This window comes from Sarcophilus harrisii, chromosome 4 (genome assembly GCF_902635505.1).
Source record: "Sarcophilus harrisii chromosome 4, mSarHar1.11, whole genome shotgun sequence".
Classification (NCBI taxonomy): domain Eukaryota; kingdom Metazoa; phylum Chordata; class Mammalia; order Dasyuromorphia; family Dasyuridae; genus Sarcophilus; species Sarcophilus harrisii.
The window spans coordinates 6,693,081-6,837,259 of record NC_045429.1 but is presented as its reverse complement, the minus strand read 5'-3'; the positions used below and the strand labels follow the sequence as shown (position 1 = coordinate 6,837,259).

Below are 144,179 nucleotides of genomic sequence, written 5' to 3'. Positions count from 1 at the left end.
ACAAGATTTAGAAGGGTGAATGTTGAAAATTATGCATATGTTTTGAAATTAAAAAGCTTTTAAAAAATAAAAAGGAAGTTCTTTTCTAAGTAATGAATATCAACCAATCAACCACTTTTTATTAGCATTTACTGTGTACTTAATAGGCATTGTACTAGACACTAGGGATGCAAAGAAACTCCTTCCTCCCAATCCCCTTTTCATAAGGAGCTTACATTTTGATATGAAACTTCTAAGATATCATCAAGAAAGTGACTATTGAACACTGATGATTCTGGTGACTGATTTTAGAGAAATGAACAATTAGTAGAAATTATGAGGAAGTAAATGTAAGGTTGGTGTCTGAAAACAATTCTCAACAATTGGGATCCCCATCTTTGTAGAGGTTCTAGCAAAGATTAGATGGCTACTTATTGGGTATGACACAATAAGAATTCCTTTCATGTATGAATTGGAACAGATGAAAATTGGAATTTTTTTCAACCAATTCCATGATTGTAGGAGTCTGAAATACTATCAAAAGAACTTAGAAAAGATTGTTAGAAATTATAAAGCCCTGGAGACATTATTAAAGGAACTGTAATAAGATCATGTACAAATGTTTAAGAAACAATAATAACTCAGATTTACATAGCCCTCCAAGTTCTTGCAATAAAGGTGGATCAGGGAACTTATTGCAAAGAGACAAATTAAATCTCAAAGTACTTGGTACTTTGAGAATCATGCCAAGGAAATGGTTTTCATTTAACAAAAGGGGCACAAGTGGAATAGCACTGTTTGTTATGAGTATACAGTCAAATAAAGAAGTCCAGGAATCAAACAGAGAAAGCAAGATGGAGAGTATTTCCAAGATGTTTGATGGAAAAAAAATCAGAGGCAGTATCATCATCATAATGCGCCACAGATTATCACAACAGAAGAAAAAAGAAATGGATAAGAAGTTCAAGAATAAAATAACAAACCTGACAAGAAGGCACCAAATAAGAAAGAAGGGGAAGGGATTTAATTATGTGGATGCCTTTCGGCTAAAGGCAATTATCCTTTAAAGGCAAATAGTTGACTTGCCTAAAAGATAATTGAAATTTTTTTAAAAATCTAGAAGAAGAAACAAGAAGAACTGTTATTCTGAGTTTCTGAGTAACAAAAAGGAACTGATCACTGAGGTAGAAATGAGAGGAAGCTTACTGGTCCCTGGGACTTGTCACTACATCTTAAAGTCTGTGATAGAAGGGAAGATCAGACATCATTTACTAAAACTCCATTTTGGGGAGGCGTTCAGAAAAAAAATTAAGTAGAATCACTGTCTACTTTGTAGGGAAAATTGGCCCAAAGAAAGCTCTTGGAACCTAAATTCTGATTAAAAAAAAAAACTACATTTACCCACTGAAGGATGATTCATTTAGATTAGGAATACACATACATACAGACAAATATATATATATATATATATATATATATATATATATACATATATGTACATACATATATACATACAAATTATATATGCAGGTAAATTAATATAAAGGTGATATGAATAGCTTCAGCATTACAGTCACTGTCAGCATGGAGAGAAAAAGCAAAAGCAAAAATCCTCTGTCCTCATATAGACTGAATGAGGGAGACATCATATAAATAAATGAGCTTTCTACATGTCTACTGAATAGAAAGAAGATAAGGTGAGGAGGATGACTCCTGCAGTGGGGGAAGCTGGAACACAGCTCCCAAAGAAGGGCAGAAATGAACTGTGAGTTGCAAGGGAAACTAAGAGGCAGAGGCAAGGGGGAAGACCATTCCAAGCATGGAGCACAAAAAGTACCAAGACCCAGAGACAAGAAATGGAGTGTTGGATTTGAGGAAGTGCAATGGGCAATAAAGAATAAGAAAACTGGGAAGGGAGGAAAGGGACTGGTTATAAAAATTTGAAGCCACAAATCAAGGAGATTCATTCCCAGATGAATGGGGAGCCACTGGAGTCCTGCGAGTAAGAGAGGGATGTGGTCAAATGTGGGCTTTAAGAAGGTCCCTTTGGCAGCTATGGGGATAGAAAGGGTATGAGTGGAGAGAGACTCTAGGCAGGGAGACCATTTGGAATTTTATGGCAATAGTTGAAGGGAGGCATGATTAGGACTTAAGGCAAGGTGCTGAGTAAGGATGGAGCAGGGAACATATAAAAGCTACCTGAAGGTAGAAACAAGCAGATTTGGAAAAACACTTGGCTTTGAGAGATGAGTTAGAATGAGGAGCCAAGACTGTGTGATTGGGAGGGTGATGGTATCTTCAATAATAACAGGGAAGCTTGGGAAAGGGAAGGATTTGGGTAAAAGATGAGTTCCGATTGGACATATTGAGTTTGAGATGTGATTGGAACATCCAATTTGAGATGTTCACAAATTAGTCAATGATACAACTATAGCTTAGGAGAGAAATGGGCTGGATGTGTAAATCAGATCATTTTCATTAAGATGATAATTGAACTCATCTGGGAGCTGATAGGATCACCAAGAGAAAGAGAATGAAGAGAAAAGGCTTGGCAGGGGAGGGAGGGAATAGCCCTAGTAGTGGGTATGGAGTAGAAGAAAAAAGTAGTGACTGAGAAAAAATTGTCAGAAAGGTAGGAAGAGGAAGAGGTAGCAATGTTGTGAAAGCTTAGAGAGGAGAGGAAGGAAAAAAAAAGAAGGAAGGGAAGGAGGAGAAAAGGACAGAAGGAAGGAAAGAAAAGCTTTTGTAATAACTTGAAAAAGGTATAGGAGGGGCAGCTAGATGCCAGTGAATACAGCACCGGCCCTGAAGTCAGGAGGACCTGAGTTCAAATGTGACCTCAGGCATACAATCGTCCCTAGCTATGTGACTCTGGGCAAGTCATATCACCCCAATTGTTTCAGAAGAAAGAAAGAAAGAAAGAAAGAAAGAAAGAAAGAAAGAAAGAAAGAAAGAAAGAAAGAAAGAAAGAAAGAAAGAAAGAAAGAAAGAAAGAAAGAAAGAAAAAGTTATAGGACCACAGGGGATGACTAAGATGTCTTTGAAAAAAAAAGCTAAAGAGAGGAGCAGAAGCTAGGCTACAATTGTTTGACCTCTTTAGCAAGTTATTTCCAAAGTTTGAGTGAGGTTAGATGTAATGAATTATTCAAAGAATAAATAAAATTGTATTCTAGAAGGAAAGAAATGCTTTTCCGTTTTCTTGGCAAAGTTACTGGGGTGGCTTACCATTTCCTTCTCCAGTTCATTTCACATATGAGGAAACTGAGGCAGACAGGGTTAAGTGACTTAGTATCTGAGGACACATTTGAACTCAGGTCTTCCGGACTTGGACCCAGTGCTCTATCCAGTAAGCCACAAAGCTGCCTTCGCAGCCTTAGAAGTCAGAGAGAAGCACTTTCTTCCACAAATATCTGAAGGTATCATCAAAAATTGTTTCCAGGCTTCACTGAGATCTGTACAGACTGTGCTATGTCTGAGCTACATCTGTGGACAAGACTTGGATCAAAGAACTGGACATTGTGGTGATTTGGGATGTTCTTAAAAATTGAAGGCAATTTTCACATGTCTCAGAGCTCCTCACAGCTTTGAGCTCTGCTGGGAGAATCCAAGAGCCCCCCCATGTCTCACCTTAATCACATCTAACTCTGGCCTCCTAACACAGGAAATAGAAGAATATGTCCATGGGGCTGTGAATATGGCTTAATCATTGGCTTATTTTTAGGCATGAAGAAAGGGAGGGAGACGGGAAGTGGGAGAGAAGGGAGACTGACAGACAGACAGTGATGGGGGAGAGAGAGAGGGAGAGACAGAGACAGAGACAGAGAGACACACAGAGAGAGGCAGACAAGAAAGAGAGATAGAGAGACAAAGAAAAAGACAAAGAGTCAGAGACAGAAACAGAAAGAGAGATAGAGAGACAGAATCACATACCAGAGATATAGAGGCATACACACACACACACACACACACACACACACACACACAGAGAGAGAGAGAGAGAGAGAGAGTGAGAGAGAGAGAGAGAGAGACAGAGAGACAGAGAGAGGCAGAGACAGAGACAGAGACAGAGAGAGGCACAAAGAAAAACAGAGAGAGAAAGAGAGGAAAGGAGGGAAGGAGGGAGGGAAGGAAGAAGGAGGGAGAGATGGGAAGTAGGAAATGGAAGAGAAAGAAGATAGACAGTAATTGGGATGAGAGAAGAGAGGGAGGGGAGAGAGAAAAGAAGAAAGGAAAAAACTAGAGAATGGTCTTGTAGATCTCTGCTCCAGTCCAACTATATCTACATCACTGGGCTTAGTTCTGAACACAATAGTTTAAGAGGGACACTGACAAGAGGGAACCAGGATGATGACAGACCTTCAGTTCTTGACATATAAAGGTCAATCCAAGGAATTGGGGATGTTTAGCCTTGAGAAGAGGTTTGGGACAGACATGTTGGCTTTCTTCAAGTACCTGAAAGGTTGTCAGGTATGGGAAAGGGACATTAAAGTTGTTCACTTGGTATCAGCAAACTGAACCATACTCAGAGGAAATTACAAAGAGACCAATTTAGGCTTGTTGTCAGCAAACATTCTGCTAATCAGCCTTTCTGAAGTGACATGGGATGCCTCAGGGGATAGGAAGTTCTACCACTGGAGGTTACTTCTAGCAAGGATGCATGGCCATCATTGGGATGTTTAAGAGAGGCTCCTTCTTTTCCAGTCGTGGGCCAGACTAGATAGTCCCTGGACTCCTTCCCAAAGGTGTGGTCCTGGATTCTGGAAATTTTTTTAAGTGGGTGGGGGCTCAGTTTTCTCCTATTTCTTTGATTTCCTCAAAAGTAATCTCTAGGGGATCAATGAGAGTCCTATGAGCACTAATGCAGATGGACCACTGTGGTAGCAGGGCTGTTTCAGTGGAGTAAAAAAAAAAAAAAAGGCAAATGGTTCATTTCATTTGCCACCCAGCCATCCACCCCAGGAAGTCAAGCTTCATCTAGTGTGAGACCTTGCCATCCGCCCTTTGCTTTGTTCCCTTTCCCATCCCACTACTTTCCACCCTTGGATCTTCATCTGTAAATAGCAATCAATTCACTCCTACCATTACTACTGGAAAGGGCACGACAGGGGATTCTTCCTAAGGCCAAACCATGGTCACTTATACTCCCCTGAGTATCCCCATTCTTCTAGAGTATAGACTCTTTACCAGATTGAGAGGAGGGATTATTTCCCTTTTGATTTCTCTCCCAGTGCCCAATACATGCCACTTAGATTGTTGATTGAGTCGTGATTATTTGACAGTTGCCTATTCTTCTGCATGTTTGTATCCCTGTTGAATTATGGGTATTAAGGGCTGGAGCTCTCCTTGGCATGTGTACCTTACTAGTCCAGCACAGTGCCTGGCTCAGAGGAATCGCTTAACAGGTGTTTGTGTATTCATTCAGTTCATAAAATAAAATTCTGGTTTTCATAAAGAATAGAAAAAGGTTAACAGAGTATTGCACTGGGAGGTCCTATACATACACACACACACATATACAAACATATACACGTATACATACACACATAAATACACTAACCTGTTATTTGTGTGTGTGTGTGTGTGTGTGTGTGTGTGTGTGTATGTATCAAGATATCACACTGACCACACTCTTGAAATGTATTAAGTGATTCAAAAAATGGGAAGCCTTGCCAAAGTATCTAGAATTTAATCCCAATTATGTATGAACTTGTCTCTTAGAGTGTGACTTCTTTACATTGCAGACAGTGGATCGCTGTATGACTGAGACTAAGAAGGGCCTTCCTTTTCTTTGACCCAAATTATTCTCAGACAAGTAAATATTTGGACAGAGACCATGTTTATGGAAGAAGTCGCAGCTTTGACAGCTCTCTGTGCCCTTGCCAAAGAGAACAGCCAACTTCATACTCAAGATATTGGATGTAGCCTGACCTTGACTACAAAGGTGAGAGGTAAAGTGAGGTTACAAACCCAAGGACCCCAGCAGGAGAGGATGCAGCAGCTAGGGCTGGGACCCCAGTTAGTACAATATCTGCTGTGAGAACTTGAGTCTCTGTGGATGAAGAAAGATGGTCTCTGAGCTGCCGACTATTTGAATTTCCAAAATTAAATTGCTGTTGTTACCCCAGAATCAGGGCCTTGGTTTGGCACACTGTGATGGAGGGAATTGGTGCCCTTACATGTGTTTGCTCTGTAGATGCACGGTGGATGTGAGCCCTGGCTGTGGTGGCCCATCCACACTGTTGTCTGTAGCAATTACCAGAACTGGGAGCAGCACAGGCATCCAGATGCATTTGGCATCTGCTGTTTGTGTTGTGGACTTCCCCTGTCTACACTGTCTGCTCTGTCACTGCCTACAATAAATCTCAGAATAATGGGTGGGCCAGAAGTATGGCCTGTTTATGGGGCATGGAAGGGGATGGGATGGACATCAAGGATGAGCAGCAAAGAGGTTGATTTTCTGTGTGTGTCTGTGCCCGTGTGTGTGTGTATGTGTGTGTGTGTGTGTGTGTGTGTGTGTGTGTGTGTGAATGGGTGCACCATTTAAGGTAAGGGAGTTAGAGAAATTCTAATTGTTTTATTTATTTTTACTTCTTAATTGAGATAGCAAAGATTACTGTTACAGATGATAATGACTCTTCTCCAAAGAAATCATTGTTGTCACATTAAATATCATTTATCTTCACAGCCGGACAAGGGAATGGAAGGGGGAAGGGAAGAGAAAGAGAAGGGAGAGGAGAAAGCAAGAAGAGAATGAAGGGACCAGAGAAGGGAAGGGAAGGAAGGAGGACAATTCCAGAGAGAGAGAGAGAGAGAGAGAGAGAGAGAGAGAGAGAGAGAGAGACTAACTCAAGGTCATGCATTCCTCAGAGAACATAAAACTGGAAACCAAGTTTTCTGACTCCCTTTCATTTGCTCCACCCAGCTGCAATAAATTCCCATGGTCCCTTATTATCTTAAGAAGTAAAAATCAAGTCCTCAACTCTGCATTTCTAACTTTTCCCAAACTGGTCCATTTCCCCCTTCCTACTCTTTCATGGCATTCAAAGTCTCTTTTCTACTGGCTCCTTGCAGTTCCTTGAACATGCCCTGCCCCTCCTACCTAGTGCCTTTCCATGGTGGGCCCTTGGTCCTCCTCAGCTCTGCTCCTATTTTCCTACTTCCTTTAAGACTTGGCTCAGATCTCACATTTGGCAGGAGATCTTTCTCAGTTCCCTCAGCTGCTGATGTGTTTGTTCCCTATATGATTACTTTTGGTCCATTCTGTACATGCTTTGGATATCCCAAGTTGTTTGAGTGTTGTCTCTCCCCATAGAATGGGAGCTCTTCAAGGGCAGAGAATGTTTATGTCTTTTTTTGTACCTCTAGAACTTAGTATGGCACCTGGCACATAGCAGACATTTAGAAAATGTTCATTAATTGTTGTCTGCAGCGATTACCAGAAATGAGAGCAGCAAGGTGTTCTTTCAATTTTTAAAGGATTTTAAGCCCAGATCACCTGATCTTTGCAAAAACCAGAGAAATAAGTAACAAAGCAAGTGTATCTCCACTTGATGGATGAGGCAAGTGAGCTTTGGGTTCATTGATTTGTCCAGCATCCCACAAATGATCAGTTAAAGGCAGGAACGGGGCTCAGGCCTTTCCTAACCCCTTTCTAAGATGTCTAAGATGGCACCTTGCTGTGCCGTCCTTCTGCCAAGGTTAGAAACACAAAATTCATTAGTTTCTCATTGTTTACTTTCTTATTTAAGGAGAGGATTTCTGTCTCTTTCTATCTGTGTAGTAGTAGCTCTGTTGTAAGTCTAGGGTACCCAGACCCTCTTCTGTGACCTGATTCAAGCAAAATCTCAGTGGATGCTAAAAGAGGATTTTCCCTGACAAGATAATAGATGGGTTAGTGGTGATTTGGATTCCCAACTGGGGGATGATGTTGTTTGTTGTGTCCTATTGAGATAAAGACTGGCTCGTGACCATCTTTGGTATTTTAATGGCTAATCCAAGGTCATAGAATAAAGTTGTAATAAAAATTCATGGAAACAGCTGGGTTGGGAGTCCTGGGTTATCATGTCGAGGGGAACTGCTGCAACCATAAAATGGACAAGCTGTGCAGAGCCTGGCAACCAACTCACTATCAAATTTTGATGAAAGTTTATAGAGAAACAATTCCCCCCAAATCCTTGGCCAAAAAGAATTTGCTTTTATGGAGCTGAAGTCTCTCTGAAAGTCTTCTCACACTGGGAAAACCCATATAAAAAGGGGCAGATGCTGGAAGGGTGACTGCTTTTGACCTTGAGATTCAGGTGAGTCTGTGTATAAAACCACATGTGGGATGGAGAAGAGCCAAAAAGAGGTAATTAAGAAAAATAGGTCATAACCTAGTAACCTAGTAAAGTATTAACTGAATACTTAACTTTATCACTGCCCTCCCTAGTTAAATGAATTCTTGGTGATTCGTGTCACTCGTCTGAAATGACTTTGATTTCACCCTAAATCTGAGTGCCCCAATCTCCCAGCTTCCCAGAAAGCAAAACCAGAATCAGGAAGGGCAAAATAGACAAGGTGTGCCAGGAGCAACTTTTCTCCAAATGTTTAAATGGCATATCCAAAAGGTCAAAGAGCAGGAGAAAGAGGGAAAGAAACTGCTTAAGTCCTTCCAACTAGAAGCACTGATATTTAGAGAGCCCATTCAGGGATTAAAAAGTATTGTACTCCCATTATTTTATTGGATTCATACAAGAACTCTTATGAGTAAGGTCATGCAAATATGACCATACCCATTTTATATAGGAAGAAAATGAGGTTCAGAGATGCTAAGAGATTGGCCCAGATTCACAAAGTCTATAAAGGTCAGGGACAGGATTTAAGTGCCGGTATCAACTGACTCTAATAGTGTTCGTGTCATGGCACAAATATACCTTTTCAATCGACCTGGATAGTATCTACGTTTATTTCTTTTTGGCAGAGATTGGTAACAAACAATGGAACCCAGATTGCATTGATATCTAGAGAAATTAGTTTTCCTCATTGTAAAAATGAAGTGACTGGACTAAATGAAGTCTTGTTAAATTCTAGGTCTAAAAATCTAATGATCCTAAGAGCTCTAGCACATCAGGCAAATCTCCCTATGGAAGATTTATGGAAAATCAAAACCAAAATCAACAGAATGGGCAGACCTGGATGGATTTATCTCTAATATTGGAAGGAATTTCTATATTTATGAGCTCACCTTTCCACTAAAGCTTACAAATACTGGGCTTTCACATGCACTCCAGCTTGTACCATTGACTAAATCCACTAATGTCCAAAACCTCATTTTAAACATCATTTCAAAAATTCTTATGACTAAAACTCAATCCTTTGACTAGAATACAAACATAGCAAAAATGGTCTTATGTCTCTCTTCTTTTTCTGTCTCTCCCAAACCCTCTCCCCATGTGTTTCTATAAACCTCTATAGTCAAATCCCTGGAGAAACAGGTTTCGGCATCAATAAAATACATATGTTTAAAGAGACCCAGGTCAACTTCAGGAATTCTGAAGAATGTTCATATTTTGGTGAACAAATGCAAATCCTCTTCCTTGGTTTTGTGCTGGAAATGTCTCTATTCCTGAAGCTTCGTCATTTCCTCAATAGCCAGCTGCTTCTTCTATGGCTAATAGTTACCTCTTGATTGCCAAATCTTATGATCTTTTCATCAATATTCAGCCTTCTTGGCTTCTCAGGTGTATTTTGTATTATGGATCACTTTCTCTTCCTCCTCTCTGGGTTTTTATGACACTGGTCTCTCTTGCTTCTTCTCTACTTGCCCTTTCCCAGACGTCTTTGCTGAATCAGGATCCATATCAAGTCCTCTAACTCTGGGTGTTTTCCAAAGCTCTATCTTGGACTTTCCCCCTTGACTCCCTACTATGTTTCATGTAGTAAGCCCATCACTTTCCAGGGGCTTAATCATTACCTTCATGAATCTAATTTGTGAGCCTGAGTAGCTGAAATCGGGCTGTCCCTTGTGATTCACTCCTGTTATTGGATATTTCCAGCTACATGTTCCATAAGCATCTCAAACTCAACATGTCCAAAATCGAGCTGATTATTTGTCCCTTCTTCTGAGCATCTCTCTTTCTAGTCTTGATACTATTAACCTTTTTATCTTTTCATTTAATCATGAATCATTCAAGTTTGCAACATCTCTTGCATTCTTGACTCCTCAATCTCATTCAGATTTATCCAATCCATCATGGTATCCTCCAAAACATCTTTTGCCTCTTTCCCATTCTCCTCATCAATACTTTCCCCATAGCCAACACCTTAGTTTGTGTCCTTAACACATCTCACCCGAACACTTGAGATATCCTCTGAATTGGCCTCCTTGCCTCAAATCTTTCCCCTTCCCCTCATATGCCACACAACTACAAAAATAATTTTCCTAATGCTCAAGGTTGACCATGTCAAAGTATCATCATTTTAGAACTGTGAGGCACATTGAAAACCCTCTAGTCCAATTACCTCATTTTATATAGAGAGAGATTGAGGCCTAGAGAAGTTGTCAGGTTGATATTAATTGGTAGCAGTCAAATCCAGGTGCTGTGATTCCAAATCCATTGTGATTTATATTGCTCCAATGTCCATTTCTTCATTCCATGAACTCCAATTAGTTAACTAAAATTTCCACTGATGAATAGATAAGGACTTTGACACAGGCATTTTTACCTAGAAGCTGTAGTATTTCCCACTGAGTATTTTATGTCCTGTAGATCCCCTGGGTTAGTTAGATTGACCAAGCATGTTTTATAGGTCAAAACTCTCTCTTTCTCTCTCTGTCTCTCTTCTCTCTCTGTCTCTCTCTCTCTCCTAGCTGTACATGTTGCCAAAGTCCATCATTGCTCTGGAGCCTTTAAATTCCAGGATACAGATGATCCAGGGCAACTATGTCCCCAACTGGAAAACTCAACATATCATTCTGAGGAGAAAGGTCAGAACTTAATTATTTTTAGAATGATTTTGCTTCAATATGGAAAATCATCAAATTAATTCTGTGCTACCTAGAAAGCAGGAATGGTACACGACATGGATGACATCAAGGAAGACTCATAAAATTCTTTCAATTCAACAAGCATTGACTAAAGTTCCTACTATGTACTTTGCATTGGAGACACAAAGACAAGAGTTGGGGAAGAGTCCATGCCCTGAGGAGCTATTATTCCACTGAGAAATAATCAACTAAGAAGCTTTTTATTAAATAAACTTCTTATTGAAGCTGCAAAAACACCCTGCAGCTTAGGTGGGTGAGAAAACGCCTTCATGCACATGAACATCTGTGTATCTATATAAGAAAGGTACAAAGTAATTTTGGGAGAGTGTGAGACTAGCAGATGGGGAGGTTGGAGAAGGCTCCATGTCGGGGTTCTAAAAAGAAATAATAAGAGAGTTCATTCCAGGCAGAGGGATCACCCATTGCAACCTCACCAAGATTAGAAATGGAATGTTGTGTGTGAGGAACAAAAAGGAGGGGATGGCTGGAACAATAAATATTGGAAGAAAATTAATATGAAATGAGTTAGAGTTCAAAGTGTGAAGGGTTTATATGACAGGAATTTTTGATTTGAAAGGTAATAGGGAGTTGTTGAAGTTTGTTAGGAAAATCACTCTGGCAGCCAAATGGAGGAGAGATTGAAATAGAGGAAGACTTACTTTGTAGTCACTAAGTATGGGATAAATGTCAGCTGCACTTTAATTAGCCAAGTTGTGCCAGATTTCCACTTAGGCTGGGTGAGATACCAGAGAAAAAGGGGCAAAAAGAATCAAAAAAGAGAGTGGGAGCAATTAGAGATGCAAAGGTGAAGGGAGCAAAGAAGGAGGAGAGCCAGGTGTCAAGTCAGAGGAAAATTTGATCCCGTCCCCTGGAAAGTTTAAGAATGTGCCTCTCTCCAGCTTTCCAGAGTTCCAGAGTTTACTTACTTCCATATTTCCATACTTACTTCTATAGCTTACTTACTTACTTATCTCCATAGTTTACAATAAAATTGGGCAAGAAAATTCATGCTTGTCAGCAGGCTGATCCCCAAACTCACATCATCTCCCTGGAGCAATCAATGCCTTAATTACTTATAGACATCACCAAGACATCCACTCACAGGTCAAATTTCTGCCCCATAGAGCAGAGAATTAATGTTAGGTAGCAGTCACCTTTTTGATTCCATCCTCATGACAAACCAATCAGTCACACAGAGATCTTGTTATGCTGCTTCCCTAATCCAAGTCAGTTGGCTCACAAGTTCCAGGCTCTTCTCATAATGGCCATGGAATAGTAGAGCATCGATGGTTCCATCCCTTCACCCCCAGTGCTGAAGTCCCAACTCGAAGCACAGGTACTATTTACACATGATTCTCATTTCCATTTCTTGAAAAATGACAACTATTGGTCAACTCTTGGTGCCATACTTTTGTCCTTTGCAACTGTAACTGTAAAGCACTTAGCACAGTGCCTGACACACACTCAGTGCTATGGAAATGTTTACTACTAGTACAGGTTTTTTTTTTTTTTTTGCTTTGTCGTATTTTCTATTCCTATCGAATTTCATCTGATTTTTCTTCACGCCCTTTGCCAATTCCCTCCACTAGTGAAGCTCTCCATCCTGCTAGATCAAATCAGACCAGAGACCTTGGAAGCCCACGATCGCTTGATGAATGTCTGCACACAGCTTCTTTAATGCACTCAGTTCTCTGCTACTTCACAAACAACTTCCAAAGCAACAGATGAACCATTTACTGCACATCCCTCCTTAAGTTTGTTCATAAAAACACAATTTGTCCCATTTTCTAGAATCACTAATGGTTGGAGCTAGCAGCGCCAAAAACACACCCATTATTTCCTGTCTGAATAATGGATTTGTCAAGCTCAAGAACACAGCTCCTATGTTGAGGGACAGCACTTGGAGAATTCTTCTATTTGTTGGCCCAGAAGAGTGGGGTGGGCGTCATGGCACCCTACATAGTCTCTCACCAACCCATTGGTACTCTGGTTCCAAGTAGAACTTCCAGGGATCTGGAAGAGTTCTTTCTGATCTAGAAATAGCTTAAATAGTCTCTCTCTTCTTCTAGACCATCTTCTATCTAGGGATTTGTCAACTGGAATTTCCCCTGGATATCCAAAGAATGAGGTCACGGAGTTGTCCAAGAGGATAGCCAGAGGGAAAAGCTCCCTTAAGGTGGCACTGTTGATACTCTCCATCTACTTCCTTTTAGTATTTTTTTCTTTCTCTCCCTTTCACTGTACCCCATCCCAAAGTGACTGATGCCTTCATGCTTCTCCATCCAGCTGTCCAAGGCCCCCAATTGTTCCTTCCCTCAGAACTGCCAACCTTTGGCAGGATTCATGCTGTAAACATACTCTAAGAAGAAACTGGGAGGATTCAATGGGCCCCTTTCCCCCAGCTGACAACTTTTGAGATTTTTGAACAATAATCAGACATAGACTGGCTGCACCCTATTGAATACACAGAGACTCTTTTGTTTGAAAGAGGGAGACAGGTTTAATAAGGACTTGGAATTACATGGGAATTCAGGGAAATTTTAGCTTAGGGCAGACATGCAAGTCTTTCTAAAACAATTTCTATAAATTGAAAATACAATTCTTAATAGTAACCATAAAGACATAGAAACACAATGTAATGAGACAATTATTTCTGGACCTAATAGGTCCTTGATCATTCGGTCTTTCCACCTCTCAGCTTGGCAAATTAAAACCCATGTTTCCTGAAGTTCTTCCCATACCTTCCAGTCTGATTAAATTATGCATGATTAAGCTCCTTTTTGCTTCAATTTCCAATTTCCATAGTCTGTTCCTCATCAAACCCTGAAGGCTTGAGGCCAAAAAAAAAAAAAAAAAAAAAAGCATCTTTTGTGTTCAATTCAAGAGGATGAGATCCTGTTAACAGAATAAAGCCTTTGCCCAGATTGGGTCAGGTGACTTACTGCTGCCCTCTTTTCTGTGACCTACTCCATCACATCTCTAACTCACCATCCCACTGGAATAGAACTAAGTAAGAAGAGCTAGAAGAAAATAAGTAAGGTGTCAGTGGGAAATTATGAAATTGTCAAGGATGGTAAAGAATCAATCAATCAACAAGAAATTATTAGTGCTTATTTTATTGCTGATAGGGACACAAAGGAAGGAAATAATTCCCTATGCTCTAGGAGCTTTCAGACTAAAGGGAGAGACAACCTGTAAATAAAAAGGCACAGGAAATGTGTGTGTGTGTGTGTGTGTGTGTGTGTGTGTGTGTGTGTTTTCCAGATTAATGTAGTTTTGGTCTAGGAAGTAAGTGCAGGTTCAGCATCCCCAGTTGAATACTCACTTTTTGAATGAAGGGATTGTTTCATTTCTGTCTTTATATTTTTAGCACCTAGCGTAGTATCTATCCCATAGTAAACATTCTAGTTAAAATGAAACGAGCTACATAATACTCTGGTGGAATAATGCAGTTCATCCAAAACTGTTGGGATTATATTGTCCAAATTGTGGAAATGGATGGTTTGGTTTGGATTAGGGTTTCCAGGGTCAAAATTAGTCTACAAGCATGACAATGGTCTTTTAACTTTAATTATTAATTCTGGATTCTGGAAAATAACACAAATCTTCCAAAAAGAATCTCCCAACTCATCATTCCAGTGAGATCACTTCTATCTGTCCTAATAATTAACTTCTAATGTGGAAGGGAGGATTTAGCAGACACAATGAAACTTTTTCTAAATAGATTTTTACTGTTACACTCCATCTTTCTTAAATCCAATGGAAAATTTCCGACAACTTGATTTTCTTAACTGATTTTTTTTTCAGTATGATTTTAAATTTGGGATTATTTCACACTTTGGACTATAAACATAAGCATCTTGCCATTCAAAGACTTTGGAGGGACAGAGATGTCATTGAAATGGGAAGTAGCTACTCATTTCTGACAACTGAGTTTCGAATGTTCTTGCGCATGTGGAAAATCACATATCATTTAAGGCGCCACGTCAATGTGAACTCGTATTCTGAGCATTGATGATATTGAAAGCTTGAACCAAAGAAGAAAATTTATAATCCTGAGACCATTTACCACATGTTCTCCTCATATTTGATGTGCTATAAAACCAATCTACTTGTGTCACATGTGTATCTTTGTCTGAAAATCACCTTGTGATTTTAAGTCACTAAGAGACCAGGTGACACAGAAGGTGATCCCAGAGAACTGTAAAGGAAGCCACAAGTAGTCATTCTCATTTCAGCCGAGGCTAATACTTTTTACCCAGTTGTATAAAAAATATCTTCAGGGAAATGTCAGGGGTCAGAAGAGTAGGAATTGGCTTCATTGCTGAATCCCTGCTCTACAATTCAGGTCATGAACTGGCCAGTGCTATGTGTGTGTCTGTGCATATCACAGTCTAGAGAAGTTGATTTTAAATACGCTAAACTGCTTCAGGATGATTTCCAAGGGCATAAAGTTTTGTGACGACTGACAGAGATATAAACTAGAGCTGTTTGATTTAGTGTAGGGGGAGACTGTTACAGAACTGTTCACATCCTTTGGAATTTTGCCATCTTGTTGGCTGGTGCTGATCGAAAGTGCTACTTGCCACATTTCTGTCATTTACTTTAAAAATAAATTATATTACTATCTTTTCATTTTTACATAATCTATATGTCCTAATGTGGCCTCCCATGTCCCTCTTAGCTATTTGTTCAGTCCTTTCAATCAAATCCAGTTCTTCCTAACCCCATTTGGAATTATCTTGGGAAAGATACTGTGATCCTTTGTCATTTCCTCCAGCAGCTCATTTTATAGATGATGAAATTCAGGAAAATAACACTAAGTAACCTGTTTAAGGTCACATAGCTAATCAGTATCTGAGGCCAGATTTGAACTCAGCTTTTCCTGAGAAAGAAACAAAAACAGAGGAGTCTCCTTCATCTATAGTCTATGGTTTACTGACTATTCCCCCTTCTCCTTTGCCGTGTGTGTGTGTGTGTGGGGAGGGGGGTATGGTTGTGTGTCTTCCTCTCCTTTTCTTTCTTTCTTTCCCTTCCTTCCTTCCTTCCTTCCTTCCTTCCTTCCTTCCTTCCTTCCTTCCTTCCTTCCTTCCTTCCTTCCTTCCTTCCTTCCCTCCCTCTTTCTTTCTTTCTTTCTTTCTTTCTTTCTTTCTTTCTTTCTTTCTTTCTTTCTTTCTCTCTCTCTCTCTCTCTCTCTCTCTCTCTCTCTCTTTCTCTCTCTCTCTCTCTCTCTTTCTCTCTCTCTCTCTTCTCTTTCCTCTCTCTCTCTGTCTCTCTCTGTCTCTGTCTCTGGGGTAATGAAAACAGAGAGCTCTCTTTGCTCCATTAGAGCCATTCAGGCATGGTGAAAGAACTGAAGTTCGAAGCCCTGGGTTTGAATTCCAGCCTTGGTACTTGTATGACCTTAGACAGCATCTCTAGGCCACAGTGTCCCTATTCAGAAAGTGGGAGTTCAGAGTTGATTTTTCAAGTCCTTTGTGCTCTATTCTACAATCCCAATAATGCAGGAGTTCTTGATCTTTTGGAAGGTTCTAGATGCTTTTTGACACCTTTGTGTTTTTGTCAATCAATCTTGTCAAAGGCTCTGGAGCTCTTCTCAGAATGTTTTTGAATGAATACAAGAAAATAGACAGGATTACAAAAGAAACCGATTGTGTTGAAATCATTATCAAACTGTATTAACAAATAACTCCACAAGTTTTGGGGTGTGAGATTAAGCATCTCATAGTCCAGGCGGACTGGAGTAAAAGCTTCCCTGCTTATACAGAACCTCCAGAGGATTATTCCTATATCCTCTTATTTAACTAAAGCAGCTTCATGAAGTAGCAGGTAAATGTTAAGTATAAAGGAGGGAATGGAAGAGGTACTACAGAAGTACCTACAGAAGCTTCATCAAAAAAACAACAGGAAAATGAGAGAATCCAGCCCTGTAAGCTATTTGCTATTATTGATCCCATTTTAAAGATAAGAAAACTGAGCATTAAAGAGATGAAGGTATGACCAGGGTATCACCGCTAGTAAATGTCTGAAGCAGGTTTGAAATCCAGGTAAGCTTGACTCCAAGGCTGATGAAATAGTCACTACTTAGATTTCTAGATGAACACATTAGGGAATGTGTAGCCATAGTGTAGATGAAGGATTTTAATTTTTTGTTGTGCTTTGTTTTTGTTTAAACCTCTGGTTTCTTCAGCTCTGAAAAGAGTAATCAAATCAACACTGTCATTCCAGGAAAAGAAAAGTCACTGAATTGGCCTTGACCCCAATCCCCATTCCCTGATTTCTCGTCCCCAACACACCTCCTTTCTACCTGGGTCATCACTAACCGATCTGTGTTGTTTCCCTCAATTAGAATGTAAGCTCCTTGAAGGTAAGGACTGCCTCTTTTGGTTGCATTTGTGTGTCCAGTGTCCAGCTTTTAAAAAATGCTTTTTCATTCATTCATTCCTTGATTTATGCTGTGTGACCCTGCAGAGGTTACTTAGCCACTGTTTCCCTTGGTTTCCCCATATGTAAACTAAGGATAATAAGGACACTATCTCCCAGGATTGTAAACACCCAATGAGATAACACAGTACCTGATATAGAATAAGCACTGCATAAATTAAATAAACAATATATTATAAATATACAACTATATAAACATTAATAGTTATTAATTATTACTTAGAAACTCCCTCTATCAATGTAGCTTGTCATGCATTCTACAAAATATGATCTAAGGGAGTTGGATGGGGGGGGCACTGGATAGTTGTGACTTGCTGAAGGTCACACAAACAGCAAAAGGACCTATTCAATTTACTTAAACAATAATTTGTTGTGATATGGGAGCCATTTGCCAATGGCTTCTGGAGGTCTAACTCAGACCTGTAGAATGGATCACTTCATGTGAGAGAAGGATGATGATACAAGGAGACTGAGAGGCAGTTGCATTCTCTGACCTCTCACCTCTTCCCTCTGCCTCCAACTTATCTCATTCCCAGTCTGCAAAACTTGTGTCAGCAAAGGCTGCCCTGCAACCCCTTCAGATGTTCCCAGCTGTGGAGGTTCTCGGAGAATTAACCTGCCCCTTCACCTAGGCATGGTTCTTAATAGTAATTAAGGGCATGCTGAGTATAAAACCTTCCAGCAGGGTTGGGGAGAAGCATATAAAATCTCCCTAAGTAACTAAATTCCTGTATTTTCTCTTTAAGTGAGTGCTAGTCCATATGACCAGTTCTGGAGTGACTTGGGAATGTGAATGAGCCCTGAATGAGCAGGGAAAGGATCTGGATTCAAGTCTTGCCTTTGCTGTTTCCTGCTTGATTGACCTTGGGCAAAGCTAAGCACTTTACCCTCTAACTTCAGTTTCCTTCTCTAAAATATGGACCTTGGACTGTGATTCCCAAGTCTTTTGTCTCTAGGGCCAAAGGCTGCCCAATAAAGCTTACATGCAGACCCATCCTTCAGGCAGAATTCAGAGTGAACCTCTGGGCTTGATACCCTGGGTTTTATCAGAAAATGCAGATTTGCTGACTCACAGGCCTTTTTATTGTTTCTGGAGGAAATGGAATAACAGACTTCCTAGAAGAAGTGGCAATTTAGGTGTCCAGCACCACTTATAGAGGGGACAGATCATGCTGTGTAATGTTCCTCCAGGTCTTCCATTCCCACAGTAAATAAACATGCTTCACTGGGCTCTCTGTGGATGCAGAGGGGAGGAAAAAAAAGAGAAAATGGCATCTGATCTGAATTGTGAAATACCATTCTATTACTCACTTGGATAAGATGGTGAAAAGATGCCTCAAACTCAGGGGGCTATTCCCCTGGAGGGCAAAAAGCCTTCCTAACTTCCTTCAAGGCTCAGCTAAAGTCCCAGCTTCTGCTTGCAGATTTCCTCAGTCCTGCTTAATCTTAGTGCCTTCCCTGTGAGAGCTCCTCCAATTTCTGCTGTATTTATCTTATATGTCCATGGTTGTTCTGTAGAATCTCCCACTAAAGAACACATGCTCCTTTTGCCTTTGTATCTTCAGTTCTTTTCAGTGCCTAGCACACAATAGGTGTTTAATAAGTGCATGTTGGATAAATGTTAAATAAATTATAATTTGGAATGTTGTATCAATCATTTTGGAAGGGCAAGATGGCCTCACAAATAGGCTTATTTTAAAAAAGTAAGAGTATTTTATTTTCTCAAATACATGCAAATGTTTTCAACATTCACTTCTGTAAAACCTTGTGTTTTACATTTTCTCCCTCTCTCCCCATTTTTCTCTTCCCCCAAGCAATCCAATACAAGTTAAACATGCAGTTCTTCTAAATATATTTCCATATTCATCATGCTGAGAAAGAAAAATCAGATTAAAAGAAGGGAAAAAAGCAATGAGAAAGAAAAAACAAACACAACAAAGGAAAATACCATTTTGATCCACATTCAATCTCCATAGTTCTCTCTCTGGATGGGGATGAGTCTTTCCATCACAGATCTATTGGAATTGCCTGGAATCACCTCAGACTGAAAAGAGTCAATCCCATCACAATTGATCAACACACAATCTTGTTACTGTGTATAATGTTTTCTTAGTTCTACTCATTTCTCTTAGCATCAATTCATGTAAGTCTTTCCAGGCTTTTCTGAAATCAGCCTGTTCATCATTTCTTATAGAACAATGATATTCCATAACATTCATATGCCATAACTTTTTCAGCCATTCCCCAGTTGAGGGGTATTCACTCAGCTTCCAGTTCCTTGCCAATATAAAAAAATAAAAGGCACATGAGGGTTCTTTTCCCTCCTTTATGATCTCTTTGGGATACAAGCCCAGTGGCGCCACTGCTGGATCAAAGGGGATGCACAGTTTGATAGCCCTTTGGGCATAGTTCCAAATTGATCTCCAGAATGGTTTGATAAGTTCATAGCTCCAGCAACAATGCATTAGGGCCCCAGTTTTCTCACATTCTCTCCAACACTCATCATTATCTTTTCCTGTCATTTTAGTCGATCTGAGAGGTGTGAAGTGGTACCTCAGAATTGTCTTAATTTGCATTTCTCTAATCAATAGTATCTCTTCATATGCTGGTCACACATTTAGCAACTGAAGAATAGCTTGTATTATTATAAATTTGAGTCATTTCTCATGTATTTTAGAAATGAGACTAACACTGGCTACAAATCCTGCCTCCAGCTTTCTGCCTTTTTAACTTTTTTTTTTTTAATATAATTTTGGCTGCACTGCTTTTGTGAATTTGCAAAAAAAAACAAAAAAAAAAACCTTTTTTAATTTAATGCAATCAGAATGATCTATCTTGCATTTTATAATGTCCTCTTGTTGTGTACTTTCCAGACCCCCCCCCCAATTTGGAGTGCCAAACTATGCTTTCTAGAGCCCCCACCATGGGGTGACAAAATATATCATCTGCACTAGCTTTCTGGAGGATCTTGGGACCAACCCGAGTCCTTGGTCTTGGTGGAGGAGTGGTGAGGTGAGACTCACATGGGATAGTCAAATATGGAGTCCATTTATTCCAAATTCTTTCATCCTTATATACCCTAATACCTTTATATAACCAAAGTAACACTGTGCATGTGCTAACTCTATACTGCGTAGGGGACCACGTAAACAATTTGCTATTATAGGTAGATGTCTCTGCCACCTGGTATCACTATGCTTCAACTACAACACAGGTTGTCACCTCCCCTTGACTTCTCAAGAAGGTTGAGAGCCCTTAGGGAAGATGGAACCAAACCAGAGATTGTCAGCGGGTTCCCTCTGGGCTGAAGGGTCTTGTACCTCACCCAGAATTTCCCCAATGTCTGTGGCCCTCTATATTCTCTAGTTCTTCTCTGGCCATAAATTCCTTCCTTCTCCACAGATCTGAAAAGTAAACTACCCTATGTTCTTCTGATTTGTCTCATTCTTTATGTCTAGATCATGAACCCATTTGGACCTTATGTTGGTATATGGTGTTAGGTGTGGGTCTATGCCTAGTTTCTGCCATACTAGTTTTTAATTTTCCCAGCAGTTTTTTGTCAGATAGTGAGTACTTATCCCCAAAGCTGGGATCTTTGGGTTTGTCAATCACTAGATTACTATAGCCATTGATTATTGTGTCATGTATTATGTATATCCACTACTCTTTTTCTTAGCCAGTACTAACTGGTTTTGATGACTGCTGCTTTGTAATATGGTTCTAGATCTGGTAGAGTTAGGCCACCTTCCTTTGAAACAAATAAGGTTTTGATGAGGAAAGTGATGAGGTACTGAATGGTGGATGTGGTTGGCAAAGAGAAACTAAAAAAAAAAAAAAATGATAAAAACTATTCTTTGGGACAGAAGAAAGAAAACTCTGGCAATCCGATTAGTTCCCCCAACCCACCCTCTGGAGATAATCCAGTCAGAAATCCAAGTTATGTCAAGTCCCCCTCTAAAACATCTTATGGTCCCATGGCTTTATGACTCTCTCCCTTTGGGTTAATCCATCAGGGCACTCTGCCTCTTGCATGATGTCTTTCCCTTTACCCCTCCCCCATGCTATATGATGTTTTTCCTAATCCTATTATGCTTCTCAACCCCACTTCTCCTCACAGCTAACTAACCCTTTGAGAGTGTTAAATCCCTTTCAGGATTTGGCTCGGCAGCTAAGGATGTGTCCCAACCTCATAGGGTATTTCCTTTCTCCTAATAAATGGCAAGTTCCACTAACTTGTCATTTCCATCATTAATTATTACACTTCCTTTCTATGCTTTCCCAACTCTATTTCCTATTTATCACTCCTGATATCTATTATATCCCATCATTTTCCCTGTAACTTCTTCCCCTAAATAAACCTACCTTTTGCCAAAGAGAAGGACCATTGGGGATTCTTCACAGGACTGAACCCTGACACTAGGTGCTTTCCATATCTGGCGCCTACATCAGCCACATCAAAAAATGGTTTATAAACATTAGATCCCTAGTTCAATGGGATTAGTCCAATTTTTGATGATAGGGCGATTTGTCTGGTACTGTCATGGCCAGGGATATTTGAAAGGCCAAAGAGAGACAAACCTTTTCCGTCTTGGGACTCAGGAACTACATCAGACTTAAACATCACTCACATGTTAGGCAAGATGGAAGCGGATTCCCTCAAATTATAAAATAATATGCATAGTTTATGAGATTATATGGCCATAAAACTAGACTGGAAAAGAGCTTGTTCTTGTTCATTCACCAGCCCCAATTGGGGTTCTCTTGACAAGGATTACAGGAGTGTTTGGCCATTTCCTCTCCAACTCATTTTAAGAAACTAGTGCAAACAAGGTTAAATGATTTGTCCAGTATACAGCTCGTGTCTGATGTCAGAGACTCTACCAAGCTGCTTCCTCCAATCAAAATGTCCAAATCAACAAAAATTGCCTAAAAAGCTTCTAGTGTTCCTTTTCTCCCTTCCTGCAACTTAAGTGTTCCTTCTTCCCTCAAAAGACTACTCAGCCAGAAATGAGTTGAGATGTATTCTCAAATATCAGCCTGATGTTAGCTTAAAGCATTACACTTAATAGTCAAGATAACTGAGATAATAAGAGAGCACCCAGCAGCTCTGATGAATACAAGCAACCTGGCTGAGATAACTGCAGTCATATCCTAGGAGCTGTGACTGCTGAACCATGACGGGTGATACTTGAGCGGAGCCATAGAGAAGGGGAGACCAAGACTAGGGCAGAGCAAATGTTGCCCCGATATTCACTAAACAGAAGGAAAAGAATCTGCAAACAACAAGTCAATGAGCTTGAATTGAATCGCAGGAAAAATGAAGGAGTGAATGAATTTAGTAAGCATTTATTAAGTATTGGGAATATGAATTTTAAAAAATCCTCTGTTCTCAGGGTGCTCAGATCAAATGGGGAAAGACAAAGCATTTAAGCAATTGGGGTATTATGGTTTATTAAGTTACTGAAATAGTGATTGGAGATCTGGGGGAGAAACCTAATATATCCTCTCGGGGACAATTGGCAGTCCTGATTTCCTCATGACTCCAGAACTTGGGGGTTAAGGTGGGACAAAGGGAAGAAGCATGACAGCAAGCCAGCTAGGGAGAAGGTTGCTGTGCAGCAAAATGAATATGGCTGAGTCTGGCTAGATACCATGGAGCTGGAGCAGGAGATGGCAAAGCACTCCAGTATCTTTGCCAAGGAAACCCCAAATGGGCTCATGAAGCGTCAGACGTGTCTGAAATAACGAGACAACAATGATGATGACCCCAACAAAAAAAATGAAGCTAAATATGAGAGTCCACTTTAGAGAGTTATCAGCCAGCTCTGAAGATAGGGGAAAGGTTCCAGATAAGAGAAGGTTAAATTCTTCAAGACTCAAAGGGATCATTAAAGAGGTGGGCACCCTGTGAGGAAGTTGTAGCTATTCCCTCTGCCAAGGATTCGAAATGTTCCTCTTTGCAATTTTCAAACTTTGTTCCTGCTTCTTCCCTCTAGGGACAAAAAAATCATGTCTAATCTCTCACATTGGAGCCCTTGGCATACTAAGGTAAACCCAACAATTTGAGCTGGGGTTATAATAAAGGCACCTAACCTCCTCTTCTTCACTTCCTTCAAATGTGCTTCATGGGACATTTAGACTAGAGACCCTTCCCCATGCAATGGGCCTCTTCTGGCCACTTACCAGCTTCTCAATATCATCCTTGAATTGTGGCAACCCAAGATGAGTGGAACAGCTCAGACACAACAGAATTCAGGGGAGCCAGCACTTCCTTCTTTTGCTGTTCTCTGCCTCTTTTGTTTTAGCCATGGATCGGCACATCATATCGCCGTCTCAGACTGAGTTTATGATCCGCTGAACCCCTCATGCATAGCTTGTTTCTGCCTCCAAGTAACAAACTCAATCTTTTATTCTCAAAACTGACTTAGTTGTTAGTGAAATATACACTTTCTGATGATTAGAGCTATTCTAGAGTGCAATGGGCATTTGTATGCCTGTCATGATTCTTCACCTGGAGGGAGAGACCCCTGGACTCCCGAGCCCCGGCTCAAGAAGTCAGAAAGATGAGTTCACATTTAAATAATTTCATTTACTTTCTATCTGTGTGACCCTGAGCAAGTCATATAACTACTGTCTGACTCAGTTTCTCCATATGTAAAATAGGGATAATAATACCACTGACTTTACATGGTTGTTATGTGAAGATCAAATAAGCTATTTGCAAACCATGCTACACAGCTGAAATCATTAGATAAATGGTAGCTATTAAATTCTAGGCATTTTTATTGTTTACATCTGTTCAAGACATCGTTCCCTTAACTGCCATCAAGGAATATATAGTTCCATGTCCAGCCCTAAACTATGGCACTCCAGATGAATGTAATCATTAAGATTTAGCAGAGTGTGGAGGAGATATCACCTCCTTCTTTCTCTATTCTCTGTCCTTCATTTGACCAAGAATTGCATTATTTTATTCTGTTTATTGTTTACTAAGATAAAAAGATTTAGTAGATATCTAAAACTGATGTTTTTATAAGAAATGTTTAGTGGGAAAGAGTCAGTCTGACTAGAGGCAAAGTGAAGTCTTATCCTTGCCTTGAGAGTGATTAAGAAAAGTGCCCTTTATTCTAACCCCTTCCAATCATCCCCTTGACTACTGAGATTTAATGTGGCAGAGAGATGTGGAGAGTGAAAAGACCTTGCAGCCATGGCAAAAAGTGTCCCTTGAACTTTTTTTTTTTTTAAAACGGACCTGTGATTTCTTTTGTATTGAAGACTACTGATGATAAACTCTCCCTTTCAAAGTAATATGACATCTGCTTGCAACCTTTAGAGAGATGCTTAGGACAGTGAGTTGTTAAATGATATGCCCAGGATCATACAGCCAGGATGTGTGAGTAATCAGAGGCAGCACTTGAACCCTAGCCTTCTTGATTCAGAGAACAGCTTGCTGTTCTTTACCTTATACTAATTCGCATGTCCCTAACATAACTGTAGGCATTTAGTGACTATTTGCTGAATTAAAAGGTTGAATTCTCCTCTTCTTCTGCCCATTGCTGGCAACTTGGGCCCAGGGATCCTCTTTGGCTGATTGGTTCATCCTAGAGAGCCATGGAACACCATGGATAACTCTGCATCCTACTTCCAGACAGAAGAAACTGCTTCCTTCTTATTCATGCAAATCCTCTAAAGCAGAAGTTCTTGACCTTAGCTCCAGAGACCTCTGTCACAGATCTCAGAAGGTTTATAACCTTGGATGGGAGGAAAACCATATTTTTTATTTCAACATAACTGATTTGATTTGTAACCCTATTTTATGCATTTACAAAATATTCTGAGAAGAGATCCATAAACTTTAACAGATTTAGGGGTCCATGACTCAGGAAAGTAGAAGAGCCTTTCCTCACAAAATGGGTTTGTTTTTTGTATCGCACTTCATCCTTGCTCACTCCATTTAAAATGTGTTTTTCTTTAAAACTCAGCTAAAGCATTTTGCCATGAGATCTTTCCTAATCTGCTCAGCAATTTAAATCTTCTCCGTCAAATATTGCATCCTTTCTCTATTTTGTACATTTTAAAATACATTTACATGATCTCTCTAGACAGAGTGAAAATTCTTTAAGCAGAGGAGCTTTTTGAATCCTTATCCTCTAACCCAGTACTTGGCACATGGTAGATACTTGCTACATACTAGTTGATTAATTATAGTTAAGGTGGATGTAGATACTATCAACTCCATTTATAACACTGGGTTTGTTTTTCCCCAATTCATTGCACAAGTTCTGAGGAACAAAAGTATGGGCCAAGAAATTGTTGATTACATTTTTGACTAAAAAAAGAGGTCAAAAGTAGAATGAGAAAATGAAAAACAGAGCTTGAGGGAAGAATTGGCAGAAATGCAAGGGCAAAGGAGCAAATACGTGGATGAAGAAGTAAAACTGAAAAGTGTTCTTAAGTGTTTGACAATCTTAGAAAAAGGAGAAAAACTCAAGCCCTGATCCTGGGCGACTGTGATGGATTGGAAGTATTATTTGGCAGCAAAATTCATAGAAAGGATAGCTTGTTCTGAAATAGAAGTGATGCTGTTGTAAAGGCAAGACACTAGGGGGCTCACACTGGTTTTTCTGGGTCTGAAGAGGCTATGTGTACAATCATTAAACTGTCCATGTAGAACAGGCTATTTCAATTTCCATCTTTATTATTCAGTTGTTTCAGACATCTCCAGCTCTTTGGGACCCCATTTGGGGCATTCATGATAAAATTAATGGAGTAATTTGCTATTTCCTTCTCCAGACCATTTTATAGATGAGGAAACTGAGGTAAATAGAGTTAAGTGACTTGCCCGGGGTCACACAATTGTGTCTGAGGTCAGATTTGAATTTAGACCTTCCTAAGACTCAGCACTCTATCTTCTATGCACTAAGGAAACTTAAAAAAAAGTTGTTTTCACATGTAACTGAGGAAACTAAAAATAATAATAAAACAGGAAAAATATAATGTAAAAAAAGTCTAGGGTTCAAGATCACTTCCCTGATATGTACTGGCAATACCAGCTTAAGAGGCTTAGATCAACCTGTGAGCCCTGGTTTACTCAACTATAAAATCCTCATGAAAGGCAGATGTGTCCTGAGAGAGATAACTGGCCTCTGAGTTTGGAGGCCTTGTATTTTGGTTCTGCCTTGGACACTAAGCACTGTGTGCCCTTGGGCAAGCCCCCTAATCTCTCAGGGCACCCAAAAAACTATATAGGGGCACCTAGATGGCGCAGTGGAAATCAGAAGGACCTGAGTTCAAATGTGACCTCAGACTTAACATTTCCTAGTTATGTGACTATAGGCAAGTCACTTAACTCCAATTGCCTCAGGAAAGAAAGAAAGAAAGAAAGAAAGAAAGAAAGAAAGAAAGAAAGAAAGAAAGAAAGAAAGAAAGAAAGAAAGAAAGAAAGAAAGAAAGAAAGAAAGAAAGAAAGAAAGAAAGAAATTATCTTTATAGTTTTATTAAAAACTAACTTCATAAGAGATGAAACTATTCTCTACTATGAATAATTGGGGAGCTGCTCTATTAGCAATTTCCTTACTAGAATCTCCCTATACAGATCTGCTCCCTCCCCAAAAAAAGAATAGGTAAAGAAGCACAATTATATGCTATGTATTTATCATTCCAATGGGAATCGTTCCACTGAAATTGGAATAATTCCAGTTATTATTCCAAGGGGGGAGAAGGATTTGTTTCATTCCAGGAGATGGTCTCCCTTCCTGTGACATCCCCATATTTTTGTTGTAAGAGCCAGGTGAGTTAATACATGTAGAAAGTCTTAGAAAATAGAAAACACTAGATAAATCTGGTGTCTCATTCCCTTTCATTTAGACATTTGTTTTGACTTTCTCTCTTACCAAATCCAGCTCATATGAGGTTTGGATCACTGAGCTTGAATCACGGGGGCTTGGGCTTGGGCTTGGGTCACTGAGCTTGGATCCCCGAGCTACAATGCTACTTAGCTGAGTATAGAGGCAGACACTTCAGGGAAGCAGAATGAAGGAAATGGTTTTCTGGAAGATAGCCTGGAGGTGGCCCCTCTAACAGCCCAGTGAGGTCATTCTGACTCTCCTTGCTTGAGCTGAAATCTTAGCTTCTTCCCCTCCTAAGAGCTCATCTGCTCTTGGGTAGCCATTGGTTTGTTTTAATCCACATAACTGCTTTAATTTATGTTTACTGTTTACTAAGATAAAAAGATTTAGTAGCTATCTGTAACTGCTGTTTTTATAAGAATGTTTAGTGGGAAAGAGTCAGGCTGGCTAGAAGCAAAGTGAAGTCTTATCCTCGCCTTGAGAGTGATTAGGAAAAGTGCCCTTTATTCTAAACCCCTCCAAATCATCCCCTCGACTACTGAGATTTAATGTGGCAAAGAGATGTGGAGAGTGAAAAGACCTTGCAGCCATGGCAGCCTTGGGCCCTGCCTTCCTCACACCAGGCTGCTGGCAGGCCCAGTGCATCATTCTCCTCCTCCTCCCCACAAAGATGAAAATTGTGTGGGTTTTAGAGGTGGCCATCCATGACTCACATGGGCCAGTGGTAACCATAATAGATGGCCACCCCTACCCTTACTTTACGGAGCTGCCTCATTTCTTAACTAGCCTTCCTCACTGATTGCTTATTGCCCCAGTCAAAGAAAGATCTCTTAAAAACTTTAGTTTAAAAAGGCCAAGGTCTCCCGTTGTATCCAGGACCACTTCCAGCCTTTCTGACCTCTCTCTGGTCATTGGACCCAGATGGCTCTGAAGGAGAAAGTCCAGCCCTCCCTAACTCAATCCAATTCACTTGCATGTCAGGGCATCCCCGCCCTATGTTATGGTTCTCTTTAAGAATGAAAGACAAACAATAGTAAGTCATCATTAATTCCACATGAACCTTCCACTATGTTCTGGAAAGGAGAATCTCTTACTCACTGTGTCCATGTTTTTCCAAATAGATGTGTAAGGAGAGGCTTGATTGGCCATGCCCTTATATCTTGCCTGAAAAACCCAGTGAAAAATTAAGAGCACAAGGATGATGCTTTAGAAGTTTTCTAATCACCTTCCCTCTTAACTCACAAATTCAAAGGGCATCCAGCAGACCAGCCTTGAATACAATACCAATGGAAGCATTGGTCTTCACTTATGTTGTCAGTCCTGAAGTTTGAATTGCCCAAGGACCTTTTCCCCCCCTTGTCTGATGGGAAGTGGCACTTTTATAAGAGGGGGATATGATCCTACAAATGGATATGGTGAAGCTTTCCCTGGGTTAGGGTGGTAGTGCTCCCTAGGCACAATGAGTACTCCCTATGGGGAATTTTTGTGCAGCTCATCCATTGTTGAAAGGTCAGGGCAGTAAGTGGAGCCAGAGTGGATAAAGAGTTGAGGCAGGTAATCTAAGTGAAATGGATGATTTTTTTTTCTGAGGCAATTGGGGTTAAGTGACTTGCCTAAGGTCACACAAATGGTTGAATATTTACAAAATATAAATTTCCCAGATTAACAGAGGAGGAAATAAATTACTTAAAAAGACCCATTTTTTAAAAAAGAAATATAATATGCCTTTAATGAATTCCCTAAGAAAAAATCTCCAGAGCCAGAAGGATGCAAAAGTGAATTCTATCTAACATTTAAAGAACAATTAATTTCAATATTATACAAAATTATTTGGAAAAATAGGAGAAGGAATACTACCAAATTCCTTTTATGACACAGATATAGTGCTGATACCTAAACCAGGAAGGGACAAAACATAGAAAGAAAATTATAAATCTATTTCCCTAGGGAATATTGAAGCAAAAATCTTAAATAAAATATAAGAAAAGAGATTACAGCAATTTATCACCAGGATAATACATTATGACTAAGTAGGATTTATACTAGGAATGCAGGGCTGGTTCAATATCAGGAAAAATTATTAGCATAATTGACTATATCAGTATCTAAACTAATAGAAATCATATGATTATATTGAGGCAGAAAAAGCATTTAACAAAATGCAGCACCTATTTCAAAAGCAAGCATCATATATAATGGAGATAAACTAAAAGCATTCCCAATAAGATTGGGGTGAAACAAGGTTACACACCATCACTATTGCTATTCATCTTGCAAAACCTTGTGTTCCAAATTTTTCTCATTCCCTCCCTTTCTCCCTCCTCTCCTGGACAGAAAATAATCCAATATAGGTTAAACATATGCAATTTTTCTATACATATTTCCACAATTATCATGCTGCACAAGAAAAATCAGATCAAAAAGGGGGGGGAATAAGAAAGAAAAAAACAAGCAAACAACAATAAAAAGAGCAAAAATGCTATGTTGTGATTTACACTCAGTTCCCATAGTCCTCTCTCTGGATGCAGATGGTCCTCTCCATCACAAGTCTATTAGAACTGACCTGAATCACCACACTATTGAAAAGAGCCAAGTTCAATAGAGTTGATCATCACATAATCTTATTGTTGATGTGTACAGTGTTCTCCTGCTTCTAATCACTTCACTTAGCATCGGTTCATGTAAGTCTCTCCAAGCCTCTCTGAAATCACCCTGTTTATCATTTCTTATAGAATTGTAATATTTCATAACATTCATGTCCCATAACTTATTTAGCCATTTTCCAACTGATGAACATCCACTCAGTTTCCAGTTCCTTGCCACTACAAAAAGGGCTACACAAACATTTTTGCACATATGGATCCCTTCCTCTTTTTTATGCTCTCTGAGATACAGGCCCAGTAGAGGCACTGCTGGATCAAAGGGTATGCACAGTTTGATAGACTTTTGGACATAGTTCCAAATTGCTCTCCAAAATAGTTGTACCAGTTCACGACTCCACCAACAATATATTAGTGTCCCAGTTTTCCCTTCAACATTTATTACTATTTTTTCTTTCATTTTAGCAATTTGAGAGGTGTATAGTGGTACCTCAGAGTTGTCTTAATTTGCATTTCTCTAATCAATAGTTTCTCTATTTCAATGTACACTGAAAGAGCAAAATGGAAGCTAAAAAACGTTAGTGAGGTTCTAAACTTCCCTGAAAGGTAGAGAACACAAGAACAAAAGTTATGAGTTCTGCCCTCTGTCATCATCAGACTTTATCTGGAGCTCATGTCTGATTGTTGTAGCTTGGGAAGGACATTGACAAACTGGAGCATATTTAGAAGATGGACAATGTGAGAAAGAGTAGATAGGGCACCATGCTTGTGAGGAACTGTTGAAGGAATTTAGGACCTTTCGTTGGAAGAAGAGAAGACTTGAGGTAATGGGGAAGTCATGTCTGTTTCTAAGCATTTAAGACAATTGGTCAGAAGGAGCAACTTGTTTTTCTCAGTGGAACCGATGGCTGAAAATGACAGAGAGGCAAATTTCAGTCTGACGGAGCTTAGCAGAATAGGTGCTTAATAAATACTTACTGACTGATTACAAATCTCAGACTGTATTTCATTGACACATGACACTTCTCATCTCTCTGAATCACCATGTGCCTGTTTGCCTTTGCCACCTGGGCCTCAGCTGTGATTGGATCCCCAAGACTGTGACAGATTGGCCGAAGAAGGACTGGACAACACTGAAGATTACAGTGAAACTTTTTAGGGACTTCATTCTTTCCCAAATTTAAGAATTGTTTTTAAAGGGTGAAAAAAAGAAGAAAAGAAAAGCTATGGCCTAGTGTTTTTCCTTTGCTGTGTTTATGGTCACTATAAAGATCCACTAATTTCTCTGCCAAAGGCAGTCAGATTTCCCATGGCTATTAAATGCTATTAAATGTGAAGCACAAAACCAGATGATGGGCTGGGGAGAAAAGAAAAATGAAAGAGTCTAATTGCCTATTATTTTAAAATAAAGGCTAATTTAGGCCTTTGTCCTACAATTGTCTGTTCAAACTGACAGCTGATGAACTCTTGACATTGGTTGGCTGTGTAGCTATATCCTGGACCTTTTCTAGGCCACAGTACCTAATTCTGTAAACATTAGCCAAGATGATCTCCAAGACCCTTTAGCATTTGTATATTCAGCAATTGCCTCTCTCTCCCTCCTCGGCTCAGGCTCCTGCCTTCCCCCACTCCCTGCAGTCCTCAGCTCAGTTATTATCTCCTTTCCTTTCCATTACCCTTCCTCACGAGGCCTGGTGCCCAATCTGTTCTTCATGTTCTCCATCTTCTGGATGTCCTTCCCAAATAGACTTGATGATGTTCCAGATGGGATCTAATAAAGACAGAGGGCAGAGTTCATCACTTGTATTCTTATTTTCTCTGCCTTTCAAGGCAGTCTAGAACCTCACTGACATTTTTGGCTTCCATTTTATTCTTTCCCATTAATCCTGAAGTCCACTAAACTTCTGCCCTCTTTTAACAGGAGGAATCATTTAACTATTATTTCCTCTATTCTAGTGTGAAATTGATGGTTTTAAATCCAAGAACAAAACTTTTTATTATATCTATTGATGAAGTTACCTCTCGTGTATGTATCTTGTATAAACATAGTTGTTTGCATGTTGTTTCCTGAAGTCAGAAAGCATAATCTTGCCTTTTCATATGTGCTCACACTTAGCACAATGCTTGGCACATAGGAGGCACTTAATAAATGCTTGTCCAAGAACTGACTGATTGATTGCATCCTCTGTGTCGTCAAAGAGCTGACTGATTGATTGCATCCTCTGTGTTGTCAAAGCGCTGACTGATTAATCGCATCCTCTGGATCTTCTTTCATAGGAATAGGATTATCTCTGTTTTTCCATCTTTCTTCTCCATTACACATACATTTATATTGTTTCCCATAATACTTTCTTCTATTTCTTCCATGTTCTTTATTTTTTATTATTATTTTATTTTTAATTTATGGAATAAAGCAAGCATTTCCATAACATGGTATAATAAAAAAGATGATTTTACACGAAACTGCAAATCTACTTTGTACAACATGCTATCTCTTTCCGATATGTAACAAACTTATCATAAAAATTTCTTTTTTTCTTCCCTCCCCCACACTCTATTATACTGTTATATACTATCACACACACATATACATACTATATATTTGTAAAATTATTCCATATACACTTCTACTTGTCAGTTCTTTCTCTGCATATTAATAGTGTCATTATATGTTCTTTATAGTTAAAAACTTTCCTAGTACTCTTCCTTCAATGTTACTTCTATCATTTTTACAAAGGAAATGTGCACACTGACATTGGTGAGATACTTTCACAATCTGGGTATTTACCTATGGAATTTCTGTATACAACAGCTTGAAATGGGGGATAGTCAGCCTCAGGATCAGGAAGACCTGGATTCAAGTCCCAACTGTAGCAGTGCCAATTATGTGACTTCTCAGTGTTCCCAAGTCACCCTCCAACGTCATAAGCTACAAAGCAGCTGTCCATCTTCATTGGTACAAGGAGTTTCCTTACTGAAAATTCCCTATATTGATGGAATCAGAGCCCCCAGAATTTATGCATTTGCCCCAATTACAACCTGCAGTGGGATGGATGGACCAGTGAGATTATCCGTCCCCTGTTATCCATCAATTATTATTGTCCATCATCAGTCGTGGAGGATCACGGCTGATGGGCGATGAACTGGGATACCAACAAGAGGAGGAGAATGGTATCATCCTCCTTTTGGCAATTTGGAAGCATTTTTAATCACACCAAGTTGCTCACGGCACTAGAGCCCCTCTTTTTAACATGTTTACTTTCTGTGATGCAATATAGTTGTGAATCATGTTACCACTTAAATGGTCAGATGAATTGGTGGCTCGAGGGGTAGAGGAGAAATATATAGTGGGTAAAAGGAATCAGCAACATTTTGCCAGCTGAGACTTGTATCCAAGAAGGAAAGATATTATTAAGTACAGTTCTGAAGAGGACTAGGAATGGGAGTTCATGGGAGCAGTAATAGAGGACAATCTGGGTACTGCTATGGCAGGTGGGAGATATTAAGAGAACCATGGATAGAAGATTTGGGGTGTTTGGGATAGAAAGGGTACACACCCCAGCTCTAACAGCAAATGGCACAAATTGGGTTTCATTTATTATTGTATTGTTTGTTGAGACTAAAAAAGTGATGGAGAAAATGTTAGTGATTCAGATGAATTGTTAAAGGGTGCGCTTCTGGTTGTCAAACACTTCCCAGTGCAGCTCTGGACCTCCATGGAAGATTCATAGACTCCTGCAAGATGAACAGAGAGAGTAAGCTGCTGGTCCACAGCCACAAAATGGGTTCTCACTTGGGAACATCTCAGGTTCATTAAAATAGCAAAGTATGATCTCATAAATCTAATTCCAGATATTTCCCCCTTGGGGCTGGCTCCAAACACCAGACAGCATCCTGCAATGGAATCACTCATGCAGTGGCTATTAAGTCTATCTCTGACACCACATAGGTGACATTGGGCAAATCACTGGCTTTCCCTGACCTCAGTTTACTTCTCTGTAAGATGAAGAAGTTGGACTAAATGGCATCCTTTCCCTCTAGTCTAAATACAGTACATGCTACCAAGAACCTCTGATTCCTCTGGTGTTCATTACCTATGTGATATTGGGCAAATGGCTTAACTTCCCTGAGTCTCAGTTTCCTCATCTGTCAAATGGAATATTGGACTAACTGGCCTCTGAGTTCCTCACATGTACCCCTCTGGGATCTACTCTACCTTTGACAGGAAGCCTTTTCTTATCTTCCTTAAATCTAGTGCCTTATCCTATTGATTTTCTCCAATTGTCCCTACAGATACTGTTTACATGTAGTCATTTGCATGTTGCCCCCCATTAGACTGTGAACCCCTTGAGGGCAGGAATTGTCTTTTACCTTTCTTTGTATTCCCAACACTTAAAATAGAACCAGGCACATAGTCGGTGCTTAACAAATGTTTGCTAACTAAGTGATCCCACAAGCACATCCATGTTCCTCTAGCTGGGGCCCTTTTCTTTAGCGCCTCCCACGTGACTTCTTCTCCCCTTTGATTATCCCCCTTTTGGCTTTTTTCTTCACATTCTCTCCCTTCTCCCTTTATGCTCCTGTTTCCTGGCAGGTCCTTCCTGGGTCCACTGATGCTTATTTGACTGGAGTGTTTGTCTCAACTTTCCCAGCTTCCAAGTCCCAGACTTGGACAAAGGTCAGTGAGCACTGTGGGACCAAAGGTATCACAGCATTTTGGCTTTCCAGCTCTATGGACTCAGACCAAACCCGGGTGATGTGTTTTGGGAGGCCCTCCTGGGCTCATCCCAAGCACTTTCCAAGGACTTGGAATAAAACTGCCATAAAACAACTTTGCAAAGGCTTGGTTAAAGACCATAACAAGCACAGACCCACTAGACCTGAAAATCCAGGAAGGCCCATTATCGTTTCCCAAGGTATGCTGCGCACTTAAGTCTCAAAAAGGTAGAGTAGACTTTGCTCAGAGCATCAGTAAAATCAATTCTTTGCCTTCTGTCTCCTGGCTGAGGACTTTTCAGTTTTTTTCTCCTAGTTGCAGCAGAGAGGCTGGGGGGCAGGATGGATAAATATCCTACCAGATGTGGAAGAGTGAAGCCAGGTTACTTATCAGGTCTATAGCCAACCAAGTGAGCAATCAAGCAGTGGGTAGAGCAAAGGACTTGGAAATAGCAGAGACTTAAGTTCAAATGTTGCCTTAGATGCTTGTTGAATATGTGGCCCTGGACAAGTCTTTTCATGCCTGCCTGCCTCAGTTTCATCATTTATAAAATGGGGATAATAATAGCACCTGCCTTCCAGAGTTTTGTTAGGATGAAATGAGTTAACATGCAATATCTTGTAAAATCTGAAATTGTTATATAAGCACTAGCCACTATTGTTATTAAAATGTTTTGTAATTTTATACCAATTATATATTGACCTACACATTGTGTATACGCATACATACATTATATATAATATATATTTGCACAAAAATTACACATTCATGTATTTGTGTGTATGGGGACAGCTAGTGCAGCAGATTAGAGCACCAGCCCTGGAGTCTGAAGGACCCAAGTTCAAATTCAGCCTTAGACATTTCCTAGCTGTGTCATCCTGAGCAAGTCACTTCCATGTTTACCTCATTTTCCTATCGGTAAAATAAACTGGAGAAGGAAAGGGCAGACCACTCTAGCATCTCTGCTAAGAAAACCTCAAATGGGGTCACAAAGAGGACACAACTATATGTTTATATGTGTAGACATACATTCATGTTGACATATGCACATAAACAGATAGCCAAGCACAACTTGACGGATGCAGAACCCCCCTCAAAGCCAGAAAACCTGGCTTCAATTCTTCTTCTGACACGCACTATCTGGGGGACGTTAATTAGGTCACTTCATTTCTCCACAGTCTGGGCAAATCCCTGACTCCAAGTTTCCCAGAAGGAGCTGGTCTGAATTGATAAATGCTGTTCCTTCTGCTTCTGAAATCGTGGATCCAGTCCCTGTCCTTGTCCTCAGGCCACGCCCCTCTGGAGTACCTCTTACTGGATCTGCACATGAACAGCCATATGTGTTTGGATACACATCTTCCCCACCTTCCACACTGGGGCTATTTAATAAATATTTGTTGACTGAGGCTGGTGCGGCTTCTTCAGCCCATCTCCCTATTCAGTCAGTCATGCAGAAGCTTTTGTACCAGGAGCAAGAGACAGAAAAGTTGTTTTGCCTCTTCTCCTGGAAGGATATGAATGTTCCCAGAAGCCACCTCTATTTCTAGAGCAAATGTATTGCAAGGGTCCCTTCCTAAGCAATAGCTCCGACCTCTGGGATTTCCCCTGGGAAATCTTAGCCTTATCTTACATCCCAGCTTCTCTCTCCCATTGCAGGGGATAGGGAAGAACCTCAGTCCTTAAACTTCCCTTCTTGTCCTAAGGAGGGTGGGGATTTAGAGCCTAATAGGAGGCTCCTTTCAGGACCCTAATCCAGCAGCCACCTCCTATGGAGCAGATGGATGTTTTGAGTCAGGTGGTGAGTATCTGAGGATTGAAGTCTTTGTCCCTTACCTTGGGGCTTCCCAGAAGTTGGGTGATAGAGAGGAGATAGAGGAACCAGCTTGGTACAGATAGGGTGGACCCCATATGATGTACAACAATGTGCTCCCCTTTGGGTAAACATTTCATCCTCTAATCACAAAGTGAAGGTGAAAGGCATATTTATTTTGACCAGGGTCCAAGTTCCAGGCTGAGCTCCCATTCTTGCTGCCTAGACTTGGACTAGGTCTCATGTCCCATTATGTCAAAGGAGCACAAATGGGGAGCCCAGTTTGCATTTATAAACAGTTTGAATTTATTTACTGCTGGTGAAGAAGAGGGACAGATAGATAGAAAAAGTGGTGGATCTAATTGCCTCCCATACTCATAACTTGGACTTGTCACCTACATTCTAAGTTGGGGCCTTGTGACTTTGGGCAAGCCAATTAACCTCTCAATGGCCCAGGCAATTGTCCCACAATATCAGCTGCAGAACAAGAGTTGGTTTGCATTGGATGACTGGATTTTTTTTCTGATGAAATCCTAATTCTGGCCACTCTAGGCTCCTGACCCATGATATGTGCTTCTTAGACATTTAAGTGGGAAATGACTTAAATCTGTTCCCAGAGGAAAAATGGGGCTGATTTTTGTAACAGTTCAATTTAATTCCAAACATATGTATTAAATTTCCCTAATATCCAAAGCAAGACAATTCTCTCCCCAAAGCAAATAAATCCAGGGCGTTTACTTCTGTCTCCAGGGCTCGGGATGGTGTTTGCCACATACCAAGCATGGGATTCTCTCCCATTCATTTGACAAAGACTAGGAAAAGGCAAGTACCATCAAACAAGACTGGATGGAAAAGCAGGTGGGAGTTACACTGTGGAGATTCTGAATGCCAGGTTGGGAACTTTATCCTAGTGGCAATAAGGAGCTATTGCAGGCTTTTGAGCAAGGCTATGACATGGATGGAGGCTCACACTATTGTAGCAGTTAACAATGTAAGGAGAGAGAATGGGATGGATGTGAGGGGCACAGCAGAGGCAAAACTGCCAGGATTTGCCAACTGATTGTCCTTCAGAGACGGGGAAGGAAGGCTAGCCACCTGGGCCAATGGGGAGATAGCTAGCCAAAGCAAAAGAGTATTATATTCTCTCCTAACCAAAATTTCCCAAAGGAAAAAAATATTTCCAATAGTTCTCTGAAAGAAACTCAGAAGAATCTTGCCTTGTGCTGCTCAGACATAAATTGAACAGCTTTCTAGAGAGACAGAGAGACACAAGCCTCTGAGTATAAGAACACACAGAAGTCACTAGTGCTCAGAAAACTGGACCTGGAGTCCTGCTTCAGACACTTAGTAGCTGGGTGATTCTGGGAATTTTTATCAGCCCCAGTTTCCTTAATTATGAAATGGACATAATAATAGCAGCTTCTTCCCAGAATTGTTGTGAGGTTAAAATGAGACATTGGTGAAGCACTTAGCACAATGCCTAACACAATATGTATAAATTATAGAATTTAGTTCTTAATATAGGTGTTATTATGTTTTGGAAACTTTCAAGCACTATAGAAATGTTGGTGATGACTGCCATCATCATTGTTAGCTTCCATGACATTACCCAGCAGTGTCTTACACATAGAAAACCAGGTTTTAAAAAACCAGAATGGAATTTTAATTGAATTGGACTATCTGGACTTGTTTTAGATTTCAAACTGATCTCACATAAATAAGCTAAATACATGTGGTATTAACACATTCTATTGGCAACTGTTGGCAATTCCAGTACTTGACAGTGAATTTTCCCATTTTTAATCATTCGTCTTTGAGGCGCTCCCTTTCTATTCTTGCCTATATTTCACTGCTCCATGCAACTGTTAGCTACAATGAGTTCAAGTCCAGTCTTCATCACCAGTCATTTACCAAGGTAGTTGGAAAATAGAGCAGTGATCTGAAATCAAGGTGCTTTGTGTTCAAATCATGCTGATACTTAGTAGCTTTTTGACTTAGAGGAATCACTTAGTTTCTTTTTCCCTGACTTTCACCAGCTGTAAATTGGAAATAGTCTCTACATCCCACCAGGCTCCAGTGACACAATGTATATAAAGTGTATGAAAGCCTAGGAACATTTTAAAGCAATATTGAAAAAGCCAGTTTTTGTTGGATATTTTTTTTACTATCTGTCATGGAGCTAGCTCTGTGCTCTGTGCTAGTGACTGAGAGAGATCTAAAAAAGAGAGTAAAAGAAAAATGTGTCTCGGAGCTCCAGAGCTGCAATCTGCCTGTGAAGACAAGACAGGTACATAAGTAGCAGTTAATAAGAATAAGATTAATGGGGTGTTCCCCAGAGCCCAGAAGGGGCCTCAGAGCTCTTCTGCACTGGCCGGAAGCATCTCCTTCTAGACTTAGCTGGGGATGCCCCCAGCAACTTCCTTCCTTGACTTCCTATGTAGTCGCTGTGGTTTCAAGTCCCCAAGTATTGGAAGTTGATTTCTCCCTCTCTAGGCTGATTTCTTATTCAGACACTTCCTAGCCTTGTGATCCTAGGCAAGTCGCCTAACCCCATTTGCCTCAGTTTCCTCATCTGTCAAATAAGCTGGAGAAGGATCTTTGCTAATGGGATGTTAGACATGACATGAGTGAACAATAATAACGATAAAAACAAAACCTCATCACTTTTCCAGGCTGCCATATCATACTCTTGACCCACAGTAAGCTGGCAGTCCATGACTAAAACACCCAGACTTTCTCCAGTGTCCTACCATCTTGCCCTATCTCTCCTGTCTTGTTTTGATGGTGCTGATTTTCTTTAACCTTAATGAAAGACTTTACAACTATTCCTATTGAATTTCTTGTTACTCAGTTTGACCAAGATGGTGACAGGCCTTGAGCGTTTGCATTCTAAGGCTCAGAAGAAAGAATTGGGCATTGTTGTTCCGGAGAAGGGGAGTCAGATGCAATGGGGCATCCCTCTCCAAGTATCCGAAGAAAGGGCAGGTGGAGAACCTAGGCTAATTCTGTTTGACCTCAAAAGGCAAAATCAGAATGATGGGAAGAAGGTGTGCTGAGACTCCATGTGAGAAAGACCTTCCTAGAATGAGAGCCTCCCAGGAGATCATTAAGCAAAGGCAGGTAGGTTAAAATGAGGAGTCCTTTGCGGGTATGGGTAGGATTAGCAGATCCCTGAGGTCCCTTTTCATTTTTCAAATTCTGAGCTTCTATGATCTAATGCTAAATGAGGTGGTGGATAAAATGCTAGGCTCAGAATCAGGGAACTTTAGACACTTAACTGCCATCTGCCTCAGTTTCCTCATCTATAAAATAGGGATAACAATAGTATTTATCTCCCAGGGTTGTGGGGATAATCAAATTAAATGATATTTGCAAAGCACTTTGCAAAGCTTAAAGGTCTGGATCACTACTCATTATTATTATCTCCAACTTTATCCCAAGAGTATCATGCTAGCCGACACCAAATGCTTTTCTAAAATCCCCGTGAACTATGTCAACAACATTCATCTGATCTCTCAGTATTTCAAATATTCTCATTTGAAGCCCAATAATTACCTTTGTGTGTTTCATACGCTCAAACAACTTAAGTAACTCTAGGTTTAGGGTCATTTGATTAAGTCTCTGGATCACTTAATTAAGGCAAGGATGTGCTGTTATTGAAATAATATCTGGATTGGCAATGTGATGCCTTAAGAACTGCCAGGGCCTGTAGCACTCAAAGGCATTTCCAGTAGCTAATGGATTCAGTCATGGAAGTGAGCCCTCATTGACAAGACTGAGTCCTGATAAAAATCAAAGTGCAAGGAATTGTTTTTCCTTTTGAGCCTTACTTGGTTTTCAGGGATTTGGGATTCGTGTCAAAGAGGGATCCTGTCTTAGACTGAGAAGTGGAAGGAACCCGAGATGGCAATTTGTCTCTGATTTTTGAGATGACAAAATAGAGTCCAAGAAGGATGTATTTTTCAGAGACATCAATCCCAAGGTTTGCATCGGAGCCTCCATGCATTCATAATAAGCACCTACTGTGTGCCAATCTGCCAGATGCTGATGATGGAAATGCAAAAATAAGACAACCCTAGGCTGCCAGTACTTTACATTCTACACAGAAAAAACTAATATGTCTTCAGATGAATCAACATTCTTGTCCTTGAGGTCGTGTTTGAGGACTAGAATATAAAGGTGGCTGGGGAGATGGTGAGAAAGTACCCAGCTGCCCTCAACAAGTTCACGGCAACAGGCCCAGCTGCATTTTATCCCAGCCTGGAGAAAGACCCAGCAGCTGTGACCACTGACCTGATTCTGGGAACCTTTGTAGAATCTGGGTGTGGGTGGGAAAGAAACTGCAGCACCCCAGAAGTCTGAGCTTCGGTTTTTAAAAAGAGAAGGGATGGACTTGGAATGGAGGCAAACTCTTCAAATTCCAGGCACTTTGGCTATATATTCTTGGCAAATCCCAAGAATGCTTTTTAAAGGGGATGGATTGGGAACATTGGGAACATTGGGAAAGGAAAGCAGAACCACCAAAAGTCAGTGTGGTTTCAAAGAGGCCGGGGCACAGGGAACTAACCTCTGATCATTTAAAAAAATATATTCAAGTTTAAAAAAAAAAAAAAACATATGCAAGGATTATTTTTTCAACATTGACCCTTGAAAAACCTTGTGTTCCAATTTTTCCTCCCCTTCCCTCCACCCCTTCCTCTAGATGGCAGGTAGTTCAACATATGTTAAACATGATAAAAACATGTGTTAAATCCAACATGTGTAAACATAATTATACAATTATACAATTATCTTGCTGCGCAAGAAAAATCAGATCAAAAAGTTTAAAAAATGAGAAAGAAAATAAAATTCAAGTAAACCACGGCAAAAGGACTGAAAGTGCTATGTTGTAATCTGCATTCAATTCCCATAGTCCTCTCTGTGGGTGTACATGGCTCTCTTCATTACATGGTCATTGGAACTAGCCTGAATCATCTTATTATTGAAAAGAGCTACATCTGATCATTTTTTTAAGTGAGAGAGAATTGCGTTATGCATCCACTACATCTGAATTTTCAGCAAATCTTTGGCTCCAAAGACACAATACATGAGTAACAAGTAAAAGGAACTAGCGCTCCTAACACAATTAAACTGACTAAATATTACTGAGACTTGGTAGAATAAGACAGAGCCCTGACAACAATATATGTTTATGCCCAACAGAACTAGGATGGGATAAAAGGGGTGTGAGTGTCGGTGTATTCATGTGTATATGTCTGCATGTGTGTGTGTGTCTGTGAGTCTGTCTATGTCTGTGTGTGTCTATGAGTCTGTGTGTAGCTGTGAATCTGTGTGATTGTCTGTGTGTGTGTATATGAATCTGTGTGTGGCTGTGAGTCTATGTGATGTCCGTGTGTGTTTGTGAGTCTGTGTGTATATCTATGTGGTGTCTGTGTGTGAGTCTGTGTATGTGTGTCTGTATGTCTGTGAGTCTGTGTATCTGTGCATCTTTGTGTATATCTGTATGTATATATATTCATGTTAGGATAAAAGGAGGACAGTAACATTCAAGGTGACACAGAGAGTATTAGGAAGTGCTGAATTAAAATCTGGCTTCATATATTCACTAACCGTGTGATTCTGGGCAAGTCACTTATCCTGCTTACCATGGTGTCCTTGGCAAATAATAATGGGAATAATAATAATGCATCTTCCTCCAGGTTGTGCTGAGGAGGAAATGAGATAATATTTGTAAAGCACTTTGCAAACCTTAAAGCAGCTGACTGTTCTGGGAAGCAACATTATCATGAGCACAGAGTCAGGAGAACCTGGGATCAAATCCTCCCTTAGGTCCTAGTATCTGTGCAGCCCATGTCCAGGTCGCTTTGTCTCCCTAAGTCTGAGTTCCTTCATCTCTAAAAGGGATCAAATAATAATATGCAATGAGATTGCTGTGAAAATCAAATGAGGTAATATTTATAAAGCCCTTGAAACCCTTAAAGTGTCATAATGAAGTGAGTTATTATTGTTGTTTGAAGAAATCCAGGACTGGGGAGTGGGGAGTAGTATCATGCAGAATGCTTAGATAGCTGAAGCAGGACCTTTTCGGATGGGTGCTAAAGACCAGGCTTGTCCAAGCTGAAGCCCACGGACGACGGGAGCCCGGCAGCATGTCCCACGGCAGGTGGAACCACATTCAAACTTAACTGGCAAATACTTAAGAAAATAAATGAAAATACAATAAACCAGAAAAGTAGTTCATTTTAAAGTGAAGTCAGTACACAGTCTGCTGGGATCCTTTTGCAAGCATTAGAGGCCTTTCTGTTTTTGAGCTTGCCAACGCTGCTAATCATGTAAACAGAAAGAATCCTAGGATCGAGAATGAGCTCAGTCTGGAGAGAAAAGCTAAAAGCAACAGGAGAGCTTTGCTTTGGGGAGGCTTTAAGTCCTATGGAGAATTTGAGAAAACCAGAGAAAGACAAGTGCACAGCTCGTGGCAATGGGATACTGATGAATCATGGGAGAGAAGATTGAGCTACTTTACATTTTTCTTCTTTTTCTTTGACAAGCAGAACAAATGGCCTTTGGACTAGATGATAAAGAGCAAAAGTAGCTATTATCGAGCTGATGGCCAAAAGGAGAGGCTCCCTTTTCTCTGGAGAAGTGAACATCCTCCGATCTAATGACTGGCATCCTTGGGTCCAAAAGAGCTGGGGGATGTGGCTCTGAAGAAATGAGTCATGGAGCTTTCCATGCCCCTGGCAGGTAGGAACCTTCTTCCAGGACCAGAGAATGGCCAGGGGTCTCCAGAGAATGGCATCCATAAGCCAAAGATCAATGAGTTTGAGCTCAACCTCTGGCAAAATCCTCTGACATTAAAGGGTCACTGGAGGGATGGTTTATGAACATCCTGAAAAGGAAGCAGAGATCTCAGAGGAACAGGACTTCATTGATGTCAGGTCAGCCCATACTAACCAAAATTCTCTTTTGACAGGGTTGTTTCCTGAATTTTTAGCAAAGTGTTTAACAAGGTCTCTTATGCTATTGTTGTGGGAAAGAGAGGTATAAGTTAGACAGCTATCTGATTGGGTGGATTTGGAAGCACTTAAATGGATAGACCCATTGATTGTTCATTAATAATGATGTTAAATGGAAAGATGATTTCTAATGGAGAACTCAAGAGATCTGACTTTCATCCCTTAGGTGTTTCATAAGATTATGGATTCAGACTTGGAAGAATCACCATCCTTAGATACCAGTCAATTAATACAACCTCCTTGTTTTGCAAATGTGGGAACTGAGACTTAGAGAGATTAAATGGCTTGTCTTGGGTCTCACAGTTGGTGTCTGAGATAAGTTATAAAGCCAGTTCTTCCTGAGTTCAGCACTGTAGCTATAGTATCACATTTCCCCTTACCTTGTTTAGCATTGACTTGGATAATGATATAAATAGCAATTTGGTCAAAATTTACAGTCACCACATAACTTTGAAAGATAGCTAATAATATGGAATGACAGTCAGGATCCCAAATGATTAATAGGCCAGTTCTACTAAGAATAAATTAAATAAAAATAAATGCAATGTTTTATACTAGGGATCAAACAATTTCAAAAGTACAAGATGAATGAGAGCTAGTTAGAGAACAGTTGGAAAAGATGGATGTTGAACAAAGGTTTGGACTTCCTGAAAGAGATTGGAGGATTTTGGAGGGCTCCAAGCTCAATCAATGAATCAATAATGTATTATGAGAGCCAATAAATGTTAAGGTTCTCTCAGACAGCATTCAGAAAAGTATCTAAAATGAGGTTGATTATAGTCCCTCACTGTAGTTAGAGGGCACCATAATGCATAGAACACTAGGCTTGGAGTCAGGAATCCTCTTCCTGAGTTCAAATCCAGCCTCAGGTACTATTTATGTGATCTTGGGCAAGCCACTCGACTCTGTTTGCCTCTGTTTCTTCATTTGTAAAAATGAGCTGGAGAAGGAAATGACAAACTGCTCCATTATTTTTGCCAAGAAAACCCCAAATGGGATCTTGAAGAGTCAGACATGACTGAATTAACTGAACAACAACAAAATGGTCCCTCATGTTTCGTTTTGATGGAAACATATGTGTAATTGCCATATTTCTGAGAAGGTGTTGACAGCTGGAATGAGTGTGGGAGAAAGCAACCAGAATGATGAGAGATATGGCCACCATGTCATATGAGAATCAGCTGAAGCAACTGGGAATGATTAGCCTGGAGAAGAGAAGAATGAAGAAAGAGTTGATGGGTCTTTTAAAAAATATTTGAACTACTGCCTTAAGCAAGAGCAGTTAGACTTATCATGCTGACTCCAAAAATCAATTAGGAGCAATGGGCAGAAGTGGCCAAGGAGCAGATTTTACAGATTTACAATTATGTTTTACAATGTACAAATCTTTACAATTAGAGCCATGCGGGTTCTCAATGAGCTGCATCAGTGGGTAGGAGGTTCCCCAGTAAAGCGGGTTTTCTAGGAAAAGCTGGAAAATTTTTTTGTTGGATAATTTTAAAAAGACCTATTCTGGTATAAGATAGAGAAAATAATGTCTGAGGCCCTATATTGCTCTACTATTCTTTGGTTATTTGAATCACTAAGAATCAGCAGAAGTAGCAGAAGAATCAAAGTAGGTAAATGTGTCAATTTTCAAAATAGAAGGAGAATGAGAGAAAGAGAGACAGAGAGAGAGAGACAGAGAGACAGACAGACAGACAGACAGAGACACAGAGACAGAGACAGAGACAGAGAGACAGAGAGAGAGAGAGAGAGACAGAGACAGAGAGAGACAGAGAGAGAGAGAGACAGAGAGAGAGAGAGAGAGAGAGAGAGAGAGAGAGAGAGAGAGAGAGAGAGAGAGAGAGAGAGAGAGAGAGAGAGAGAGAGAGAGAGAGAGAGAGAGAGAGAGAGAGAGAGAGAGAGAATATCATCAGGAAATAATTCATTGCCAAACTTGGTACTGCTATCTGAGTATAGAGGGGAAGATTCACTTGGGATACAGTAGCCAGGAGAGGATTCATGGAAGTTGAACTAAATTGAGCTGAGTTGAGCTGGTACATAGTGAATAGTACATAAATAATGGCTATTATTATTCCAAGAGAAGGGATCAGTGTAGGCAAATACATGGACAGATTCAGAGGAAACTGAGAAGACTGGTCTGAACAGATGCAAAGTGAAGAGAGCAGAATCAGGATAACAATATAAATAATAATGTCCACATTGCAAGGGAAATCAACTTTGAAAGCATAAAATTTATAATCAATGCTATCACCAATCATGAGACCTAAGGGCCAAGGTAAAGCACACTGTCCAAATCTTAACAAATCATCAGTGATGCACAAAAGGTGCAGAATGGAACATCAATTTTCAGATAAGCCAATGTTGAAGATTGGTTTTTGCTTGACATTTATTTCAAGGAAAAGAGGGGTTTTTTGGAGGAGAAGGGAAAGGATAAGGAAGTAGAGCTGAAGGGAATTTAGGGACAGTGATGACAGTTTTACAAAAAAAAAAAAAAAAAGAAAATAGCACCAATGAATTATTAAAAGAATTCTCAGAGAAGCAAGTGATTCAGAGGTAGACAAAGAAAAACAGGACAGTTTTTGGAAATATCATGTTGAATTCATTACATTTTAATAAATGAAACAAGCTACACATACTGGAAATTCATGATTTCAAATGTGGTCTTTTTTCTGTTCTTTGTTTATGGAAATGTTCATGTTTCTTGGTATTTGGCAAGTTCAGAAAAATCAATATCTTAAAAATACGTCCATGAAAGCAAGCCCATTGCCTCCCAAATCGTATCTTTCTTTTCTTTCTTTTTCCTTTTCTATTTTGTTCTTTTCTTTTTTTTCTTTTTTCCCCTTTGGCTAGCTCTAATTGTTAGAAAGGTTTCCCTATATCATTCTTAAATCCAGTCATTATGGCTAGTTCCATATCTGGGCTCAAGCCTGTAAATGCCATTACCCCTCTACATGGCCTTCTTGTGAACCTCCATTGACAGGAGAGAAACGCTGGTCTCTGCTCAGCAGAATGCCAGTATTCTTTTGCTACATTTCCCAAAGGCCCTATGTGTTTTGTAGGGTCACAAAGAGTCTATATTCATTGTATTGGAACTCAGGGAAAGTGGACTTCATATGTTTTCAGTTTGTTCTTAAAAGCAGCTTTTGCATTGCTTTCTGAAGTTTCCTTTTTGGGGGACTCTGGCCTAGCGAGTAATGGAATATGCTTCTGTTTAGGTATTTTGAAGAGATTTTGTATCGAACCAAGTCTGGGCAGGAATGGGCAATGCAGTGGAGTGAATAGGGCTGCAAATTTGGAACCAGAGACCCAGAATTCAAACTCTACTTCATATTTTATTAGATTTGTGACCATGGGCAAGTTAATCAGTGTTTCTTTGACTCAGTTTCCTCATGTGCACCATGATGAAGAAGATGGAAGAAGGAGTGGACTCAATGGTCTTGAAAGTCCCTTCCAATTCCAAATCTCTAGTTTTTGTTTGTTTGTTTCTCTTACAGTACTGGCTGTCTCACCACCATACCTCTATGCTTTAGAAATGATCACCTCTCCTAGTCTTAGCTCTGCACAGAGAGGAAATCCTCAGGAGCATGGAATCAGTAAAAAAAAAATCAGTGTTCAGTCTGAAGCAAGATCCCTCAGCAATTAAATGCCTCCAACGAACAAGGCACTGAGCTAGCTGCTGGGGATACAAGCACAGAGAGGGAACCTCTCTCTCAAAAAACGCTGCTCTCAAAGACCTCACCTTCTAATGGAAGGGACAAATATACACGTAGACACAGTCAGCATAAATACAAAGTGAATAAATGCACATATATCCAAAGGTAATATGCCATGTTTTGTCAGGGAGGCTATGGCTGTTGTGGGGATCAGGGAAAGTTCCATGCCAAAGACGCTGCTTCTCTGCAAGGAGGAGGTGAGGAAGGAGAGCTAGGGGCGGATGGGGGCGGAGGAAAGGCACAAGGACTTTCTGGGACCAAAGAGTCAGGATTTAGGAGCATAGTTTTATATGTTGGGACTAGAAGGGGGCATTGAAGTGCATTGAGTCCCAATCCATTTTACAATTGAGGAAACTGTGGCCCAGGGAGAGGAAGTGGCTTAGCTGCCCCACAAGGTGGTGAACAGCCCAGCTGAGATTCATAGCAGACACCCCATCTCTAGTCCTGCACACAGTGAAGCACTTTCCATGAAGATCATCAGTTCCTAGCTCTCTATACTGATGAGCCATCAGCAAACCTTCTTTCTCTTTACCTTTAAGCTATATATTATCAAATTCAGTCATCCATATTTAACATGTATAGGACTGCTTGCCAGGGGAAGGGGTGGAGGGAGAAAGGGGAAAAGTCAGAACAGAAGTGAGTGCAAGGGATAATGTTGTAAAAAATTACCCAGGCATGGGCTCTGTCAATAAAAAGTTATAATTATAAAAAAAAATTAACAGTCATCAGTAAACAAATATCTTAATACATGGGAAAGAACAAGAGAGGTGTTTATCTAAGAAAATGTGTGTTCCCATTTTATGGATGACATGGATGAGCCTCTCCTGCTGCAGGTCAGCACCTCCTCTGGGACAGCTCTGCTTTGAGAGGTATCCAGCCTTTGCTCATCTCTCCAGGTCACAATAACCTTCCACCTCACCTTGCATAGCCCTTTGATAAGTGTGAGATCAGTGTCATGCAATGCCTTATCCTACCTATACATGTCTCAAAAAATAGCCACTGGCTGTGACACATTAGCTGGGTGACCTTGGAAAACTATATTCTAGGATGCTCTTGAAGAAATATGTTGCAGAGCAGCTGCTAATCTAACTGATAGAGGGAGCTTCTGGAGTGGGAGTTCCCTGCCCACACCAACTAATTCTTGTCCTGTGTCCCACAAAAAAAGATATACCTTCTACTAGAATTCAAACTCCCTCATGAAGGGCAAAGGCCGTATTTTTATTAAGCTTTCTCGCTCCCCCAGCATCTAGAGCAGTGAACAACGCAGGCACTTGTTGCTCTTGGTCTGGCTCCAACATGTGGGGGGAGCCAAGGAGAAAGGACCAGTGTTTGTCTCTACCCTCATCTCTGAGCCCAGCTCCAGGTCCCTTAGGAAGCATCCCGGTGGGGTGAGGAGAACACTACTATAGATTTGCACGAGGCTATCTGGATTCAAGCTCTCATTAGCTATAGGGCTCACCTGCCCCTCCCTCCCTGGATCACAGCATCTCCGAGTTAGGAGGGACCTCAGCAGCCAGCTCCAATCTGCCCCTGACAAAGCAAGGGCTGCTCCAGCCTTTCCTGGGAGACCTCCAGTGAGGAAGAATGCAGTCCACTTGATGTGTACAATTTTAGAATCTGTCCTTCTGCCAAATGATTTATATGAGGTCTCAATAAGTGTTTGAAGTGGAATTTAAACTCAGGTCTTTCTGACTCCAAATCAAGCACTCTCATTCCTATACTATTAGATCTTTCTGTCTACTCTGTGAGGTCAAACAGAATATATGGAGTCCCCTTTCCACATGATGGCCTGCCAAGTAGTAGAGAACATTCTCCTCCATAGATTCAGCATCCCCAGGGCCTTTAACCCTCCCTAACATGGCATAAATTCAAAGCCTGGCACCATCTTGGCTGCCTCCCTTTGGACCCTCAGTTTCTCCTCTATGATCCTTCTAAAGGTGGTGCATTCAGTAGTCTAGAAATCATCTGACAAGGACAAAGAAAAGAAGGTCTGTGGACTCCCTATTCCTGGAAGCTTTCCCAAGTGCTCTTGGAGCTGCCATCGCCCACTGGGACTCAGTTCTCAAGGGCAAAAGAGAATAATTTCTTCTCTGCCCAATTCACCAGATGATTTGATAAATCTTATAAACCTTAAAACTATATGTAAATGGAATCTTAATATTCCCATTCCAAAAGCTGCTCCTTCCTGACTAACCCCCCAGTGCCAAGGTCAGTACACTTCCAGCTGCCAGAGTCACAGAGTCACATGTTCAAAGCAAGAAAAGTTCTCAGAATCAGCTACTCCCATCCTCTTATTTTACAGATAAGGAGGCCAAAGTCCAGTGAAGCAACTTGCCCAGAGTAAGAGCTGATAAACCGTGAAGCCAGACCCTCCCCCTGGCCTATTGCCATAGGCTTCTTTCTGGCTGCCTTCAATCCCTAGACTGATCTTCCTGCCTCCCATCTCACTCTCATCTTCTGCCTGGTCTCCCGCCTCCAGTCTTTGCCTCCAGTGTTTTCCTAGTCTTGCTGGCCTCCCTGCCTCCAGCCCCATCCATAATCTCTCCCTAGTCTTCTCCCAAGTCTCTCCCTAGTTTTCAGGCTGGCCTCCCTGCCTCCTCCACTCATGTGCCAAAATAATCTTCCTAACGTGCTCTTCTGACCCCTTATTTAATAAATTTCAGTGGGAGCAAAAATAAAATCCTTTGCTTGGCTCTTACAGCTCTTTAGGCCTTGACCCCTTCCTCTCTGCCTAGTCTTCCCAACTGCCCTTCCTCCTTCACCATTAGCTGCTCTTCCTAGCACATGACAGTAATGCCTGATGCAGAACATTTTCCCTGACCATCCTCCATTCCCAGTACATTCTCTCTCCTCATCTCTACCTCCTGGCTTCCAGCAGTTCAAGAAACCTTCCCCCACCTCTCTAATTCCTGAAGACAACCCCTAAATTATCCTCTATGTGGCTTTTTTTATGCACAATTGATTGCATGTTGCCCCCCCCCACTAAAGTGGGCCGTCCTAGAGAGCAGAGCCTGTCTTGTGCCCAGCCCAGTGCCTTCCACAGAATAGCTTCCCATGAAATGCTTGTTAATGAACCGAATGGAATAGTAGGAAGCAAATCGTTTTTCCTCTTGGATAGATGAGTCAATAGTGGGTTATGGCAGCATCCACCCCAAACTTTATATGATCTTGGGTGGCCTGAAGTGCAACCTTGCCCATAGGTGTAAGAAAGTAAGAACTCAAGAGGATTGGATTTTGAGAGCAGAATTGAGTTTAAATCCTGTCTCAGGCCTTTACCATGTGGCCTTTGGCAAAATTGTTTAACCTATTTCAACCTCAATAATCTCATCTGTAAAATGGAAATTATAATTTTAGACATATATACCTCTCTCTCTCTCTCTCTCTCTCTCTCTCTCTCTCTCTCTCTCTCTCTCTCTCTTTCTCTCTCCGTATATGTGTGTCTCATGTTATATTGTGTATAAACCTTAAAGTCATCTGCTTAAATTTGTAGCTCTGTCTATGCTGCTGGTAAGAGGCAGAACCAGGGGGCCAGGCTCCTCTGCCTCCTAATCCAAAACTTGTCATGCTGTCCCATTCTGTCCTCTACACTTTCAAGTTGGGCAAGAATAACATCGTCTGCATCCCATTCAATGGCTCACACTTGCCCCAATCCCGGCTGCTGGCACTACCCAGCTCCTCAAATTCCAAAGCCTGAATCATTCTCCCCAGGGCTGCACACCCCAATGGCAAAATGGGGAGTTTCACAGCCTCATAGACAGTAACGAGCAGAACAAACTTTCCCCTAACAGGAAAGGAAGGGTGTCTTCCTCACATGATCAACTCCAAACATTTTGACTGTTCCAAATGATGCTATTGCCCAACCTTTTCAGACAGATACCGAGACATCCAGTTCTACAAATCTGGGAGAGAATTGGGAAGCCCCATGCCCCACTTTGCTCAGCAAGAGGATCCCAGTACACTTTGGCCAACTTATTTCTTCCCGAGCAAACAGATGTAGAGCAGTGGAACATTCAATAGGCCATTCAATATGCTTTGGGAAGTAAGTGGCAATGGCCCTGGAAAGACTCCCAGGCTTTTTTTCTTGACCCTTTCCTGTCTTTTAAAGGATCCTTTGTGCCCAGGGGTAAAAAGACTTATCCCCTGAAAAGAAACTCTGTTAGCACAAGCACCTGGCTCAACTCACTCCTTTGAGCACATTTTTCATTCTTCACCATTTTGGGCAAAGCCACATTCGACCCAGTGCTAATTTTAACCTCGCCCAGTGTTAAAGGACTTGTCTCCTTTTCAGTCTGGACGACCCTGATTGGTCAAGTGGAGGGGCGTCTTCATGGTCCGATAGGAGAGGGTGGGAGCCAAAGGGCTTCTCAGGCCAAAAATATGTCCTTCATCGGCCTGCCTTCATGCCTAAAATTTCCACCTCGTCCTCTTCCTTCACTAGAAGCCAATATTTTACCTGGGTTAATGGCTGATGGTTGTTTTCTTTGGAAGGGGTGTAAGAGCTAACTAAAACATTAGCTAAGATGGGTACCCTCGTCATGTGGCAGAGGGAGTGAGCTCCAGGAGAAGGTCGAGCCAGATGTGAAGAGCCACTAGCCTTATTTCAGGGCCAGTTGAAGTTATCTGCCTAGAGGCAGCTGGGTAACAGTGGACAGAGCACTCAACCTGGAGGCCGAAGAGACTGAGTTCCAATCCAGCTTCAGACAGTTGCTAGTTACATAACTTGAGCGAGTCATTTAAACTTTTTCTGCCTTTGTTTCCTCACTTATTAAAAGGCAATAATAATAGCACCTATGTCACAGACTTATTATCATGAGATTTTTGTGAAGAGCTTGCCATAGCACGTGGCAAACAGTTGGTGCTCAATAAATGCTTGTTTCCTTCCTTAGGAAGAATCTCAACTCTCAACTGCTTCCCTCACTTTCTCTCTGATGCCTGAAATTTTTTTAAGAGGGAAAAATTCACAATTTTTAGAAGGCCAGGCAAGTCCCAGTGTGATAAACATTTCCCCCAACATAGGTACCACTGTCTCCATTGAGATTTAGCAGACTCTATCTCTTCACCATTGGCTAGGATGGAATTAGATCCATTCTTATATTGGAATAGCCAATCCCTGGGAGAGGAATCTCCCTCTACCACTACAGATTGGCACCCACCCTTTAACACAGAGTCTGAGAGAGCTGCTTAGAGCCCTGGGCACTTAAATAGTCTGACCAGATCACACAGCTCATGTGTCAGAGAGGGAACCTGGGAGCATAGAGCTACAGGTGGAGGGGATTATAGGGCTGATTTAGAGATGGAGAAACGGAAATCCAGAAAAGTTGATGACTTGACCAATGAGTACATGCCAGAGGAAACAGTGAATTCACTTCCTTCTGGCTCGGAGGCTGCCTTTGTAGCCATCTCCTAATGCTGCCTCTACTAGAATCTCCCAGGCTAATGTAGAGTTTAAATGTCACAGTCCCCTGAAGAGGAAATGACCAGACATGAAGGGCTGCCTTCGGCTTCTCTCTCAGGAGTCAGAGGGACAGAGGTGTCCAACATGGAACCTTTCTCCCCTCCATCCTTCCAGCTGCCAAGTTTCCATTTCCCCCTATGCTGAAGGAGCTCAAAGCGTAGCCCTCCAGATGTTCCTTCTATCTAATCTGCCCATTCTGGGGCTCCCTTTTCAGAGCACAAGAGCTCCCCGACTTCACTCCAAATATGCCCGAGGGAACACTTTGACTTCTACTGAATTGAGAAGAAAGTGTGAGGGAAAGAAAGGTCTCTATGCATAGAGTCCTGAAGCCTGTCATTGTCTACTGAATGACCCGGGACAAGAGACCACCTTTCTAAACCTCAGTTTTCTTGTCTATATAATGACTTGATTGAGGGCTAAAGTATTTCGTGAAGATCAAACTAAATATATATCAAATGCAGATGTTAGATGCAACAATATTATTATCATTAACTTGTTAATAATAAGATGGCATTGATCATATTAATACTATTGATATTTTTTGAAAGGGATAATAGAAAGGGGACATTAAGGTTCAGAGCCATTAAATGACTTGCCTCAAGTCCCAGGTATATGTCAAAACCAAGGTAAAAACCCGTTATGGGGCAGCCAGGTGATGCCGTGGATAGAGCACCAGCCCTGAAGTCAGGAGGACCTGAGTTCAAATGTGACCTCAGACACTTAACACTTCCCTGGGCACGTCACTTAACCCCAATTGCCTCAACAAAAAAGATATATATGTGTGTGTGTGTGTGTGTGTGTGTGTGTGTAAAAACCCTAGTTATGCTCACCATAATATTACATGACAGGTGCCTAATAAGGGAGGGAGAGGAAAAAAAGAGGAAAAAAGAAAGTAAGTGATAATTTTATTATCTATTTAAAAGGAATCGCTGCCCTTTGTTTTCAGAGATGACCAAAATGACATCACTATGTTAGAATCGAGTCACAGTGTGTATGACTCTGGCTGATCAGGCAACTCAGAATACTCTGTCATGGGTCAGAAGCAAATAGTCCATATGAACATTTGGGATAACTTCTCTAAATTCACATATTTCATGTTTCCTTTGGGTGAATGCACTTCTGCTTTGCTCACAAAGCACAGCCATGCTTTGCGATGAGGGCAGGCCATCCTGTGCCAGTGCCTCCGATGTCATACAATTTATTCTAAAGTTCTTAAGAGAGACCTTGAAAGTATCCTTGTGTTGCCTTTTCCGATCACTTTGTAAGCACTTGCCCTGTGTGAGTTATCTATAAAACACATTATTTTGGCAAGGGTCCATTTGGCATTCGAGCACTGTGGCCAGCCCAGCGAGTTGTGCCTCTGCAGCAGAGTTGAAATGTTTGGTCGTTTAGTTCAAGAAAGGAATTTAAAAGGAATAGCAACTCGGACATAATAGATTTGTGGTTTCATATACAATCATTTTTTTTCCTATTCTACTATGTTATGGACACACTTGTTTTATTTCTTAAATTCAGAATAAAAGAAATAAAAATAAATAACTGCAAGCGGACTGATTCGAAGAAGCTGCTAGACTTGGAGTCAGGAAGAGCTGAATTCAAAGCCTGTCTCACATATGTCATGTGATTCTGGAGCAATCTGGAAATGTTAACTACCCACTATGCTACACTGTCTCGTGGGCTTTGGCTTCTTTTCCTTGGAAAATGAGGGGTTTGGGGCCTGAGGGATTTCTGGAACTTTTTACAGTGGTGATTCTGTAAAACTGACAGCACAACCAAGAACAGGTGTGAGTATGTGCATCTGTCTGCATGTGCACATGGATGTCCATGTGTGCAGGCAGATGTATACATGCATGTGTGCATAAGGGGGAGTGGGCGTGTATGTGTGTGTGCAGTGGAGAAGGCTGAGAGGAGAGATGGGTAAGGCACACACCAGAAAGAAATTCCAAGGTCATTTAAGAGTCTTCCCATGTGGGACACGCTCTCCCCTGTGTTTCCTGGCTTACATAATAACAGGGGGTTAGGGCCCCCTTTGGCAGCAAGTTGGTGAAGCAATAAACCACTTCTCAGAGCAAGGATTTAAGTTCATAAATCAAAATAAATGGGATCACAAGGAAAACTCATGTAGACATTTTTTTTTTTAAACTGTGGTCTCCAGGGTGGGAAGTTTTGTACTAAAGCATGAATTGACGCATCAATCCCCTTTTCATAGCCTAGGTAAAAACAGACACAGAGGCCATTGTTGGTCCCATCTTCATGATCTTTCCACTTTGGTAGGACCAGGCAGCTTCTGTTTGGTACCAGTCTCGCCACTGTCAGCCCAAGGTCCCCAAATGCCATAGCAGGGCATCAGAATGGGACTATAGTGGAGAACTGAACAACTTCTCTCTAATCTCAGCAGTCAGTAGTCTGCTGAGTGACAGTCACAGCATCTCGAGTCAGAAAGATCCTCAGTAATTCATCCTACCAGGAATTCATTAAAGTAAAGGGACCTCATAGTCCATTCTACTCACTAAACAGATGAAGAAACTAAGTTCCAGAATCAGGAGTGACTGACCCAATCCCATAAAGCAAGTAGCACTAGGTCTCTGACCCCAAACCTGGCCAGGCCCTTTTCCACTGAGCCATCCTGTCTCTCCCACTCAAAATGGCAGACGGCATTTCTCTTGCCTTTGAATTGTTGGTGCCAGAAGCATCTGCTACACTTCAGGGACATCTGGAAATGCTTGCTTCTCTCCTTTTCTATTGATCCAGTGCTTCTGCCAAGCATGCTTTTTCAGACTTATGATCCTTCTTCTCTGAGAGAGGAAAAACATAGCTTCTGCATGATCCATGAAAAGAGGAGGTTATGGAGTCAGCTAAATCACTGCGGGGGGGGGGGGGAAATAGGACTGCAGAAGGCAATCAGAATTTCCACTAGTTTTTCACATTCTCCTGACTTCACTTAATTTCATATTCACTTACGTATCTCTCCTACGTCCTTAGCCCTCATCCTCACAATGCCCCATAAAAGACAAACTCTAAGACAACAAAGAATGTTTTCTTTTTTTTTAATGTAACTTCAACCCCTAGTAAGTGCTTTGCACAGAGTAGCCATTTCATATATGATTGATGTTGGAGTAAATTATTTGAAAATCAGGATTGTGGGTTTCCCCCCCACAAGAGCTGGAAGGAACATTGAGGCCATCTAGTTTAATGTTACTCCACCCTTAATTTAATCAAATCTGGCTTTTTCAAACAAAGTCCTTTCATAACTACATTCCATTCATGAGCCCATCTTATTGGTGTTAAGTGATATTTATGAGGCTCAATTTAGCTCCTTGCATTAAATCACTAATTGGCCTTTTTTTATATAAGCCATTATTTGTTCATTTGTGTAGGTGCTGGATGGCTTCCTGTTCAAATGTGCGTTGACGTAAAGATCCTTTCCACTTTAAAGATTCTGTATGTCCTTGGGGAATATCATCAGGGGAGCCATGCCACTGGTGCCCTTTAAGTTTTCGCTTTGTTTCTGTCTCAATTTCCAGCTATCCAGGAGTCACACAGTGATGTGAATGAAAAGTGATGGCTAAGGCATAAATACTTTCCCATGAGGGCACCTGGTAAGGCTTCATGGTATAAGGAACACCTAAACTAATTCAAAAAGTGAGAGTCCACAAGATGGAGATAGGATATGGGAATCAAATATGGGGTGGGAGAATGCCATGAATGAATGAAATAATGAATGGATAAAGAAGCATTTATTGTCAATCCTGGGGATACTGACCTCCAGGACTTTATATTCTAATGGGGGCAGGCAATCTATCTAATGAGATGATGCCGAAAGGGAGATATTTTGGTTGGAAAGTTAAAAAGAATAGAAGACTGATATGTGGGGAAATAATTGATACTCCCTTTCCAGTATCAATAATGATCAATTTGAATAAGGATTTAGAATGGAAGGAAATGGGTTGACCCGAAGAGGGTGGGGAGAAAAAACGTACATGAGCAAAACAAGAAAACAGGATGTCAGAACAAGAATAGTTGTTTGTGGGGAGGGAGGGGGAAACAAAACAAACCAAACAAAAAAACAATTTGACTGAAATATAGAATAGGAAAAAGGAAGTAAGATGAGATCAGAGGTAAATTTTGGTTGGAATCAGATGCTGGCCTGATATGCTAGCCAGGATCTGTGGTGTATTGATTATTTGGTTGTTTTTTTGTGTAAAGTGATGTGGGTAGATCAGGATGTTATGAAATTTACTCAGGAAGTAGTGGAAAGAATGGATTCTCGAAGAAACAGAATAGACAAATTAAGACACTATTACAATAATGGAGTTGACCTTGAGATTTTCTATATCACTAATAAAAGAAAAGCAAATCAAAACAACTCAACTTTGAGAGTTCACTTCATACCCAACTAATTGTCAGAGAAAAAAAAACGTTAATAATAAATATTGGAGGACTTGTGGAAAGGTAGATATTGTCACTGAAGTTCAAATAATTACTTTAAAAAGAAATTTGAAATTTGGAAATTTAGGAGCTCTAGAAATAAAGTGATCAAAATGGTCACAACCTTTGAGCCCAAGATTCCACTATTAAGGATATACCCCAAGGAAGCCATTGAGAAAAAGAGAGTCCCAGTATACACTGAAATATTTATAACAGTACTTTGTGTACTAGCAAAGAATTGGAAACAACATAAATGCCTATCACTTGGAGAAAGGTTAAACAAAATGGTGGCACATGAATAACATGGAATGTTACTGTGCTTTAAGAAATAATGAATGTGATGAATCTAGAAAAGCATATTAAGGAGTGAGGTAATAGTAAAGTCAGCTGAACAAAGAAAACGATATCTACAATGGTTACTACAATACAATGGGAAAAAATGACTCCTGCTCCCCCCAAAAAGAGCTACTTAAAAATTTATACAGATAATTAAGGCTCCAAAGAAGAGATATGAGAATCTGATAGTTCTTCTACTCCTTTTCAGAGGCTTCCAAAGTTCCTTTCAGAACTAAATCAATGATTCTGTGATCTCTGGGTTCTCTTGTATCTCTAAGTTCTATGATGTGGGCATCCCATGATACTCTTCAGCTTAGCAGAAATCTAGACAACAACATTGAAATCCTTCTTGACATAGAATACTAGATGGGAAGTTATATCAGCTCTAGGGATAAAGTTATTCAGATATTGTTCCAGTTCAAAATCTTTCGATCTCATGATACTATGAATACATTCATCTGTAATAGCTACATTTCATCAGATTCATTTTATTATACTTTTGATCATAAAATCTTAATTACTTTGTGATCTTGACACATTATGTTGAAGACCTATGGAGGTTTTGCTTTGAGCTTCTGTTAGAATTCTATTAGTTAAATGCATTTTCAGCCTGACTTTCACTGAGAAAAGGGAGACTGAGATTTAGAATTAGGTGGGACCTCACAAATCCCCCACCTTCATTTTACAGATATGGAAACTGAGGTATAAGGAGGGAAGTAAGTAAAACAATAGGATTCATACTCAGTGTGATTAACTACTACACCCTCTCTAATCTTCATGCCTTTGCATTGGATGTTGACTTTGTTGCCTGGAATGCTCTGAGCCTTTCCCTCTGCCTTTTGGCTTCAGAGTTAGCTCAAATCTCACCTGGAACAGGAGGCCCCCTGGTGCTTAGCTGCTAATGGCTTCTTTTCCAGACTTCCTTCATCTCATTTGTCTCTATCACTCCCAGAGAGTCAAGAGCACCTTTTGCAATGTGCTAATTTTGGTTTTTCTTTGCATTCTCAGTGCCTCAAATAGGAAATACTAAATATGTGCTAGTTGACTCATTGCCTGGCCCAGCCCACCTCCATCTTTCCTCTCTCTGAAAAAGGCCTCTTTGCCAAAATGTTTGGCTCAGTTTTCTCATCTATAAAATAAATTGGAGAAGGAAAGGGAAAAGCATACCAGTATATTTTCCAAGAAAACCCCAAATTGGCAGAACCAGAATAGCAGAAAGTAGACAGATCTTTGTCTGAGCTCTTCCTGGCTTCCCTCAGTTTAAGACCAGATGAAGCCTCTAAACTCACAAATATTTGGAATGTAATAAATTTACAACATTTTGGAAGAACTTCAGAAAAGCTCTGTCCTAATCAAGACAGGGATAAGGTGATGGTGATGATGTTACAGTCCAGGACATTACAGGTGCAATGTGGGGAAGCCCAGGAAGGATAGTCCTCCACACTGGGGAAGTTAGTGAGAAACTCTTAGCCAAAATACATCAGCATTGGCTACTCTTTCCTGGTTGAGAAGTCAGTGTCATCAGACTAGCTGTGAGACTTCCAACCCAACTCCAGAAGGTAAATAGTGATCCACTGACTCCCAGCATAACAAATGGGACTTGACCATGCCCATCAAGCATGTGAAAGAAGCTGGCAGCACAGGTCTCAGGGTAGTGTGAAGCCTCTGTTGACTGTAAAGGAAGCTTGGAACAATTTCCCCTTTGTCCTAAGAGCAAATCAATCTTTAAAAATGAGCAAAAAAGCAAAAATAACACTTAGCATAGATAGTTATTGTGGAGACAGGGAAGAAAAGACCTTAAACCCTGAGGACACTAAAGGCAAAACACCTCCAGATGAAACCTCAAAGAATGATACAAGTTGGTCTCCAATTCAAAAGGTTCTATTGGAAGAATTCAGATAGGATCTTTAAAAAGAGTTCCGAGAAAAATGGGGGAAAGAAACGAGAGCTTTGAAAAAGAAAACACAAAAAATGTTTGAAGAGAACCATTCCTTAAAAATAGTTTTGGTAAAATGAAAAAAGAAAAGAACTACTTGAAAAACAGAATCTGTGAAATGGGAAAAAAAATAATGAACACAATAACTTAATTAAGTTCAAATGACCAAATGCAAAAAGATAAAAAACAAAAAAAGCTTACTGAAGAAAATAATTCACTAAAACTTAGACTTGAACAAATAGAAGTGAATGATTCAATGAGACATCAAGAGTCAGTCAAACAAAACCAAACAAAATGAAAAAAGTGAAAAAAATATAAAATACCTCATTGGAAAAACAACTGATCTAGAAAATAGATCCAAGAGAGACAATCTAAGAATTATTGGGATACCTGAAACCACAATGGAATAAAAAAAGAGCGTAGACAATATCTTTCAAGAAGTTATCAAGAAAAACTTCCCTGATGTCCTAGCAGCAGAGGGTAAAATAACTATTGAAATAATCCATCAATCACTTCCTGAAAGAGAGCCCAAAATGAAAATTCCAAGGAATATTATAGCTAAATTCCAGAATTATCAGATCAAGGAGAAAATACTGCAAGAATCAGAAAGAAACTATTCAAATATCGAGGAGCCACGATCAGGATTATCTAGGACCCAACAGCTTCCACTTTAAAGGACTGAAGGGCCTGGAATAGGATATTCCAGATAGCAAAGAAGCTTGGACTGAAGCCAAGAATAAACTAACCTGCAAAATTAGGCATTATGTTTCAGGGGAAAAGATGAACATTCAACAAAATAGGGGATTTTTATTTATTTTTGGTGAAAGACCAGAGTTGAGCAGAAAATTTGATCTTCAAATACAGAACCCAAAAGAAGGATAAACGGGTAAAAAAGGAAGAAAGAAAAATATACTTTTTAAAGGTTAAAAAATATATATATGCTCATATGGGAAGATGATATGTTTAACTCTTGAGAGATGATTTTGTTTGATAGGGGCATGCTTAGAACTTGTAGGTATAATTTGACTTTACTGTGATTATATAAAAAAAGGAACTAGAAATGAAAAATGAATTGTATTGGAAGAAGAGGAAAAGGGAGGTAAAATGGGATATATTACATCACATGAAGAGGCAAAAAAAGACCTATTACAATAGAGGGAAAGAAGAGAAGTGGTGAGCATTGCATGAGCCTTAATCTCATTAAATTTACCTGAAAGAGAGAATATCAGATACATTTAGTTTGATATAGAAACTTGTTTCATCCTATATGAAGTAGGAGGAGAAAGGGAAAAAGCAAGGGGGAGTCTAATAGAAGGAAGCACACAAGTAGAAGGGGAAAGTAATAAGAAAGAGGGAAGAGCTATAAAAGAAGAGGGCAGATTAAGGGGAGGTGGGGAAGTCAGAAGCAAAACACTGTTGAGGAGGGGAAGGGATAAAAGAAAGAGAAAAGTATAAGTTGGGGTAAATAAGATGGCAGGAAGTACAGTTAGTAATTTTAACTGTAAATGTGAATGGGATGAACTCTTCCATAAAACAGATAGCAGACTGGATTAAAAGTCAGAACTCTGCAATATGTTGTTTACAAGAAACATAAATATGTTTATCAGTTTATTTATTTGTTTTTTGCTGAGGCAATTGGGGTTAAGTGACTGCCCATGGTCATACAGCCAAGAAGTGTTATGTGTCTGGGACCAGATTTGAACTCAGATCCTCCTGACTTCAGAGCTAGTGCTCTATCCACTACACCAACTAACTGCTCCATAAGAAACATATTTAAAGCAGAGTGATACATACAGAATAAAGACAAAGGTCTGGAGCAGAATCTTTTATGCTTCAGCTAAAGAAAAAAAAAGCAGGAATAGCAATCCTCATCTCAGATTAAGCAAAATCAAAAATAGAATTAGTTAAAAGAGATAATGAAGGAAAATCTTACTAAAGAGTACCATAGATAATGAAGTAATATCAATATTAAACATGTATGCATCAAGTGAGAAACATCCAAATTCATAAAACAAAAGTTAAGAGAGCTGCAAGAAGAAATAGAAAGAAAAACTATAATAGTAGGGGATCTCAACCTCGGTCTATCAGAACTAGATAAATTGAACCACAAAATAAACAAGAAAGAAGATAAGGAAGTAAATAGAATTTCAGAAAAGTCAGGTATGATAAACCTTTGGAGGAAACTGAATGAGATTAGAAAGGAATATACTTTTTTCTCAGTAGTATATGAAACTTATACAAAAAAAAAAATGACCATTAGAACATAAAACCCTTAAAATCAAAGGCAGTAAGGTAGAAAAGTAAATTCATGTTTTTCAGATCATGGTGCAAAAAAAATGCAAATAAAAGGCCAGGGAAAAATACATCCAAAATGAATTGGAAACTAAATACTTGAATCCAAAAGAATGAGTGAATGAAACATCGTAAAAACGATTACTAATTTCATCCAAGAGAATGACAATAATGATACAGCATACCAAAATTTATGGGATGCAGCCAAAGTAGTTCTTAGGAAAAGTTTTATATCTCTAGATGCTTACTTGCATAAAATAGAGAAAGAGAAGATCAATGAATTGGGCATGCAACTAAAAAAGCTACAAAAAGAACAAATCCCCCCCGCCAATTAAATGCCAAATTGGAAATTCTGAAAATAAAGGGGGAGATTAATAAAATTGGAATAGAACTAATTGTGAAATTGAACTAAAATTGAACTAATAAAGTAAACTAAAAATTGGTTTTATGAAAAAACCCACAAAATAGAAAAACCTTTAGTTAATTGAATTCAAAAAAGGAAAGAAGAAAATCAAATTGCTGGTATCAAAAATTAAAAGAGTGAGCTTTCCACCAATGAAGAGGAAATTAGAGCAATAATTAGGAGCTATTTTGCTCAACTGTATGTCAATAAATCTTATAATCTAAGTGAAATGAATGAAAATTTGTAAAAAAATAAAAAATTGTCCAGATTATCAGAGGAGGAAATAAATTACTTAAATAGTCTCATTTTAGAAAAAGAAATCAAACAAGCTATTAATCAGCTCTTTTAGAAAAATCTCCAGAAGCAGATGGCTTTATAAGTGAATTCTACCAAACATTTAAAGAACAATTAATTCTAATACCATAGAAATTATTTGGAAAAAATAGGGGAGGAAGGAGTCCTTCCTACCAAATTCCTTTTAAGATGCAAATATGGTGCTAATACCTAAACCAGGTAGGATTGAAACAGAGGGAAAAAATATACAAACCAGTTTCCCTAATGAATATTGATGCAAAAATCTTAAATAAAACATTACCCAAAAGATTACAATAAGTTATCCCCAGGATAATACATCTTGGTCAAGTTGGATTTATACCAGGAATGCAGGGCTGGTTCAATATTAACAAAACTATTAGCATAATCAACCAACTAACTAACTAAATAAATAAATAATAAATATAATAAATAAATAAATGCAGAAAAAGCATTTGATAAAAAAAATACAAGTATTCCATTTGTCAAATGCTTTTTGACAAAATCCAACACCCATTCCTATTAAAAACAATAGAGAGTATAGGAATAAATTGAGTTTTCCTTAAAATGATTAGTAGCATATATCTAAAACCATCAGCAAGCATCATAGGTAATGGGGATAAACTAGAAGCATTTCCAATAAGATCAGAGATGAAACAAGGGTGCCCATTATCACTTCAATTTGTAGCAGAAATGTTAACTTTAGCAATAAGAGAAGAAAAGGAAATTAAAGGAAAGAGAGTAGAGAACGAGCAAACAAAATTATCACTCTTTGCAAGTGATAGGATATTAGAGAATCTGATAGAATCCTAGAAAGAATTAACAATTTAGAAAAGTTGTAGGATACAAAAATCTACATAAATCATCCGCATTTCTATGTGTTACCAGCAAAGTTTAGATACAATGAGAGATTTCATTTAAAATAACTAAATAATATAAAATATTTGAGAGTTTATATGCTAAGACAAAGTCAGGAACTATATGAACACAATTATGTTTTTTTCTTTTAGATAAATTCCAATATTCACCCTTGCAAAACCTTGTGCTCCAAAATTTTCCCTCCCTTCCCCCCATCCTTCCCCTAGATGGCAAGTAATCAATCCAATATATGGTAAACATGTACAATTCTTCTATATATATTTCCACAATTATCATGCAACACACAAAAAAATCAGATCAAAAAGGGGGAAAAAATGAGAAGAAAACAAAATGCAAGCAAACAACAATAAAAAGGTGAAAATACTATGTTGTGATCCATACTCAGTTCCCATAATCCACTCTCTGGGTGAAGATGGCTCTCTCCACCACCTGTCCATTGGAACTGGCCTGAATCACCTCATTAAAGAAAAGAGTCATGTCTATCAGAGTTGATCGTCACATAATCTTGCTGTTGCTCTGTACAATGATCTCCTGATTCTGCTCATTTCACTTACCATCAGTTCCTGTAAGTCTCTCCAGACCTCTCTGAAATCATCCTGCTGATCATTTCTTATAGAACAGAAATATTCCATAATATTCATGTCCCATAATTTATTCAGCCATTCTCCAACTGATGGGCATCCAGTCAGTTCCTTGCCACTACAAAAAAGGCTGCCACAAGCATTTTTGCACACACAGGTCTTTCCCCCCTTTTAAAGATCTCTTTGAGATACAGACCCAGTAGAAACACTGCTGGATCAAAAGTTATGTAGAGTTTGATAGCCCTTTGGGCATAGTTCCAAAATGCTCTCTAGAATGGTTGGATTAGTTCACAACTTCACCAACAATGGATTAGTGTCCTAATTTTCCCACATCCTCTTCAATATTTATCATTATCTTTTTCAGTCATCTTAGCCAATCTGAGAAATGTGTAGTGGTATCTCAACGCTTTCTTAATTTTCATTTCTCTGTAACTTAGAGCATTTTTTTCATTGGACTAGAAATGGTTTTAATTTCTTCATCTGAAAATTGTCTGTTCATATCCTTTGGCCATTTATCAACTAGAGGATGGCTTGAATTCTTATAAATTTGTGTTAATTCTCTTATATTTTAGAAATGAGGCCTTTATCAGAACCCTTGGATTAAACACAAAACATTTTCTACACAAATAAAGCTAGAGCTAAACAATTGGAAGAATATCAAGTGCTCATGAATAGGCCAAACTAGTATAATAAAAATGACAATTCTGTCTAAATTAATCTACTTGTTCAGTGCCATATCCATCAAACTGCCAAGAAATTATTTTATAGAGCTACAAAATTCATCTGGAAGAACAAAAGGTCAGGAATTTTAAGGGAATTAATCTTTTAAAAAATGCAAATGAAGGTGGCCTAGCTCTATCAGGCCTAAAACTATATTAGAAAGCAGCAGTAATTAAAACCATCTGGTACTGGCTTAGAAATAGAATAGTTGATCAGTGGAATAGATTAGATTCACAAGACACAACAGTCAATGATTACATAATCTAGTGTTTGATAAATCCAAAAACTCCAGCTTTGAGATAAGAACTCACTATTTGACAAAAGGATTGCTGGGAAAATTGGAAAATAGTATGGCAAAAACTAGGTATTGATCAACACCCAACATCCTCTATCAAGATAAGGTTGAAATGGGTTCATGTTTTAGACACAGTGATACTAGAAACAAATTAGAAGAACAAAGGCTAGTCTACCTCTCACACTTGTGGAGAAGGAAAGAATTCATGGTTATAGAAGAACTAGAGTACATTATGAAATGCAAAATGGATAATTTTGACTATATTAAATCAAAAGGTCTTTGTACAAACAAAAGCAATGCAGACAGGATTAGAATGGAAGCAGAAAATTGGGAAAAAAACTTTTTTTTTTACATTTAAGGGTTCTGATAAAGGCCTCATTTCTAAAATATATAGAGAATTGACTCAAATTTTAGAAGAATTCAAGCCATTCCACAAGTGATAGTCAAAAAATGTGAACAATTTTCAGATGAAGACTATTCCTCGGCAAAGGAAAAAATGTTCTAAATCAGTATTGATTAGAGAAATGCAAATTAAACAACTCTTGGAATACCAATTCATACCTCTTAGACTGGCTAAGATAAGAGGAAAAGATAATGATGAGTGTTGGAGGGAAGGTGAGAAAACATTGCTGGTGGAGTTGTGAACTGATCCACCCATTTTAGAAAGCAGTTTGGAATTATGCCCAAAGGACTATCAAATTTGCATAGCTTTTGATCCAGCAGTGTCTCTACTGAGTCTGTATCCCAAAGAGATCACAAAGGAGGGAAGGGGACCCACATGTGCAAAAAAAAATTTGTAGCAATACTTTTTGTAGTGGCAAGGGACTGGAAACTGAGTGGATGCCCATCAGTCAGAGAAAGGTTGAATAAGTGATGGTACATGAATGTTATAGAATATTAGTGATCTATAAGAAAGGATCAGCAGGATGATTTTAGAGAGGCCTGAAAAGACTTACATGAACTGATGCTGAGTGAAGTGAGCAGAAACAAGTGAACTACATGGAAACAGCAAGATTATTTTATGATCAATTCTCATGGACATGGCTCTTCTCAATTGTGAGGTGATTCAGGCCAATTGCATTGGACTGGTGATGGAGAAGGCCATCTGCATCCAGAAAGAGAACTGCTGGGACTGATTGTGAATCACAAAATAGTATTTTGTTTGACTTTTGTTGTTATTTTTTGCTTATTTTTTGTTTTCCTTTTTTCTCCCTTTTGATCTGATTTTTTCTTCTGCAGCATGATAAATGTGGCAATAGGTACAGAAGAATTGAACATATTTAACCTATATTGGATTACTTGCTATCTAGGGGAGAGGGTAGGATGAATGTTAAAAACTATTTCTACATATATTTTGAAAATAAAAAGCTATTATTTAAAAGCAAAAAGAAAAGCCCAAATTGTGTCACTGGGAAGCAGACTTGACTGTGCAACAGAATTATCTACAGGATGAAACTCTAGTCATTTTATTTAAATTTATTTTGCTTTAAATGTGTTTAAATAATTAAGAAAGAAAACAAGAGCAAAGTCCCTTTAAAAAAAACTTACTTTTTAAATGACAGAAGAAGCAGCTTCTGGGTGTGATAGGCCCTAGTTAAAGTATAATTTTACTCTTTAAACCAGACTGTAAAATCTCAGAAATTAAAGATAAATTTATAAATAAAAAAGAGAATGTGAAGTTCTAAGCCATGCAGAGGTTATGTAAGCAAGGGATCCCAACACTAAATAAACCTTCATTAAAAGAGGGGACAGGGGAGCAATGCAGAAACCAGTGCAGGAATCTGGCTGGTCAGGGGTGAGGGAAAAAAAGACCATCTTCCTTCTTGGAAAAGTGCTGAATGATGGGGAGGACACTCTCAGGAGCCTCTAAAATAGAAGACTACATTTTTATTTAGCCTGATACTGAGACCTGAAAAGAGAAGGCAGAGAAAAAAGGAAGTCTTTGTCTCTCTGTCTCTGCTCTGTCTCTGCTCTGTCTCTGTCCCTGTCTTTCTCTCTATATTTGATTGCCTATCTCTTGCTCTCTTTCTGTGTGTGTATGTCTCTGTCTGACTATGTCTCTGTGTTTATCTGTCTCTGTTCCATTTCCATTTGTCTTTTTATTTCTCTCTGTCTCTTTCTGTCTCTCTGTCTCTGTTTCTCTGTCTCTCTGTCTCCCTCTGTCTCTGTCTTTCCATCTTTCCCTCTCTCTTTGTCTATCTGTACCTCTATCTCTCCATCATTCTTTTCTTCCCCTTCCCCCCTCTCTTTCCCTCTCCTTTGTCTCTTATCCCAACATATGGAGAAAAGACAATGGAGGGACAGTAGATCTCAGTAGCAGATGATCAGTAGACAGACAGTAATCTAAGTGCTCACCCAGGGAGCACAGTGAATGCAGTGCTAAAGCTAGAATCAGACGAGTTTAAATATGGTTTCAGACACGAACTGTGTGACCTGGATAATTATTTAATCTCTGTTTCAGTTTCTCATTGGCAAATTGAGGATAACAATAGCATCTACTCTCCAGTGTTGTTGTGGGAGCCAGTGAAAAACCTTGCCCAACCTTGAAATTCTATATAAATGCTAGCTATTATTTTTGTGTGTGTTAGTACTGGGAGTTAATGTTCTAATTGGGGAAAACAATCTATAATAAGGAGCTGAAAAGTAAGGGGGAGAGAAGGTGAGGAGATGTTCCTGGGAGTCGGGAACCAATTTAAGTCTGATAGTGTGGTGGGCATGGGGGTTTCCACAAAAGGAAAATAAGGGAGGAACTTTTCAGTGAAGTGAAATTTTAGAAATTTCACCCCCAAATGATAAAGCACCCATCCTGGGACACAATGAGATGGGCTGTCACCCTTCTGACAGAGAGGAGGTGGACTTGGGGAGAGGATGAGACAGGCATCTCTTGGATGAGCACAATGGGTTCACTTTCTTTTCTTGATTTTTTATATATATATATATTATCAGAAATTATTTTTCTCCCCCTCCAGCTCCTTTGGGGGAGTGGTATGAAAGAAGAAAATAAATTCTTTTTTTGTTAATTGCACAAAAAAGAAAGTTAAATTTCAAAAGGAAGAAAAAGGATTTCATAGATAATAATAGAACGTAAGCTCCCTGATAACAAGGATCATTTAAATTGTCTTTGCATCCTGAACATCTAGTAAAAGACCTGTCAGATGCTTGAACTTAATAAATGCTTAATGATCAATTAATATGCTGTTTATCATTGAAAGTTACTGTATCATTCTACTAAAAACCCAAAAGGAAGAAGAGACTCTCAATCTGGAGGCTGCCTTCTCTCCAATGGTCAGAAGCACTGCCAGGAAGACATCTCCCTCCCATCTCACCCCAGTCTTATCTTTGTGTCCACACCCACAGTGGGTGGAACAGAGAAGCTTCAATAGTTGACTGGTAACTCTTTTTCAATCCGGTTGACAGCCCTTGGTAGGGAACACTGTTGATCCCAACATCACAGCATCATTTTCCAGACGTATTTACAGGAAAGGAAATGCAAGACTCATCGCAAAGTTATTGTCCCTGATGTGATTTAACAAAGTACAATTTAGCACAGTAACTACTATTTTGCCAACAGGACTGGGATGAATGGGAGGAGAAGTTCACATAAATGCCCTTCTTCATGCCCTCAAGGAGAATTTGGAACCCCACCATCCCTGTCTTAAGGACAAAAAAACAATCATTATCACAAATAGACACCCTGATGAGGTTTTTCATTTAGGGGAAGAACAACATGGGAAAAATCTGGATGATACATTTTCCCACTTTCTTTTGCTCATTCTCTTTCAGATTTCAAATTGATTTTCAAATTCAAGATCTATAATGCAGCAGGTACAAAGAGACTTTTCCCCCCAGACTAACCAAATGAGTTTTTCAATAAAAGAAAAATAAAAAAAAAAATTATAATGAAACTTTCTGCCTCATAAATTCTTATTCTCAAAAGACAGAAAAAAGTCTGTATCTTCCAAAATTTTTTTTCTACTTTAGTGTCAGTAAGCCAAAAGGCATTTATTAAGGGTCATCTGTGTACCAAGCACTGTAATAAGGATTGGAAATTCAAAAAGAGGGAAAAAAAACAATCCTTACCTAGCTCACAAGCTAGTGGAGAAGGGGATAAGTAAATATATTCAAACAAAATATGTATGGGAGAGATAGGAAATGATTAACAGAGGAGTTGGGAAAGGCTTTTTCTAAAAGATGGGATTTGAAAAGGCAGGGAAGCCAGGAGGTGGAAATGAGGGGGGAGAAATGGAGGCATAGGAGACGGCCAGCAAAAATGCCCAGAGCTGATAAATGGAGCATCATGTTTATGGCACAGGAAGACCACTGGATCTAAAAGTGTATGAGGTTAAATGAAGCCAAAAGATTGGAAAGGGAAGCTGGAGAAGTTAGGGCTTCAAAGGCCAAACAGCATTTTGTATTCAGTTCTGGAGGTGATGGGAGCCACTGGGGTTTATAGAGTAGAGGGAGTCACATGGTCAGACAATGCATCAGTGGACTGTATTTTTCTCCCCAGCCAAAGTTCTGGGATGATGACTGGGCAATATGATTTAAATTAAATTAAATTCCACAAGGATTTATTTAACACCTTATCTAAGCTCTTACCACGATCCTCCTTTTGGCATGTACTCATTATGTGACCCTGGTCAGGCCATTTAAACTCAGGATGTTCTAGGTAGTTCTCCACTTTCTCAAGTTGTGTAGTGGTTAGTAACCTGCAGTGGTAGAAGGAAATCCCTCAGCTGGGAGTTCCCCATAACAATGAAAAACAGTCTCTTCCTGTGTGTATTGGGCACTGGAGATTCAAAACTCTTTTGGTGGATTTCTACCTTCATTTTATATACATGAGGATGAGGCTCTGGTACTGGAACCTAGAGATGATAATAACTAGAGCAGCTGTCCTCACATTTTGGGGGCTCAGGACCCCTCTACACTAAAAATTATTAAGGATTCCAAATAGCTTTTGTTTGTGAGTTACATAAAGGATATTTTAGTATTATGATAAAAAGTTTTGACCTTGAGGACTCTCCAATGGGTCTCAGGGACTCTCAAAGGTCCACAGAAAATGTTTTTGAGCCACTGATTTGGAAGTTAATTGACTTGCCCCAAATCATACAGTCAGAGGCAGGTCTGGAAACCAGATCCTCCTGGCTTTGAGGACAGCCCTTTGTCTAGTGCTTCCTCTCTAAGCATTGAATAAATGCTTGTTGAATGGATGAATGAATGAAGCTTCCGTTCTACTACAGAAGAATCACACAGTACACACTGAGCATATACAAAGATTGTTGTTGTTGTTTCGTTGTATTTTTTAATTAGGGAGAAAGTTTCCATCTACAAGCTGAGGGTGAGGAAAGGCTTCATGGTAACTACTGAGCCATGCTTTGAGAAAGCTGAGGAGGTTGAGGGTCTAATGGAAGAGACACATCTTTATTCTGTGTTTACTCTAAGGATTTTTAAACATCAACATTAGATTGGAAGCCTTCCTACTCATCCCATCTACCCACTCACCACCCAGACAAACTTCTCTCAGGGCAGCCTCCTGAGCCAGGAGAAGGAACAGACCTCCCAGGTTCTCTCAAGGGCAGCCTGTCCTATGGCACATTGGCCAATTTTCCAGCCCCTCCCCTGGTTTCACAAGAAGCAGAGAACAATTTTTCAACACATTTGACAGTTAAAACAGGCTTGTGTGGGGAGCACCCAGACGGTGAGGGCTTTGGAATCCTATCACATGGGCTACTGAGCTGATCTCACTGAAAATCCCCCCTCTGTGTGGAAAAAACCTGATGGCTTCAGTCCTAAGCCAATTAGCCCACTGGCCAAGGCTGGGGTAGACCCAGCTCTTTCTCCAAGTGGCTGTTTCTCACCATCAACCAATGAGAAATCTATGTTCACGATGAACAGCCATTAAGTGCCCCTCTATGTGCCAGACACTATTCAAAGTCCTCCAGACACAAAGAAAAAAATAAAATAGCCTCTGCCACTGGGAGAGTATATTCTTTCAGAAGAGATAACATGAATACATTCATACACAGTACATGGCACATTTACACACACATATACTACATTTACACACATGTATGTACAAATAGATACATATATAATGCACATACTCACGTATATTATGTTGTGTGAGTATGTGTGTGTACCACACAACACAATATATGTGAATGTGTGTACACACACACAATACACACACACACACACACACACACACACACACCAAGGAAATTTAGAAGGAGCACCAGCAGCAGGAGGAGAATAATTCAGAAACAGTCTCTTGTAGGAGGTAGCAATTGAGCTGAGTTTTGAAGAGAACTAGGACTCCCAAGATTAAGATGGTGAAAGGTAAGGGAGATGAGATATTATTTGTTGGAAGTAGCAGAAATGTCAATTGAGCTGGATTGTAAATGATTCATATTTAATGATGCTGGAAAGGTGGGATGGAGCCATTTTGTGTAAGACTTCAGATGACAAGAGTTTTATATTTGATTCTAGAAGTAATAGGGAGCCATAGCATGTTTCACTTCAGTGCTTATTTACATCCCTTGTTTGAGTTATTTTCGATTTATTTTCATAATCCTTCTTAGGTTTGCTTTCTTACTCTTCCCACTGCTCAGACCTCCCATAAATTTTGCGAGGATTATCCATGCTTCCAAACTGTAAGGGTAGGGTTCAAATGACCCTATTTTAGCTCTGACACCATAAGTAGTTAAAGACATTTTTGATGAACTGAAACAATTAGAACTGAGTGTGAATAACCATTTTGTGAGAGACTGGGTCTTGTTCTAAGCAATTTATATAAGCAGAATAAGAGATCTTGGAACCAGAGAAGATGCCAAGATGTAAGATTAGAGCAAATATGGCACCCCCACTATGGGAAGCAAAAAGAGGAGTGAGCTTGGGCAGAGAAGGGAGATATCAAGAAACCATCAGTTCTCCAGGGATCATGAAGCAAGAGGACCCAGGCTGAGTCTAGTCCCAAGAAAAGGTGGTCTCTCTGCCCAGCTTTCTCTTGCCCATGCTTCTCTATCTAGAGACACTAATATAATCTGCCTCAATCTCCAAGTGCTTCCATGGGTTTAGTTCTGGGCAATGAACTTTGGGAAGGACAGTGTTAAGCAAGAAAGTAGCCTGAACATGGTAACCAGGATGGAGAAAGACACAGATCCCACGGCACGCTGAAGGATCTTAGGCACATGAGAAGCATTTAATGTCAGTTGACAATGTCAGTGTCAACTGATTGGTTGTTGGTTGATGGATTGAAAGGACCCAGAGGAGACATGGCAACTGTGATGAAGTGTTTGAAGGATTGTCATGTGGAAGAGGAGTGAGAGGGGAAGAAATACATGGAAATAAGAGGCAAATTGTGCCTTGATGTCAAGAAGAACTTCCTAGAAAGAAGAGCTATTCCAAAGTGGAAGGATCTGTCTTGGAAAGGCGACTCTCCCCCATCGGAGGACAGAGAATGGATGGCCACTTGTAGGCGATGCTATAGCCAGACCTCCTTCCCAGGGAAAGGTTCTTACTAGAGGGTCACTGAGGTCTCTTTGAACTCCTTGACTCTGTGACCAAATGAAGAAACTTAGTCTTCACTTACTCCTCACTCTCAAAGAACTAATACATATTTAAGGGGTAAGTTACTCTTCCCTGCAGAATCATGTGATTTAGAGAGAAAATGAATCTTAGTAGGTTCATTCCTTCCAGTTCCAGCATTTTGAAAATGAGAGGACTGAGCCCTAAAACTGTAAAATGATGGTCCCAAAGTCATAAAATTTATAAATGACAAAGCAAGAATTGGGAGGCAGGTTTCCTGACTGCAGGCCCGCTGTCAGTGGTTTGTATAATCTACAATATCCTGGCTCTTGGCACTCAAAGGGGAGCCAAAGTCTCCTGAGCAGTCATCTGATCAACATCCAACTCTCCTAACACACCGGAATGATTTAGCAAGCTGGTTATTCAAGCATTAAGTACAAACTAAAGAGCAATTTATTCATTATTTGACTTTGCTGGCCCTCGTCAGAATAAATCACCCTGACCTGTGCAGAGTTTAGTTTTCTGAAGCGAATAAATACAGCTCAGAGAAGCCCTTAAAAAGAATGATATAGGTAAATAAATCAGGCAGCCATCCTCGACCCCAGGGGGCCATGGAGCCATTCTTTTTAGACTTAGGCAATTCCAAAGAGAGATTTAAAAGTGGCCTAAGATTGGCTTTGCCTTCGATTCAGGCACCTGGAAAGCCTAAGTGAGGTCAGTCATTAAAAATGGAGAAGGTAATTAGGATCCTGAAGTCCTGGCATAATGAGTCTGACTTTAGTTCCTAAGCTCTCCTAGTCACATGTCTCATTAGGTGCACAGGAGAAGTGTGAGATAATGGAATGAAAACTCTTTTTGGAAGTGTAAGATCTGAGTTCAAATCCTGACTATTTCTTTCTACAGTGACTGACCTTGATCATATTACTTGGATTTTCTGGGCCTCAGTTTGCTCACCTACAAAATGATACTGATCTGTAAATCAACTTCAAGTTCTGTTGGTTACTGTCATTGCTACTACTGCAGCACCTCCTCTGAGGTCGCCATCCCCCAAATCTCTGGCATTGATTGGTTTCCTAGGGGATGGCTGTTTCAAGTTCCAGATGACAATGATCTAAAACTAGAACTAATGAAGCCCTACAGATTTAAAGTGTTCGTCTTTAAGTTAACTCAAAGTTAGTGTTTACTAAGATGAGAATCAGTCACCATAAAATGTTCATTCTCCCTGTTCTCCTAAAAAATTTTTCCCAGCATTCACTGGTGGGAAGAGTGGGCACCCACAGAATAGTGGATGAATCTCTCTCTCTCTCTCTCTCTCTCTCTCTCTCTCTCTCTCTCTCTCTCTCCTCTCTCTCTGTCTCTATCTCTCTGTCTCTCTGTCTCTCTCTCTCTTTCTCTCTCTCTATCTCTCTGTCTCTCTCTGTCTCTCTGTCTCTGTCTCTCTGTCTCTCTCTGTTTCTCTGTCTCTCTCTGTCTCTCTCTCTCTGTCTCTCTTTGTCTCTCTCTCTCTCTGTCTGTCTCTGTCTTTCTCTCTGTCTCGGTCTCTCTCAATATATATATGTGTGTGTGTGTGTGTGTGTGTGTGTGTGTGTGTGTGTGAAGCATTTTCATGGGATAAACAGGGAAAAGAGACCTGCCTGCATTTGGTATCAGAAAATCTCAGCTGGACTCCCAGCCTGTCTGACCTTGAACAGGTCTTCTCTCCATTTTTCCATCTCTGACTGTCTTTCCAGCCTGAGACCTCTGCTCCCAAACTAAGCCCCACTCTTTGCTGCCACACTTTGAACCTTATTGTCACACTGTCTTTCCTTCCCCAGAGTCTTTCTGAGGAAATCCAACCTTTGTGATGTCTGAGTCCACTCCTTTGAGTTAGGAGTGAGGGGAATGCAAGGAAATGGCCCCGGGGTGATCTCAAAAAAACGAAACAGTTGGCTAACCTTCAACTGCTTCCTCTGAAATCTGGCATCGGGAACAAAACTGAGAAATCAAAATGTTCTAATCAACTGAATTATGGCAGCCCATGTTTCCTTACGGACTGTGGTTTCAATGCTAGCAGCAATAAATTCCCATTAATCCAGACTCTAAATAACCTGGTCACTCAGAGCGCCAGAATTTGTTTTCATCTAGCAAAAAAAAATTATCATCAATGTTCATTGTCATGGTCCCAGTGCCTTGGAAAAGACTGAAGTGCTTTCTGAATCATCCCAGAAAGATAATCTAGTCAACTGAGGCATTAAATTAGCCAGAACATCCCATTCCCATTTGAGATAAACAGGAGATTACTGCATAAAATATGCTTAGAAACATTGGGGTGAGCACCGGGTCTCACTGAAGGAGAACAAGAGTGCAGATTTCTAGATTGTTTTAAGGATTATAGAGAGGCAGCCATTAATACTGGACTTGAATGGAGAAGAACTGGGTTCAAATCCTCTCTGGGCTTCTGTCTCCTCATCTGTAAAATAACAGGTGCTCATCCAGCCTCAAAGACAGAGGAGCCCCAATCCCCTGGGTCAGTCCATGCATCTATCCTCATGGGTCAGACTGTTCTGTGAATGCCTGGAAGACTTCCCCGATACCAAGCCCACCTTGGCCTCTTTCCAGCTTTAACCCATTGCTTCTGGTTCTGGGCCACGTCCTCTTCCAAGGTAGAGGGCTTCACTTGCTAGAACAGACATCATGTTCCCCTCTGAGTCTCAGATTGGTTCTCCCGAGTGCTTATGTGGTATGAACCTGAGGCCTTTCTTCATCCTAGCTACCTCTTTCCTAATGCTTAGCCCAGAACACTGAGTCTGAACTCTGGCCCTTCCAAGGACACTTAAGGATCAGCACTCAAAGGTTCACTGCTTTGAGAAGATGGTACAAACCCAGGCTCTCTCCTCTAATAGCTGAAGGGGCAGGGAAACTGCATCAAAAGGTAGTCATCTCTAAGGCAAGGGGGCTGGGGGAAGACAAAAGGGGGAAAAGAAATTTACGTGATGATTGAGTTGTATATTTGAAAGGAATAGCAAAAGCATAGTAGATTTTCAGTTTCATGGACATTTTTCTTATTGTACTTTGTATGGAAATGCTCATTTTATTCCATAAAATAAAATAAAAACAACAACAAATATGTCTGAAAAGATTGGCCAGCAGGCCTGGAGTCCATCTCTCTTGGTGAGCCTTGAAATGACTCTGCCCTTGGAGCTCCCTGAGCGGGCCGCTGGAGGTATGGGGAAAGGGCAACCTTCCCCACAATGGCAAAATGGCAGCTTTGTGTATATAAATAATTACCTCATGTAACACTCTTCTATATTTACACACATATGAATATCCATCCTTCCACGTAGGTTTGATTTGGCTATATATGTACCCAAATCTTATGTGTATATTGTCAGAAGGTGGGATTGAGTCTCTGCTCTCCATTTACTAGATGTGTATTCTTAAAAAGGATTTCAAAGACCTTCTGGCCCTACTCATCTTTTAGATGAAGAAATGAGACCTAGAGAAATACAATGGCTTGCCAAAGGTCACACAGCCAATAGGTAACAAGTTGAATTTGAACTCAAGTCCTTTGACTATGAATCTAGTCCCCATTTGATCTTCACTCACATGCCCTCTCTAGTCTTCCATTTTTTCCTCCACAAAAAGGAGGACTGAACTATGAGTCCCATACATAGTTTGCATTTAATAATTTAATAAAATTCATTTAGTTGCTATTGCTCCCCAAATTCCATTACTCTAGTGAAATATTTACTTCTGAAATGAAGTTTCTTTTTCCAAGAAGGATCCTAGATTTGACCTAGAAAGAATTTAGGCCACCTAATGCAAATCTTTTATTTTACAGGTTGGGAAACTGAAGCCCAGAAAGGTTAGTTTCCCAGAGTCATATAATCAATGAATGGACTCTGTGATCCATCTGCTGGCCATTATCTGGGTAACCTTAGGTAAGCCCATAAACCTCAGTTTACTCATCTGTAAAATGAAAGGATTGGACTAGATGGCCTCTAATATCCTGCAAGGTTTGACTTTTATAGCTATATATTATCAGGGATACTAGGAAAACAAAGACTTGTGTTTGATTGTAATGTTCAGGCTAACATTCTGTTATAGACTGACCCAGTCTTAGTCTGAGCCAGTCTCCTCCAGAAGTCTGACAGTCTGACAGTCTCAACCAGTCTCTCCCCCCCAAGTCTGACTTTGTCCCCAGTTTAAATACCCTATTACAATTACATCATTTACCGCATACTGAGTATGTGTGAACTAGAGAACCATGACCTCACCATGCTAAGTGCTAAGTATATGTATACTAGAGAACCATTATCTCATCAGTTCTGTGGAATTAACACCTTGTTTCAAGTAGACTTCTCCAGAGTTCCAGCTCTCCACCTATGATAAACCCATGAGTGCTACTGGCTTTGTGACAAAAGGGGGAGGCAGTATGATATAGGGGAAGGGAGGCTGATCATTGACACTGAGACCCAGGTCTGAATCCAAACTTTAAGGATCATTCCCTGAAAGACCTTTATTAGCCTTAGTGTCCGGTTTAACCAGAAGGGCTCTGAGATTTCTTATCCCTCTAAATCTATAACCCAATATACTTCTGGGAGAATAATAGCAGAAAATAGGTTTTGATCAAGATCTGATGCTTTATACTATAATAAAGATTTAAATGGGCATGCAACATGAATATAATAATTTGCATCATTACAAAAATGGAAGATTAGAAAAAGTTATCTTTCACAATTTTGGTTGGGAGAACTCAAACCAAAAAATGAATAGAAAAGATTTAAAAAAATAGATAATTCTACTCATATAAAATAAGTGATTTTCATGAATAAGAGAAACTAGAGAATAAGAAAACTCTATCTTTACTATCATTATTAAAGATATGATCTCTAAGATACTAGAGAATTGACACAAATATGTAATAACAAAATCATTTCCCAATTCCCAATTCAATGGATGTGACTGAATAGGGTTCAAGAGAAGAATTAAATTGAGACACACAAACACACAGACAAATACCAATTTAAAAACTGTTTAATGCAGAGAAAGAACAAAAAAATAAAGAGAGGGATACAAATAGAACAGTTTTGTTAGATCTTGTTAAATACATATATATGTATATATGTACATAGATATAGGTGTATGTGTGCAAGTGTATATATGTATATATATATATATACATGCACATGTGTTTATATACATATATACACATTATATATATATATATATATATATATATATATGTATATGTATAAGCTGGGTCTCCCTCTTCTCTTCCATGCAGGGACTATTCATAAGCTCAGTCCCATTACTAAACAGCATGACAGCATTTCCAGCCTGGACCCATTTACTCCTCTATAGACCACAAGTCCTCCCTCAGGCCCTCATTCATGCTGACTTCAGAGCCTTCATGCACTGTAGCTCAGACCTCCACTGTCCTGGAAGTGGGCTCTGTGGAGACTTCTTAAAAAACAAACTCTACATATTAGAAATTCAATTACTAATAAAATCTTCCTTCTTTTTTCTTCTTTACACATTGAAATGTTATTGTTTATTGTGGATTGTTAAGTACAGAAAAGAGAAGGCAACTAAAAAAAGATGTTCAAGCATGAATCTTAGTTGTCTTATTTAGAACCTACTCTGTAGCTACTTTCCCAATTTCTATTCATATTGGTGGATCTGGTGCCCAAAGGGCAGGTGACTACTATTCTCAGGACCTCAGGATTAACCCTACCCTGAATTTATGAGTTTCTATACTCACAAGCCTCCATCAATGTGCTTCCCTTTGACAGTCAGTCAAATAAAATTAGTTTTTTGAAAATGTATTTACCCACTGGTTGCAAAAACAGTCCCCTCTGTGTCTTTGTACACACAATGTCCCTGGGCGGGATGGGCTCAAAGTACAAGGTACTGAGGTAGAGAATACATGTGACAAAGGGGTACCTCACAGCTCCTGGTTACTGGAAGTCCTTTTCTTTCTTATAGGGTCTTCATGAAGTTTCCCTTTAGTGTAGCTCTCTGCTGACCTTGGAGGACAGGTACCTTTGTAGAATCCAGAGCCTGTAGGTCTTTCTAGCACAAAGGAAACCCTTTGAAGCTGTCTTCTCCTTCAGATAGCCATCCTTCTGTATCTGGCTGGGCCCCCGTTCATCTACATGTGTCCTCAACGTGCCTGTCTTTACTTCCCAATGGATGCCTTGTCTCAAACTGGTCTCTTCTCCCTGGTGAATTATGAATGGAAAGGGGGAAGGAAAGAAAGTGAGAGAAACTCTCATTTGCCCTTCTGGAAAGGATTCTAACTCTGGAGTTCTTCACCGCTTGGCTAGTCCATTGGTTTACCACTTCACTATCCCCTCCTGTAATTTCTCTAATATTTCAACCCTCAAAGGGCATGATTAGCTTGGTCAACCACTTATGTTATTCTCTTCTTGGACCATCAAATAGTTTGCACCTTAAAAATGTAACAGAATATAGACAATCTCTGCCCCCCCCCCTAAATTTTTAAAACCAAATCATGTCTGTTGATTGATCGCTTGATTGAGATATAGGTACCTAATACTTTTAATCAAAGGGAGTGTACTTATTTCCTCCAAAGAAGGCAGAAGGAGTAATTAGATCATGAGAGAGAATTTATGGTGTCCAAATTAAGAGGGGGAACACAGTGGGCTATTTCTTTTGTTTGAACAAGCCAAAGGAGATGTTGGTGGGAATAACTAGCTTCAGGAAAGCATCTTCTCCAAAGATGTGGGCACTGATGTTCAGCCCTATTCTTTATTGAATAATTCTTCAAACTCAAACAGAAACCATATGCTTTGTTTACCATTTTCCTAGAATTTCAACTTTTGTTTCGCAATTGCTATAAAGATGTGAGTTGGAAAATTGCTTGAGGGAAAAGATTAGAATTTCCATCCACATAAAACTTACTTTCATAAAAAAATATGCTTCTAATAAATTTGCCTAAAACATAAAATAAGATTGTTTTGCTTCCACAAGTAGAAATGCAAATTAAAACAACTCTAAGGGTTTCCTGCAAATTGCATGTGCATGTGACAACCCCTTCCCCCCTCCTCAAACAGGAAACTACAATGATGTAAGGGTTTTAGGAAGTCAGACAAAGTAAAATATTGCTGGTGGCATTAGGAATTGTTCCCAACCGTCTGTATTTTAATTTAGAATTATGTGAAGAAAGTGATTAAACTTTCAACCTCTCACCCCTCACTCCAGTAAACTCCCACAATCCATGCCATCTCCCCATTCCACGCCTCTTCCTTGGCTGTCCCCAGTGTTTGGAATGTTCTCTGTCCTCATTTCCATCTCCTGGTCTCTCTGACGACTTTCCACAAAAAGACCTTGCCAATTCTCCTGAATGCTAACGCTTTCCTGCTGGGGTTAGTTCCACTTTCTCTCATCTATATGTGTAGTTGTTTGCCTGTTGCCTCCCTGTGGGATCCTTAAAGGAAGGAATAGTTTTGACTTTCTCTTGGAGGAGAGTATCTCCAGCTCTTGACCAAGTGCTTGACAAACACTAAGCACTTACTAAATGTTTATTTCCTTAGTCAAAGACAGAAATCTATACTATATGCCAAAAATGCCTATTTTTTGGTAAATCATTCTTTGTAATAAAAAAAGGAAGCAACCCTTTAAGTTATGGAAAGATTAAAAGAAATCCACAAAAATTCTGGTATGTGAATGTAGGTGGAATATGACTGTCCAATAAGTAAGAAATGGCAGATATGGGAATTCAAGCAATTACAAGCAGATTTGCTTGCAGCAAGGCAAAGTGAAAAGAGAACCAAAAGAACGAGACCCTGTAATGTTCTTCTCTAAAGTAGAATCTTCTCTGGGAGCAGGTGTCTCGGGGGGCTTCTGGAGGTAGCCTTTCTTTCAGTTCAGTGTAATCACCCCAAATGCAGCCAGGAGTTAAAGTCCAAATCCTTTACTGTTTCTTTTAAAGTCTTATCTCTTTTCCTTTTGGCCCAGTTAGCTTTAATAGAGGCCTATCTCTCTCCTTGGTAGTGAGAGTTTAAGCTGCCTTCTCCGGCTTGTGAATCTCCTCGACTGAATCCTGGTTGAGGGTCAGAGCTTCTAGTGGGTTTCTCTTCTTTGGCCCTGAGAGCTCCTCCTTATATATGCTCTCTTACAGGTATGAATCTTGTGGAATTATAGTAAGTACTAAGTACATGTAAATTAGAGAATCATTATCTCAACAATTCCACTGACTTGGCACCTTGTAAGAATCCTAACATCTCCCGCTTTCTTTTGATTTAGAACATAGGTGGTTGTAACCTCCCTGACTTCTCAAGGAGATGAGAACCCCCCTAAAAAGAAGGAGATCACACCTTCCCTGACTGCTCAAAAAAGGAGCAAAAACACCATAAGAAGGAGGTGATCATACCCTCCCTGACTGCTCAGGAAGGGAGATGAAAACACCAAAGGAAATGGGAAAAGGACTAATGATGAAGTGTATTATCTGCCTCCAGAGAAAGAACTGATATTGTTTGAATGCACACCAAAGTGTGTTATGGGCCAGAACTCTGTACTTAAAACAAGGATTCTTACAAGGTGCCAACTCAGTGGAACTGATGAGACAATGGTTATCTGGTTTAGCATGCTGATTAATAGTTCTTTAGTTCAGTATGATTTTATTTTACAACAAATAATGGTTCTCTCGTGATATAATGATTGGCTTATACTCAGTATGATGAATGGATTTAACTGTACTAGGACATATAAGCTGGGACAAACTCAGCCAGATTCATTCCATTTCCCACCTTTATGGTGGCTGGAGGCTGGAGCAGAAACCCTAGGACTCAAAGATTCACTCCATCTTACCCACTGTGGTGGCTGGCCTGTCCTCCTGCATTTTCTCCACTGAGACCAAGCTAGCCCTGGCCCCAGGCAAGGAGACAATTAAGAATTTGGACACCTGGCTATTCATTCTCATGGCAATTACTGAACTGAAACAAAGGTTAGTCCCAAGACCTCCAGAAAACCAACCGGAACTCTACAAAAGTATACTATTTTTCATTTTCTTTATTTTTTCTTTTATTCAAATCTTCTTGTATAAAATGTCTAATAAAGAAATGTTATACATGATTGCACATCTATAACCTATATCTGATTGTCTTTGGAAGGGAAGGAAGGAGGAAGCAAAGGAGGTCTAGAATTTGGAACCCCAAACTTTAAATAAATAAAATGCTTTTAAAAATAATCTTGCTTTAAAAACTAATCTTGGGGCATTTCCCTAATTTTATTCTGCCTCATTCTTCTCTGTCTTCAAAATCATTTCTCTTTTTCTCTGAATACCTTTACTTCATTTAAAAGCAGCAAATAGGCTTGGTAATCATTTATAAACACTTGGGAAACATTATTCATGCTGTGTTTATTCTCCTCAAAAACACAAAAGAACAAATAAAAGTAATCAGACAAGATCATAAACTGAATTTGACCAGGTTTGTATTCATGGCAGACTCTGTTTTATGAGCTAATATAGCTCATGAAGCCAGCAGAGAATTTGTTATCAGACATTATCATTTCAGTGCCTGGAAAATAACCCCTGGCACTATTTTCTGTAATTTAGTCAAGAGAAATATATGACCAAGAAAGCACATCAAAGAAATGACTGATGGAGAAAGGACACAGGCTGGTCACAAATAAGAACAAGAGTTCCAGATGCTCCTTTACTATTCCAACAAAGCCAAGAAAATTGGAGAAAGGTCTCCAGCATGGAGTGTGCACCCTTTTAGTGTAATTATGGGAGGACATGCAGAAGAGATTCCACAGACAAGAACAGGTTGAAAGATGCATCGTTGGAAGGAACATTTGTCTGTGAAACAACTGATTTAAGTACGGTAGTTTTTGACTAAGGGAATAACAAATGCTTTCTTGCTGTTTTGCCAGCAGAAGTTTGAAAATTCCTGTGCTAATAATAATGCATTTACACAGAAACCTTGAAAGTCTAGCTTGGAGATTAAACTCAGAGTTAGTGTATTCAATGTCACACAAAGCAGAATAAAAATCAAGTTTTGGGTTCACATATTAAGATCTTCTACTAACTTTGAACAAATCGTCCTGTATTAGAATAGTTCACATATCATAGCAGTTTTCTAATGATTCTGACTCACTGCCTTCAATTCTCCAATGAGGTAATAGGAAGCTATTCATCTACTCTGTCCATCTGGATTTGAGAAACAAATATTACTTGGAAAGATTCAGAGAAATTCACAATCTGGCTTGAGTGATCTCAGGAGAATCACATGTGAAGGATATAGTATCGAGACACAGGAGCTGTTGGCATACATGGGAGCCACTTGACAGTGGCTACTGGAGATCCAACCCAGAATGGATCTCCTCTTGTGAGAGGCTGTTGCTGTTCTCTGACCTCTCTGACTGAGAGGCTGCTCTTGTCTGACCTCTCTCTCCTCTTCCCTCTGCTTCCAATTTATCTCATTCCCAGTCCACAACACCTGTGTCAGCAAAGGCTTCCCTGCAACCCCTTCAGATATTATGATCCACAGCTGTAGAGGCTCTCGGAGAATTGACCTGTACCTTAACAATACAGGAAAAATGTACTGGAGTTCACTCCTTGTTCTGTCCTCTTTGTAATCACAGATTCATTCCCTAGAGAAAAAACAACTTCATTCAAGACTGGGTGATGTTAGTGATGATTTAAGTAATTTTGAAATCCAAAGATTCCTCCCTAGTGAGGGTCACTGGCTTTCCTCTGGATTAGACCAATGTATTTCTCTTAAATGTATTCCAGCAGGTTATAAGATCCCAGAATTTCAAGGTTAAAAGGGACTTTACAAGCCATTTAATTCACTCGCCTAGACAAAAAAAATCTCTACAATAACTGGAATAGTGGAAAGCATTCTGACTCTGGAGCAAGAGAAGATAGGGATAAATCCCATCTTTGACACTTTCTACTTGTTTGATCTTAGGATAGGCATTGAGCCTGGACCCAGCTATATAATCCAGGATAGGTTAAACTAAGTATTGCTTATTACCTCTATGAATATTGGGTTGTAAAATCTTAGAGGGCAGGGACTCCTTTTGCACTTTTTGTTATCCTCAGTGTTTAGAACTGTGCTTGTAGTGGGTGCTTAATAAATGTTGATTTATTGATTCTTGACCCTTCCTGAACACATGTATAAAAGCAAGCATTAAGGTAGAGGATTGCTAAAGTTTTTTTTAAGCTGTTTCTCCAGTAACATATTCCCCGTAGCATTGCTAATGAATGATTCCTTGTATATTTTTTTTTGGAGGAGAGTTGGGTGGTTCATGTGGACCTTTGAATTTATTGGATACAATTAGTGCAGAAACTCCCTTCACTGGTCCTAATCAGAAAGAGCTGTTGTTCTTTTGTCTAAAGTCTTTGGAGGATTCCTGGTCCACTGCGAGGTTAGTAACTTGTTATATAATTAGTTTATGCTAGATTTAGAGTCTTGTGCCCTAGACTTCCTGGCTTTAAGGCTGGCCCTCTATCCATGATTCCATGCTATTCCTTGCCAAGTTATTTTTCAAATTCAGGTTCTTTCTTGATTCCTGATAAGAATAGCTAGGAAAGCACACAAATGACTGAGTTGGTAGTCTAGGAGAGAATAACAATAATTTACATGTACATAGCACTTTAAATTAATTATCTCCTCTAATTCTCACAACAGCCCCATGATATAGAGAATGCAAGCATTTTGCACTTGGGGAAACTGAGGACTGTATGTTTAATTAACTGGATCATTATCATTCAGCAAGAAAATGTCTATGGCAGAATTTTCAACCCATTTCATAAAATCACAGAATCATAGAGTTGATGGGCACTTTAGAATCTAACTGCCTCATGTTACAGATGAAGAAACTGAGTCCCAGAGGGATTAAATATTTGGCCAAAGTCATATAGATAATAACTGTTTCAGTCAAAATTTGAATCTACAGCTTCCCTTGCTTAGCATATGACTGGAACTCAGATTCTGTGGTGGTAAGTTCTGTGCTCCAAGTTCAGTCCATCTACCACAGTGCGATTCTCTCAAAAGAAACAAATATTTGTATTTATGTATGTATGTATTATTGAAGGGTTTTCAAAGTGTTCTCTTCAAAACAATCTTGTGAGAAAGTTCTCCTGATGAGTATTATCATTCTCATTTTACAGATGAGGAAACAGATTCAGGAAAGTTGATCAAAGTCACACAACTAGCAAGGATGAGAGGTAGGAATTTACCTAGTTATTGGTGGTGCTGCAGGGAGGGTCACTGAGAAGGCAGAGTGGATAGGATCAGGAAGATCTGGATCAAATCTTTCCATTGCCATGAAACATCTTGACTTAGGCAAGTCATTTAGCTTCACGGTGCTCCGGGAACTAACTCCAGCTCAAGCGATAATCAGAATTAACATCGGAGTTTCCTCACTGAAAGTTCTCCCAAAATGAAGGGATAGGCCTTGTATCAGCTTCCCATTTTCTCCCTGCCTCTTCTTCTTCCCCAAAAGCTGAGGATTTACTTTGGCTGTTTTCAAAATAGCCAGTAGTATTTTCTGAGACTTTTTTGACTCTGACCTTAGGTCAAATGTGATTTTTCTTCCTGTTTTCCTTGGGAGGGGGCATTCCCTCATTCCTGGGTGCCCTCTTAGACACATGGTCTCCATTTAGATGATTGAGGGGATCACGAGGCTGCATTGATCAAATGCCAGCGGTCAGGACATGGCCACAGAAAAGAGAATTTACCCTTCAAGCGTTTGCCCTGGCAATGACTCACTGACCTGGGTAAGTCAAATAAAACCCTTAGTTATTTCCAAAAAACAAAAGACTAACCTGTACAAAGAGCTACCACTGAGGTGGAAAATAAAGCCTTTGATCTATGGTTGCAGATTTAGAGTTCACCCATAGAAACAACAGCCTAACATGCATCAGTAAAGATAATTAGTTAAACTACAAAGCTACCAAAGAATCAGAAACAAAATCCATGCCCATTGATTGAGAAATGGATAAACCAGCTGTGGTACATGAATGCAATGGAATATTATGGAATGAGCCACAGGAAATGATGAATATGGTGGATACAGAGAAGCCTGGAAGGATTTGTACAATCTGACATAGAATCAAGTAAACAGAGCCAAAGAAGCAACATATACAAGATGGCAACATTGTAAATGGGAATGCCAACAAAATAATTAGGAGAAAGTGTTGCAAAATTACAAACAACCAATTTGATCCCAAAGAAGCGAAATGAGAGGGAACAAAAACTCTTCTTCGGAGGGGAGAAGTCCATGAGGGAGGAACATTACATAATTTGGGGGCAAAAAAAGATGGATTAGTGGTGCTATAGGGAGCATCAGGGAATAACAAAGTCAGTGAAAGCATCTCATAAAAAAGTCTGATCTTTTCAATGCTATTGCTAGGATTTTTTTTCTCTTTTCCTTTTTTTCTTCAAAAAATATTCTTTTTCTGTATCAGATTGATTATTGTCTTGAGGAAAGGAAAGGGATGGGAGGAGAGAATAGATTTTGGAACTCAAAAGCTTTTTTTTTTTTAAATAACAAATGTTAAAAATTCTTTTTACATGTAATTGGGAAGAAAAATAAAACGTTATTTTAAAAATAAACAGGGAAAATATATTTTAAAAGTATTCTTTGTTATATGTGTCGCCTCCCAGTCGAGGAAAATTGCACAGAATTGCAAAGGAAACTAATTATATTGAAATGCAGGTAAGCAAATATTTTTTAAGCAAACAAATCTACAGAACTGTAGGTAAGAAGGCCCGCGGTGCATACATTTAGTTCCATAATATTTTGATGTCGGGCCAAGGCAGGGCATTGCCTACAGGGCAGTCTTCCCTAGGAGACAACTTTATCTCATACCTTATGAGTGAAAAGCAAATTGGGGAAACTCTAGCTGGAACTGGCTCCCAATTGTTCTTTAGGCTTCTGTAATCATACTTGGAGCTCGAGATTTCCTACTCCTTTCCAATGAAGAGATAACTATTTAGTTTGGGCTTTGGGACGCTGTATGTTCTGAGCAAAATGTCCTGCACTGGTCTAATGAGGGCTGATCAGATTTCAAGAAAACAAAAGGGGGAAAAGCTGGTACAAGAGGTACTCTGCCAAGGGCAGAGCTGGCCAGGCAAATCGGCACCGAACATTTACATCTCCCCCATCTTCCTAGCAACAGAGAAGGGGGACTTAGAAATGGCATCTGGAGACCTACCAGATCCTTGTCGCTTGGATTTGGCACTTTGTTGCAAAGTGGGACCCTGCCTGGGACAAACTGCCAGAGCCAATTTCAAATTCAACCATTTGTGACTATGAAGAGAAGAGAAAACAGGTCTGAGGCAGCGTGGTGCAGTGAAGACCCTGCTTAGTTTTTGTAGTGAGAGGACTGGGAGTCAAATCCTTGCTTCGTTTTTCACTATCTGTTTGACCTTGCCAGTCAATTAGGCTCACAAGACATCAGGGTCTTCAACTATAAATTCAAGAGGATTGGATCAGCTCTTTCAGGCCCAACCAATTCTGAAGCTGATCCTATGTTGGAGTGAATTTCAGGGATAATGAAGGTCAGATCAAGAGGATGAAGACCAAAGAGTGGGTCTATGCCAGTCAGGAAGGCTGAAACTCAGAGATGGCAGAAAATGAAAAGGACAAAACAGATGTGACATGGGGCAGCAATATTGGGGAAAAGAGTAAAATCCCAGAAGGAAGAGGGATCAGGGAGTGGGGGGTACTATGGAGAGAAGTCAGAAATGTCAATGAAATGTCAATGCCATTGCTCATTTCTTCTCATATATCTTCAGAGTGCCTCTCAAGTCTCTGAAGCTAGACCCAATAAAAACCTTGAATGGGGAAGTGAATCCCAAGATCAATGAGGGGACATTAAGGAAGCACCAAAACACCATCTTTAATTTTGTCATTCCCTGATAGACCCTGCTGTTGCCATCTCCTCTCTGGCTCCAAAATAATGCTAGATTGATGGATTAATGGGTGGATAGATGAACAGATCAATAGATGGATAGATGAATAGATGGTTGTATGATGGATAGACAGACAGACAGACATGAGGATGGATAGGTAGATTAACAGATATTTATGCAGATACTTTGATCATAGATGCTTAAATCAACAAATACTTAGGTCAATAGGTAGATACTTAGATGAATAGATACTTGAATCAATAGACATTTAGAAAAATTTGAGGATGGATACCTAGTTATATTGGTATTTTAAGTATATAGGCTTCTTTCCCCCATAGAATCTATAATTCTTGAGGTCAGGGCTAGCTCACTTTGTGTCTATATGTCCTAGTAGAGTGACCAACATGGAGCAGGAACTTAATAAACACATGTGGAATCATTAGGGTGATGAACCTGAGCCCAAGCACAGGCTCTTCTAGTGACACCTTATGTGCCCTGGGATCTTACTGAATATCACATAATAGTCCAGCTCCTACATGTTCCTTGTGTCATGGAGGTAGAGGGAAAGAGATGGGAAAGGAGACTTGAACCAAAGAGAAGTGACCATGGGCAGGAATTGATGCTTATTCAATAACCTTTAGGGTACTAATAATGAAGAAGGTTTTTAGTTTATCATTCTTCCTCACAGACAATCATGTCAAGACTTTTTGAGCCTCTTCCTTGGATTTCCATCAGGAAAGAGAGGGGATATGTTTCCTTTCCTCTTCAATGGAAGCCATGGCAATAGGGAGAACATGGCAATGAGCACACGTGCTGATGTAGCCTTGCATGAGAATGTACCTAAAATCTCAGGTTGCCTCTGATGCCGTGCATGCTTTTTTCCTGAGACGGTTGTTTCTAACCTTGGTGGCCATCTTGGTAGTAGCAGAGATTGAGAGGTCCTGGTTCTGGTGATGATTGTTCAGTAATCAATGCTTCTGGCAACAGTTCTACCTCTTCTGGGAGCAGATGACCGCCACTAGGAGAATGAACCCATGTCATTTCCTGATTTGTCACGAAACATGAATCTTGAATGAGTTACTTAGCACTGAGCCAAGGTGAAGGTGAAATGTCCATTCTGCAGTTCCACTGTGTTCCGTATTTTTAAGTTATCAACCTTCCAAGAGAATATAAAAGGAGTCATGAGTTACTATTTCAGGCTTTTGGTATTTGTTAATGTACATTTATGAGTATATGTGATCCACCTTGTACATTGAACATCTTTCTAGAAGTGACCATATTAATCTCTTTGGGGAGACTTTAGATGTAAGTCAAGACTAAGCTTTAAAAGGTCTCTCTCACACACACATGTAATACACATGTGCATTCCCACCTGCAGTGTACAAACACACACATGCCCCCCCACAAGCACATACATATGTGTTGTCCACACATAGTGCACACTCACACATGCACACACACTCATATATGCATACACATGCACACAGTTCTAGGAACCATAATCTTCCAGAAAATGTGAGGAAATATACATACAGAGAATGTGGCTGACCCTTTTTTGGGAATTCAAACTTAGAGGTTCATAAGATCTCACAGCTAAGAACCCTCTAGAGGGATCAGGTTCTCCCTCTTTTTCTTCCTTCCCAGAAGGCCTAACTGGTAAGCCATCAAGGCTGGGACCAACAAGGATCCTGAAAAGGCAGGTAGAAGGGACTAGCTAATGGTCACTGATAGAGAACTGAGGGAATATAGAAAGAGTAGAGATGGGTAAATGTTGCCCAGATTTTCCAAAGTGAGAAGGTTAATTTCTCATGCTCTGAGTCAATGAACATCTAGAGTTAGCTCAAGAGTGAGAATCAATTGATTGATCCCTGTTGGGGAAATGGTGGAGGATATTCATCCTGTCTCTGTTTATCCCCTGCTATCTGAGGGACCTTGGGATAATCATTTAAACTCTGTGAGTCTCAATTTCCTTATTTGTAAAGTGAGAGGGTTGAATTAGTTTTTAAGATCCTTTCAAAGTAGAAATAAATTAACCTGTTTCTGGGATGATTTAAATGTAAATCCCTGATGATCCTGAGATTCTGTTTCCTACTTGTAGAGGGCCACAGACAGTGGGAGAACTCTGGGTGAGGTATAAGACCCTTCAGCCCAGAGGGAACCTGTGACAATGTCTAGTTTGGCTCTCATCTCCCCTTGGGGGCATCTCAGCCTTTCTGAGACGTCCGGGGGGCGTGACAACCTGTGTTCTACTTGAAACAGAGATACTTGCAAATAAAGAGGCATCCACATAATAATAGCAAAGTGCTCATCGTTAGCCCATGCTCAATATGCTATAGTGACGTAAGGTATTTAAATACCTTTACTAAGGTTTTAAATAAGACTTAGAGAGCTTGAAATAAATGGACTCCATTTCTGACCACATGGATTCCTGCCCCATCACGTCTTTTCTAAGACCAAGGACTGGGGCTGGTACTGAGAGCCTCCAGAGAGCTAATCCAGACGGTATACCTACTCTTCATCCTATAAAGGGGAATATTGTATATATTCATCCCTCGTGTAAGTTAAAAGTTGAAAACATACTTCCTGGTTTCCAGATTATTATTTGGTCTCACAAATGGGGAAAAAGAGTGCAAGAAAGAAAGAAAATAATGAACTCCTAATCGTGATAAACTTTATGCTTACCTTCCTGCACTGGCCCTGGGTTTGGGGCTGAAAGTGGAGGCACAGGCAGGAATTACTTATGATTGTCCATTGCCAGATGGCAAGGCTTATCCCTCTACCTCAAAATTTACCATAAACCTGTCATAGAGGCATTAGTATATCCAAGTAATGTTTATTGGCCCCATTTGGGACACATGGACTTTCTAATTCTAAGTGAGCACACTACTGTTAGCTGAATCTAATGAGTACCTTTGGGGAAAACCAACAAACAAACTAGAATACAGGCAGTGCATAGTTATTTTCACAAAACTTAGTCTTGTGAAATGTGTCTAGGCAGAATGGATGGATCCAGATTTCAGTTGGACAGCCCTCCCAGGGACTCAGCCAGAAGAGTCCAAAGTGTTTAATCCAAGTCTGCAAACATTCTGGAAATGCCTACTATGTGCCAAGCACTGTTAGAAGCACTGAGAAAATACAAAGACAAAACAGATGATAATCCCTGCCTTCAAAGAGTTTACACTTCTCTGATGTAGTGGGCTAGAGAGTCCATTCTAGGTTCAGAACCAAAAAAGATCCAAGTTCAAATCCCAGTTCAGACAGTAACCATCTGTATAACCCTGAGCAAGTCACTTAAGCACTGTTTGCCTCAGTTTCCTCATCAATAAAATGGATACAATAATACCAACTGCCTGACAAGGTTGTATAAGAAGTAAGATAATACTCCATGTGTAAATGATTTTTGCAAACTCAAAGTAGCTCTCTATAAATGTTAGCCACTATTTTATGAATAAGAGGAACTATGGAAGTTAGGCCAGATTATCTAAAGACAAACATTTTCATATTCTTATGAAAATCCATGAAAGGAGAAGGTTGGTTCAAATGGAATATTTAAAATCCTCTTATATGGGGGGGGGAGGAGGGAGGAAGGGTGTTTTATAAACAATAAGCCTACTTGATTCATGTTGATGAATAATAACCTTGGACAAGAAGTTGCAGAGGGCTACTGGCTGGGCTACACGATACTTAGATTCAGAATGTCACTGAGCCCTGTGGAAGTATTTAATTCTTTCCCTCAGAGAGCTGGTATTCACTTTGGGGAGAAAGAACAGTCTTAGATAATGAGGATTGGGTAGTTCTTGTTTCTCCCAGCTCTCTCTAAAGGCACTGAGAGGATTGAAGCAAGATCTAGAAGCCAGTTGGATTTGAATCTAAACTCAAAATTTAAAAACAAAATTCCAAAAGTTGCTTTAGTTGGGAAACTTTAGGAAAATGACAAATCTCTCTTCCAGGATTCACATCATTGTCTCCAAGACTGCAGACATCCTGGAACATTATCAACTCAAAGGTGGGATTCATTGCTCTGATACTCAGAAATCTTGGAAGCTATTTAGCTAGGACCCACAGTGCCCTACATGTCTATGAATGGATATCAGAGGGTCTGAGAAGTACAATGGGAAAGATACATGTAACTTGATTTTTTTCACTGTCCTAAAATTTACCATTTCTTTCAATGGCAAATTGAAAAAAAAACAAAAATGATCTTCTTCTGAAAAGTTTATAGACTTTACCAGACACCCCAGAGGAACATATAATACAAAAAGTTTAAGAATCTTTATCTATAACATGAGTTTTACTTTCAATGAAATGAGAGATAGAGCTCAGGTTGTAAACATCCACAGAGGACTTCTAGTTCAACCCCAATATTTCACATATAAGGAAACTGAGTCTGGTAGAAGTGGCTTGACCAAAGTCACATAGTTAGGAAACATCTAAAGAGAGATTTGAACCCTATTCCTCTGATTTTAGCATCAATGTTCCTTGTATGGTGTTATCCTTCCTCATAATTCAATGATTCTGCCTTTTCTCCTCTTCCATCTTGTCCATCATTCTTAGCACTTAAAATATCATTGTAGCCTTTCAGTCATGAAGGATATAATTCAGTGACTGGAAACTGTTCTGTGATTTTAATCAATGCTAATAAAAGTTCTTAATAATAATTATGTTTCATTTGAAAAAGGTTTTGAAGGTTTAAAAGTGAAGTGTTCCATTAAAAACAAACAAAAAAAACCTAACCTTCTCCCAAAATATTCCCATCCTCAAAAGGTTTTATCATTTTCACAATCATGTTTCAAAGCTAAAATGGATCAAAGAAGACATTTAGTCCAATACATCCATTTTAGAGATGCAGAAATTGAAGCAATGGAATGGTCATGCGACTTGACTGAGGTTATCTAGAGACCAAGTGAAAAAGGCAAGATTCAAAGCTTAGCTCTCTAATTTAAATTTTAAAAAGAAGTGGGATTCTTCTGAAAAGGAAAGATGATAAGGGTATGAATTAAGTTGGAGGGTATATCAGTAGAGAAAATTATATGGGTATGAAAAAGGAAACATGGCATGCTGGAGAGAATGCTCTACTTAGAGTCAAGGAGGACTGAGTTTAAATCCTTGAATAAAAGCTATATGACACTGGACCTCTCTAAGACTCAATTTCCTCATATGTAAATTGAGAGGAGTAGATTAGATGGCCCTTTAGAGCTCCTCTAATTCTAAATCTGTGATCTTGGAAATTTAACAATGGAGAAATTGGAATGATAAGTTATTAATGATTGCAAGTTATCATTGCCACTGTGCTCACGGCTTCCCTTTAATTCAATGTTGACATTTAAATAAAATTTTTAAAAATTCCAACCCAGGCCTACATGAACATTATGAGTGGGAGGAAAGGTAGCAAGTAGAAAGTCTAAGATATACTATTAGTGGAGCTGAATTGGTCTGGCTCTTTGGTCAACCAATTCTAAATCATGTGAAAAAGGTGATTCCAAATTGTTGAAGGCCTCTGACCCAATAAATCCCAACCCAAGGCATGTACCCCATGGAGCTCAAAGGCAGGTAGAAGATTCCTGTGTCAACATATTTATAGCAGCACTTCTTGTAATAGCCAAAGATGGGAAAGAAAGTTGTTGTGTATGAATCTGAAAAAGGCTAAAAACATTGGGGCACACTGATGCATTTGGTAAGCCATTATACCATAAAGAGCAACACATATGAAATTTCAGAGAAAGAGAAATTTGGAGAGACTTGAATGAGGTATTGAGAACAGTCATGATTATGTGTGAAGACTGAATTAGCACTCTGGATACCTTAGAATCAGCCAGAGTCAGGATAAGCAAAAGTCCTTGGTCTTTGTTCTTGGTCTTTAGGGGTAGAAGTGAAGGGAATGGACACAGGATCTCTGTGACCTTCCTTTTCCTCCTGTAATGCCAAAGTGACTCTAGCTTGCTTTACTCCACCCCCTAATCCTTCCCACAATTCTCTGTATACACCAAAAGATTGAACCAGCACAGAATAGTGGGAAGGGCCATTTTCCAAGCATATGCTAATAGAGTATTGTCCAATCAGTAATTAGTCTTAAGTGCTCTGTTGTCCGACCTCAGTGCATCAATTCAAGTTTCAGCCCTTTACAATGATGTAATTCCCCAAACCCCCACATCCCACTCAAAAGCAGTTGACTTGTAATATACTGTAATAATTCATCTTGGTGCCCCAGAAAACTAGAGATATGGTGGACTACAGCTGCTAAAACTGGCAGACCTTTTCAGCTGGAGTTGTTCTGTTGGTGGGTTCCAGGTAAGTGGTTCTGCTTATTTTGAGGCAGGATTTAAAGAAAATGGAAAAGATTTCTAAATTTTACTGTTATTTAAATAAAAAAATAACAGAGAAACTTGAAAAAAGGAATGAATAAATAAGAAAAACCTTTATTAAGCACTCACTGTGTGGTTAAAAAAAAAAACACTGCTAAGAAATTCTCACTATAATTAGTGGAAACAGCACATAAAAAAAGTCAAGTCAATAGCAAAAATGGTGTGCAACTCCCCCTTTTCCCATTACTGAAAAGGAAAGCCCTGATATTGAGTGGGTATCAGTAGAAGTCAGGAAGGTGTCAGACCACAGATCCAGAGCAATCAAATGATGATTCTTTTGTTAAAAAAAAAAGCACTAATAGTGTGTGTGTGTGTGTGTGTGTGTGTGTGTGTGTAAAAATATGATATTCAAGTAAGTTCCTGCCCACAGGATTCATGAGATATTTTTTTCAATAGTTCCTATATGACATCCCACTTCAAGGCTTTAAAGGTGTGGTCTCATGGTTCTCAACATGGGAGTCATGTGCTAGATTTGGATTCAAGGAATCTGGGTTTGAATCCAGCTCTGTTACTGGCAATCTAAATGATGTTGGCCAAGTCATTTCCCTATTCTGTAAAATCAAGGAATTGGACCAAATTTCTCTCTCTCATTTCAAAATCTATCCTGATTCTTATGTCTTCAAAGCCAGAAGAATGCTGCAGAGAGAATCGCCATGCTCTGCTTTTCCCAGCAGGCAAATTAGCAGGCAGTGAGCATCCCAGTCGCTATTCTGATAAAAATTTCCAGACTGGTATCTGGAAGAATCAGTGATTGAACATTCACAGGATGGTCTGCAGCTGTGTGCTTTGGGCCCCTCTCTGAAAGTATCAACAATGTGGTCCATGTTTGCATGCTAAATAGCAAAGAGTGGAGAGATTTAGTACTGACAGATGCAGGAAAGAAAAGAAAATCTCCAGAGTGACCCAAAGTCATGCTTTCTGGGCAGGAGCATGATGGGGGGTAATAATAGTGATACCCCCCACCCACTCCCATACCATGACAAAGAAGAAGAAGAAAGAAGAAGAAGGAGAAAGAGAGGAAGAGGAAGAAGATGAAGAGGAGGAGGAGGAAGAAAAAGAGGAGGAGGAGGAGGAGGAGGAGGAGGAGGGGGAGGGAGGGAGGAAAGGAAAAATGGCCTAAAAATCATTAAAAACAGTAGCAATAACCAGAGATGACAAGGAAGCTCAGAAGAAGACCCAAAGAGGGCAGTGTTGATCTTACTCTATTAAGTATATTAGAGTACACTTAAAAAATAAGTCATATATAATTACAATTCATGGTGTCCTGTGTAATCTCCTTTTTTGTTCTTCTTTGTAGAAGGAAATGTTCTTTTTGTTGATTTTTATCACCTTACAAAGCATTCATCACAATTATGCAAGAGTTCTTGAAAACGATAACAATAGCAACAAACTGGTTTGATGACTGATCATTTTCAAGCAAGGGATAAAGCAACAGCACACCGGCTCATCAAACATCACCATTTTCATAGTGAAGATCCAAGACAGAGTCCAAATGGAAGAGAGATAACAATAACAACAAAAATAATAATGGCTAACATCGCATAGGCATCTGTCTATACAGCAGACATTGTGCCAAGTAATTTACCAATATTATCTCATTTGATCCTCTCAATAACCCTGGGATGTAGGTGCTCTTACTATCTCCATTATACAAATAAGGAAGCAAAGGCAAATAGAGGCTAGGTGACTTGCCAGTCTCATGGTATATTTTTGAGGTTGGATTTAATTTGTTTTTCTTGACTAGAGCTCTCCAAAGACTAAGAGAGCTTTAACATTTTTGTGGGTCTGATTCCTTCTCAGAATAATAATGTGTGTCTTAATTAAAACTAGAGAGAATGTTAAGTTTCAGAAAGAGATGAGCAGAAATCAAAATGTATACTTTTCTTATCTTAATCTACGACCCCCTGAAATCTATGCATTGAACACAGATTAAGAATCTGCTAGAAGGTCCTCCTGATGGTTTCTTCCATGGACAACATTGTATTTGGCTGCACCAAGTACCAGGATGTTGTAGAAATTCCCTAATCACTCAAAAACTTAATGGATTAAGAATGCCTGGTGCCCAGTCTGTGAAGTGAGCCAGGATAAACAGGCTGTAGACCTCACCCATCTTAATATAAATCTTAACCAGACACTGCAAATAAACAACGAGCTGGTTCAGAGATGAAATGGAAGACAGTGGTTTGAGGGTATTTGAGAAATTTATCTTGGTGACCCCAATCTTCTCTCTAAAACAAAGGTCCATCTTTTTATGACAAATGTTTTCCCTGTGATGCATGAGTGCTGGTTCTGGAACATAACAATCTCTGAAGGACTGAATCTGAGAACCCTAAAAGGCAATGGAAGAAGACATGGTAGCCTCCAATAGACACACAATGAAAGTAAGAATCAGTGGGTGACCCACTTGTTCTCATGGTGTCAGGAGTAGAAGAGGGAGGCTGCTGGTATATTGGGTAGGCTCTGTGTAGTAAATATGGGGAGGATATGGCTGGAATTCCCAGGGAGTAGGCAGTTATGAATGGATTATGGATTATGTCTCATAAAGGGAATGTTCCCATCAGTGAAACCACAGAAACAACTAATGTCTGAACTGCATGTTAAGGTTTGCAAAGTCGTTTCTGTATATTATCTCTTGAGCCTCCCTATGATTTCATGCTATAATTATCCCCATTTTAAAATGATACTATCATTATTCCCATTTTGCATATGAGGAAAATGAGGTTATAGAAAACCGGGACTTCCTCATACATTAGAAGCAGGTTCATGTTTTCTTGAGTGCAAGCATTTTATCTACCATGCCAAAAGTCATACCATATTAAAACAGCCAAATGTAAGTATTCATTAAGCACCTACTCTGTACCAGGCCACTGTTTTGTGAACAGAGAAAAGTAAAAACCAGTCCATCGTCTCAAGGATTTCACAGTTTAATGAGGAAACAACTCCGTACATCCAAAATACATGGAGTGAATAGAAGGGAAGGCTCTAGGGTTAGGTAAGATCTTCAGAAGGTAGGATTTGAGTCACATCATTAAGGAAGTCGTAGAAATCAGGAGACAGTGGTAAGGAAGAAGAGCATTCAAGGCACTGGAAAAGACCCAGATAGGGGAGGTGACGTCATGTACAAATAGCAGCAAGAAATACAGTGCCATTTCCAAAGCATTATGTGGAAAGATGGCAGGGTCTCTTAGCAAAATTGTCTCACAAAGTAATAAAAAAGGCACTGGAGGAGAAAATAAGCCTGCAGTGCCTTGCAGTGAGATCTAGCTGAGGCATGTCATCCCATGAGGATCTGTAAATTAAACTGGAAAGGAAAACAACAGCTTCTTGGAATGATCCATCTTCTCCCAAGGAGCTGTAACTAAGATGGAGCACCTGAGATGTTTGTCATGGCACATCACAATGTAGGGAGCTCAAAAATTTCACCATACTCCCCACTGTGTTAAATGTCTCATCAGCAAAGAATAATATCAACCTGTGTTCCATTATGGAGACTCAGCACCCCTCCTGTATTACTGAACTTATCTCAGTTTCTTACACAAGTTTCATATCAATTTAAAAGTTAATTTGAGGGCATATCTTACATTGTTTACTCTGGGGGACAAAATTGTCATTTGTGCTTCTGTTCAGCCACATGTGAAATATGCTGTGGAGATGAAGTAGAGCCATCAGCAGTGTGGTGCAGTGGTTGGAACCTTAAATTTGCAGCTAGTTAATACCACTTAATTCTGACACTAATTATATAACCTTAAACAAACTTTTCTCAACCTCAGTTTCCTCTGAAATATTGGTGGGTCAGGATAATAATAGCACCTATCTCATAGGTTTATTGTGAGAATCAAAAGAGATACATTATCTCTTCTATGGTATCATTGAGCAACTTTAAGGGGATAAATTACTGAATAACTGATAGAATTATAATTATTCTAAAGACATCATGGTATAACATAGCAACAACTAACATTTTATAACATTATATAAAGTCTGAAAATGTATTTACAAATATTAACTCATCATCACAACACTGGAAGGTAGGTGCTATTATAATATCCATTTTATATACAGATGAGGAAACTGAGGCTGAGAGCTTGATTGCCCAGCATCACACTGATACACAGACAGGATTTGAACTCAGAAATTTTTGACTCCAGATCCAGAACTCTCTCCAATGTATCACCAAGGTGTAAGGACATTAAATCCAAGAAAATTTGGATTTGAGGCCCGTTTCTGATACAAATTGATTGAGTAATACCAGGCAAGTCACCTAATCTCTCTATGTTATAGGTAACTCTCTTTACAGAGAAAGTGAAGGTCTATACTTGTAGAGAGATTTTTCTTATCTTGGCATTTCCTGTGTCATTGAAATCAGAGTCCTTAGGATTATTTTCAACAGTGGAACCATCATCTTTGGCTCTACCAGGCCAGTTCCCAATATTGTCTGTGCAGAGTCATACTTGGTGAGCAGCCTGGTGTTGGACAAAATAAATCAACCGTGCTCCTCCTGAAAGGTGAACCAATTCTGATGACACTCAGGAATCAAATTTCAAAGTATCTTGAGAAAGGGAGAGTCTAAAGCCTCAGCAATGGTCCCAAAAACCATCTCTGCCAAAGCCAAAGATACAGGCAAAAAGATGGTAGGAAAGGCAGGAGCCCTTCTCCATGTCTGCTACATCCTATCTAGGAAAATGGGAGCTTCTTAAAGAATGGGATAAGGGTGAGTTGGCACATGGTAAGAACTTAACAAATAGTGGTTGAATTCGATTGAATTGAATTCCTGATGTGTCCTTTTCCTTTATCAACATTCAATGACTAAAGAGAGGAAAAAAGGAAAGTCAAATTCTGGTGGTCTTTAATTTCTTTTTCTTTTTCCTGTAGAGACCTGTGATTTCATAGTGAATGAAATTTCCAGTGTGGAAAACTCCTTCTACCAGTGTCCATTGATAAGTCATCTAATTTTAAAAATTTTTCTACAGCCCTGACAAGTAGAGACTTGCTCACAGTTGTGTGCCAGTGTTGAGTTATTCTGTCTCCAAATCTGCCCCTCTCTCTGCTGTCATCCCACTGGAGATTTTTTTTAATATGATGGACTTTGCCACAAACTAGCTAAGTGACACAGTTGGATCAGAATCTTGCACTGGGAGTATGGAAATCCTGAGTTCAAATGCCGCCTCAGATTTCAAGTAGATATAGAGTCCTGGGGCAAGTAGCACCTATCTCACAGGGTTGTTGTGAAGAAGAAATTGGATACCATCCATAGAGAACTTTGCAAAAATTAAAGTGCTACATAAATACTAACTATAGGATTTTGGGTAAGTCAGTTATGTTCCCTGGGCCTCAGTTTCCTTATGTGTAAAACAAATGTATTACACTAGATGACTAGCAAGGTTCCTTTTAGCTCTAGATCTCTGATGTAGAACTCTTCTAGACATTAGCCACCCTGTGGCTAATTTCAGACCTTTTCATCACACACTCAGAAAAGAATACCCTACAGAAAGATTGATATTGACTGCATTATATATACATATAAGTATTTTTAGTTTTAGTTTTAGTTACTACAATAGGCCAGTATATAGCAATTTTATTCTATTTTTCATCAAATCTGAATTGTAAGCTTTGCAAATAATTTAAGTTTCCAATCAATGAAAGCAAGAGACAAATGTAATTTATCATCATGGCCTGACTCGACATTAAAATGTTCATTTCTATTCCACTAGGTGCTCAAGACACTAGGGTCTGGTTCCAGGAAAGAATTATTCTTTTTTCTCTTTCATCTTTTTGGTGAGTGAAGATTGCCTTTAGGGCCAACAGAGAGGCATGCTATTTGAGTATAAGAAATTTATTGAATAAAAAAAACCATTCACTAAATCACCCACTAGTAAATAACAAAAGCATTGATTTTTAATAATGATTTTGAATCCTGTTTCAGGAAGGTTTCACATAGGAGAATTATGTGATTCTTACAGATGGGTTACTAGTACTAAAGGGCCCGCTAATCAGCTGATCCCTTTGGCAGAAATATAAGCTGAGGGATTGGAGTATTTAATGGGAAGATGATACTTTCTGGGAAACTCTATTCTCCTCATCTTTGAATAGATGTTAGGTACTTACAAAAGCAGGTCAGACCTAGCAGAATCTCCATTCGTTATTATAACATAACAGGACATTTTATTGTTTTAAACCACTGGCTGTTGTTCTGATGGCTACCATCTTGTGGTATGCTTGATCTTGACCAAAAGGCTACATCAATTCCATTACCTGTACTTATGTTGACATATGTTGCTTCGGAAGTTTCTGTAGCCCTCGATTTTAGGTTTGAATGGTCTGGACAGACTCTGGGCTCTGGAGGAAAAGTCCAGAGATAGTGTTCTGATCTAAAAAAATAACATAACTCTCTAATCACTGCTGGAAAGGCAAGTCAACATGAAACCTTTTATAAATTTTCCAATCAACTTTGGTTAGGACTAAAGGAAAATATGAAAGACATTAGGACAAACCTAGCTTTCTTGAGCCCTGAAGACTGGGTCTAATCCAAAATAATAATTACAGAGGTAATAACACAACTATATTATAGACCTTCTTGTATTGTCATCGTGATGTGGAGATTATCCTGGGTTCTCAAAGATTATGCTAGCCATATACAAACTCTAACAGATCCTAGGAAGTTTAGATAAGGCATCCAATACATTCTGAGGATGAACTAAGTCTAGGCAAGTCTGAGATGCTCCCCAATAGCCTAGCTGGTGAGTTGTTTAGCCACATTAACTCTCAAAGACCATCTACTTAATCATGAAAGGGTTGAGAGCTGTGTCCATAGTCATTCTCCCATGATTGAAACCAGTCTGTTTATGTTAAATGGTGACAATTCATATTTACATAGTGTTTTTTAATTTATAAACCTTTTTCTTCACAAGAATGAACATGGCAACATGTCATTATACCCATTTAAAGATGAGGAAACTAAAGATCAAAGAGATCAGAAAATGTATAATGGTTCACACAACTAGAAAATGGCAGGATTGGAATCCAAGACCAATATTTCACAAGCACTGGGCTCACTTCCAGTAAGCTCTCTACCAAAACCAGACTAAACCTCTATGAACTAGAGGCAGGAAGCACAGGCCTGACCATTTTTAATTCCATGTCCTTCCTGGGTTGGCACTTTGTGCTCCACAAATGTCTGGTGCCCAAAGGCTGAGAGGCAACTAGCAAAGGGTGTAGAGCACAGACATAGAATCAATGTGGGCTCAAATCCCAGCTGAGTCATTTATTAGCTATGTGACCCTTAGTAAGTCACTTAATTTCTCTTGATCTCAGTTTCCTCATCTGCAAAAGGGTGGGTTTGGACCAGATAATCTCTAAGATCATTTTCTGTTCTTAATCTACAGTTATATAGCTCTATGAATTATGTGTCTATCTATGACAAAGAAGTGTTAAACATTTGCTGAAGGATCTCTAAAGAGGGGGAACTTACTACCTCCACTTTAAAATACTCAAGAAATTTTCCTATATCTCAGTAATATTAACACCTCAAATCAAATTTTGGAGAAGTAGACTCCAAAACAAAATGTCAGAAGGATACATTTTTGAGCCTCAGACAACTTAGAAGGTACCAAAAAAGTCTGTAGCAACAGGGTGGGCATAGGCCTAGAATACAGAGGGAACAAGAGCAATGGGCCTTGGAGGCAGCTTTGACAAAGACCATAGTGCAGACCAGAGCACAGTGACCATACCTGTTCTAGCATACTACCTTGGAAATCACAGAAAACTAGCTTTGAAAACAAGTGTGAAAAAGCCTGAAACCTTAGACAGTACCTTTCCACCCCCAGGGTGAGTAGAGCCCAACTTTAATGTAAATGTTAAAGTGAACAAATAGCTGGGGAAATGAACAATGAAAAAAGAACCTCACTATATAAAGCTATTATATGGCAGAGAAGACCAATATGAAAACAGTGACAATCAAAGCCTCGAAGAAGAAGACTAATTGGACCCAAGTCCAGCATGAATTCCTGAAACAGCTAAAGAGATTAGAGAAGAAGAGGAAAAAAATGGGGGAAAATAATAATGATGCAAAAAAAAAAGAAAGAAAAGGAACAGAATTAAATTAGTCTTTTAATTAGTGGAGAATTAAAAGAGATTGAAACAGAATTGGCCAAATCATAAAAAAGGCAAAAATTCACTGAAGAAAAAACTCCTTTAAAAACAGAATTGCTTTCAATGGAAAAAGAGGGAAAGAAGTTTGCTGAAGAAAATAATTTTTATAAGTTAGAACTGGGCAAGAAGAAGCTAATGACTCCATGATACTTCAAGAAAGAATAAAACAAAGTCAAAAAATAAAAATAATATAGAAGAAAATGTAAAATATCATATCTTAAAAACAACTGACCAAGGAAATAAATTGAGGAGAGATAATTTCAGAATTATTGGACTACCTGAAAGTCATGGACAAAGAAAAGAGCCTATTAATTTAATTTTGAAAAATGATTAATAAAAATTGTTCCAATATCTTAGATTTTGAGAATAAAATGGAAAGCAAAAGAACTCACCAATTGCCAGAGATTGGTGATCCCAATCACCAATTGGGTGAGATCCCAAAATGAAAACTCCCCAGAATATTATGGCCAATTCCCAGAGCTTCCAGGTCAAGAAGAAAATACTGCAACCAGCCAGAAAAAAACAACTCAAATTTTGAAGAGTCACAGTCAGGATCACACTGAATTTAGAAGCTTCCATATTAAAGGAGAAGAAGGCTTAGAACAGGGTATTTCAGTAGGCATAGGATTACAATAAAGACTTATCTACCTATCAAACCTGAGTATAATCTTTCAGGGCAAAAAATGAATATTTAATGAAATAGAGCCCTTTCAAGCATTCCTGATGAAAAGGCAAGAATTGACTAGAAATTTTTGATTTTCTAACAAAAGACTCAAGAGAAGCACAAAAAGGTAAACAGAAAAGAAAAGAAAAAGGGATTCAATAAGGTTAAACTGTTTCCATCTCTACCTACATCATTCCTATTAGAAATAGCAGATGCTAGAAGGAATGAGGGAAAAGAAGTTGAATTGTTGGTGGAAGAGAGAACTGGTCCAAACACTCTGGAGAGCCTCATATCATAATTTGGAATTATGCCCAAAAGTCGATTAAATTGTTCAAACCCTTTGAGCCAGCAATACCACTACTATGACTACAACCCAAAGAGATTAAAGGAAAAATGTACAAAAACATTTGTTTTAGTTTTGTGGTAGCAAGTCATTGGAAATTGAGGGGATGTTTATCATTTGGAGAGTGGCTGAACAAGTTTTGCCATATGAGTGTGAGGACATGTGTTATAAGAAATGATAAGAGGATGGTTGCATAAAAACATGATAAGACCTATATGAACTGATATAAAGGGAAGTGGGAAGAACCGGGATACATCTCATATTTATGTATATGTATACACAGATATAAAATCATATATCGGTATACACACATATGAAATATAAAGAAATTTGAGGGGGCATAAACAAGACTTTCTAGAGGGGACAGAATTTGAAATGAGTTTTGAAATAAAGCAAGAATACTAAGGGACAGAGATCAGGAGAGGGAGCATTCTAGTGATGTAACATTCTGTGGGAGGAATAACAAACTCAACTAGTTGGCTAGCCTGCCAAGTGAGTGAAGGGGAATCAAGGATGAATAATATGACTGGAAAGGGAAGTGGGAGACAGGTTGTAACAGGCGTTAAATGAGTTTAGCACTGAGTTTAACCTGAGTTTACACTGATCCTAGAAGTAGGAAAGAGTCATGAAATGTGGAATTTCAATATCTGTTTCATATCCCTTGTTCTCCTTAGTTTCTAAGTCTTAGCAAATCTACTTTCCTAACATGTCTTAGAATTCATATTTGATCCTAGTGAACTAGTGACATACATTAATAGAAATATGGTCAGATTTATGCTTTGAAAATGCATTAAATATCCAAGCCAAATGACCTCTTCAAATCTCAGTTTCTCCTTATGTAAAATAAATGCTTTGGACTAGAAATTTTGGACTAGGAATTTTTAATTTGGGGCCCTTTTTGGTATTTTGATCATTGCATTCCAATAAAATCAACTTCTTTGGTCATCCTATTTATTTCATTTGATGCATTTAAAAACATTATTCTAAGCAGGGCCAACAAGCTGATTGAACAAACTGCCAAAGGGGTCTAGACACAAGGAAAACTTAAGATCACCTGTGCTAAATGATCTCCAAGGTCCCAGCCACTCCCTCAACACTCCCTCCCCACTTTCAGCTCTCCCATGATAGGATCCTCTATTTAAAATTTCACTAGAAGAAATCCCTCAAAACCATGACATGGTGCTGAGAAGAGTGAATAAAGACCAGGGGCTTTTTTGAACAGTGAACTTTATTTTTGTTGACAAATACAACACACATATTTATAAATACACAGACCGGCTATGTCTCCAACATCATCTAAACAATAAAGCACTTTTATCTTTTACTTGATTTTCACAATATAGAAAGCTTGTATTTAACTAAAATCAAACTTGGAAATACAATTGGAAATAAACCTTAATATTTTGATCAAAGGAAACTGCAACCGGAGAGTACAACTACATATTTTTCTACCAAATTACATCAGTGAAAATAAGCCTATATTTTCTACAAAGGTCTTTTAATTCTTTTTATTATTAAAGTGCTGGCATTTCAGTCACATCTTAGATGAAAGACCCTGTAAATGATGCTTACATTTACTTGTAAGCCCAGTAGGACAAACATTCCCTTTGTTTATTTAAGAAACATACACTTTACTGCACAAAAACTCTAGTCCAAAAGGAAAAGAAGATGAAGATCCTTTTTTTCTTTCCAAAATTATATACTTTTTTTTTTTTTTAGTAATCAAACACACAGCATAGACTGCCTTTTAGAATGACACTGAAATAATCGTTGTGGAACTTGAGGCAGATCATTTTACCTTCTGCCAAAGTCTCTCCTCACTTAAACTCATAGCTTTGTGGAGAAATGCATCCCTCCCTTTGGTGGCTTCTGTTTATGTATGCTCTGAAATCCTGAAGAGATTGAATATATAGTCTTGGATGGTGGACACTTCATCTCCACCAAGTTCTGGACCTGCTGAGAGTTGGCAGGGGCTTCCCAGGTTTGCATTCAAGTGCAAGGAAAGCTCCTGGAGGGAGGAGCTTCTGTTTCTTTTTTTTTTTTTTTATGCTAGCATTAAGCAGTGTCTTGGATGCATCAGGTATTTAATGTGTCTGCTGAATTGAAGTGAATTTGCCCCAATATCATGACAGCATTGATGATCTAAGGAACAGTAAAAGTAGTAACGCAACTGATCCATCGGAAAGAGAAAGGACCCTGAAGTCAGAGGTTCCAAGTTAACATGCTATCTCTGATCCTCACTACTTTGGTGACTTTGAGGGAGCCACATGTCCTTTTTTAAAAATATATATATAATAAGCAGGATGCTTGCTTATTATATATATATAAACTTGGAGTTATTTGTTTTTGGCAAGGTAATTGGAGTTAAATGACTTGCCCAGGATTACACAACTTGTAAATGTTAAGTGTCTGAAGTCGGATTGAACTCAGGTCCTCCTGACTCAAGAGCAGGTGCACTATCTAGTTATCCCTAAGCAGGACACTGTTAAAGGAGAATAAGGACCAGAAAAGACCCCAAAGAAGAGACTCCCAACTCCCCACTCCCCACTCTATCAAGTAGCCCCCACCTTTATTCCCTCTCTAAAGTTATTTAATGGTGTCATGTTAAGAAACAGCTGTTTTATTTCTTTTTACAGCCTTTCTGAGTGATAGTTCTATAATCCCTTTCTATATCGTCAACTTCTGTCTAAAATGCAAGGAGGGGGGAGCCATCTTGATTCCTTTGAGGCTCCAACTCTATATAAGGGGTTGCACTCAACTTCAGCCACTGATGAGCTTAGGTTAAGTGTATATCCCCAGTCCCCAGCACATAGTAGGTGGCTTCTTAAGTGCCTGTTGCCTGATTGGTTTGGTATCACTTTAGTTAAATGGCAAAATATGTCAATGACAAAGAGCTCATATAGTTCAGACCTGCAGAGTCTTCAGACTAAGTATCACCATGGATTCTGTGCAGGATGTTAACACAACAATCCATAAAGAGCTCATCTGTCCTTCCTCCCTTCTCTTTTTTCTGTTTTTTCCTCTCCTTTCTGTAGAGTTGGGATCATATCAGCATTAGGAGTTCCCGGAATGGAACCTTCTCTGCAGAGTAGGTCAGGGTCCCCTCTGTGACTGGGGGTCTTAGAGAACGGCCCAGGCCTAGAAGGTCAGTGCCTGCCCCCCTGACTCCAAAGCCAGCCAGCCCTTCATAAGATGCCCCACACTGCTACCTGTGACACTGGAAATGATCCTCATGTATGGGGGTCCCTCCCCCATTCCTTTCTCTTTTGCTAATCACATACAATTGCATATTACATATTATTTAGTCTCTTCTCTCAGGGAATCTCTTTACCAAGGACTTAAAAAAATTAAAGAACTAGACTGTGACTCATCCTTGTGTGGGAAGAAGCTCCCAGTGAGGGACTCACTCCAGACAGATCAGCATGTGCCCTGCAACTCATCATCTCAGATGGGAACCTGGGCAGTCAGTGACCTGCTTCAATCCTCTGCCCGGGACATAAGGCCGGAGTCCAGAGGGGACCTCCCAGCTCAGCCCTCCACATGCCTCTTGTACGAGTGATAAAGAAAAAGTCCTTCTGTTTCTTCCTGAGTAACAAAGAACAAGCAGACATGATGCAGTGAACCTGGATGATCTTATTCCCAATGGAGGACAAGATACCCCATGAAATACCTGTGGAGGTTGCCAGGATATTAAATCTTGAAGACAACACAAAGAGAGACACTTTTCCTTCTGGTGAGGGCAAGAAATATTCGTGGATTTTACAAAGAAAGAGAGTTGTGAGCAAGTCAGATCTCTGCAAGTATTCTTCCTGGAATGGACCCAAGGGGGTCTGATATTGCTCGACCGATATAGAGTTGCTTGTGGAAACATTAGTGATACCTGCCATAGCTGTCAGGACATTTGGAAAGCAAATTCAAATGCTTCCACTTGCAGATGACACAGTGGGAAGGAGAATTACCCATGTGTCTGAAGACCTTTGTGTTCAATTAATTAAGTAGTGAAAACCTTTCTATGTGACTTTATAAATAGATGAAGGAACTAAATAAGGGATAGATTCTTATATTCTTTTATATATGTGTTCTCTGCTTACATTTGTATGACACTGAAGCTGTCATTAGGGAAAAACATGTCTTTTGTGATCTTTTTAACAGCAGACACATCAAGAGAAATTGTCCATATAACTGAGAGATTTTTAAATGAAAATGATATTATAGGAAAGAATCATATTGGACTCTGGGGACTCATCAGTATCACATCCAGGAGTTTCCATTCCAATGAAACAAGAACATTTCGAGATGATCTAAAAGAAGAGAAAATGAAGGAAGTGTCGGCTAACGCAGACTTTCACGCCAACCTGTCTAATCCCTTTCTACTGCAGATGAGTAAACAGGCTCAGTGAGATGAAGGAATTTTCCATGTTAGTGGGAGAGCCTCTTGATTCCACTGACCAAATATATTTTCTGGAAATAGCTGGTAATGCCAAAATGTCATTTCTGAAGAATTATCGAGATAACCCCAAAGGACCAAAACTGGTTTTCATTTGTGATTCCTACTTATTTGCTTCGAGCCCCAGCTTTGTTTTGCCACTTGCTGAAGAAGCACCATCCTGACCGACTCTCCGGCCCTTCATCGGCAAGCCTAGCTGGGTTTCCAAACTTGTCACTGTGGGCTGTTGGGAAAAGTAAATGAACCCATCATTCGGACAGAAGCTGATATTTGGGAATGTTGAAGCATTCATGGACTTGACGTGACTTAAGAGAAAACAAATGAGAACAAACAAGTTCTTCACCTTAAGTGTCCAATAATGTCTATGGGAAAAGACCTTTTCATTTGAATCTTAGATGCTCTGTAGACTCACTCTGTAACGGGGCTTGAGTTTCCCTTGGTAGCTCTTGAGATAGGTAGAAATGCACAAAGGGAACAGTAGGCCCCTGCCTGTGACTTCTCCAAGGTGATACAACTAGCAAATACAACTAGTAGGTGATAGACAACTAGTCTGAGGCTGGATTTGAATTCAGGTCTTCTTGACTTTAATATTTGTGACTGAGGCATTTCTTCCTCCAATGCAAAGACAGATCTTGACCTGTTCATGCTGCTTGAGGTCAGAGATTTAATTGCCTTGCCACAAAGCTTGTGCCAACAACAGCACTTGAACCGAGCCCTCTGGCCTCCAGGGCATTGCCCCTGTGGCTGTTTTTGGCAGGCTTGGGAAGAGTGTAAATGCAGATGAACAAGGATTACAAGAAAGCAGGGCTAGGCTGGGTATAGTCCATAATAGGACCACAAAGCAAGAGATCAACTGTAATGGGCTGAGGCTTGAGTTGATGCACTGAGGTCCCAAGCACGTGAGGCTAAATAGTAATTGGACTATACTCTATTAATATACATGATTGGATAAAGAATGGCCCCCGCCCACTCTCTGTGCAAGTCCTGATGTGTGGTAGAGGAAATGACGATTTTGGTGGGTGGAGGCAGAGAGACAGGAAGAGAGGCTGGGAGAGATTGGGCTTGGGTTCCATGCTCGTAGCTGCTGGTCGTGTGGCTGCTGGTCTAGCTAGCTTCTTGACTCAGCTGCACACATTGCTATTGCCCATTCTCTTCCACCTCCGATCTTTCTTCACTGAGAATAAAGACTGACGATTTTCCCCTAACCTGAATTCCTGACTCCGGCTGATTTTAAAATACGCGGTCTTAACAATCAACAGATGATGAGTCTAACCCCCTTCTTTCATAAATGTGGAAACCCATTTCCAGGAAGAAGAGAGAGCTTGCTGCCAGATCACACAGCTAATAAAGATCAGAGGATCTGAACTCTGTCCTGTGATTGGTGCCCCCCCACATCCCCATCACTATCCATGGGAAAGTAATTTCTCCATTGGATCAGGAGCTCCTTGAGAGAATCTCTTAGCACAATGTCTGGCACATAGTAGGTGCCTTAAAAAATTGACTAATTGACTGTCTCTTAGGTAGAACCTAAGCTCTTTGAGGCAGATCTTGTCAGAATGTGCACTGTGCCTCGCACATAGTAGGCTTTTGATGGATGCTGATGGCAATTTAATTTACCTAAAGACCTAAAAACCCTACCTTTTGGTACTTAAAACTTAAGAAAAGAAGTTGTAGTGAGTGGTTCGGGGCACAGAGTGACGTCAAGTGACTTGTCCTAACTCATGCAGTCAGGAAGTGGGAGAGGTGAGGTTTGAACCCAGTTCTTTCTACCTCCAAGATCTACACTCTGTGTTCTATATGGCCTCCACTGCATCAGTTAAAGCAATATACAATAAATACACACACACATTACCTACAAAATGGAGGCTCATTCACTCAACAAGCACTTACTAAGTTCTACCATATTCCTGACTCTAAACTAGATTCTACAGATAGAAAAACTCAAGGTAACACAATTCTATTGGGGGGAACCAATGTGCACCAAAAGAGATGAAAACTAGTAGTAATTTGGAACTTAGGTGAGCCTTGAAGAGAGCTAAGAATTCTGGAGGTAGTGTGTATTCCAAGCATGGGGACAACCCATGATAAAGGAGGGAGACTGGAGATGAATTGTTAGGGTTAAGAAACATTAAGTTGGCTAACGTGGGGGATGTGGAAAAGTAGTTTGGAAGAAGGGATTTATATCAGTTTAATACTCAAGGCAATAAGGAGCCATTGGAAATTATTTTTTAAATGAGAAGGGACACACATGGTCTGAGCTGAGCTTTAGGAATATCAATTTGGCCACAATGGGGGACTTATCAATCTGGGATTATGTCATGGATAAACTCAATTAAGCTCAATAAACATTCACTGAGTGCCTACTATGTGTGGTCATAGCACTGGCTTTTAGGTAGTTTGTACTATATGACAGTCATCTCTAATACTTCCCATAAAAAATCCCAAGACACAAATCCTATGTCTCTCACTTATCCAACATTTTATGCATCACTTTTTCTCCCCAGGGCCATGAATGGAAGATGTTCTAATGAAATGTAAGGTCCTGGAGGACAAATATAGTTCCAGTTTTGTGCCTGTCCTGAGCGCCTGGCACAGGACCCCTAAATTCACACATAGTAGGTATATAATAAGTGCTGGTGGAATTGGTTCCTCCATTAAAAGAACAGAACATCCTGAACAGTGAGTTTCCGATTTGCATGGAGCGACATGGAATGATGGGCTTTTATGTTTTCTGGACAGCTCCAAGGCTCATGCTTTCAGTTTTCTTGACCTGCTGTTCCTGCAAGGATGCAGAGGCAAACCACATCCCATTTACACATTTGTTTCCCTTTTAAGCCTCTCTTTAAAGCCTTCTTTTACCATTGTCATTGTGACTGTATGAACTGATACTTAATGTGGTAATTAAACAAAACCTGATAACGGCAGCCCAATGACAAGAGAAATGTAAATAGCAGCTACAAGGAGAATCAACTACATCAATAACGGCCACAAAACTCTGGCATTTAGCTCTGTGGGATTGTGATGACTAAGGATGGCCCTGAAGAAGACATGAGAAAAGGCACCTTATTCCTTTTGCAAAGGTAAAGGGGCCACGAGTGCAGAACATCACATACAATGTAGGGCCTGCTTTATTTTTCTGCTTAAATTTTGTTCAAGAGAGTGTACTGGGAAAGGAGTAAGGGGGATTTGGAAATGAAGGTGATGTAAAGCAAAAGATTTATAAAAGGAATAAAATTACCCTAGCCATGCGCTAACATTGTATAACAAACAAAAATATTGGAAAAGCTATTCTAAAGGGGTGATCCAGACTGACTCACGGTCTACCCTGTTGCTAAATCCCAACAAGTATTTACCCAGAAGAAAATGTGTTTGGGAATTTGGAACAAGAGAGAGTTTATTTCATACAAGTTCCTCAGTTGCAGCTTCCAGAAGAATCATCCATTGGTCATTGACAGTGTTTATAAAAATACAATAAAGAATATTAGTGTTCCACTAAAAAGCATAAATTACTTTTTTCAAAGAATGGAACAAACAGCGTTTATTCACTTCATCAGCTTCATGCATCAGCATGGATAGCAACGTATTCAGCACATCATAGGATGCATCATCGATGCCCACCTGATTGAAGCAGCTTTTTATTTTAGAAAGACTCACAGGATTTCTCAGAGAAACATATATTTGAACATGAGAAGGATCAAGGATTTTGAATGGATCCAATAAGCAGCGAAGATTAGAAGCTTGATTTAAGTTTATATTTTTCTGCTTCTAAGTCCACGATCTACTGTATTCAATCACACACATAACATACACACGGATTTTTGGGTCCACATCTGTGATTTTATAAATGTGAAAACTCTTAGTAGAGAAATTTGCTTTTATCAAGGAAAAGGTAGACAGTCTCTAAGACCTCTTCATCTCTAATATCTATAAGTCTTTAATATGAATCCATAATTTGTTGTGACTCCGTTACCTGGGACAGATAGTGAGAGGTTGAAGGACTGGACCAATATCACACAGTTCTTGTGTGTCAAAGACAAGACTGGGACCAAAGCCCAACACCCTGCAATCTATCACACAAAAGTATACATGCACACGTGTTTAAACACACTTGCACACAAACACAGATACTAGAACCTCATCTGATCCAACAACCCTGTCATAGAACCGGCTTGTGGAGAATGAGAGCCTTTGACGCCCCCATGATGCCCTTCTCCTGAATAAGGTTCTCCTAATGAGATTCCTGTCATCTGTGGGCCCTAGAAGGAAGGTGCCAGCTGAGAGAAAATGTTGAACAACAAAACTAGCCCTTGGGCCCCAGTCTGGCTCACTCCACAGAGGAGGGAACAAGATGACACTGTCTCTAGGCCACCCCCTATTCTGGGCCAAAAGGAGACGTGGTTTTGTGGTTTCCTGTGTTTGGAATAGCTTATTGGGATCTTTTCCAGGAGCAAACTCCAGCCTAGAGGAAGGAACATCCTCCAGTCTACTAGGGTACTCAGCAGATCTATGTTTTTCTTCAGATTCTCTAATTCGCTTAACTGGGTTATTCTAGATCCAGCCAATGCTTAGATAACAATTATGTTAACCTAATTTACAGTTAAAGTTGCTTAAATTAATTCTCCACTCAACAGATAGAAGATAAAAAAGAAGAAAAACAAAAATTTTTTTTTAACCCATAAAGAGTCAGAGTGATAAAAACCAGTTAGAGAAAGCAAGAGTGGGAGAGAAAAAAAAAGAGAAAGAGAAAGACAAAAAGAATAACATACAGAGAGAACAAAATAGAGAAAGAGAATAAAACAGAGAAAGAAAAAGACATAGAGAGAATTTTAAAAAAGAAAATTCAAAATGGGCTTACATACTTAATTTTTTAAAAAGAGAGTTCAAAGGGTATGTCTATGTGTGACTTCTTGCAGACTGGGGCTGGTTTGCTATTGTTGTTGTCTTTCTGTCCCCCCACCGGGCACAGATCCCTTAATAAATGTCTGTTGGGTTGGGTGAGACTTGCAAAGTGCCTTGAAGGGGATTAAAAGAGATCTTTCAAAGGGACACAGAAAGTCTGCCCAAGTCAGCTCCCTGAAGGCAGGAACTGGTTTTGGTTTTTGTATCCCCTGTGCTTAGCAAGTGCCTGGTGCAGCATGGGGTTGAATTTCTGGCAGTCACCAAACAAATGGGTCAAGGATTGGCCACTAGAAATCATCTCTAGGAACAACATTTTAATGATCAGCTATTAAACAACAACAAACACATGCACCCTGACATTCTGTGTGTAGCTTAAACCTGGACTCACAAAAGAGATGACCTTAATCCCAAATCTTTGGCAAAGCTGGTGGTTTCATTGTGAGGGTATTATTTAAAGACCAGGCAAGAAGAGTGGATGTAGTGTGGAGGATCTGACAGTTTACAAAACCCTTTCCGTGCATCATTTCGTCAGAGCCTTACAACAGCCCTGTGAGGTAGGTGCTATTGGCATCATCCTCATTTTACAGAGGAGGAAATCAAGGCTCAGAGGATTAAGCTAGTTAGTGTCTTAAGCAGGTTTTCCCCACAACTGTTGCCGATTTCTATCACATTCAGACCCACAAAAGGCAAGGGTCCATTTCTAGCAGACAGATCCAAAAGTATGGGGTCATTAACTGGAAAAAAATCACTTTACTTATTGGATTCAATGTTTGGATAGCATTGTTTGAAAAAGAAAGAAAGAAAAGAAGGAAGAAAGGAAGAAAAAGAAAGAAAGAAAGAAATCCTCATACAACTCCCAACAAATCAGTCTCAATCATCTTGAGCAGACATGCCCATTTTACAGAATGACCCACCCCACCATTTCCAAAAGTCATATCAGTGATTCTTTTTTGGATTCTGGATAGATGCAGTTACCATGACAACCACTAAACAATGTGAGATTAAGATTTTATGCAGAGACATTGAACATGCTAGCAAAGGACATCAATATTAATGCACTTTGTGATGTTTGATGTTGTCTTCAAGCTCAACTATTTAAGAGTGAAAGGACAAAAAAAATCAAGTCTTTCATGTTCTTGGTCTCTGAAAGAAACAGGCAAATGGACAGATTCACTGGGACAAGGAAAAGAGGGAGAGGAAGAGCAATATCCTCAAAATTTATTTTAAAAATTACTTTAAAAGAAAAGCACTTTCTTTCACCCCTGCCCAGCTCTTGCAGAGCAAAGAACTGTTTTCTCCACCCTTTATAGTGCTCCTCATAGAGTAGGCACTACATAAATGCTTTTTTTTAATTCATTCACTAAGCATCTATTATATAAATGCTTATTTCATTTATTCATCTATTACCTTTGAACTTGTCAAAGAGCAGGCACTTAATAAATGCTTTTTTCGTCTATTCATTCATTTACCCGACGAGCATTTATTAAGCACCTGGTATATACCAGGAACTAGATTAAGCTCTGGCGACATTAAAACCAAAATGAAACAAATCCTGCATCTCAGGAGTTCATATTCTACCATGGAAAACCATTTACAGAGCTAAGTACATATAAGATAGATACAGGGCAAGTCAAAAGTAATATGGGAGAAGAACAACATTCAAAATGACTGCTCGTGTAGGAAATAGCATTAAGCCAAGCCTTGAACTGAACTGAATCAGAGGCACCTACACCACTGGAGCAACGGGCAGCCTACACCCAGCTCAAGAGTGAGCGAGATGCATTGGCCCCGTGACAAAAATCACACCGTAGGCTACACACTGAAGAGACACGAGGCAATACTAGATGGCTGCAGACAGATTTCCATTTGTTTGTATTTCAAGATTTTTTTTTTGGCACTCATGGGGATTATTGGGTCTTTTGAGGCCATTTAGCCCAATGTCAAAAAATTCATTCCACTTGGATACATAAACACAGGCAAGCCGGGGATGCCAGAATTCACAGCAAGGTTTAAGACTACTCGTTGTCAAAAGCAGTTAGCATGCGAGCTGCTCCGGGTTCTCTCTCATGCTCCTGTCTGCACGATCTCGTTGGCTAACGAGACTGGCTGCCCTTTCTGTCCATCGTGAGAGCAGTTGGACACAGCGTTTGCTACCTGACAGAACTTGCGCAGGAGGATTTTTCTTAACAGCAGATAAACCCACGGATCCAAGATCTGGTTCAGGGAAGCCAGGCGGACGGCGGTCAGGAAGAAGTCGCATTCCTTGGGCCTCTCAATCTGGGGGTTCGGCGTCTTGCAGTGCTCCACCGAAGTCTGGTTGAAGATCATTTTCAACATCATGATCTGAAAAAGGGACACAAGGAAGAGTTTAATGGCTGCTCACTCCCTCAATACACATAGCATCTACATTCATGGAAATGGGCTCAAAGTGGTCAGTGAGTTAATGCCATCCACTGTGGGGGTTCAAAGATGTCATTTCCTCTGTGTCTTTGCTCAGGATGCCCATAGATAGAAGGCGACCCATCCTCACCTTGGGATCCCCTGTTGCCTTCCAAGGAAAGCAGTTATTTTTAATGTATGCAGCACATATTTTGCTTTGTCTATTCTTGTCTGTATGTTGCCTCTCCCCATTAGATTGGAAACTTTTGTGTGTAAAGACCATTTTTTTTTTTTGCCTCTTTTTGTATCCTCAGTGCTCAGCACAGTGCCTGGAACATAACAGGTGTGTTATGCTTATTGATTAATTTATTGAAGTAACACTTTCTACACAAAGCCATTCTTAATCATTCCTCTTTCAAGGATTTTCTCTGTAAATTACCATGTATCTATTTTGAATCTACCTTGATAAGGATGGAGTCAAAATCATCCCAGGCATTTCACTGGATAATTTGATACCACCCTTATATACCTTATTCATCTCTGATGAATGTAATTTCAGGCAAGAATTCTTCTTTCCTTCCTTCCTTCCTGCCTTCCTTGTTCTTCTTCCTTCCTTCTCTTTCTTTTTCTTTCTTTCTTTCTTTCTTTCTTTCTTTCTTTCTTTCTTTCTTTCTTTCTTTCTTTCTTTCTTTCTTTCTTTCTTTCTTTCTTTCTTTCTTTCTTTCTTTCTTTCTTCCTTCCTTCCTTCCTTCCTTCCTTCCTTCCTTCCTTCCTTCCTTCCTTATTCTTCTTCCTTCTTTCCTTCCTTCCTTCTTTCCTTTTTTCCCTCCTTCCTTTTCTCTTTCTTCTCTCTCTCTCTCTTTCCTTACCTTCCTTCCTTCCTTCTCTTTCCTTCCTCCCTTTCTTTTTAAAATGTACACATTGTTTTGCAAATAATAGGAGCTTAATAGATGCTTCTTAGATTGGAATTGATATTTAATCTGTAATGAAAGAACTTTATGCATATGAAAAGTCTTTTTCAAAAGGACAAAGAAGACCTCCCAGGAGGACATATTCTAATTCACACCATTTGAAGCTATAATTATGCAAAATATGGTCATTAGTTCTAGTCCAGTGGAAATAGGCAGGATGCAGACTTCATTATAGTTCCTTGAGGGCAAAGATAATTCTGTTTCATTGCGAATCAAGGACCTCGGAGGTCCTTTAGCCCAATCCCCCATTTTACAGATGAAAAACTTAGTCCCAGCGAGGTTAAGTGACACATCATCAAATTGCCAAAAATGGATGGGAAAGATTTGCCCAAATTTCTGCTATTTGGCATTCTAAATCAAAGCCCCAGTTCTCAGGCTTTTTAGAGCATGGGATTTAAGAAAGTTGAAAGGAGCCCAATTCACAATTAATTCAAGTCATCTGTCATCTTGTTTTTAAGAAAAGCACTGAGCCATCAGAGCAGTGTGACATTAATCACTAGAGAGCTGCTGGGGGGAACCAGAAGATGGAGACCTTGCAGCTCCCATGGATTACTAGGACAGTGGGGCCCTATGTTGGAGCCAGCCTAGAGGAGGCAAGCCTAGGGGAGGAAGGCCAGAGGAAGAGCGCTGCCCAACTTCAAAGCGGAGGCTATGGTTCAGAGACGGTGCGGGCAGGCCAGCTTTTAATGGCAGGAGCCCCATTTCCCCCACAGCTGTGGATGGCCTTTGAAGTCTGTTGGCTCTGGAAGTGGGGATTTCTGTGCTTAGGGTAGAGATGGGTGTTGGGTGGTGGGAGCCGGTGCAAAAATAGAGAGCTCCTCTCTGCCTCCCAGTCCTGAAGATTTGAATTCAAGTCCCCCATATTACAGATTGTCTATATGGTCCTGGAGAACCTCTCAGTGTATCCAGGCAACAAAACACTTTCCTTACTAGAAGTTTCCCAAACTAGTGAAGTCACAGAAATAATCAAAAAAGGGGACGGAGACAAAGGAAACCCTTCGGCTAGATTGCAGCAGTGCTCAGACTGCTGCTCACACTTTTCTGTGGAGAACTGGGGCAGACTCTAGAACTGGTGAGACTCGAGCAGGTCTGTGGGAAGTGGCTTCCACACAGTTCATGGCACCCCCTTGGAGAACCCCAGAAACTGAGGACAAGACCTGTCTTAGGATGTTGTCCTGGGTGGGGCCCGAGCCCTGTAGCCTTTTCCAGCCTTCACTTACTCCATTAAAGCAGGAAGCCATTAAATAACAAGATTTAGTTCAAGTTTATAAATAAAATCCTGCCCTCAAGGAATTTATGATCAAGTATAGAGAACAGATGAGGAACAACTAAATCCAAGGAAAATTGTAATATAATTAGGGAGGCAACATTGGCTGGTGGATATCTTCAATCAGCTAACATCTATTAAGCACCTGCAATGTGTGACAAGAGAAAGCCAGACAGTCCAAACGGTTTTGGGATGAAGAAAGCCATCTGTGTCAGAGAGAGGCCAGTGGGAACTGAATGTGGACCACAACATGGGATTTTCACTCTTTTTGTTGTTGTTTGTTTGCATTTTGTTTTCTTTCTCAGTTTTTTTTCCTTTTTGATCTGATTTTCTTGTGCAACATGATATTTGTGGAAATATGTATAGAAGAATCACACATATTTATGAAATATTGGATCCCTTGCCATCTTGGGGAAAGGGTGGAGGAAAGGGAAGGAAAAAAATTAGAACACAAGGTTTTGTAAGGATGAATATTAAAAATTATCCGTGTGTGTGTGTGTGTGTGTATACACACATATATTTATAATTTATTTATTTTTTGCTGAGGCAATTGGAGTTAAGTGACTTGTTCAGGGTCACACACCTAGGAAGTATTAAGTGTCTGAAACCAAATTTGAACTCAGGGCCTCTTGACTTCAGGGCTGGTGTTCTATCCACTGTGTCACCTAGCTGCCCCATCCATGTATATATTTTGAAAATTAAAAACTTTCAATTAAAAACAAACAAACAAATAAATAAATAAAAAGAGAAAGTCAGTGCAATCTGAGTTCAAATCTTGTTTCTGATGTGTACTAGCAGAGTTATCCTGGGCAAGTCACCTAACTACTGCACTAAGAAGCAAGAGGGTAAGCTGTGTCTGTGGGGAAGTCTTCCACAGCGGGATTTCCTCAGTGTGATGAAATTACAGGTCCAGGACCACTCTCCCCTTCTAAAAATGTAAGTAATGGGATTATGAACTCTTATGAGATCAGATGAGAGAGAAATCATTTGCAGCTGGAGAAATCAAGAGTGTAAGAGAGAAAAAGGTATTTGAGCTAAGTCTTGATATTATCATCAGGCAAAGAGATAAGGACAAGACATGGGGGGTCAGTGTGAGCCAAAGAACCTAAGACATGCTCATGGGAAAAAAGTTAATGCACTTGGGCTAAGATTCTGCAATGGACAATTACATGATAAAGAGATGGAAAGAGGTCTTAAAAGCCCATCTAGTGAACTCAACATTTCTTCACTAAGCTATGGAGCTACTGAAATGTCTCAGGAGGGAGTTTCATACCTACACCCTTAGGACCCATGTGGTTAGACAAGTTAATTCCAAGTGATTCGGCCATTCTAGAAAGGAATTGAATACCCAAAGAGCTATTGTGAATACCTTTTGGCCCAGAAATGCTACTGTGAAAGCGATGTGCCAGAGAGATCAAAGATGGAAGGAAAGGACTCGTGGGTATGAGATTTATTTATGACAGTTCTTTTGAGGTGTCCGAGAACTGGAAATCAACAGGGTGTCTATCAACAGGGCAGTGGCTGAACAAGTTATGGGATGTGAATGTGATGGAAGACTGCCGTGCTGAAAGAAACGATGAAGGGGCTGATTTCAGAAAAACCTGGGAAGACCCAAGCCAAAGCAGAGTGAACTGAGCAGAATCAGGAGCATGGTTGATAAAGCAACTGTGAGAATCTTGGGAACTCTGATCAGCACAAAACTTACCCACAGTTCCAATGACTCGGAATAACCCTGATCCTAAACCCACTTTCTGACAGACAGATGATGAACCCAGTAATGTTTAAGGCATTTTGGGACATGGTTGATGCTAGAGTTTGCTTTGCTTAACTCTGCTGGTTTATAATCGAGGTTTTGTTTACTTGCTTTCTCATTGGGAATGGGGGATGGAATACAAAAGGGAGAAAAGGCAGATGATTACAATAAAATTTAATAAGTAAGTAGAAATAGCCATGGTGTTGTTTTATAAAGACAAATATGTTACAATGTGGGGATAGGTAAATGGTCCAGTGGATAGAGCACTGAAACTGGAGTCAAGAAGACGTAAGTTCAAATCCGATCTCGGAAATTTCCTAATTGTGTGACTCTGCACAAGTCACTTACCCCTGCTTTCCTCAGTTTTCTCATTTATAAAATGAGCTGGAGAAGGAAATGGTCAATCACTCCAGTGTCCTTGCCAAGAAGGGTCATGAAGAGTAGACCAAGATGGAAATGTCTTGATATTAGAATGTGATGTGCATAATAGAAGTAGAGGAACCAGTCATGGAGGGAAGGTCCAAGGGCCAAGGCCCCCAAAAGGGCCAAGATGGCCACAGTGGGAAGAGTAAAGAAGTAAGAAATAGGATGGCAGGCCTTGGTGATTGATCTGAAATGTGTGACAAAGCAGAGGGAAGAGTACTCCTAGGGAGGACCAGGGACAAGGCCTTGGATGGACTTCAGAGTATTGACTGAGCTGATAACAGCAGCGAGATGCACGTATGATTGGCATAGGATAGGAGAATGCTTCTTTTGAATTGCCTTCTTCTGGAAGGGGGATGAGGGGTTCTGCTTGGCCCCAGTGGGCAAAATAAGGAACATGGGTCAAAGATGTAAAGGAGGAAAATCAGTCTCCAAAGAAGCCCAGAATCTTGGGTTCCAAAATGGTGGCCATGAATCCAACCAGCCTTCACTATAGTCAATTATATAATTGGGCTGCGCTCCCCTCTGGGGAGGGGAGATTGACAGCTCCCATAGACATCAACCCCCATCCCCACACCCCTTCTCAGGAATGGGCTGAGCTTCTGAGATCCCACCCCTTGCTCCTCCTCTAGCTAAATAAGAGAAAATCCCTAATCTCTTTTCTACTTGAGAGCATTTCATATACTGAAGAGAGCTCTCTTAGCTCTGGGCCTTCTCTTCCACACACAAAATACTTGAAGTTCTTTCAAGCACAGCTCACATCCAAGGACTCAAGACCCCTCAGAGCCTGCTAGCGCCCTCTGAACACTCTCCAATTTATCAATTTGCTTTTTGTTTATTTTTTTTCAGTTATGAACTCAACAAACTAACATTTCCATATACAGAGAAGAGAAAAGGAGGATTCCACATGGAAGAATGGCTCTCTCTGCCCAAAGACTGATTTTCTAAAGGACGGAACATGTTTCACACAGCCATATCACCCTGACCAGGTGGTCTGGGTCTCCTGGATTTCCTTGTGCTCTGCAGCGTCCTTTTCAGTGTGTCATTGATGCATTTTCCATTCCTTTTTTAACATCCTTGTCATTACACACCTATTTTCCCACATGTCTCCTCCCAAAATTAAAATCTCTCTCTTGCACCAAGTAAGTCAAGTCAAACCAATACGTGCACAGAATAGCAGCAACCTTTTTTGGAGTTTTATGTTGCCAACAGCTTTGTCTAATATGATAGAAGAGCATTGACCATGACTTAATATGGTGGAACCTCAGCCTCCAGAGTCCTTCGCTCAGCTACAATGCACAGGCTATTTCAGCTACAGGGCATAATATTTCATGGTGAATTTGCAATTCACCAAAAGTACCAGGATCTTTTTCAGACAAACTTCTATCTAATCTGCTTGATCCATTTTGTACTTGTCAAGTTGATTTCTTTTTTAAAATTTCTTTTTCTTTTTTATTTTTTTTCAAATTGATTTCTTAAACTTAAGCAGAAGACCTTACATTGGAATGATGAATCTAGAATTCAGGCTCGGTGGATCCAAAGAGTAAGAGGAAAATCTAGGCTGTAAGAGAGATAGCACCACGCCAGGTGAGAGAATTTCTTTCCAATGGCTAGGTGAACACTGGCCATCCCCGGTTCTGGTTGCCTGGGGCACTGACACGGTCAATGATTTGTCCAGGAAAACCTGGACATGAATGCTATTCTCTAACACACTGCTTCTAAGAAACATAATTAACTAATTACATAAGGAATCAAATGAAGTGAAGTAAGTGGTAGAAGAGATGAAGCATCTGACTTGACAGAGAGATCTGAACTGGAATCCTTTTTCCAAAACCAGCTTTGTGATTCTGAGCTAGTCATCTGACCTTCTTGCCCTCAGTTTTGTCATCTATAAAATGGGGATAATAAAAGCAAAGGCTGTTGTGAAGATTATATATATATATATAATACTTTTTAAACTTTAAAGTGAAAGGTAATTATTAGCTATCATCTTCAAGGAAATCATTAAAATGGGAATGATAGGTTTTTCCTCCCTTGTATATACTTCTCTTTTTTAAATAGTCAAGAAATCCTTGGTTTAGGGTTTTGTTTTGTTTTGTTTTTTTGGTGGGGGGTTTGTTTGTTTTTACCTTTGTCATTTTCTGCACACTTAACTGTTCAGTAAATCACTGCAATATCACCAGGTCCTCATCACTAGCAATGGGAGCCATGGGGAAACTTAAGAGCCAAGTATATCAGGCAACGCTTGACATGAGCCCAGAGATATAATTTAAACACAGGCTGGCATTGGTTATTTTCCCCTCAGAAATCATGGACTATGGTTATAAGCAATAGGAATGGATTTGATTGCAATGGTTAATGCCTCACCTGGGGAGGATTTCTAGTTTTAGAGAGGAGACAGAATCAAAAATCAGACCCCAGCAACCAAGGCTTTGCCCCAAGGCTTTGAATTCAAAGGAAGCTGATGGCAGCTTAGCACATAATTAATTACCTGAATCAGTTTGCTCCCCTAAGAAGCTTTCAGATGGCTGAAGGAGCAACCCCAAAGAGGGGGCTACCTTGGGTCAATATCTTGGGGTCTGCTCCACTCAAATGAGAGTTCACTCTACGTGATTACCCTATATTGGTTTGTTCCATTTGCCTTGAGAGGACAAAAAGTCTTACTTATGTCTGAGAGAAAAGATTGCAAATTGGAAAAATAAATGTAACATAATATATTCCTCTTGTTGGCTGAATGGCCAACCGAGTTAGGGTATATTGAGAAAACAGAATATTGTAAAACAACAAACAATGACTACAATGAACTCATGGAAGAATGAAAAGACTTTTTTGATCTGATGCAGAATGAAGAAAGCAATCCCAAGGAAAAATCATTATCACAAGGTAAAGGGAAAAAGAGGGCAAATAAGGAAATTGAATGCTCTGTAATATAGTAACCAGAGTCAGCCCTAAAAAAAAAAAAAAAAAAAAAAAGTTGAGAAAATGAATCCCCCCCTTCCTTCTTTGCAGAAATGGGGGGTTATGGATGTGGAATTTTCCATATGCTGTTAGATTTGCTTAATGTATTAGTTATGTTGAACCACTTTTTGTTTCATTCTCTTTTTATTCTTTGTTACAAGAAATGATTCACCCGGGAGAGAAGAACTAGGATACATCTGAAAACAAAGATGATGCTAAAAATGTAAAAATATAATTTTAAAAAGAAAAATACAATTTGGTCTCAGTATGTTGACTTCTCTATATTGACTCTAGTGGAGTTAAACAATAATAAGAATGCTCAGTGGTTATCTCTGTGAATATAATTTAGGCTGCTTAGATTTTGGCAGTAAAAAAGCAGTTTTATATATTTAATTTTATGAATTGCTTAATTGGTCCATAATTAGATATTCGTCTCCATATCCAGAGGAGATTTTGCAAATAAAATAAATATGCAAATAGTTCCATGTAAATCTAAGGAAGACATGGTGGTATTTCCCTGTTACAGCCTAGACTGTTGTTTTTTCACTGAATAATCCTACACACACACACACACACACACACACACACAGCTCTATTCTTAGCTGCTTCCATGAGGATCTGGGGGGCGGGTGGGTGAAGAATAAATTCAATATGGAAACAAATTTGGCAGTTCTGCCAAGCTGCGCCCGACTCCATACGCCCATATCAGATATAGGTGCCATATTTTTTAAGAGCTCCCCTGATGAAGTCAAAAGAACAATGGATCTGCATCCAGGAAGACCTGGTTGGAATGTGGCCTTTTATATTTACTAGCTGTGTGACTGTGACCAAATCCCTTAGTCTCTGAGCCTCAATTTTTGTCAAAAAGAAAAAAAATATATATATATATATATATATATATATATCAGCAGTATTGAGCACACTGGGCTACTGTCCTTTATCAGTAGGACCACAAAGGACCAAAGGGGACCTCACATATAAAATGCTCTTTAAGAATCAGAGAAATGCCATCTGGGCAGTTCATAAGGAGAGGGTCTCTCGGTGCTGGCCTGGCTTGGATATTCACCTGTCGGAAACTCCTGGCACTTCCTAGACCCTCCTGGACTTCAATGCCCTGTGGCCTCCTAGAGATAAAGCAACTTTTTTCCTTCTATCAACAATTCTCTCCCATCCCAATCCACCCGCTATGCTCAGCCAGAAAGACTGTTGTACACATTTTTTTATTTTTATTCTATTATATAACAAGAGGATTTACAATTCCATGTTCAAAAACTATGATTCTTGGTTGATGTAAACCTTGAGTTACATGATACAGGAACTCGTGGAAGATAAATGATCAGAGAGTTATTTCATGGAAATTAATTTGGGAGAGAAAGAAGAAAACTGGCTGGAAGCTCTTGGGCTTCATTCCACTTTCTTTTATGCATTTCCAAGTTATTAATAAAATAAGTGTTTATGGGAACGCTTTCCACAGGCCAAATGTCATCTGGGTTGTTTCTTGCTCTTTCATAATACTGCTGTTGGGGAGTGTGAATAACCTATCTAGCTGGAAGTTAGTCCTGCGGTAGATAGGTGGATCCCATTACAATGGAATGAGACCTGAGTTGGGACAGCTTCAAACAAATTTTAATTCCATAATTTAGGGCTTCCTGTGGGAAGGGGTTTCACTTCAAGGATGAATGAGTTTTTGTTGCCTTGTCGGTTAAAGTAAATATAATTTGGTTTTGGCATTTGGGGTTCATTTCAGAGTCACCGATTTGAGTTCTTTCAGATTGCTGCTATCTCCTCCCACAAGGCTGATGGGAAAACGCACAATAGAAACATAATCAACTTCTTTCACATGAACATAGACGTAAAGCTGGGAGGGACCTCCCAAGTCAAGCTGGGCCAACCCCCTCCTCCTAGAAACAAGGAGATTAAAACTCAAAGTTAAGTGACTGACTTTCCCAGGAAGACCCAGCTCCTCAGTGGCGAGGCTGAGATTTGAACCGAGGTCCTTTGGCTTCAAAATAAATGTTCTTTCTTCTTAAGCTCCCTTTAAAGTATCCCTGTCTCACACCCATTGGATGATTGGAGGCACTGGTTTTCCCTTGCTTATTATGTGACTGGCCCATCTTTTTCTCTGGGCATATATTCCACTGATGGCATTATTTACATCATCATTTTTTTTCTAACCCTTTGGGATGGGACGTATCATGCTCACAATTCCTGGGAGACCATAATATCCTCAGCCTTATAGCCATATAACTTCACTGGAAATATACCGGTGGTACACACACACACACACACACACACACACACACGCACACATACACATGTACAGAGACACTCAGAAACAAACAAAAAAAGGATGTTGTTGCTTAACTTGGATGAGACATTTCTTGTCTCTTATTTAACCTTTATTACAAGTGATGGATTGATGCGGAGGGATACATTCCGGAATCAAGGTAATTAAAAAAAATACTGTACATCAAAAAATATTTAAGGTTAAAAGAAAAATTCCAGATAGATAGGGGGTCAAATGATATGGCCAAACTATTCTCCAAATTATAAATCATTAACAGCTGTATGAAAGAATACTCAAAACCACTAATAATGAAAGAAAAACAAAGGAAATAATAAAAGAAAAAAGAAATACTAATTAAAAAAAATAAATTTGGAATAGCCCTGAAGTTTCATCTCACAGCCTGCAAACTGGCAAAGATGATAAAAGATGGGAATGGTCAGTGTTGGAGAAGGGATGGAGAGTGACACAAATATACTCCTGGTGAATCACTATAACTACTGTGGAACACAAATTGGAATTGTCCAGATGAAGTGATCAAAAGACTCATCTCCTTTAACTCAGAGGCGGTAGCGGTAGCACTAAGATGACAGCCAAGGAAGTTCTTGATAAGGAGAAAGTCCCCATGAGCACTAAAATAATGTAGATAAGAAGGAAGTCCCCTTGAACACTAACATATGTATACAGCATTTCTGGCGATAGCAAAGAATTGGAAATATCTACTCAATGTCCAACGGTTGGAATGGAATATTACTGGGCTGCAAGAATAATGAATATTCTGAATATGAAGAAGATTGGAAAGATACAATCTGAAGCAGAGGAAATTAAGTAGAGTCAAGAAAACAATATCTACAATGGAAATGGGAAGAATGACCACAGCAACAGAAGGAAAATGTGGGAAAATTATAAAGAAAACCTCTGAGAGGTTACCCTGACCCACTGCTTTGCATCTTGGACACAGTAACAAAGACAAAAGACTAAAGCACTCTGAACAGTGTAACCAATGATCACAGTTCTCTAGGACTGGGGGGGGGGGGGGGGAAGACGCCCACCTTGTGACAGAGAAGATCTGGATTTAAGGTGCACCCAGAGATCAGACCGATGCAGGGATTTGTTTGAATTGACTATGAATATTTGAATAAAGATTTTCTTTTTCTTTAGGGGGAAAGAGAAAATATATTTTTTTCAATGAAAAAAATTTAAGAAGGAATCATAATTTTTTATGTTACTTATGCTATCCCATTTAGTCCTCATAATGACCCTATGATATAGATGTTATTATTCTAATCTTCATTTTACAGAGAAGGAAACTGAGGCTGGAAGAGCTTAAGTGACTTGTTGGGGTCACACAGAATTTGAATTCAGGTTTTCCATAGTCCAAGGCCAGGGCTTAGCCACATTTTTTTTTTTTTTCATCTCTGTCTATCACTTTGAGTGTAAGAACGAGCCTGTCTCCAGGCCTCCATGTTCCGAAGCCAAGCATCTATTCCAGGGCAATATAAAACAACTGGATTCATGGGAAGGGATGGAATCTGGTCTCTCATTCCTAAAGAAGGGCCCAAGGAAAGGCAAATGCAAGGAGCTCACCTTCTCCTGGGGGAGACACCCTGAAAATAACCAGGTTCAGAGACATGTGGGAGTGGAGAGGGAAGGAGAGGCAGCCTGGTGAAGTCCTCCTGTGGAGGTGAGACTCAACTGGGGGTAGTCAGCAGGTGGGAATGAAGTGACAGAGACGTCTGGACGTGGCGGGGGCTCCCACAAGGCTCGGAGGTGCCCTGCCCTGAGTGAAGAACTGCAAGTTATCCAGCATGACCCAGTCGCAGAGTGCATGCAGGGGAAAATGTGCAGAAAGACTGGAAAAGGAGGAAGAAGTCTCTAAAAGGGAAAGGAAGACTTGTCCATTTCCTCCTGGGGAGAAGGCGGGGAAGGCAGATTTCGTGCTCATTTATCTGAGCCTTAGAAAAGTCCTTCAGGCAGCTGAAATGACACCTTGGATGGCCACTACTCTCCAAAGAGCTGTTCTGTTGGTCTACAAAAGGTCTGTTCTGAAGGAGAATTTTTTTTGTTGTTTGTTTTTGACAGCCAATAAGAGTTTGTCTGGCTGGACCACGCATATGATGGCAATATTTTTATTTGTTTGTTTGCTTCTTGTTCAATGGTGGGAAAGGTGAGGAGAGACAATTGGATGTAAAAGAAATAAAAACCCAAATTTAACTTGTTTAATTTAGGTTTATCAGGGCAACAATGGTAAAGCTTCCTCAGGAAGGGAAGCTTTCCCTCCCTCTGAAGAGCTTTTCACATTCCCTTCAAGACTGGTGTAAGATTAGCCATGACACATAGAGCAAAGAAGGCTCCTCTATTATATGTGGGATCAGGATTTCCAATCCCTAAGACTCAGGTGTCAAGGAGGGGCCTGGGAAAGGAGACTTGTTTTTCTGGACTTGTTGAAAGAGATAATGTTAAGATCCAAGAGGATATTCCCACCCTCTCTTCCCTCCCCTCTGCCCCACCTCCCGAGTTCTAGCTAAGCCAAGAATGCCTTGCTCTGGTTTCCTGTCTAGGCAAGGAATAAACAGCTCAGATGCCTGGTATGGGTCAGCAGGTGAAGTGCTAAGTGCAGTTCTGAAGGGACTCCTGAGGGAAAGTGTGAGGGGAGTCTGAGGGAAAGTGGGAGGGGAGTCTGAGGGAAAGTGGGAGGGAAAGTGTGAGGGGAGTCTGAGGGAAAGTGGGAGGGGAGTCTGAGGAAAAGTGTGAGGGAAAGTGTGGACCGGATGCACAAGGCTCCAGCCAAGCAACAAAAATAACTCCCATTTCCATACTCCTCTAAAGTTTACAGCGAGAGGCAGTATGGGAGAGTGGATAGGACATTAGACGCGAAGTCAGGAAGACTTGGGGTTCAATCCCATTCTAGCTAAGTAACCCTGGATAAGTCAGGCACCAGCCTCTCTATTCCTCAGTTTCCTCAGCTGTAAAATGAGAAATGACATTATGAGATCACGTTAACCCCCTCAAGCCGTCAGTTCTGTGATCCCAAGTAACTTCAGATTTTATCTTATTAGCAAACACAGAGAAGCACTGAAACGATGATTTTCAGCACTGCTGAACAGTGACTGCACACAGCCCATGAATATTTATGGTTTTCTTCCAACACAAAACATGAACTTCATGAAGTTTGCCAGCTTTATTTACAGTTAACTGCCACACTGTTGACTGTAAATAGCGGCTACGATATTCCCGATGGTTCAAGAGGAAACCAAGGCAGGGGGGTTGAGAATGACATAAGCTGGAACCTCTTTCTCCCCATGGTCTCCAGAAGGACTCTCTGAACCTTTCCCAACCATCTCAGAGCCATCCAAGCCAGAGATGATCACCCCATGTTAAATGGCTGTTGGGAGAGGGGGAAAGATATAACATGAGATCACAGCTCCTTTATCTTCTCTCGGATGCATCTACCATGAGGAGTTGGGATCGCTGAGCTCCCAATGGGCGCTTCGCTTTCCCAGGCATGTGCTAGTTTTGGAAGGGCATGGACATGATACAGCCCGGCTGGCTCTCAGCTGACAGAAATGGCTCCTTTCTTTTCTCTCTCTTCAGATAAAGGTATTTGGCCCCATCTTATAGAAACAGCAATTTCCATTAATAGAGGAAATTCATACCCTGAAGTTCCTGGGGATGAATGCTGCCTATGTACTATCAGCTTCAGTTGCTGTATTTCTTTGTTTCTCTTTTTTTCTTCCTTTTTTTCTTCTTTCCTTCCTTCCTTCTTTCCTCCCTTTCTCCCTCTCTCTCTTCCTTTCTTCCTTCCTCCTTTCCTTCCTTGTTATCCTCCTTTCCTTCCTTCCTCCCTTCCTTCTTTCCTTCCTTCCTTCTCTCTTTCTATCTGCTTTCCTTCCTTCCCTCCCCTATAAATCATTATAAGTTATAGTTTGGTGGGAGGAGAGGAGGAAGGAATATATTTGGAGATAAAGATGAGAAAAAAATACAAAATTGTGATACTGGTTTCAAATTTCCCAGACTCCAGAAGTCGCTGGGCCCTGACATGTGGCTGTATTACTAATATTTGTATCTCCTCCAGGGCCTTGCACCTACTGGACAATTAGCAAATGTTTATAGAAGGAATGACTGATTGGGGCGAGCGATGACTTAAATTAGAAAATGTAAATGCTGAAGTTTCTCATTAATTTCCTAAATGCTCCAAGATATCAACAGGCCAGCCTATCGTGAGGGGGAAAGGTTAAGCTGTCATGCAAAACCCATCCAACGAGGCGGGCGTCCCTGTGCTCCACGCCATGTGTGGGAAAGCTTTGTCAACACTCAAATCTCAATTACATCTGGGGCCGCCTCTCTATCTCCTGTTGCCTCAGCCAGACTCGATTCTTCTACTGTTGATTTAGAGAGATTGCTACTTTTCATCTGGACAGCAAAATAAATAAATGGAACCCGGGGCAACGGTCTGTGCACCTGCTTCCTCCGTGGCTGCCCTGCCTCTGGACCACTCACAGGCCTGCCTCAGAAGGCCAGACCTTGACAACTGACGCCTGCTCTGCTGACCCTCAGTTTCTTCCTTGGTAAAATAGGGGGTGAATCCCAGGCCTCAGAGTGCCCTTGAGGAGGGGGTGCCTGGGAGGATTGAGGCGCCTTCCTTCAGCAAACAAAGTTTACCTTTCTATCCCCAAGAGCGGACCTTGTATGCAGCAGGCATTTACTGAAGGTTGTATTGAATTAAATTGAAGACAATCGATTATTAAAACTCAATACTGGCGTTGGCCACATGGATACCCTTACATGGCTCGGCCATTTTGTTTTCTGGGAGCAGTTTTAGGGAAGCCCGAGATCTTTTCTGCTGGAAACAGAAAGGTAAATAGGGCCCGGCTCTGGTGATCAAGGAGCTCAGGGAGGAGGAGAATTGGGAGAGCGTGGGCTTGAGGTTCTGAAGGACATCACAAGGTTGAGGGATTGGAAGCTGTTCCATTTGGTCCCAGAACCAGGAGAAAGGGGGCAGATTGACATGAGCTGAGGAAATGCTTCCTAACAAGGTACCTCCCAAAGCAGAATGGGCTCCCAAGAAAGGAGGAGGCTCTTTTTGGATATTCCGGGCTTTTTCCGAGGGAGGAAGGATGACCATTTGTTGGAAGGCTTGTGAAGGAAGCTCGATGGAGCTTAAAACACTTCATGAATTATTATTCTGAGGTCCCTTTCAGGTGAGGTGCTCCACAGATGTCAGCACCAGGGACATTCTGGGACGGGGACTCATGTCAACTGTCAAGGAAAGGCCGAAGGCTGCGAGGGAAGGAGCCTCCCATTGAAGCATAAGGAACAAACAGACTTAGTGGGAAGCTTGTAAAAGGAAGTCCCCACCCTTCCTCCTCCTCCCCTCGGGGAGGTTTTAGGTAAAACTACCCCCAAAGCTCCACAGGTCTGGATGGTGTGTCCTGGAGCCAGGAAGATCTGAATTCAAATCCAGCCCGGTGGCCCTGGGTAAGTTACTTAGTCTCTGTCTGCCTTGATTTTCTAAACTATAAAAGGGAGAAAATAATAGTACCTGCCCCTCAGGGATAGCAGAAAGAACACATGAGATGAATGTGTAGCCCACTTAGCACAGAGCCCGGCTCGGAGTGAGCAGTATCTAAATACTGTTATTATTAATATTGCTATCCCAACCGGAGGCCCCTAGAGTCTCCTAAGATCACCAACACAGAAATGCACAGAGACTTAAAGGACCTTCCTTCCCGACCCACCCACAATCTCTCCTGGACTGTATTCCCCAAAGTCTTCTTACAGTTAGGGCCTGAGAACTGGATAAATGGGGTGGAGAGAGTGTTCACGAGAACTGCTGGCGCTTATTCCACGCAGGGCTTTATAGTCAGTGCTTTTCTGGTATCATCTCATTTGATTCTCCCCAAAATATTCTAAGGCAGTAGTGAGAATATTATTGTCCCCATTTCAGAGATGAGAAAACCGAGGGATTAACCCTCGGGGGGATACCACCAGGCTTCTGGAGGCTGGTCCCACTCTCCTCAGTGTTTGGGCATTAAGAAGGCGGAAGGAGGAAAACAGAATCGGAGCCTGGAAGTACTTGGGGAGTGACCTGCAAAGCTACTGTCAGGGATTTAAACAAGAGGGGACTATGGAGAGGGCCAGCAGGGTATGGCCGGAGAGAGCCTCCAAGTAGCCATGGGACTAAGGACTGGGCAACAGACAGAACCCAAGGGAGAAGAGCCAGGAGCTCCAGGGAGGCCCAGTCAGCTCAGAAGGCAACAGGTCCACACACGGGGAGGCTGCTGGGATCTCATTACTACCCCCTGGGAGCTAATGTGTGACTGAGCCAAACCTTTCCTGGGATGGGAGAAGTAAAAGGCAGCCAGGGGAGCAGGGCTACACAGGGCACAGTCAGATGGGCATTGGAAGGGGGATCAGGGCTACTGAGGGGCACAGTCAGGTGGGCACTGGACAGGGGAAGAGGATAGTTTGGTGGGGGTTCAAAAGACCAAGAAACACGAGTGCTTTTGTAAACTCTTAAATTTGACAAATCACTATACAGAGAAGATTGCAGAGGAAACAGAAGGATTCTGGGAAATAGCCTGGCACCCGGGTGCACTCTCCGGGCTATCCCAAAGGTCATGAGGCAATTTTAAGCTTTACCTGACTAACAGCTTGATATTCTGGGGTCAGTCTGCAGTAGTGGTAGGAGACGCCTCATCCAGAGCAGACGTCTGCTGGGGCTATGGCTGGGATCCCAGGGGGATCCCACAAGGGGAAGGGGAAGCTGGGAGATGTGCAAGAATAAACTTGGGAAGACCCAAGAAGGGCCAATCCAACGAGGAGGAGAACAGGATGGTCTGCAGAGCTGGATGGGTGCCATCTGTGCCTCCCTGACCCAGTCCTGGGTTCCAGCTCCCCAGCTCTGTTGCCCTTGGCTGAAGGCAGGCTCACTCCCAGCCCAAAGGTCTCCTTTTCTCCTGGAGCCCAAGCTCTTCCTTGAACCCAAGCTCTTCCTCGAGCCCAAGCTCATCCCTAATGTGAAGGTGGCTCCTTGGGCTTGCATCCCCTGGCCAGCCCTCCCCCTGTCCCTCTTCTCCAGACTAAACACCCCTGTCTGGCCTGCAGAACTCCGGGGACCCAGCCACAACGACTGACTTCAAATACTCCAAGGGCATCCTGTTTCCCAGAAGGCAACTCACAGAGGCAGATCACAGCTCAATTAAAGACCTTAAAAGCAAACAGAGCAAAAGCTTCCTAACAGTGAAATCTGCCCAGAGCAGGAGGGGGGAACGTGCTGCTTTGGGTGGAGGGAGAAGCCCAGAAGGGGAGGCTCTGGGCAAACTGCTGCCAGGCGAGATGCCACAGGGGGATGCCTGCATTGACCTCTATGTGGGGGTCAGGCTACCTGGCCTCCCCAGTCCCTTCCGAATGGGGTTGATCACTGACTCCTTCTTGGGAAACCCTGTAGACACTCCCAGAAACTCTTTTTGGACAGAACATCAAGATCCTTCTAGTTGATCCACCTCATTCTTCTCAGGTCAGAAGGGCCAGATTAAGGGCATCTAGGTGGTGCAATGGATAGAGCACCAGCCCTGAAGTCAGGAGGACCTGAGTTCAAATATGACCTCAGACACAACACTTCTGGCTGTGTGACCCTGAGAAAGTCACTTAACCCCAATTGCAAAGAAAGGAAGGAAGGAAGGAAGGAAGGAAGAAATCAGATTCTTTGTACAGCACAGATGTGATTGACTGGATCACTCCCCAGAAAGAAAGAAAAAAGACCAGATTAAGTGACAATGTGATTTTTGTACAGCACAGATGTGATGGGCTGGGTCACAGGAAAGATGGCTTAGTCCAGCACGGTGTCCAGGGAAAGGAGTGGTCCTGATCCCAAAGACCCAGAACCAAGGGAGATGTGGTTCCAGGCTCGAGCCAGCCATTGTCCATGGGTGAGACTGATGAGGCCCCCAGCCTCCCCCCCACAGCCAAGACCATCTCCTGTGCTCCCGATCTGTGCCTGCCACTGGACCCAGTGAGGCCGGTGACTTCCCACAGGCTCCCTTCCTTCGGTCCCCAGTGTCCCTTCTTTTGTTCTGAATCATTCCCCATATAGCGAAAGAGAGAATGTCAAAGTGGTTTAGAAACCCACCAAAGCTGCCTCGGGCCTGGCTGCAGAGAGCAGTGACCGCCTATACTAATGACTGCTTCCATCTGGTGGCCCCCAGCTTTCCTGGCCTCCTGTTCTCTGTGATTTCCCAGAAATCCGACTCCCCCCTGCCCAGGACCCAGTCCCCAAATGCTCGGATGTCCCCAGAGCAGCCACATCAGCAAGGTGAGGGAGGAGGGGCTCACAGCCTGCTGGGGCTGAAGGAAACCAGAGGTCACCCGGCCCAGAGGCAGCCAGCACCTCCAGGAGCAGCCTGAACCCTATTCAAAGGTCATTGGGAAATGTTTAACAAAACAGATGAAAATAAAATAGAACAGAGATAACAATGCTAGGAGGCTTTCTAAGTCAACGTGCAGGGGACCAGAATCCTCAGGCAGCTTCTATTTAGTGGAGTTTGACAATGACAGTCAAGGTCAAGCCCAGGCCTGATCCATGCAGCCCAGACAAGTGGCCATCCAGCTCGGATAGACATGGCCATCCGGCTCCAACAGACAAATGGCCATCCGGCTCACATAGACAAATGGCCAATGGCCATCCAGCTTGGAAGGACAGATGGTCATCCAGCTCGGACAGACAAGTAGACATCCAGTTTGGATGGACAAATGGTCATCTGGCTCAGACAGACAAGTGGCCATCCAGCTCTGATGGACAAATAGCCTTTCAGTTTGGGCAGAGAAGTCCTCCAGTTTCAGTATGAGCCCCTCCAGGGACAGGAAACTGCCCATTGCGTTTCAGGGCAGCGCTGGGTGGCAATTCAACTTTCAAGTCAACAGACTTTTATTGGATGCCCATTGTTGACAAAGCACGGGGGGCCTGATTCTAGGAGACCAGTTTGGACAGGGGAGCCCTGAGCAAAAGGCCGCCTAAAGGAGCCCTACTAGCTGGCCCCAGTGACCGCAAGGGCTGCTCCCCGCCCCAGGAAGGAAGAGGGGGCCCCCACGCCAAGAAGGATGAGTTCTTGTGCCCACACCCGTGGGGCCAGACAAGCCCAGAAAACTCCCCCAGGAAGGAGGGCCACAGGGACGTCCCCCCTTCTTGCATCATTTCCCAAGGACCAAGCTGCCTCCAAAAGGTGGAGCTTCAGGAGCGGAGGGCACCTTCCAGGGGAGGCTGGGCTCTCTTCAGGGTCAAGTCATCTCGGGCAGTCTCCCCGACCTGAGGGCTGACCTGGCAGGGGGCTTTCTCATGCCCCCCCCCATCACAGCCTTGGGAGAGGCAGAATGTAATAGCTGCTTCTCAGCTCCCCCTGCCCAGAGGTGCACTCGACAGCTGTTACTTTGCATCAGAGGGATGGTCATGGTGGCCTCCCTATTGAGGTCTGCTTTTGCCAAAAGTCACCCCAAAGAAGAAAACTACCTTCGGCTGCCATTCAGAGAGAGGGAGGCAAACTCCAAAGCCCAGCCCGGCCCGGCCCATCACCAAGGCTGCAGCCCAGGGAACCGAGGCGCCATGTCCAGACTTCTTCCATCCAATCTTTCTCAGAACCCCCCACAGTATCCTGCCTCATCTCTGTGGGTGCACGTGTCTGTTAAATGGGAGGATGTCAGCTCACCAGCTCAAACCCCAAACCCTGCACTTGGAGTCAGGAAGCTGGGCCCTGTTCCCTTCTCAATCACTCGTTTCCCAGGTGCCTTTGGGCACTCCTTGGGGACTCTCCACCATCCAGCTAGAAAAAGGGGAAATGGCCTCGCTCATCCCCGAGGCCCTTTGCAGCTTTCAGTTCTCTGATGACCGTCCACCATCAGGGTCTCCTTCCTGTCTCCCGGGCATTTGTCCCACAGACCAGGGTCATCCTTTCACACCTAGACCCCTTGAAAGCTGTAAATTTGAGGTTCATGTGTAATCCATACTCTGGGACATTCTATTAACAAGGCTCCCCAATTAGCTTTAACTAGAAGTTTATACGATATCATCATTTCCATAAAGACTAAAAAAAGCATCCTCGAGTAAGAAATAAGATTTTCCTTCGCCAACAACAAATTTCATTTTCCTTTCAAGGGAGTCTTTTCCTCCCTTTGTACTTTAATTTAATCCACGGATTTAAATTGGGCTGTGAAATGGAAGAAACGACTGTGGTACCTTCTCAAAAACCCTGCCAACTTGTGCTACTATTTTTGAGCAGATAAATAAAATATAAAAAGAAGCCAGAAAACAAAACAAAACAAAACAAAAATATAGCGATGGGGAGTAGCATCAGAACTCCGAGAAGAGGGAACTCCAGCCACCAATGCAGATAAGCACTTTTTATTCGATTTATCACTTAGACAGTGACCTGCTCACTTGCCCAGGGACCTGATCCCAGTCCTCGTGGACTCCATGTCGAGCTCTCTTTCAAAAACAGACACTGCCCCTCAAACCCCAAATATATGCAATGTAAACATTGGGGGAGGATTAGGAGACTCCAGTGTAAGGGGCAACCCTGAGCTGAGCCATCTTAGGAAGCAATATTACAAAGAACTAACCACTTTTGTCCATCCAGCGCTGTGACCACCATTAGTGAGACCTGTTATATCTCACGACATCCCAGGAGAAGCCCGTGGTCCTTTCCAAGGGCTGTCTCCCTGTATCCAATCTTTCCTCCAGCTAGATAAGCCTGAATCCCAAAGATAGTATCAACATCACATCACTCTCCTGCTTACGAACCCTCAATGCTTCCTTTGCTGCCTCCAGGGTCAAGCTACAGCTCTGGGCATCCGAAGCCCACCACAACCCAGCCTGAACCCCCCTTAGAAACCTTATCTTCCAGACCTAGCCAGCCATTTTGTCCCATGAACTGAACACAACAGGTTTGCTCCCCACAGAGCCCCCAAATAATCTCACCATTCCTCTCCACCCCCCACTTAAATCCTATTTATTCTTTAAGTCCTATAACCCACAGCAACAATGACAATAATAGCTAGTAATTATGGAAATACTTGCCATGATTAAACTAATTAAAACATGTTTGCAAAGCACTTTACATGTAGTATTTTATTTGATCCTCACAACAAACTTAGAAGAGAGGTGCTATTATTATTAACATTTCACCAGTGGGGAAACTGAGGTTGGGAGTGTAGTTAAGACTTGTCCAGGGTTAGATAACTGATAGCAGGAAAAGTCAAGTGCAAGATGTAGGATGTGGGCTTCAAATTCAGGTTTTCCCGGGTTCTGGCACAGAATTGTACTGGGTCTCCTGGCTGTCTCCAGCTGTCTCCCATAACCCGGCCCGGATGGCTGTTATCTGAACTCCTCAGGCCCTCTTCTCGAGAGCACTTCTTATTCTCTCAGGTTTTGTCTGGTGCCTGATAATCCCCACTTTCCGGATAATCACAGGACTTTAGAGTGGACAGCTGACTGGATGGGGAGTCACACAGGACCGACTTTGAATATGGGACATGATGTGACACTGAATGAGTCATTTGACCTCCAGGGTCTATACAGTGGACTTAGTGACCTCAAAAGCTCCTTCCAGCTCTAAACTTGTGACCCTGAAACTTGGAAGGGCCTTGACTGGACCGATCTGCTCTAACTCCTGGCCCAAAGTGAAGTCCCTCTACAGGAGGGCTGACCTGGACATCCAGCCTTGATCTGAAGTCTCAGAAATGACGACAACAACAACAACATTAAAATAATAATGAGAGCCAATGCTTACATAGCACCTACTATGTGCTAAATGTTTCACAAAGATTATCTCATTTGCTCTTCACAACAACCCCAGGAGGTAGGTGCTATTATTATTTTACAGATGAGGAAACTGAGGCAAACAGAGATTAAATGACCCGGTGCGCCCCAGGCCATCACTATCACTGGTCTTCTTGGCTTTTGCCTTGGCAGGGGACTCCTAATGAGAGGAGAGTGAGATTGATGACTCTGCCCAGCTTACTTAAATCCCATTGATTAATTAATTTGAGCATTCATATTCAAGTCAAGATGTGACCCAATTGAGAAAGACCCCCACCAAGAGCAACAATGCCACTAAGGGCCAGGGTCTGCACTCAAGGTTTCCTGGGCTCTGCCCACACCCGCTTACCTACCTATACCAGCTATGTGCCAGGTACTGGGGGAACAAGACAAAAAGAAATCAGCTCCTGCCCTTAAAAGCCGCCATTCTAATGGAAGAAGAGTTGGGAAAGGGGGACAAATCTCTCTATAACCTCAGAGTTGGTGTGGAAAAAATAGAAGGTGGTTTTTGAGCAGGAGGGCTGGAGGCTGACGGGGAGAGCCACCATAATTCCCCCAGGCGTGGCGGCCACCTCTGACCTCAGCCTGGCGGAGGGCACTAACTGACCGGGCCCTTTGGTCTTCCCAAGCTCCCGGCTGCCATTGTAGACAAGGCAGTTACTGGATGGGAGTTCACTCAGGGCCAGAGACACATCTGTCTGAGCAGCCACTGTTTTTGCAAGGACAGAACTACTACTAGAGCTACCCCAGAGGGGGGATTATTTTCTCATGGCAGACCCCAGTTCCCAGCCGGGAGAGGTCACTACCCCTGCAATAGGGCTCCGGCCGTGCTATTGTGAAACGTGATCTCTTGCGCAAAGGTACCCTGCCAGCCACTTAGGAGGCCTTTGGCAGGCAAAGATAATTTACAGGAAAATGGAATCAACAATAATTTCTAGGCTCTGGAGGGGCCTGGGTACCCGGAGCCCGGGGGTCCCACTGGGGCACGTGGGCCAGGCTGAGCAGAGCTTTAGGGTCGACAACGTTTGGTGGGCAGTGGGACAGGAGCTGAGCTTCTCAAGCTCAAATCTGAAGAGCCTCTGTCTACCCCATGTGTACAAGGAGCCAACCCCCCAGGGAGAGGGCAAAGTAATGGTGCAAAGTGCTTTGGAAACCAATACCAAGATTGGGATGTGACCTCAGACCTGGAACTGGGGGGTCTCTGTCTCAGGCAGAGAAATGTTCTCTTTCTTGGGCATTAAGGCTCCCAATGGCTCTCGCTGGGTGACCCCCACTTTAAAAACAAAGCAGATCAAACTCGGCTAACTCTGAAAATATGGGTTGATTTAGGGCACACATGGACTATTCCCTTTTCCTGTCCATCCCAAATATTCATATTATCACTTTATGGGGCAGCCTTTCTCTTTCTCTCCTTTACCTCCTCCCCTCCCAAAAAGCAAAGCAAAGGAGAGGAAAGAGAACTAAGGGTTATCTGAGCTATTTCAGTCCACAGTTTTAATTCTCATTAATATTTACTTAGCTTTATCTTCCACTTTCAAGTCTGTGAGAACAGAGAACAAGTAGGAGAAGAATAATTTTCAAAAGCGATGTTGGGCCAGAGAGCAGAGAGCGGAGCGCGTCTCATCCTCCTCAGCTAAGGGGGGCAGGATGGGCCAGCAGCTGCCAGACCCATCTCCAGACTGCTGGTGATGACCGACTCCTTTGCCTTGGGGAGTAGCGTTGTCTTAATTATCTAAGGGAGATTTTAACCAGGTGGGGAAGGGGAGGAGATAGAAGGAGGAAGTGGGAAATAATCTGAAATAATTGCCTCGTAAATAAAGACATGGAGGATGTGGAGCAGGAAGCAGAGGAAAGGCTACTGGCTTTGGTCAGAGATTTTTGACTTAAAGCCCATTTCCTTCTCACCTGATCCTTCCTAGGTTCATAAGCTGGGGCAAAGCCCTGAATTTCTGAGGCCAGACATTCCCCAAAGGGACACTTGGACTGATAAGCCTCTGAGGTCTCTTCTTGCTAGATCTGTGACCCCAGGAATAAAACGTTTTCAGAGAAACAAAACCTGAAGCAGTTAGCCATTCCCTGGAGAGTGACCAGCAAAAAGTGGGGTATGAATAGGACAGATCACTAATGCACTGCAAAATGGCAGGTAAGGGAGTCCGAGGAACGGTGGGATGGGAACAAGAGAAGAATATACTGGTGACTTCAGTAATGCAAACAACCAAATGTGACACTGAGGACCTTCCCATCTCCGATGAATGTAGTGACCAATCTGGGTCTCAGCTAATCAAACACTCAGCTTCTGCTCAATCAGAAGCCAGGAAATTGAGAGGTGGTATGTCACCTTTAGGTTGGGAAGAAAGAGAGAATGGAAGGAAGGAAGGAAAAAAGGAAGGAAGGAAGGAAAGAAAGAAAAAAAGGAAGAAAGGAAGGAAGGAAGGAAGGAAGGAAGGAAGGAAGGAAGGAAGGAAGGAAGGAAGGAAGGAAGGAAGGAAGGAAGGAGCAAGGGAGAGAGAGAGAGGGAGAGAAGAAAAGAAAAACAAACAAAACTTAAAGAAAATTTCCTCTGAGTAGAGTGAGAAGGCTTGGTGTGAATGTGAACTTCCTCCCATTTGACTATTATAACTCAAGATTTCACTTGGGGATGTTCCAGTGAACGCTTCTCACCTCCCTATAAACCTCGCTGAAAGGAAGCCCTTTGTCATTCCCTTTGTCCAAACTCCATCCCCCTTTATACAGGAGACCGTCCTATGCAGATGGGAAAGGTGTGTGTCTCTGCCTCTGTCTCTGTCTCTCTTCCTTTCTCTATCTCTCTGTCTCTCTGCTTCTTTCTGCCTCTCTCTATCACTCTGTCTCTGTGTCTCTCTGCCTCTTTGTGTTTCTCTGCCTCTTTCTTCCTCTATATCTCTCTGTCTCTCTTTCTGCCTCTGTTTCTCTCTGCCTTTCTCTATCTGTCTTTCTGTGTCTCTCTGCCTCTTTCCGCTTCTATTTTTCTGCCTCTCTGTGTGTCTCTTTCTGCCTCTTTGTTTGCACCTCTTTCTGCTTCTGTCTCTCTCTCTGCCTCTCTCTCCGTTTCTCTATCTCTTTCTTTCTCTATCTGTCTGTGTCTCTCTGCCTTTCTGCCTCCCTCTCTGTTTCTATCTCTTTGCATCTCTCTGCCTCTTCCTTTCTCTCTGTCTCTGTCTCTGGGTGTCTCTCTCCTTCACCGCCTCCTCCTCCTCTTTCCCTTCTCTTTCTCTTTCTCTCCTTCTTCCTGGTTCCCTCATTTTCGAGTTCAAAGCTGTCCCTTGGTTTCACTGATTTTCAAATGTAAGGCCTGTTGCCAGGCCCGAGAAGAGCAGCAGCTGAGGCTGGTGGGGAGCCCTGGGGGGAGGCAGGGAGTCCGATCCCAGTGTTCACTGCCCCTTCCTGCCTAGGGGACAAAGTCCCTTTCCGGGCCTCCAGGTGCGGCCCCGGGAAATCCCGAGGAGGCTGGAGGCGGTGGGAAAGCCATGGCTTTGGCGTCCCCTTTTTTCGGCCCCCTCCTCCCCGTGTGACTGAAAGGCTCCATAGATGCTCTAGGCCTCGTCTGTCCGTTGCGAGACCACTCAGGCCCTTCCGGCGTTAACGCTACCCTGGATCCTCTGCCGAGATGATCGCTCAGGTCTTTCCCACATCCCGCTGTTGACAGTGCATAGAAACGCTCGCGATCAGAGCGCTGGGTTTGAGGCTCCCCTGGAAGGACACAGGCCAGCGCCGGGACAGCCTAGTCGCCCGTCATGTTCCTCCCACAGTGGCCGAGTCCTCACACCTCCCCCGACAGCTCTAGGCTCCGATTTCTTGCTGAACACCCTGGGCCAGGATCGGAAGAACCCCCAGTTCCCACTGCGACCAGCTGCTCGTCTTCTTTCTCCTGACGCTGGGCTGGAAGGGGCTGAAGTACCCCCACGATCCAGAATGAAACAAACTAGACCCGGAGTGTGGGATGAGCTGAATTAGCGCCTCCTCCTTTTCCTGGGGCAGACCCTGGAGCCCAACTTGCTGAAGCAGATTTCCCAGCCCCCTCCGGGCTCCAGGATAGCCTGGGACTCCCAAGCCCGGGAGCGCGCCTCTCCCTCCCTCCTTCGCTCTCTAAACGGCCGAGATCCCCCCGGGCTTGTTGCTGTGGGGCTCAGTTGTGTCTGGAGCTCTCCGAGAAAAGGGCGGGGTGAGGGCAGAGGGGTGCGGGCCGCCCCAGCCTCCGTGGGCTCCCCAAATACATCTGGAGTCATTGCCGAGGAGGAGGCATTTCTGCTGGGAACGGCCCCCCTGCTGCGCGCCGGGGAGCCCCCAAACGGAAAGGAAGCGGCCCCGCCCGCTTCGGGAATCAGGAGTTCCTAGATGCCGCAGAGGATGCCGGGGCCAGGACAGCCCCCCTGGAGCCCCTTTCCCCGGCCGGAGGAGGAGGCAGGGAGAGCTGCGGCGGCCCCAGGACTTGGCCCAACCCGGCCCTCGCCGCCCGCCAGGTCTCTGCGCTTTCTCCGGCCGCAGCGAGGACGCTTCGAACTATTGGCAGTTTTGGTTAAGCCGCAGGTTGTTCCTGGTCGTGCCGGTGCTTTAAAGTGCCCAGTCCTGGCAGCCGGGGGCTGAGCTCGTCAGCTGGGAGGCGCCATACGCAGCACCTGGGGCAGGAGCCGGGAAAGCTTTTTAATTTCCAGGATCTCCGGCAATCTGATGCTACCCATTTCTCAGATGTGTGTGTGTGTGTGTGTGTGTGTGTGTGTGTTTTAAGTGTGACTGAAGGAAATGAAGTATCAAATAGGAAAGTATTAGTAAAGCAATCAGGACTAGTAAAAAGAAAAGCGTGGTTGGTTTTTTTTTTCCTATTGGAGTTTAGAGATTCTCTGACAACCTCAGGAGCAACTGAAATCCAAGTCTAAGTGACTTGTCCAAGGTCACATGGGCACTAACGGTGAAGATACAACCAACTGACAATCGGCCAGTCCCTGCCCAGTCCCTGACTCAGTCTTCCCATCCCCTTTGAGGGGGACGATTGCGGGCGCTCCGCTCTTGATTTTAAAGAAGGGGAAATTGAGGCTGAGAGAGACGAAGGGCCTTGCCCCCGCGTCAGGGCCTCCCCACCGCGCCCTCCTGCCGGAACTCGGCTTGCCTTTGGACCACACGAAGCGGGGAAGCCTTTGGGAGCAGCCGCGGGGGGGGGGGCGGGGGGGGGGGGGGGGGGGGGGGGGGGGTTGCTGGCTGGGAAGGCGGCGGGCATTCCCTGCGCCGGGCGCTTGTTCCACCACTCGCACCCGCTGGCCCGCGGACTTCCCTTTGCTAAGTTACGCTTTTAGACGCGACAAGCGAGGACTGAGACACACACCGAGAACCACTTGGAAAAAAGCACCCGTGTAAAAGAGAAATCGTGCGAATCCGGCCTTAAATACAAGCCTCTTTGGGGTCCCGTGGAGACGGATGTTGGTGAATTTCTAATTAATAAGGAAAGGAAATGGGGGGAAGCAGCAGCAGCAGGAGCTTGAGTAGGTTGGGGGCCGGCGTTGGGCTCTGGGGGGGGGCGCTCCTTCCCCCCCCCCCCCCCCGGCCCCGGCCAAGCAGATGCCTCCCCCGGCCTGGCCGCCGCCCCCCGGGACTGCTCGGGTCCGGCCCCGTCTGACAGCGCTCCGAGGGAAGGGAAGGGGAGCGGAGCGTCCCAAGCAAGGAGGCCCCGGCAAGTGTGGGGCGCTCCTGGGCAGGGGGGGACGGGCCGGGAGCGGGAGGCGCCCGCGTGTGACTGCCCGAGTTCGGATGAGTGGGTGGCGCTGGGAGAGAATGTCGGAGAACTGGCCCGAGAGCCAGAGTCCCGGCTGCGACTCCTGCCCTGCCAGCCGCCCGCTAATCCTACTCAGAGCCGAGTTTCCGGTGGGGAATGAAAGCCCCGGGACTGGGTGGTCACTAGTGGAGGACGCTCACGGCCGCCGCGGCTGCCCGGGGCAGCCAACACGCGAAGAGAGAGCGCGGCCAGGGGGACCGCCGGGCCTCCCTCTGCCCGCCCGGGCTCCGAGCCTCCCTCTGCCCGCCCGGGCTCCGAGCCTCCCTCTGCCGCCTGGCCCTCAAAGCTCCTCCCGTGTAAAATGAGAGGGGCTGGGTCTGGGGTCTGGCCCCCGCGTCCCTTCCCCGGCCCGAAAGTGGGTCCTGTATGAGCTTTGCTGGTTCTTACGAGGCGAATTAGAAGCCCAGTGTCTTAGGTTGTGAGAATGCCTCGGAGGCCGAGACAGAGGGGGCTGCCAGTGGGGTAAGGGGCGCGCGCGCACACAAACACACACACACACACACACACACACACACACACTCATACGCACACCCTCGCACAACGAATATTCCTGTACTCCTCTCACCAGGAAGAGGGGGATGAGACCCTTGTCCTCGATCTCTGCCTCTCCGTTAATTCTTCATGGGTACCCTCGCCTACACACACACACACACACACACACTCACACGCACAACTAATATTCCTGTACTCCGCTAACTAGGAGGAGGGGATGAGACTCCCGTCCTCCACTTCCTTCCCGTTAATTCTTCATGGGCACCATCCCCTACACACACACAAACACACACACACACACACACACACACACACACACACACGTGCGCGAACAGCATTAAGCAACAAGTGATGATCCCGTGCTCCCCTCGCCAAGAAGAGGGGGATGAGAATTCGCCCTCAATCCCTCCCTCCTTGTTAATTCTTCATAGGTACCCTCTCCCCGGCACACACACACACACACACACTCGCGCACGCGCACACACACACACACACACTCGCGCGCGCACACACACACACACACACACTCGCGCGCGCGCACACACACACACACACACACACTCGCACAACTACTATTCCCGTACTCCCCTCACCAGGAAGAGGGAGGGGGATGAGACCCCCGTCCTCGATCGCTCCCTCTCCGTTAATTCTTCACGGGCACCGTCCCTCCCTCCCCACCCCTTTGCCAGGCTCCCTCCCTCCCGGTCCCCGTGCGTTCTCCCCGCAGGCGCCGGTGCGCCCCCGGCCCCGCCTCCCCCTCCCCAGCCCCGGACCTACCAAGAGGGGGGACCAGCAGGCGGACAGGACGCACATGATTCCCATGAGCTGGATGACGGTCTCGGTGGTGATGCGGCCCCAGCGCGCGCCCGCCTGCGCGGCCGTGGCCTTGGCCCGGCAGCGGGCCACCAGCGCCTTGATGGTGGCCAGGTTGCAGACGAAGGTGACGGCCAGCGCGCTCAGCCCCAGGAAGGCGAAGGTGGAGGCGAAGAAGAGGTTGCCCCGGCGGTGCGCGGAGGCCGTGCCGTTGGCGCCGCGCTCGCCCGTGCTGATGAAGCACCAGGTCCCGGGCCACTGCACGGTGTAGTGGCCCACGCCGGCCACGGGCAGCAGCGCGAAGGCGAGGCCGGCCAGCCAGCCGGCCAGCAGCACGCCGCGCGTGGCCCGCGTCTTCATGTGGCTGGCGTACCAGTGCGGCGCGCGGATGGCCAGGGCCCGCTCCACGGCCATGGCGCTGGCGATGAACAGGGGGCACAGGCCGAACATGGTCATGCTGAGGCCGAAGAAGGCGCACAGGCGGCCCGACGGGTCGAGCTGCTGCCAGGGCCGCTTGGACAGGTAGACGGCGATGACCACGGGGCTGGTGAGCAGCTGGCCCACGAGGTCGGTGAGCGCCAGCCCGCCGATGCACAGCAGGAAGGACTTCTTGCGCCTGCTCTCCTTGCGCCGGTAGCTGCGGGACACGAGCAGCATGGCCAGCGCGTTGCCCACGAGGCCCGTGATCATCATGGCCAGCGGGTAGGCCACGGACACGGAGCCGCACTCCTCCTCGGCCGCCCCCCGGCCCGTGCCGTTGCCCCCCGGCGGCGCGCCCGGCTCGGAGCCCCACAGGCCGGGGTACGAGTGGTTCAGGCGGCTGCAGAAAGGGGCCCCCCCGGGGGGGGCCGTGCCGCCCGCCGCCTCCTTCATGTCGCCTTGGCGGGCAGCGGCAGCCGCAGCCAGGCCAGCCGTCCGGGGACGCGCCGCAGCGGGAGGCCGGGGGCGGCCGCCTCTCGGGCTGTGCTGCCGGCCATGGTGTCCGGAGCCGCCGGAGCCGCCGGAGCCGCCGCCGCCGCCGCCGCCGCCGCAGCCACACTGGCCGCTCGGTCGAGCCCCGCCGAGAAGCCCGAGTCCGGCCCCCGCCTCTCTATAAGGCTGAGGGGGCGGGGCGCCCCGGGGCGCAGGGAGGGGGCGGCCCCGCGGACTCCGCGCCCCGCTGGGCAGCCGGGGGCCGAGGATTCCC

At 41.5% G+C, this 144,179-nt stretch overlaps 1 protein-coding gene across 4 annotated transcripts; it reads right to left on the bottom strand.

The window, feature by feature from the left end:
* Positions 1-77,568: 77,568 nt before the first annotated feature.
* PTGER3 (prostaglandin E receptor 3) lies at positions 77,569-143,935 on the bottom strand. Of its 4 annotated transcripts, none has more exons than XR_004234228.1 (4): positions 142,958-143,935; positions 114,217-114,405; positions 88,040-88,355; positions 78,468-78,526 (listed from the first exon to the last, which is right to left on the bottom strand). XR_004234228.1 is itself a non-coding variant. In XM_031968876.1 (3 exons), exons 1-3 carry the CDS (start codon positions 143,864-143,866, stop codon positions 78,311-78,313), a joined length of 1,314 nt encoding a protein of 437 aa, XP_031824736.1. In that variant the 5' UTR covers positions 143,867-143,935; the 3' UTR covers positions 77,569-78,310. The 4 variants fall into 4 exon arrangements, 2 of the variants coding, with proteins under 2 accessions (XP_031824736.1, XP_031824737.1); XR_004234229.1 differs by having other exon boundaries at positions 78,476-78,526; positions 88,102-88,355; XM_031968876.1 differs by lacking the exon at positions 88,040-88,355 and having other exon boundaries at positions 77,569-78,526.
* Positions 143,936-144,179: the final 244 nt, after the last annotated feature.

Excerpts from the sequence above, each read along its gene's own strand:
- PTGER3 (XM_031968876.1), bottom strand. The coding sequence starts at position 143,866 with ATGAAGGAGGCGGCGGGCGGCACGGCCCCCCCCGGGGGGGCCCCTTTC. Across the intron at positions 114,406-142,957 it reads CCTGCTGGTCCCCCCTCTTG|ATCATGATGTTGAAAATGAT; the intron begins GTAGGTCCGGGG and ends TCCCTTTTTCAG. Across the intron at positions 78,527-114,216 it reads TCCTGCGCAAGTTCTGTCAG|GGAGAAGAGACCAGTTTGAG; the intron begins GTAGCAAACGCT and ends ATAATTCACCAG.